Source organism: Dromaius novaehollandiae, chromosome 34 (assembly GCF_036370855.1).
Source record: "Dromaius novaehollandiae isolate bDroNov1 chromosome 34, bDroNov1.hap1, whole genome shotgun sequence".
Lineage (NCBI taxonomy): Eukaryota > Metazoa > Chordata > Aves > Casuariiformes > Dromaiidae > Dromaius > Dromaius novaehollandiae.
In genome coordinates, this window is record NC_088133.1 from 692329 (window position 1) to 799724 (window position 107396).

Here is a 107396-nt window from a genome sequence, read left to right on the forward strand (position 1 = left end):
ACATCTGAGGTGGGGCCGGAGGCGGCCGGGCAGAAAAGGGCCGGGCTCGGGCTGCGGAGCATAAATCAGCATAAATTAGCGGTGGGGGGGGACGGAGCAGCCGGAGTTGAGCGGGAGCCATAAGGAAAAAATTAAATAAACAAGGAAATAAATAAATAATTTTCCCGGCCTTTGGGGAAGCCGGATCGCGGGCGGCGGCGCCACCAGGCGAAGGACGGCGGGAGAGCGGCGGAGCGGGACCCTCCGCTCCCAGGCCCGCTGCTCCCACTGCTCCCAGTCCCGCTGCTCCCAGGCCCGCTGCTCCCGCTGCTCCCAGTCCCACTGCTCCCAGGCCCGCTGCTCCCACTGCTCCCAATCCTGCTGCTCCCGCTGCTCCCAGGCCCGCTGCTCCCAGGCCCGCTGCTCCCACCGCTCCCGCTCCCACTGCTCCCAATCCCACTGCTCCCACTGCTCCCAGTCCCGCTGCTCCCGGCCCTGCTGCTCCCAGTCCCGCTGCTCCCACTGCTCCCAATCCTGCTGCTCCCAGTCCCGCTGCTCCCACTGCTCCCAGTCCTGCTGCTCCCAATCCCGCTGCTCCCACTGCTCCCAGTCCCGCTGCTCCCAGTCCCACTGCTTCCACTGCTCCCAGTCCCACTGCTCCCAGTCCTGCTGCTCCCAGTCCCGCTGCTCCTGCTGCTCCCTGTCCCACTGCTCCTGGTCCCGCTGCTCCCAGTCCCACTGCTCCCAGTCCCGCTGCTCCCAATCCCGCTGCTCCTGCTGCTCCCAATCCCACTGCTCCTGGTCCCGCTGCTCCCAGTCCCGCTGCTCCCAATCCCGCCGCTCCCAGTCCCACTGCTCCCAGTCCCACTGCTCCCAGTTCCACAGCTCCCAATCCCGCTGCTCCCAATCCTGCTTCTCCTGCTGCTCCCAGTCCCGCTGCTCCCGGGCCTGCGCGGGGGCGGGATGCAGGGGGGTGGGATGCACCGGGGCGGGCTGCACCGCAGCAGCCGGGCGATGCCCCCCGGCCCCGGCCCTGCGTCCGAGCGAGGGGAGCGGGGGCCCTTCGGGGTCTCGCCGTCGCCGTCGCCGCTTCGGCCGGCTGCAGCGGTGGTCTGCAAGGAGAAACCGCCGGGGACAGTCGCACGAGCCGGAAAACGCCACCGATTAGGGGTGAAACGACCAGGGACGGTTGCACGAGCTGGAAAATGCCACGGATTGGGGGTGAAATCATTGGGGACGGTTGCACGAGCTGGAAAACAGCATGGACAAAGGGCAAAACTGCCAGGGACGGTTGCACGAGCTGGAAAATGCCACGGATTGGGGGTGAAATCATCGGGGAAGGTTGCACGAGCTGGAAAACAGCTTGGACAAAGGGCAAAACTGCCGGGGACGGTTGCACGAGCTGGAAAATGCCACGGATTGGGGGTGAAATCATCGAGGATGGTTGCACGAGCTGGAAAACAGCATGGACAAAGGGCAAAACTGCCAGGGACGGTTGCACGAGCTGGAAAATGCCACGGATTGGGGGTGAAATCATCGGGGAAGGTTGCACGAGCTGGAAAACAGCTTGGACAAAGGGCAAAACTGCCGGGGACGGTTGCACGAGCTGGAAAATGCCACGGATTGGGGGTGAAATCATTGGGGACGGTTGCACGAGCTGGAAAATGCCTTGGATTAGGGGTGGAAACCACCAGGGACGGTTGCACAAGCTGCAAAACGCCACGGACTAGGGATGAAACCGTCAAGGATGGTTGCATGAGCTGGAAAATGCCATGGACTGGGGGCGAAACCATCAGTGATGGCTGCACGAGCTGGAAAACAGCATGGACAAAGGGCAAAACCGCTGGTGATGGTTGCACGAGCTGGAAAATGCCTTGGATTAGGGGCGAAACTGCCAGGGCCGGTTGCACGAGCTGCATCGGGCGTCGGGAAACGCTGACGGCCTCCGTCACCCGCCGCTCGCGGGAAGGAGGGGACGGAAACGGCCGTGGAAAAGGCTCCGCCGGCCGCGAGAACCCGGCTCCAGCCCCGAACGCCGGGACCAGCACATGCAAAACCCACCGCGCGCCCCAACCGCGATGCAAAACCCACCGCGGCGCTGCCGAGCGGCAGCCGATCCCGATCCCATTCCCGCTCCCGTGGCGGACACGTCCCGCAACGCCGCCGGGCGCCTCCGAGCCGGAAGAAATGCGAAGCGATGCCCCGTGCAGTTTTTAAAAAGAAGAGCAATTTAATTTACACAGAAGTACTAAATGTACATAATTCTTTAAAAAAATTGTTATACACAATAAATACAGTACAAAATTATTTTATAGTACTATATTTTGTCTCGAACGGTGGTGGCGGCCGCGGGGAGCGGCGGGGCCGGGCTCCTCGCCGGCACCGTTTGGCTTCGGAAGCGGCGCCGGCGCCTCCGGGGGCGGCGGGCGGGCGGGGGGGGACAGACCTGTTCCGTTATTTTTTTTGCATTTTTCCCTTCTCTGGGTCGGGCAGAAACCGCGGCGGGCGACCGGGCCGAGCCGCAGCCACAAAAAACGGGTGGAAAAGGGATAAAGGCGGCAGCGGCGGCGCTGGAAGCACCGGGAGGAGCGGGGAGCGCGCGGGGCCGGCGCCGTCCCGCCGCGGAGAAGGGGGAAACGACGGGCGACGACCCCGAATCCACGCTTCCCTCGGGGTTCCAAAAAAACAGACACTAAACAAAAGCCAAACGATTTAATACACCTTTTTTTTTTTTTATATATATAGACGTATATATAAAAAAGGAAATGCCAAATGTTTCGAGCCTGGGAATCGCCGTCCCTTATTGCTACCTGGCCGATCGCCCCGCCGGGGCCGCGGATGGAGCGGCTGCGGGAAAAACCGGGTCTCCCGGGAAAAACGTCTCCCGGGAAAAGCCACGTCCCTCCCTCTCCTCCCGCTGGGATCCCTGCAAAGGCGGAGGCCGGTGCGAGCGACCAGAAAAGCAGGGCTGCTGTCGGTGCACCTCTTTCTTGGGTTTTTTTTTTAAGGAAAACGGTAAAAGCAGGAGCAGCCGGCGGCACGGAGCTGCTCCGGCGCCGCGGGAACGCTGTGCCCGTGGGAAGGGCCCGAGCCTGGGCTCACCTCCCGCGGGGGCCAAGCCGTGCCCCTAATTACTATTATTTTAAATCAAATTGCGTTTTCTTCTCCTCTTTGTGCATCTTGCAATGGGAAGAAGCCGCCGCGGAGGGTCGGGGTTGGGCGCGTCGGAGGAGCCCGGCGCGAACCGCGGTGCCTCCGCGCTGCTTTTCCAGCCGGATCCCCGGGAATTCGTGGCCCCCCCGGGGCGAAGCCACGACGGGCATTTGCAATGGGCGTTTAAGGCCTCTTTTTGGGGAGAAACGGAGAGCAGTGGGCGAGCGCGGCCCAGGGAGAGGATTCCCCGCGGTCGCGGTGCCGCCTCCGCACCGGTCGCCCGGGCGTGATTCCGGCTGCTTCCCGGCTCCGGCAGCGGGATTTGTGGTTTCTTCTTGGGGGGGAAAAAACAAAAATAGAGAAGCAGCAAGAGAGAAGGGAGGGGGGGGGAAAGCCCCGGGTTTGCGGCCGTGGGAGCTGCGGGGAGAGGTGCCGGGTCCGGCTGCGCTGCCGCCCTCTGCATCCCGCTCCGCGGGAGGAAAAAACACGGATCTCTCCCTTTCCCAGAAAAAGCTGTCGGGGGAATGGCTTCAACTCGTAACACTGGTGCTCGTCCCGCTGCCCAAGCCCCGCGCTGCCGAGGCCGAGGCCGAGCCGTGCCGGTTCCCGCGCCCGGAGCACCGTGCGGGACGAGCCGAACCCCGGCGGGATGCGGACGCGGATCAGTGCAAGAAGGAAAATAAATACTGTCGAGGTTAAATACTAAAGGCGGTGGCATCGCTCGCCCCTTCCCGGGACCTGCTGCCCCATGCGCTCCCGGTTATCCTGGTATCCCACACTCCTGCTCATCCCAGTTATCCCAGTATCTAATGCTCTGCTCGCTCCTGGTTATCCCAGTATCCTGCACTCCTGCTCATCCCAGTTATCCCAGTATCCTGTGCTCCACTCATCCTGGTATCCCGCACTCCTGCTCATCTTGGTTATCCTGGTATCCCATTCTCTGCACGCTCCCAGTTATCCCAGTATCCCACGCTCCGCACGCTCCCGGTTATCCCGCACTCCTGCTCATCCCAGTTATCCCTGTATCTTGCGCTCCTGCTCATCCTGGTTATCCCAGTATCCCGCCCGGGGCTCAGCCGGGAGCACCCGGAGGCACCGGCCGCTTCCCAAAGATGGGAATTCCCGCAGCGTCGGAGCGAAGCCGCGTTCTCCGGCGGGGGATAAAGGACTCGACTGCGAATCCGATTTTGGAAAAAGCTGGATTCCCCAATCCCAGTGTCGGCGGCTCTGGGAGCGCTGGAGCCCGGCGGAGCGGCAGGGCGGGAAGAGCCCGAGGGAGGAGGAGGAGGAGGAGGAGGAGGAGGAGGAGGAGGAGCTGCTCCTCCGACGCGGATGTATATGTGCACAGGCACGCGCCACCTCTTCATATGCACACACACACGTGCGCACACGTATGCACACACACGTGCACACACGTATGCACACACATACGCACGCGGTCTCCTCTCGGCCCTCAAACGCAGCCAGATAAAGAAAAGAGGGGGAAACCGGCGCGGAGAGGCCCCGGGGGGACGCGCGGCCGACGGTGGGTGACGCTGCACGTGGGGAAGAAGGAAAAACCCATCAAACGCCCCCGGCCGCCGCCGTCGGGGCGAGGACACCTAAGGCGAGGGGGGACGAGCGGCTGCCCGGGGGGCCGTGGCCTCGCACCGAAGCGGCGTTGACCCCCGCCAGCGATTAGTGTTTGCGCTGCCTCCCCGGCCTCCGCTCGGCTTTTTTTTGCCCCTTGCGGCCCGAAAGCCCCCGCGGCCTCTGCAATAACTTAAAAGCGAAGGTAGGTTTTGCCCGGGCGGCGGCTGCTGCCGAGTCCTCTTTGGCCTCCCCCCGCTTCGGCCGGCGACCTGCTCCGCTGGGGCGGCAGCGGGGGGAGAAAACAGGCCGACGGGGTAATTGGGGTTGGCGGTTTGTTACAGAACCTAACTTACACGGCCAGCGACGCCCGGGGGCCCCGCCGGCCCGCCCCGCTCCTGCCGTCCCAGGCCCGTGCGAGGGGTCCCGGGGGGGCCCCAGCGACGCCCCGCGGCGCTCGACCGCATGCCGCCCCGCTCCGCGCTCGCCCTCCGGCTTCCGCTGCGTTCGGTCCCTGTTATCTGTTCAACGTCCTCGCGCCAAGGCCGCCGTTGTGACTGGGGGCAAGGTAAGCGTCCGCGCGGTGCACGGGCGAGGAGAAGGGGGAGGAGGAGGAGTTGTAGGAGGAGGAAGGCGTCCGGCCGCTCTGGCCCCCGGCCTGAGGTTGCTGCAGGTTGAGGATGCTGTCGATGGCGCTCTGCAGGTGCTCGTTGAGGGAGTCGTCCTGGGGGCTGTCGCTGGAGAAGCTGGCGTTGTCCACGTCGAAGGACTCGGACTTGCGGCGCTTGGCCGGGGGCAAGGGCACCTCCCAGGCGAGTTCCGCGCCGGGGCCGTGGTCGGGCGGCTCCGGTTTTATCATCCCGCGGTAGAACTCGTCCTCCGCCTCCGCGAGCTCCTTCATAAGGCCACTGGTAGGGTCGTCGGGCTTGGGCGCGGCGGGGCCATCCTGCGCCGCGAGCGCGCGGGCGTCGCTCCTGCCGAAGAAGGGTGGCTTGGGGCTCTCGGCCGGCCGGCTCCTCTCCGCCGCCGCGGGGCCGTCGCGGGCTTTGCGGGAGGCGGCGATGCCGCTCCGGGAGCCGTCGTCCTGCTTGGCGGCGAGGGCGCCGGGGGCCTTGTCCGCTCTGGGCGCGCCGCCCTTGGGGCCGGCGTCGGCGGGCTTGTCCGCGACGAAAGCGTCCACGTTCTCCCGGTAGGTCTTGCGGAGGGGCAGCCGGCAGTAGGTCGCCGCCGGCTTCTTCTCCGCGGGGGCCGGGGCCGCGTGGTCGACCGTGCCGTTCATGGTGGCGGCGGCGGCGGCGGCACCGCGCTGCTCGGGCGCTTTGGGGAGCCGGCTGGCCGGAGGCGGCTGGTGCACGGGGTCCAGGGCGGTGTTGTGCACCACCTTGCTGAGCCCGGCCTCCTGCTTGATCTTCAGCTTGAGGCCGATGCGGCTGCGGGCCTCGTACGTCTTGATGGGGGGCTTGCTCCTGGAAGGCAAGGCGTCCTCGTCGCCGTCCAGCGAAGGGGAGGCCTTGGCCCACGTCACCGACGGGGAGCCGCCGCTGTGCTTGATCACCAGCTTGGTGGGGTGGAGCTGGGCGGCCGCCTGCGCCGCGGGCACCTTGGGGCCCTCCGAGGCCGGCGCCGAGGCCGGGGCCGCCGCGGAGGAGAGGCTCTGCGAGCGGGACGAGGAGGAGACGTACTCGTCTGCAAGAGAAACGCAGCGCCGGCGTCAGCGCGAGCGCGGAGCGCGGCGACCCGAGAGGAGAAGCGGCGGAGGCGGGACGGGAGCCTCAAGCCCCCCAAAAGCCCCGTGCGCGCGCGCGGATTTGGCCCCCGTTTCGGAGACGCGTCCAGCGCCTTCGCGCGAAGCCGAGCAAGCGGACGCGGCCGGGGAAAAGCGCCGCGGCCCAGCGCAAACCTTTGCGCGAGGAAACCCCACGGCAGCCGGGAACCGCGAGCAATCCGTCAGGAGCCTGAACGCGGCAAGGAACCGCGTAAAGCGACGCTCCAGCTACCGAGACCTTCGCTAGGGAGAGACGGATGGGGAAGGCGACAGAGGAGGTGTAGTCCTGCCTCGGGTGCCGCGGAGCGAGAAAGCGTCGCGCCTCGCTCCGGGAGAGGCAGCGAGCGCAGCACAGCGCGATCGCAAGCAGCAGACAAATAAAAAACCACGTAATTCGTCTCCCACCTGGTTTCTCCTTCGCCAGCTGCTTATCGAGCGCCAGCATGGTCTTCTCCTCCTGTATGAACATGCGGTCGATCATCACCATCTCCGCGGAAGGACTGACTCTCTGCGGAGCACGGACACGAGACCGGGGAGAGAAGAGGGGGGAGAGGGGCTCGTTAGCGAGCGCGGGGGCTGCCTACAGCAGCACTTTTTTTTTTTTAACCTCATTGCACGGTAACAAACCACCGTCTTAACACAGTCTATCAGATTATTTTCTTCCAAAACGTTTCCATCCCCATCCGCAAAGAGAAATGAAGACTCAGCACCAAGTTGCCTCCCGCTGATTTCGTAGCGGGAGAAACACCGGTGATTTGCAAGCGCAGGATTCGGCCATAGATAGAAAAAGCTCTTCCCCCCTCCCCGCTATCGCTGGACTCCCAGCGACCTCCCTGGACAGGACGGAGCCCTTGGACCACGGCGGGGTCCCCCGGGCAAACGGTGCCCCCGTGAACCGGCCCGGCACCGCGCAGGACCCGGGCGGCCGGAGCAGCAGCTGCTCGGTGCCGTGGCAGCGGGCCGGCGCGTCGCTCTTACCCGCGACTCCTCCAGCAGCAGCAGCCGGTACTTGTTCAGCATCGCCTGCGTGCGCTTCAGCAGCTGCGTGGAGACCACTTCGAACTCCTCGTCCACTGCGGGCCAGAGCGAAGGAGAGAGGAAAGCGGGGTTTGCGCGGGTTTTCCGGGCGCAGCTGCACCTGGGAACAACCCGCTGGGGCCGAGATTAAACCCTTCCCTGGCGGAGATGCCGCGTGCCCAGGTCAGCACGGACGGACGGTTCTTGGCATCATCAGCTGTTTGAGCAAACCCACCCGAAGGAGACCCTGAACCAAGATTTCAACGGGATTTTTAGCTGCTGTGAAAACCCCAGGGGACTGTTAGAGCCCACACCAACACCACGGGCGCCGCTTCGACGGCATCTCAGACGATCAAGGGGCTGCGACGGAAGCGCTTTAATCTGGCTTTGCAAAAATTGGGGTCAGAAGCCCCGGCAAACTTCAGCTGCGTCGCGCTGGGGATTTGTGTTTTCCGGAGCGAAGGCACGGACAGTTTCTCTTCTTTTTGGCACTGGACACGTGCACTTGCCTTCTCAGACCTGGAGCTACCGCCCCACGCGCCGCGCGACGGCCCCGGCCCCGCTGGCCCCGCTCACCCTTCCGGTAGTCCTGGGCGGAGGGCAGCATCCCCTGGTAGACGTGGTAGGGCAGGAGCCGCTGCAAGGCGTCCTCGAAGGAGCGGAACGACGTCTTGTAGTCGGGGTGCAAAACCGCTCCCTGATGCTTGTGCAGCTGCTCCAGGAAGCTGCGGGAGGAGAAGGGGGCGGAGGGATGAAGCTGCTGCGGGTCCATCGCTCGCGCAGCCTCCCCGGCGCAGCGGCAGCGACGCGGCTTCGCTCCCGGCTCCGCGTCTCGAGGCAGCGCTTACCAAGCCTCCTTGCTGGGCTGTAGTGTAGGGCCTTTCTTCAGGCTTCCGAGTTTGCCGTCGTACTGCGGGGAGAGAAAGAGCAGGCGTGAGACGGCCGCGCGCCGCGTCCGGGGCGCGGGAGGGATCCTCCGGCCGGCGGCACCGGGAATCCTGCCTGCTTCGGGGGAATTAGGGAGCGTAAAGCGGGAGGGCGAAGGCTGCGACTGCTCGGAAATCGACTGAGTTGTTTCGGAGCTGGGAAAGAGCAAAAGGAAAAAAAGCGCGGATCGCCGAGGACGTTAAGCGCGGAGAAGCGCTTCTGCTCGCTTCGAGCGAGACGGCTCTCCACAGTCCGATATATCCTTTTGGAGTTTCCAGGTAAATGAGATGCAGGCATGCAAATAAATAGCGTTTTTTAAAGGAAAAGCCTAACAGCGAGGCGGTGCACGTCCCCAGGAGAGTCGGCACCCGGCGCTGCGCACGCTCCTCGCCCTGCAGCCTCGAGATGAGGTTGATCCTACCCGTCCCATCCCATCCCATCCAGACGCGTTTGTTCAACCCGTTGTTAAGGAATTTAACGGAAGATATTCCACCTTTCCTCCGGAGAGCTCGCTCCGGGGCTTGCTGAGCTCCACGGTTCGAGGTTTTGCCCGTCCGACCCGCGTCTCCTTGGCCGTTCACCCGGAACCTCCCGTTCCACCCCGCGGCCCCGGGAGCGCATCGCCCCTTTCCCAGCCCCGGCGTCCCGCTTCCCTGCCGGCTTCCCCGGGCTCACCAGCTGCGGGGGCTGCACCGGCACCGAGGGCAGGAGCTGCGGCAGCCCCTTCCCCACCACCTGGATCTGCAGCGGGCCCTTCGCCAGGCTCAGGCCCGGGACGGAGCTGATCACGCCGGGCTTCGGCTGCAGGAGAAACAAAGGTGCTTTTTCAGTGGGAATTTCGGCATAAACGCGCTAAATAAAAATTAACGGCCAAAACACGCAGCGAGAAAGGGCTCGCGGAGACGTCGGTCGCTGGCGAAACACGGGATTGCAACGGGGTTCCTCCTTGTTCGGGTGCAAACGCCAAGTCTACACCGCGTTTTTCCGTGAGATTATCATCCTGCTTTGTAATCCCAGAAATCGGCACCAACAGCCTTCACGTACCATTAAATAAATAAGCACATCGATTCCCTGAAGGCGGAGGAACGGAATTCCCCTCCCCAAAGGTCTCATTAATGCTGATGGCAGTAATTATTTTCCTAGCGCCTTCCGAGGTTCGCGGTGCTCAAAGCGAAAACTATCGGCGATATTCAAATACTCGCTGCAAATTAATTTCTCCCCTTCCCATAAACCTGCGAAGCTGGAGCGGAGTTTTAACGGGTCTGGTTCGCTCTGGAACGGGGAAACTTTGAAGAAAAGGGGAAAGCTGTCGGAGCGGCCCCCTCACCTGCACGGGCTGCTGGATGGCGAGCGCTGCCCCCGGCTTCCCCGGCGCCGCCGTCCCCTTCCCGGCGGCCATCGGTGCCGAGACGCCGGCGAAGGCTTTGCCCTCCGCGGGGGCCGGGGCCGCGACACCTGGCAAAGACGAGACACGGCGGCGTTTGCAGGCATCGAGCTCGGATAACAAATAACCGCGCCCGGATCGGGGCGGCGCGGCTCTTCCCGAAGGACCGAGATTTAGGGGAATCGCGGAAAGCCGCGGCCCGTGTTTTCCACGAGGTTTTGCTACGCGGCTCCCGGGAGGACTTGGAAAACGATTCAAGCCGGGGCTCCGGCCGCATTTGCAAAAAGGCGCAAGAGCAGCTGACGGAAACGCGTCTTTCGGCTGCTTTCGGGATGCAACGAATAAATTTACGGCAGCGGGAAAGGGCAGAGGGAGCAAAATCCCCCACGATTTCATGGAGATCTCAAAGAAACAGACCCAAGGTGCAACGGAGCTGCACGGCGAGGCCGCCCCGAGCGCGGAGCTGCCAGCGGGGCCCTTTCCCCCCCGAACCGCGACGAGCATCACCGGGGGGGCCGAGGCCCCGCTGGGGACAGGGACGGCGGGAGAAGCCCCCCCGCACAGGGCCGGGGAGGGGGCGGCATCCCCCGGTGCCCCAAAACCCCCCCAAACCCGCAGCGTCGCACGCGAGAGCAGCGCCCCGCGAGCCCCCCCCCCCGAGCGGTACCTGCGGGGGCCGTGGGGGCGGCGGGGGCGGCGGGGCTGGGGGCTGCCGTGCCCCCCGCCGCCGGCCCCGGGCCGCCCAGCAGCACGGCGGGGGGCTGCTGGCTGCCGAAGGGGCCCAGCGCCGGCGATGCCTGCCCGGGCGCCGGCGGCTGCTTCGGCTGCAGGATGATCCCCTGCGGCACCTGCGCGGGAGGGAGAAGAGGCACAAGGTGAAAAACGCGCCCTCCCCCTGCCAAAACCACCCCCCCGGTTGCTTTTACAGCCCTAAAGAGCCCCAAAACGCTCCCGCTGGGGAGGAGAGGGAGGATCCGGCTCGCGGGGGGGCCGGGAACGTGCCCGGAGCAGGCGAGACGGCTTTTATCCAAAATTCGTACGCCGTTACATGAAAAACGAGGTCAAACGTTGCCCTTTCCCCCCTCAAAATAAGTAAAAATCAATAATTGCAGGCTGATTTTAAAGGCTTGGCTTTTCCAGACCCCTGCTCCGCTGAAACCACGGAGGCACCGTTGCGGGAGCGGAGCCCGGGGAGACCCGGCGCCCGATTCCACTCCCGTCGCCGCAAACGCCTCCGCTTCCACCCGCATCGCTCCGGACCCGACGGAGAGGCTGCAATCGCGGGAGGTGCCCGACCTGCGAGCGCCGAGCGTGACGGTGCGGTACGCGTTTGCCCAAAGACGAGGGACGCGGGGAGACGGGACCAGAGCGAAGCACGCCGAGGGAGAGATGCGTCGCAGCGCGGTTAAATCAAGGTTATTGCATTTTTTGCAGCTCGAGCTGCGGGAGCGGCAGCCGTCCCCGAGCGCTGGCGTCCGAAACGGGCTGGAGAGGCTGCAAAGTGCCCGTGCAACCGAGGCAGGAGCGGCAGCCGGCCCCGGCGCGTGCCGTCCGGGACGGGAAGGCTGCAAAGCGCCCGTGCAACCGAGGCAGGAGCGGCAGCCGGCCCCGGCGCTCGCCATCCGGGACGGGAAGGCTGCAAAGCGCCCGTGCAACCGAGGCAGGAGCGGCAGCCGGCCCCGGCGCTTGCCGTCCGGGACGGGAAGGCTGCAAAGCGCCCGTGCAACCGAGCCCGAGCAGCATCCGAGCCCGAGCAGGCGCCTGCGAGCGACCGGGCCGATCCTGCCTTCCGCCGCCGCGCTCAGCCCCGCCGGCTGCGGGCTCGGTGCCGCCGCCGCCGCGACGCTCCGGCTCCCGGCCGGCCCCGCGCGCGAGCCTCCCGGCCCCGTTTACCTGCGGGAACCTGTCGAGCACGGGCTTCTGCGGCGCGGCGGGGCTGGCGATGGCGGCGAGGGGCTGGAATTGGCCGGGCAGCATCTGGAAGGCGCGCGGCGGCGGCGGCGGCTCGGCGGCGAGGTGCAGCGGGGCGGCGGGGGCCGCGGGCTTGCCGGGGGCCGGGAACTGCAGCGGGAAGTGCGGGGAGGCGGCGTGCGGCGGCGGCTCGGCGTGCAGGCGGGGCGGCTCGGCCGGCGGTGCCGGCGCCGGGCCCTCGGCCGGCGGCGCGAAGGGGGCCGGGGGCTGCGAGGGGGGCCGCAGCGGGTGCGGCGGGGCGTAGAGGGCGGGGGGCACGGGCGCTTGCGGGGTGCAGGAGCGGGCGAGCGGCTCGGAGGGGGGCCGCGAGAGGGGCCGCGACGGGGGCCGCGAGAGGGGCTGCGGCTGCGAGGGGGGCCGGGGCGGCGGCGGCGACTGCAGTTGCGCCAGGTGCCCGGGCTGCAGCTGGGGACTCTCGCCCAGGGGCGGAGGAGGTAGCGAGTGGGACGGGGAGGCTCCAGGCAGCTTCTGCTGCCCTGCAGGCAACTGAAACAGAGAAGCAAAGAGGGAGACGTTAGTCCGAGCTCGGGGGCCGGCCCTTGCCCCGCCGCCCGCGCCGCTCCGGCGTTGCGGCCCTCGCACCCGGGCGCTGCTCCGGCTTTGCAGCCCTTGCAACCTCACTCCCTCCTTGCTGCGGCCCCCGGGCGCATCCGCTGCTGCCTTCCCGCGGGAACGGCCCCCGGGGGCTCCGCGGAGTCCCGCTCCGCCGGCCGGGGCTGCCCGGGGTTGTTAATGGTGCTTCCTAACTGCTCCCGCAACGGGGTGGGAAAGAAAAGTAAAACAAAGTCTCGGGGCAGCGGAGAGCAGCTTGCAGGGGGAGAGGGAGAAAGAGCAGCAAATGCAGCAGCAGCAGATGCAGCAGCAGATGCAGCAATGCAGATGCAGCAATGCAGCAGATGCAGCGATGCAGCAGCAGCAGCAGCAGCAAATGCAGCGGCAGCAGCGGCGCAGGGGTGAGGGCGGGCGGCAGGCGAGCGGGAGCCGTGGCGGAGGCAGGGCCGGCAGCAGGGACGCCTCGCCGGCGGTTCCCCTGCCCTCGGCGGCCACAGGCTCCCCGAGTCCGCGCAGCGCCGGCCGCCGACGATCTGCTGCTTCTTGGCCTAAAACCGAGTTTACCGGCCGTTTTCCACCGCGGTGACCGGACGCAGCCGGCCCGGCTGCTGCTGTCTTTAAAGCAAAACCGCGTCGCCGGCTCCATCCGCGCGGATCCGGCAGGGAGAGGCGACCCGGGGCGAGACCGCCGCAGCACCGAACCGCGACGGGAGACTCCCCGCGTGCCGCCGCCTTCCCGTCGCAGCGACGTTTGTGGCTCAAAAGGCCCAAAACGAACCGCCAAGAGCAAAACTACGCGTGTCCACGCCTGTGTCGCCAGTGACATCAAAAAGGGAGAGTTTTAGAGCTTCCCAGGTACTTTTATCAGTGAAGTTAAGAAAAAGGAACAAAGAAAGGAAGAGATTTAACTCCCTTCTCTCTCTCCTGATTCAGGGACTTGGATAAGCTCTGGACAAGGATCCACCATCAAACAAGAATTCAAGGAAAAAGAAAACCCACGACAGTGGGAATCTGATAAACGCGTGAAAAAACCTGCGGCAACGCACGTACGAGACCGGCCGCATCTCACGCCTGCGCTCGCCACCGAGCCCAGCTTCGCCGGGGCTGGAAAACGCGTGGGAAAACGGGCGGCACCGAAGCGGATCCGCAGGGACACGGCGCTTTTCTGCCCGCCCCGAGGCCGCTTCCGAGAACCGGACTCAGGTCGGACGGTGGAAAACGCCGGGGCCGAGCCGGAGGGAGCAGCTCTGCCGGACGCCGCTCCGGCACCGCCGGCTCTCGGCTACGGGATGGCCCTAAGTGACGGCGGCTGCCGGGGCCGGGCCGGGCCGGACCGGGCGCGTGGCTGGCGGAGGCTCTGCCTCGCCCGGCGGGACCCCAGGAGCTCCGTTCCTGGCTCCCGGTGGCTCCAAGCTCAAGCACGTGCTCACCACGTGCACCGCCCCGTCACGGGCAGCTCACGGCGAAGAATTACGACGACGAAAGAGCGCTTCCGGCAAACGCAGCCCGCAACAAACACCCGAAACCGCTGCTTTTTCAAGCCCCCCCCCCCCCGCCCCCCCGTGCTCTGCGCCTTCCCCCGAGGGGCTTCACTCGCCTGCTGCAGAAACATCTGCATGGAGTCCTGGTTGAGGACGGCGCCGGCGGCCGCCTGGCCCAGGATGATCTTCTCGGGGCTGGGGGCCAGGCCGGGGCTGGGCTGCGAGGCGGCGGGCAGGGCCGGCGGCGGCTGGGCGGGGGGCGGCGGCGGCGGCGGCGGGACGCTGAGCTGCAGCGGGGCGGGCGGCTGGGCGGCCGCCGGGACGGCGAGGATGGAGGACGGCTCGCCGGCGGGCAGCGGCGGCGGCGGCGGGAGCAGCCCCGGGCTCTGGCTGCTGGCGGACGCGGGGATGCCGACGGCCGGGCTGAGGCTCTCCGCCGCGTTCAGCATGGCCACTTGGCTGGGCAGCGTGACGCCCTGGATGACCGTCTGGCCCGGCTGGCTGATGGCCCCGCCGGCCAGCGAGGGCTGGCTCTGCGTGGTCAGGCCGCCGGCGAGGGAGACGGGCATCTGGAAGAGCGCGGGCTGGCCCACCTGGCCGGGCTGCAGCTGGATGGGGGCGGAGAGGATGTGAGCGGTGCCGTGGGCATTCTGCGAGGCCAGCACCTGGCCCAGGTTCAGCTGGCCGGCGAGGTTCTGGTTGGTGAGGATCTGCGCCGGCAGCGCTTGGTTGGCTATGAGCTGCCCGCCGGGGCCTTGGCTGGCTATGATGTGGGCCTGCCCGCCGGGGTGGGAGGCGGCGAGGATCTGCCCCCCCATGCCGGCCGGCAGGGCCGAGAGCTGCTGGGGGATCTGGACGGCGGAGGCGCCGGCGAGCTGCCCCGGCAGCAGGAACTGGTTCTGGCCCTGCAGCACGGCCTGGGGCACGTGCTGCGCCGGGATGACGATGCTGCTGCCCTGGTTGAGCAGCTGCACGCTCATGGGCTTGTTGAGGGCCGGCTGCTGCGGCGGGGGCTGCTTGAAGACGTTGGCGGGGAGCCCTTGGGGGAAGCCCGAGAGCACGACGTTCTGCCCCGGCTTGCCGGCCATGAAGGTCAGGTTCTGCTGGGCCTTCTGCTGCTGCAGCGCGGCTTCGTTCTGGATGGTCAGGGTGGCGTTGTTGGAGCCGAAGGGCTTGGGGGTGATCTGGTACAGCTTCTGCTGCAGGACCCCCGCGGGCTTGGGCTGAATGGGCGTGGGCGTCCGGTGGATGATGACGTTCTGCGCCTGCACCAAGGGGCTGCTCAGGTTGGAGGTGACGGTGAGGGGCTGGGAGCCCTGGGCGCCGGAGACGCTCCCGAACATCGAGTTGCCGTTCAGCGTCGTGGTGGCCACGGCCGGCAGGTTCTTCTGGATGACGAGGCCGGCGTTCTGCGGCGAGACCCCCGTCGAGGCCAGGGTGACCTGCTGCTGCTCGGGCGCCGGCTGGGCGATGTAGCTGCCCACGGGCATGGCGGCCACCTGGGAGGGCTGCACTTGCTTGGCGATGATCTGCTGCGCCGACTGGTTGATGGCCATCACCTGCTGCCCGACCACCTGGATGGGCCCCAGGCCCAGCGTCCCGCCGGGGCTCCCGTTGGGCAAGCCCTGGAGGTTGGAAATGGGCTGGATGGTGACGTTGCCCAGGCCGACCTGCTGCAGAAAGGGCTGCACGCTGATGGCCTTGTTAACCACGTCCGCCCCCACCGACGGCTGCACCAGCGCTTGGTGCGTCAGCACCGCCGGCTGCTGCAGCCCGATGAGGTCGGCCCCGCCGGAGAAGATCTGCGGGGCCCCGTCCGCCGCCGCCTGCACCACCGGCTGCAGCGTGGGCAGCTGGAAGGACCCCAGGTCCAGCTCGGCCTCGGCCTCCAGCGTCTGCTCCGTGATGTTGGCCTCTTGCAGGCTCTGCTGGAGGATGTCGCAGGGCTGCTCCGAGCTCGGCAGGGCCGCCCCGCCGCCGGACGGGGACCCCAGGATGTCATCCTCCAGGAAGTCGAGGTCCACGCTTGTCGCGGGCTGGCTCTGCTCGGCGTTCAGATGGTTGCCGGAGGGCTCCTGCACGTGCAGCTGGGGTTGGAGGTCGGGGGGAAGAAGAAAGAGAAGGAAGCGTTGAATTCAAGCGCACCAAAGAGGGTTCCACACCGTTCCCGGCCGCCCTGCGTCCTCACCGGGACCGTTACCGCGAAACGGCTCTCGCGAGCCGCCGCAGAGCTAACGAGGCGAGCGACTCCGCCACGCAGCCCGCGCCTCTAATTTACCGAACACGCAGGGCCGCCAAGACGCTGTGCAAGACCCCGAATAAACGCACGGCATCGTTTCGGGGCGTAAAACGACTTGCTTTAAGTCATGAAGCGAGGCAACGGCAGAGCCGGTGAACGGCCTCCGAGAGCAGAGTCGCAGCTCCTCTGCGTCAGGCTACGTGATGCCGTTGGATACGGGGAGACAACAGCGCTTGCAAAATACTCCTTGCCTTTCTTATTAACCGAAGGCTAAAATTAAGCTGCTGCTTGAACCAGGAGTGGAAATTCCACGTGCTGAACCAAATGTCAACCCCACCAACCCTGCTCCCCTTTTTTTGCAGGTGCTCCAGGGTCGGTTCACCCACCCCGGGCGGGCGCTCCGCCACGCGCCGGCCGCCCTTTCCCCGTCCTCGAGCCGCCGGGAAGCATCGAGCAGCAGCAAAGGCGGCATCGGCAAGGACCACAAAAACGTCGGAAAAGCCACGTGCAGCCTAACGCCAGCCGCCGCCGCCGCCTCCACGAGGTCAAGTTTGGTAAAACGCTGATTTTAAACGGTTTGTTCCAATTTTCTAGCAGATCCGAGCAGAGCTAAATCTCAGCTTTTAGGAAAGCTTCTCGGCTTTCCGACGAGTACAGTAAAGCGCCAGGAGTTTCATTAAAATTCTCTGTAAAAATGAAGTGCGATGTGAACAGGAACGGAGGAAAAAACCAAAGACCCTTATTACGATGCAGCTGCAAACACGGAAAAAGCGGCAGAATAACACACGTCCTCGCGGGAGGGAAAAATGAGGATTTTCAGAATCTATTTCCACTTATTTCAACGTCACTGCGCTGGCGGTCTGCAAGGAAATTGGAGCATCCTTCGACTCTAAGAATGAACTAAGGGGAAGGTGACGAGACATGTTTTCTCAAAGTTTTTTTTTTTTTTTTTTAAGTATTAACGTTCTTCCAAATCAATTTGAGGTCTGAGAGTCCTGCTGTTGGAGCTATTTCTCTGTAAATCTTGGGGAATAATCCCTGCGTGCTACCTATCTACTGAACCTGGAAAACGGATTAAAAACAAGCCTGCGAAACAAAAGCAAAAAACCAAAAAAAAAAGGAGGGAAAGGTTTCTAAACTAACATTCCCCAAGTATAAATCAAAAAAAATACATACCCCAGCACCTTCAAAAAAGGCACTGGCTGCATCTCCTGTGTTGTCCAGGAGATCATCACTGTCAATCTGTAATTGAAAAGATTTCATTTTACTTTCTTTCAATAGAGTATGTTTAAAAAAAAAAGAACTCGGTGCCGAGCGGCAGCCGTGGGAGCGGGCGGTCGCTGATGCGCAGCCCCAGCTCCCCTCCCGCGCGCCGTCTCCTGCCAGCAGGCATCAAACCTCGCCTAAAAGCGCCCAAAACCGGGCTTAGAAAAGGGCTCGTCCTGCACGGCCGCGCAGCAGCCGACTCCTTTGCGCAGCCGCCAGCGATGCCAGCGGCACGTTTTCGGGAGCTGCCTAGCAGAAAGATGCCCAATGCATTTTGCGCAGGTCACCAAACCGCTGCCGGCTGATTATAATAAAGGGTTTTAATTGCTCTGGCTGTCGGTCGCTAATTGGGCTCTCCACCTCGCACGGGGCTCCCTGGTCGCGGCAAAGCCCTACCGACCTCCAGGACGGGATCCTCGCCTGCTCGCTGCTCTCCTCGAAAAGAGCCCTAAGGTCTCAGAGCGATTCTGAAGTTCGGTTTTTCTTTCTTTAAAAGTTCATCAGCATTTAAACTTTTTTTTAAATAAAGTTTTCAGTTAATAAAAACGAGTCGTTGCTCACCTTTTCAGATCCATGTAAAAAATCATTCAAGGCCTGAGGATCGCTGCAAAACAACATAGGAAACTATTTAAGGAAAGAACACATGACCCACTTTGAATCTGGAGCAAAATACGCGTTTCTAATTAACGCATTAACATGACTCCGGGTCCTCCCGCGCCCCGACCGCCGGCAGCGCCGGCTCCTCTCCCCTGCGAGCATCGTCCTGCAGCGTTTTGGGACCAGACCCAGGTTCCCAAGCGCGGGCGCTGCCTGAAACCATTGCGGTTGGCAAAACAGCACCAACACCACATTTATTCACGTTATTCCACATCGGGTGGAGCAAGTAAATTGGGGGATGCGCAGGGAGGACCTGGTGTTTTCTCAGTAAGGAGCAGCCGGGCGAAACGGGAAAAGGCAGCTAAGGAGAGAGGAGCCCGAACGGACCCAGCGGCGGCCGGAGAGACCCTTCGGAGGGGCTTTGGGAGGCCGGCAGGGTCTCGCAGAGCGGCTCTGGGACGCCGAGCCCCGCGCCGGAGCGATCGAGGCGATGGACTGGGATCGCCTACGAACGGGCTGCAGCAGAAATTCCCTTCCCACCGCGACGCCTCCCTCGAAAACAGCACGAGAGGCGATGAATTACCCCGGCTTCGTGCTCGCGACGCGGCGCTACTTACCAAATTACATCTAGCAAGCACCGGCCATCTTCATCATCCATGTCAACTGGAGGGGGAGAGAGAGAGACCACGTTAGCGGGGGGAGAGGAGCTGCCGCAGGGCTGTGGCACGCTCACGCGTCGCTCCCTCGCGTCCCCAACGCGGCACTTTGCATTTCAAAAGGCTGCTGCTTCCCACGCAGCCCTACCTACGTGCACGCACCGTTCCATCTCGCTCGCGGCTGCCGAGCGACCTCGGCTCGTTAGCGTTAGCCTTCCCGCTTAGGTGCCGGAGGTGCCCCAGCCAGAAAGCAGCTCTGCGGAAGAGGACCACGCTTGGGCTCCCGATTGCAAATAAAACCCTGAAACAGTCGGATATAGCAGCCACGGGGGCCACCTGCTCCGCTGGGTACGAAGTGTAACGTCACGTCTACAGAGGTTTGCGCTGCGCAGAACCAAGAGACGCAAAGTGAGGTTTCAAGGCGATGGTCTACGAGCCTTAGCGGTTGGAGGAGGGTCGATGCCCTAGGGAGGCATCAGCGTTCGGATACGCGTGTTGTGTTGAACGCGATGAGAAGAGCGTGCTGCAGAGACCTGACCCGCTGGGACGCTCCTCACCCGCAGCAAACCCTCCCTGCGAAACCTGGGGCTGTTTCTGCACTACGGACTACGCATCTGCCATCGGCTTGATGCTATTTATCGAGAGCAATAATCACTTCATCCAAATATCCACGGTCACCTGTGCTGAACGGGTTGACAATCTTGCAACCCGAGACCTTCGCGAGACAGAACCATCTGAACATCAACCGTGAGGCCACCTCGGTCCGAGAGCCGGGCCCCGGGCAGGAGGGAGCGAGTGTGAGCACAGCGGTTTCCTAGGATTGGGGAAATTCAGGGAGAAGGTGAAGAAACGGGCAACGAGATCGCTTCCCAGCTTTGGGACAGGCAACTCGCCGCTCGGCTGCCCTCCTGCCAGGGGAAGGTCCGACCAGCTGGTCCGCGGGCTGCGACGGGCCGGGGAGACGGAGCCCCTCCGCCGGCAAACGCTGCTCGCGGGGACGGTGCTGCTCGGGGTTTGGGGGGACCTGGCACAGGAGTCTGCTGGCCACCACCACCCGCACGTCCCCCGCACGTGGACGGGGTCGTTCTCCAGCCCTCCCTGAACAACCACGGTTTCAAGCAGAGGAAACACCGTACTACCCCTTTCCGCTATGTTTTTGCGCTAAACTCGGATCCTTCAAGAAGGATAAAGAAGAAAATTAAAAGAAAAATCTCATCTTCTACAAGCAACACTGGTGATTGAAGATAAAGCCCAAGTAGCGCCAGGGCTTTCCCAGCCTACAAAGGTCCCGAATAAAGGTGGGTTTTTGGAAATATCGGCCCTCAATAGCGCCCGGGTTGTTTCCTTTGAGCAACAAACCTTCCTATCGGCTGGATATCAGAAATACTGCTGCTCCGGCTTCTCTCCGGACAGCTCCAGGATGGGCTTCAACCGCCGCTTCCCTAACTCGACAGTCTCCGGCAAGCCGTACTTTGGCGCGCTTTGCTTCGGGATTTCCTCGCGATAACCAGCCTGGCCCCAAGCCGCCCCTCAGCAAGGCCCTTCTGTCGCCCGGGTCTGGGAAACGGTGGGGTTTTCGGTGTTTCCCCCTCTCCGGGGCGCGGGTCTGCAGAGTGTAACGGCACGGAGGCATCGACCTCCCTAGCGAGGTGCTAATAAAAACCAAACACCAGCGAGAAGAAGCAGCAGTTGCATCACTAGACAAAAAAGATAAGACTGGGAAAGCCACTGCCTTAGAGGAAAAAAAACGTAGGAAAAACGCTGAGAGGCTGAAGTCCACGTTTTTGGGTGACCTGACTTCAACAGTTGTTCTTCTTTTCTGTAATTACTCATTTGCTCACCTGAAAATAATCTAAATACCAAAGGGAAGCTCAAAGACCGCTCGACTCCGAAGACGACCATCACCTCAAGAGCACAAATACCCTCTTCTGCGTGTGCTGTGTTTTAAGCTAGAGCAACGACTTGCCCTTGCTCGGCACCTCCAAGCGCAGCGGGAGCTCTGCCCGCGCGCCCATCGCTCGCCCGCGTCCCAGACACCGCGGGATCCAGCACAGGACACACGGGTCACGTCTTGGCTTTTTTAAACCAACGTTCCCGTACGCCACAATTCAAAAGATTTACGGAAAATCATCAGGGTCCAGCGCAGCTCGGAGCAGGGCTGGAAGTTGGGCTCTGCCGCGCAACGCAAATGAACTTCGGGGCTCGTTTGCACTTGGAGATTTCACGGATTTACCCTCAGAAGTGCCGACTGCACGCGGAGTCGCCCAGCCCTTACGACGCCTGCTCACGCCGCGACCGCTTTTACCCACCTAGTCAGGAGAATCCAAAACGCTACGTAAGCGGTTGAAGAAAACCCCAAATCCTAAAGAAATAAAAGCACCTCCAGCCTACGCTGCCCCTTCGCTCCTCTCGGATTCGATGGAGACGACGTGCGCATCTCCGGCAGCCTCCCCATCCGCTCGCTTCCATCCGCACGCTTTAAACAGAATTATTTACCCACGTTTCCGATGCAATAAAACCAAGTAACGGCTCGCGCCCCGATTAAATAAGTTGTTCGATGCACCATAAACTCCACTTAAGAGGCGCCACGGCTCGGTTTGCCTCAAAAAGGGAATTTTCAGGCATGTGGATAAAAGGATTAAGAGGTTTGGCCGGTTCGGCTGTAATTTCTCATTTCGGTGCCCGGGGGGGAGCTTCGCTCCTTTCCACAGGTAGAAAAACAAAAACAAGGAGAAGATGCTGCGGACGGCAGAATATTAGTGTCCTCTCTCCTTAACACCCGCACATCTGTGACCGGCTACACTCCTGCTTTCTTTATATTTTTGCCCAGAAACTTCAGGTGCTAAGAACAAATACGAAACCAGCACGGAAGTCGGTCTGGCGGAGAAATCTGCCGTTCAGGCGGGTCCCGCCGACATCTCAGAGCATCGACGTTTAACAGATCTAGAAGGCAACTCCCCCCCCTCCATACATTAATTTTAACGTTATATTTTAAAGCATGCTCATCATGCAACGGAGAATTTGTTAGCAAACGGTTTCAAGGTTTCGCCATAAAATGCGCACCGGAGACGCACACTGCGATCTTCTCCCTCCCTCCAAACAAGCCTGGGACTGACGCCGTCGGGAGCCCAAAGGCACCTAAGAGCCGCCGGGAGAGAGAAAATCCCTCTCGTTTCTGCAGCTTCTGCTCTCAGCGACTCGTCAGGGTTAAGGAGCGCAAACCGGCTCGCGTGCGTGTGCACGTTACCTCCCAGGGGCTTGTTTACAAACAGCCGAGAACAAAAAAGCGCCAAGCAAAATAGGGCAGCTTCGTCGGGCAGATGTATTTCTTCATTTGCAGTCAAACGCGGTAAGGAACGCCGCGGAATAAATCGGTGGATCGCTACGGACTTCTCCTTCTTTGCATTAAAAACCCCCTTGCGATGAGAAGTCCTGAACTCAGAGACACCTTGTTGCTGCTCCGATTTCTACATGATTTCTACAGGGAATCGTGCGCAGGGAATCCAGAGAGCGGGGAGAACACAAACACCCTTCCACCGGGTCGGAAAACGGAGCGAGAACCGACCGATTCCAAAGCAACCGCAATCTGCAGGTCCCGAGACCTGTCTCTGCTAGAAAACCTGCACTTTGCAACTAGAGGAATTAAAGGTGGGACCACGTTTAGTTGTGGTTTAAGAGCATCTTCCAATTTTGCATTTCCCTTTGAATAAAGGGGAATAATTGTCCACTTAATTACACCGATTATCGGTATCTCGCCAAATTTGGGTGGCTGAAATCAGAACCGGGTTTTGAAGCGGGGATGTCTTGCAGCTGCGCTTACCGGCTCCAGCCATGGATCGCGCTGGACGTGCCCGCAAGGAAAGAGATGATCCTCGCCCCAAAAGCGCCCGCCTGGCACACTGCGTCCCACAAAGTTCAAATCACGGCTCTTAAGTGAGGGTTAAGTTTCTATTTCATTAATTTTCTATTAATTTCATCACGTTAAAACTTTTAAATAACTCAAACGCTTAAAAAAAAAGCCAAACAAAACATAGATTGTTTTAAGTGCTGTCCTAGAGCAACGTGACTTGCGTACGTCCTTCCTGTAAATACCCAGGATTTGGCCTAATCCACCGCTTTTTGACACTTTTCTGCGGCGGTTCGGCGAGCACAGCAAGCCCTGAAGGAGAATTCAGCTTTGAACAGAAACGGTTAAAAACCTGCTTTCCCTTTTGGCTTTTCGTAAGCCAAAACGAGACCGTTTTGGGGTTATTAGGCTGGTGGCTCCACGCCGGTGCAGCTCCGCGGGCGAGCGGCGGCGGAGACGGAGGGAAAGGGAGGGAGAAACTCGCAGGGACTATCCCGGTTACGCCGGACATAGCTACAGCGGAAAAATCCAAGCGCGGGCACGCATGCACCAAAAAAAAAAAGAAAAAAAAAGAAAAAAAACGTGGGATGCTTACAGTTTGTTGCGTTAGCTGCTGCAAAACCCATGCAGGGAAAGAGCCGCTCTGCAGGTTTAGACGGAGCCTCTCCCGGGCGAGGCTGCCAGCGCGGCCGAGCCCGCGGACCTCCTCCGGCACGGAAAGGCCCCCGCGCTGCAATGTGACACATCTGGAGCGGTTCCCGGGCGCTCGCTCCTAACCCAGGCAGGGGCTGCGGGAGGAAGGGGCAGGCTCATCCCGCGGGAGCCGGGGCCGCTGCCGGGCCGGAGCGCTCGCCCTCCCCGCCGGCACGGGCTGCCGAGAGCAGCGCAGGGGAAAAAGCAGAAGGAGAAGAGCTGTTCTTTAATTGCACACAAGTAAGCAACCGCAGGAGGAGGAGGAGGAGGAGGAGGGTTTTTCCTGCATTTTAGCGCGGCTGGGACGCGTTTCCACCAGGCTGGACGAGGGGGACCCATCTGTCTGGCTCAGCGCTCCAGCTCGAAGGCCCCGAGAGGCAGCGCCGGGACAAGGACGCTCCGGCCCCGACGCCGTGGACCCTCCGACCAGACCCGGGCCACCGCGCAACCCCAAGCAGCCGCTGACCCCCTCCGCGTTCGGGAGCGCGGCCGCCTTCCCATCACTCAATTTCGGTATGCATTAGTCAACTCACGCTTAGGCAAAAGCTTGGCTTGTGTCTGTGTTTTTATTTTTTTTAAGAGCTGAAAACCAGGCGAAGCGACTTTTGCTCAAGCGAGAATCGGCCCCGAATCCTGACGGGCTCCCAGATAGGGACGTCCGTCGGATCCAAGTCATGCGCGCAAACGTGTAGCCGACCAATTTTAAAGAAGAAAAAAAGATTAAAACATCACGATTTGACAAAAGCCATATGCTAATTATCTAAAACTTCTGGGACGCGACGTTAAACGAGAATCTCTGGGATTACGCTTGACACGAGCTCCGGTCACCGCAATTTTTTAAAGCGTTTGCTGAAGTCTGCTGGCAGCGAAGCCGCGCGGGCTCCTTCCAGCTTATTAAAAAGCAGACATTAGGAATAAGGCGTGCTTTTAAAACACAGCAGACGTCCTCCTCGGCGCACGAGTTCCCTGCAGCCGGGCGCCCTGATGGCAGGGCCGCACCCCCGCCCGTTTCGGGGTATCCCCGTCGGTCTGCAGGGCGAAATCGCGAGCGCTCTCCGCGGCCCCATCGAACGCGCCGCAAAGCATTTTTTCGGCATGACTCTGCCTTATATAGCGACTTCCACCCAGAATCACGGAGTATCTCTTTATTCGGCGTGGAGGACGCTCTATAAACACGCACCCCGCGCGAGGGCGGCAAGCAAACCGGGGCGCGGGAAGGTAATGACTTCTCCAGGGTCTCACGGGGTTTAGTCCGAGAGCCGGGGAGGAAGGCAGGAGGTCCGAGAGATCCTGCTTTTCGCCACCCGGCAAGCCGGGCCTCTCCCCAGCACGGCGCGCTGCCCCGCGGGGGAGGCTCCCGCAGAGCCGTCGCTCCCTCCCGTTCGACTTTCTCACGGATGCGCTCCAGCGGCTCCAAACGCCGGCAAATAACCCGGCCCGCGCTTCACGCAAACGAGCAGCTCCAAGAGCGGCGGGATAAACCGGCGCCTCTTTTCTGCACGTCACCAAGAAATCCTGCACATCGGAGAGAGAGGCACCAAAGGCAGCAATGGATGGATCTGACTCCTTAGACGTCGATTTTGCCACTTATTAAAATTGCATCATGTAAATCCACACTTCTGTTCACAGGGTGAGGAACTATTCAATGTGAAAAGATGCAAAAGGATTTGATTCTGCTTTTTCCGCTATTCCTCTGTTAAGGCCGCTCGAGGGAGCGCCGCGAGCCCTCCTGCTCTACGGGGGTCCACGACCGGGCGCTTCCCAAAGGCTCTTATTTGCCTTTAAACCACCAGAACGACAAAATGGTGGTGGAGCCGCCCCACGGCTGCTGCACTCCTCAGATGTGCCATGCACGTTATTAACCGGTCCCGGGATAACGAAGAGGAGGAGGAAACAGCCAAACCCTGCTCTCGCATTCACCGCGGCCGCGCGAGAGCCGAGCCACCCGGCCCCGCGGCTCCGCTGCGGGGGGAAAGCGTCACTAATGACTCACGGCGAGTGGAATCTGGCTCGCGCTGACTCCGCGAGCCGCAGCCAAGTATTTCCTTTCAAAGCTGCTTTCCCACAGGAAGAGTCACGAGCAGGAACGCTGGTTAATTGGCAGCGCATCCTTATTCTGATTTCAATGAGTTGAATAATTAGGTTATTTTCAGGTGAGACAACTCAGCTAGTCACCGTCGAGCTGGGGTATGCTAATGGGTATGATTAATTACCAGCAGCCCTCCCCTTCACTTTCTAAACACACACGCACACTTTCCCTCCTAGTCCACTTAGAGAAATTAAACCAAAAGGTCTAAGTAGACTTAATCTGCAAAGCAACCTGTTGTTTCGACACCCTCCGCGATGCCGTCCTGCCTGCGCTGCACGGCAGCACGAGAACCTGTCTGCAAGCATGAAAAAAGCAGTAATTCTCCCCAGCAATCAGCCCGGCGAGCAGTTCTCCCAACCGGGCCGTGCCCGAGCTAACTCCCCAACTCTTTCCAAAGGACTTTTCCTCGCTGCTTTTTCAGGCGGGTCAGCAGCAGCGGGACCTGATTCGCAGTGACAAACAAAATAAGTAATAATAAATATCTTATTCTGGAAACTCCCTCAACAGAAGCGCTGCCATAGAGTAAATTCCAGAAAAAAGGAGCAGGAAGAGTTTCTGGCCCAGCTAATAACGCCTGCAGCTCGTATCAATTACGCAGAGACAAGAAGTTTCCCCTGTACAACACACGTACGAGACGGGCTTTTCTACCTCGCTTCATTTTGTGCATTAACGCCAACCAGGAATGGGAAGAACCAACCAACTCGGGCAGCAAGAGGCTGCTGAGCCAGCGAAACAAACCTGGAGAGACGGAGCAGGAGGTGCTAAATTCAATACACAGCAAGGTACGGACCTGTAAGGAAGCAGCTCGGCCAGGCGCTGGGAAAGCTCTCCTTACAAGAGCCCGGGAGCTGTGGCCGTCCTCGCCTCGTCTCTCCCTACACCTCTGCCAGAGCACCTCAGTCCCACCGGCCCAGTCCTGGGCTCTCCTCCTCCTCCTCCTCCCGTCACCCCGCTGACGCATCCTACTCGATGCAACATCCTTCGGCATCCTGCTCCGGTCCCTGCATCCTATCCGGTCCCGATAACGCCCTGCTGCCGTGACCTGCAAAACCGCCTCTTCCTTTAACCTTCACGTGCATCCTACTGCGAGGTGGCTTCGCATGGACGCAGTAAACAGAACAAAGTCACCAAAAGTCATTATGTTGACCTGAGAAGATCTGAATTTGGGAATCCACATAAAAAACACTCTGCCAATTGAAACTCTGTCCCATCTAGGAAATTTATTCATGGCCAACAACAGACGTCAGCAATTGATGCAGCTGAACTAAGCAGAAACAGCAGTTTTGTGAAATGCCAAACAGAATCACTAGAAAATCAACAGCTTGGGAGAAAAAAAGAGAAAAGAAACCCAATGCTGAAACTAGCACCAGCTTTTAAATCGCCACTAGAAGTTCTCCATTGCATAAACAGTAATATCAAATAATAAATACTTAGCTCCTCTATAATGGCTTTCATCAAAGATCATAAGCATTTCACCAAATTTACAAACCTCAGAAACGAAGCAGGAGAGATCAAGTCACCTACTTTAAATGCAAAATAACAATACTGGGATCAAACCAAGGTTACTTAATTTCCAAGCTTACATTTTTTTGCCCCTAGAGACGTTTTTTCCATTTTACCTTAATCTTAAAAAAGCAAACCACCTCCTCCCTCCCCCCCAAATTAGTTAAAAAAAAAAAAAAAAAAAAAAAAAAGTTGTCTTCAAAAGAAGAAAACGAATGGCCTGAATTCTCATCAACAGCAACACCAGTTTCCCAGCGGTATAAACCAACCGAAACCGGGGACCTGCCTTGTCTTGGGCTGACGCTGGCCAGCACCACCGCAGCGGCGCTGACCCTGCAGAGAGCTGACCGAAGGAGCTGCTAAACTGGCATAAAAACCCCCATCTGGAGGGTTTTTCTGTTGATTTGGCTCCTTGAACCGACTGAGCAGAAGGGAAGCGCGGGTACAAGAGGGGACGCGAACCCTCGGGCCTGGGAGACGGGGACGTTTCTTCCCCAGGTTGATTCTCCGCTGGTTGACTGAGCTCAGCTAACAGGCGGTGAAGTCGAGACCACGGCAGGGCCGACTGTGGCTGGTCTAAACTGCCTCAGAACTGCAGCTTCAGTTTAAATGGGAACCTCTTCTCCAGCCTGCGAGTATCTACGCCCTGTACGTAATGGTCTGCAAACGGTGCTAAGGGCGGCTCAGGAAGCAGAGGTTGATCCTCCCGGTGCTGGGCAGAAGGGTTTTGGTTTTGTCTCTTTGAGGTAAGAGCCTCCGAGCTGAACCTTTAAATTACAACAATAATTTCCAAATCTTCCTAAGCAGCAGCACAGTATGTAGGTATATTTTTGGGGAAAAAACACCTAAGTAAAGATTTCTAGCTACCTGGTTTCTTACAGCACATCTGAGCAAATATTTTGACCGCCTTTTATAGGCAAGTTTTGTTTTTTTTTTTGATAAAGCTTATGTTCATGGGAGAAAACACCCCAAGCAATATATGGAAAAATATTACAAATCTGATGGGACACAGGGGAAAGTGTTTGATAAAAAGAACTGTCTTCAACATAACGGAAAACTACTTTTTAGCTGAATGTTTTGGCTGAACAGCAAAATAATTGCAGAATATTACAAGCCAGAGAAAGGATTTCCTCAGTTGATAGGGTTAATTCTCCCTTCGCACTAGAGACGTGTGCACGACATCTGCGGACCACAGCAGAGAGCAAGATCAGCAATTAGGCACTAAAGAAGTCCAGAGACCTGGTTTTTCTTCCAGGCCTCCTCAGTGACCTGCTACGTGACCTTGGGAAAAACCACTTACTGTGATCACCGCTGTTGGTCCTTACTGTGCAACACGTTCTACCAACGAGAACTAAAATATGGTCCCTGCATCAAAAGAGTCTATGAATCTAGAAGTAAAATAAAACAGAAAACAAACAGAAAGGCTGATAAAGTACGAGGAAACGACGACACGACACTGCTCAGGACACGAAGCAGCGGACTCGGCGTGCTCGTGGCCGGCTGCGCACATGCGCGCAGCCCCATGAGAGCCGCGAGCATCTTCGAGCGCTTCCTCCCAAACCTGAGCTGCAGCATGGGAGAAAGCGCGAAGGTGCCAGCTTGCAAACTGACAACTGTCAGAGGCGGCCAACTTTACCAGCCCCAATCTCCTTTGTATACACACACAATAAAACAACTTACTTTATTTGTATACATCAGCGTCTCAAGCAGGCGGAGTGCTATAGAGTTAAACATTAGCATCATCATAACCCAGTGTTTTGAGTGCGACAGTTTGTTGCTATAGGAATGAATGTGATGTCATGAACTGAGCAATAACTTCACCAAAGGATGGGGGAAGATACCAGAGAAAAACCAAGACGTTATTTTAGGATGTCAGCTGATAAAGTGTGTCTAAAACAAATAAAAACACACAAACAATACTGATTTGCTAATGGATGTATTTCATTTGCTGGATTCCATGCACCTTTTTTGTTGTTGAGATGGAATGAAATATAAATGTGATGAGAAAATACAAAACCAGTGACTGATCAGTGATCTGAGATGACTCATGTTTATACCTTGCCCCTTTTAAACACCAAAAGGGCTCCAGAATATACCAGCTTACTAAGCATTACTGTAATAAATGTGCTTTGTAACAAGTTATGTAAAATAAACGTACCAAGGGCTTCAAAAGATTTCAATCAGGAACCAGGATGTGTTAGGATACGACAGGTTTTATAATTAGTGAGATCTAACAAGCAGGCTGAAAACTGGGTCTGTATCATTCAGTTTGCTGCCCCAGCTCAAAGACCTGCCACCTAGTAACCTCCCGGATTAATTTAGCTTCATTCAAAATATCGGATCCCTCAATCTATAAAAAGCATCAGTCCTCTAACAGCGAAACTCTCATAGGAAGCTGCATACAGAAAATTAGCAAGCATTCGAAAGAAAAAGGGAATACGAAGCAAAGCTGAAGGCAAGACCTTGTTCCATGCTTCACCGCTTTGGAGGGGAAGTGCCGTAGCCCAGCGTCTGCAGCAGGGAACTGAGAGTCAGAACCTCAGAAACGCCGTGCTTCTGGGAAGCGCGTTTTCGTGCTCGTTTCTGGGACAAAACCAGCCAGGCTTGCATTCCACGTCCGCCCAGCAGGGCCTTGCGGACTTGCTTTGTACCATTACATTTATTTTTGCTTTGCTTCTACTATCAAAAAACTTAGCAAAACTTGCATGGTTTCAGAATTCTTGTCATACAGGTAAGTATTTAAAAATCCTTTGAGATGAGAAGTAGAGCAAAAGTATTCCTAACAAAGCAGATTTGATATGCGACCATGTAGTCTCCTCATTTTTAAACTAGGAAAGCCAGGTATGAGATCACTAAGGTATCAGAGCATTTCGTAAGGATGAATACAACTTTTGTGTGTGGAAAAGCAAAGAACAGAAATAAAACTGTCCTCTTCTGTGGTGCCTATGATGAACAAGAAACCCCAGCCCCCTCCAAAATTAACCATTATGTCACCCATAATGCCGAGATTGTTGATATTATGTTCTCCATTAAATAAAAGATTTCTTCACAAAAACTTTTCTTTTTTAGTACATATTTGACTCAGACTCTTCTATGATAAAACGAGTGTCCTGAATGTCCCACCATTAAGTTTGAATTGTTTTTTTTAACTGGGAAGCTGTGTATGCCACCGACACCTAGCATCGATGGAGGGAACACGCTCAACTGTTTCTGCACCTTCTTTAACAACCGCGTCATCTCTCTTGCTCCGCGTAGCGAGCTTGTGTTTGTGAATGGCGCTAACCTGTAAGAAGCAAAGCTCCCTAAACCTGCCAAAAGCTGGAGCTCGCTGGTGTCACAGGACTGCACTAGCAGCCAAGCAGGCTCCAAGAGCAGTTACCAGGTTCATTAAAATATGCCAAGTACGAAGCGATGAGTAGAACAAATCTTTTAAGAATGACAGGACCGGCTGAACGCCTCTATAGACATTTGCCTGCCAAATTCACATGCACTAAGAGGAGAATTATGTTTAAGTCAGACCACAAGTTTGATGGTAGAGAGAATATACACAGAAACTAATGAATGATGCAGATTCTCTCCCCAGTCCACAGAGAACTACAGCCTATATATTTTCTAGCACTCTCCACCAGCATATCCAGACAAATCTATTCTGCAGAACAGTAAGTTTCATCTTTGGAAGTTTTTTGCTGGAGGAAAAAATTGTCTAATAAATTGGGACCCCAGTACTGAATGGTAAATAATTATATTTATCAAAAGCATTCCCTCTGCTCCACTGTTTGGTGTAACAATGCTAGACTCGCTTTGAGAGAGCTGCAGCTTACAGATAAGTAGAAAGGGAATGAAATGTAGCATGGAAAAGGGAGATGGAAAAAACTAAAAACACATCTTGGGGACAAGCGTCTTGTCAGACAGAAGTCAACGTAGCACTGAGGCCTTAAAACGAAGTTTCTTTGGGTTTTCTTTGTATTTGCACTGCTCTAAGCACAATTTCAACACTTAAATATTCAAAATTGGAGAGCAGGGATCACTTGATCATTATACGCACAGGACTGAGCAAACTTCTAACCTCACCTATTGCAGAAGTTTACAGTTGCTGCTCGAGAATTTTTTCTGTGTACTTACAGGTGAAAAAGATCACAAAATAAGTTAGAAAAACAAATTAACAAATTATAATAAAAATGGTACGCATCTAAAATAACAATTTGTGTGGGGGGAATAAGCAATATCCCCCTCCCCCCCCAATTCCTGCTATCTTAACAGAGCTTAATTCAAAGTAGAAAATTAGGTGGTTGAAGGGGCAATGGGAAAAGTGTAAAGAACAAAGTAGTGCTTTTCACAAGAGCTAATCTGTAGGACTATGGAGATTAGTTAGAGCTATCTTTGTGCCTCAGTTACTCCATCTGTGATGCTGGGATAATACCGACTGAATACTTCAGATATAAGCTAAAGTTTAAGCTAAAGTTTAACCAATCATCCTTTATAAAAGGCTTTGAAACTCAGACGAAGGGAGATATGGAAGTGCAAAATACAAGAGGGCAAGTGTCTTAGCAAATTCAATTTGCTAATGTAAACATAACAGGCTTTTAATAATTTTCAAGTGTCACATTTTACACCTTTGAAACAAAAAACTGTACAGATATGCACTATAGATCTCTATGACAGATACCTTTACACCAGAAAACTCAAACTGCCAAAAGGCAAGTGACTGTAGAAGTAGCATTAAAATGAAATGGGCTGCTGCAGCCCCGTAGTTCAGGAGACGCTGGATTAAGGTTTCCCTTCTCACAGAAACCACTGACTCATGCTACTGTACTTCCTGTTTCGTGTCAGCACGTTTTACACTGAGACACCTCCAGCTATCCGTGTCAGCTTCTGGCTTACAAGGCATTCTTTGTTATTTTGCTTTTACTTAAATGAAATTGTTTTTATTATAAAAACCAACAAATAGGTAAATGCACATATCCTCACTTTCTGCAAGTTTTGAAGTTTATTCCCCCCCGCCCACCCTTTCTGCCAAATTCCACTTAGGGAATAACCTTCACTAATACACGCAATGCCACCATCCCTGGAAACGACAAGTCCGCATACTTAGCAGTTAGAGAGGACTTTAAAACTTCAGAACGCTTTCAAACTTTTATCCTGGCAACATTCTGCGAGAAGAGGAGTAGCGTGCAGTTGAAAGCCTATAGCTGAGAGAAGTTCTGGAATCTGTGTTCAATCTTATACTCAAGCCTTTTTTTCTTGCTTCCTCTGTATCAGTGATGGAGCCGTCTGAAATGGACACGGACCCCATGTGATTTACAAGTTAACCACAGAACTTTCGCTCACCCTGAAATACAATAACATGCATTACTGTAGAGTGCTAATACCGTGAGACCTTCGGGAGAGATGTTATTTCTCAAAAATATTCTTAAACATGAACTAAATGACAACCATTTAAAACCAAAACAATAGTTAACCACTAACATCGGAGAATGCTGATTTTCATTTAAAATTCAGACAGTATGCCAGAGGTATATTCGGATGGAGCACTCACATCAGGAAATTTCATATCAGAAATTCTGTCCTTTTTCATGCTGCACTACTTGCGTGCACAGTGGAATTACTTGCCCTGAGAGTAAGCAGCAACCACTTCTTTTCTGTGGCACCGTGTATTACAGCACTACCAAGAGTTAGTTTACTGGAGGAAATGAAACTTCATGCCATACTAATTTAATTCTCAAAAAAAATTTAGGTAGTGAAAATGCAGCCTCCAGACTGGAACTTGATTAGAACACCAATATTAGCTACAGAATTTAAACACTTGACCTCTATCAGTTTGCTATTATCAGTGTACCATTACGACTATTCTCTACTGAGAAACAGACACTTCTACCATTAATGATTGTGTGTGCAGTTGAAACTAGTTCTTTCTAAACTTGCACTATATTTTCTCTATTAAAAAAAGGCACTTACTAATATTATTCAGTTTCCTCTCCACATTCACAACACGAGTGTCAAGATGGAAAGTTGCTTTCTATGAGAGTCCATCTGTCCACCATGGGTATGTTTAGAATTCTTGACAGTAGGACAAAAAAGAGACAATGTGATCCAGGGAACGGATCACTCGGTAAGAGCTTAGAAACCCTGGATCTATTCCCAATACTGACCTTGCTAAGTACTTAACATTCATATGCTTTTGGTTCTTTCTCCTCTGCAAAAAAATCAAAATCATGATTACATCAGTTTGTAAATACATGAAAATCTAAGGATGAACATCCCTAACCAAATTATCTTAGACCAGCTTATTTCTTTAATGCTGTTACATGCATACCAACTTATTTGCATGTATAAAATGCTACAGTGCTGCTTTATGTGCTTGAAGATTGCAATATATGTTCCAAATATTTTCAGAGATACACACACTTTCAAAACCCAGGAAGTCACCAATTTGACATTGCTATTTCAAGCAAAGCCAAAAATAAACTGTGGCCTTATGACCCTGCCTGCCATGAATATAACTCCCTCCAGCAACAGAAACAGACATTTCCCTGACATGATAAAACACACCTTAACATACCTTGACTTGAGAAAACAAAACTCCTTCTAAGACTATCAGTGGGATTCGCTTAAAGCACTGATTATTTCTTTTAGATATTTACATCTACTGGGAGTTCTATGTTCTGATTGTTCATCTGGAAGGAAAAGTACAGAAAAAGGTTACTTCTCACATCAATTAAAAGGCTAAAGAGGACAGTATTCATGTTTGCAGGGCTAAAACCGACAGTGGAGCTAGCCTGGAGTGCCTGATTATTCAGCAAATTGGTTCCTCCACTAGCACCTATAACCACCATTGTTATCACTTAGAAAAGACTCATACTAATAGAACAAGAGAACTATGCAAGTTCATATTCTTGCAAGCTTAGCATGAAGTATACACCAGTTTTTAGAAGGATTTAACTTAAAAACACATAAATCAAGGAACAGAGCCAAGACTGAAATTAACATCCTCAATTTACTCTATTTTTTTAAATAAGTCTCAGAAGCTTGAAACAGCATTCTGGATCAGAAGAGACCTCTCTCAAAACAGACTGAAGAATTATGAGTGAAAATACAGGAGAATGATAGATTCTTGATTTAAAAATCTTGTTTTGTTTTGATTTCTCCTTTTACACATCCATTAAATTCTGCAACCAAGAAAATTTCAGCTGGAAAATTCGTATCTTAGGCCTAATCACAAGAGGCAATAGGCCAAGTACAGAAACAATGTTTAAACTTCAAGAGTTTTCAATTCATTGTAAATAGAGCTTTTTAGAACCTCCCAAATATTCCACGCAATTAGACCATCACCACGGCCCTTAAAAATATCTGCATTTCTTATCGTTCTGATTTTTTTTTATCTTTTATGCTGCAAAATGATTTTTAGCAAAGTTTTATGCAGTAATTTAAGGCAGAGTTCATTTGAATGCACAAAGAATTTAAATACTCCTACAAATTTAGAGGTAAGCCACGCTGTATTAGAGCTATGGTTCCATGAGACAGTAAGTTAATCCAGTTTCAGGATGCCCCGTGCCAAACAAACACCACAGACACTCAGTGTAGACAAATGAACCACCACAAGCTCACTCTCAGTTCAGTTTATCCCGAATTTACATTAGATGCAGCAATGTCTTGGCAGCTGTTACGCTAGGTCAGGTATTTGCTATCTTTACTGCTCTACCTTTGGGGCCAGGCAATTGTCATCCGTCTTCCTGCAGCCAGAATAAAGCCAATACGAGCAGTGTATTGTGTGCTCCGGCCAATTCTATAAAAATGCCATCACAGGCTCATACCTGACCTGGATCAGCTTTGTACTGCTAAGTGATCTGGCAGGGCCCAGATCTGGCATCCATGAACGTGGAAACAGGACTCTATAGGGAGCGCTACACTAAGCCCAAATCTTTCAGGGAAGACCAAAAGTAAAGGTGATCGATAAAGTACAGAAGCTGCAGGAGGAAATAGGAAGTATGATACACAAGAAAGCACTGTCAAAGCAGTTTAAACCTAATATATTAAATACCTCTCTCTCACCTCACCATTCCTCCCAAGAGAATCCATCCTCAATTTAAATCAGTTTCTTTGGAAATCAGAGGCACGTCCACAGAAAGTGCTGAAATACCCTCCAACATAGAAGCGTTAGCAGCGCTACGATCTGAGAATTGCAATATTAAGACAAACAAGTGCTTATGCCTACACACACAGAGTTAACAACTCAGACTTGTATGAACTGGGCTTGCAAAGAGGAAAATTACAGTTTTCAAAGAAATTTTTGTAACAAATTAAGAAAAAAAAGGTTATTCTTCCCACCTAATTCTCTATTTCACTTATTTGGAAAAAGCTTGGGAAACACTATTTTTAGAGACAAACTGCTTTTTGTTACTGCATTAAACTACTCAGAAAGGTTCTTTAAAAAGAAATAACAAAAATAATTAACCAAATTTTTAAATACATGGTTGTAAAGATTAACCCTGCTGTGATTCTTTTCCCGTTACATTATTTTAAGCATTTGATCCCATTTTGACACCACAATCAAACATTTGATATCATCCCTGGAGGATCTGATATATTACTTGCATGTACTCAGTTACAACTGTGCTTACTCATGCTTTGTAAATAATTTAAAAATGGGGATCTGGTAAAACGTGCGACACCTTCGCTGAAGTCTACAAGCATTTAAGAAAAGCCCTCACCTTCAGTAAAGCATTTTTCTTTCCATTTACGAGCGCTTAATAAAATACTGTAAAATGACAGAAAAAAATTTGCTTTCAGTTATCACCCCGCATTAATTTTAATGTTGTATATTAAAAATTACATTATCTCAGGAATTAGCCAAATACCCAGGGGAAAAAAGCTGCAAGAAACTGCTGCTCTTCACAATATGATGCCTGCCAATTTGGAAATGAACTAACCCTTTGAAAAATAAGTCAAAAGGTGATAAGCATAACTTTCTAATACATAAAAGCCCCATTTTGCTTTTACACTGGATGCCATTTTTCCCCATTTTGTTTATTAGAACACAGAAGAACATATTTTTGGCAAAAGCTATGTTTAAATGTTTCAGTAACAGCTGTGTTCTGCATGCTGAACTGACGGTAACAATATTAGAAGCTGAGCTGCAACGTCTTTTGCGGATCCCTCGTTCTGTTCTAAGCAGGGGATGCTTCTTGCCAACAGTAGTTCTGACTTGATTTTATTATACGATAACACTTGATGTTAGTCTATTTTTAGATCTTACACACACGCCACACATTTGTGAGTCTGGGAACGGTAACATGACGTAAGGAAAAGCCTTTTGGTAACATAAGTGTAACGGATGCAATTCTGAAAGGAAAATACCTAACTTTACGTCTTGGTGTATTCTTAAAAAGGAGAGAGAGAGAGAGAGAGAAATACTTCTAAGTCAAAGAGATTACAAGCAGTTTTACCTTCTCCCGCAGCACATGCAAACAGCATCTTTAATGCCCAGATTATCTTGATGAGGTCTCGCAGTAAAAAGTAACCATCTTTATCAAATCTACTAGGCTTTCATCTCTAAAAAAGATGACACCAGAGAATTGAGAAGAATCTGTAGATCAAGGTCACCAGAAAAGGGAACAGAGGTTAACACTTTCACTTTGTTGTTTGCAAGCAAGAAAGAAAAGAACTCTTGTTGTTTTTAAAAAAGTGATTTCCTCTTAGTACACGTCCAAACTTTGGGGGTTTGGTGGTAAAAAATGACTAACCTTGACTTTCAGTTGTAAGGTCACTTCTCTTAGCATGAAGGAAATTGAAAGTGCGAGTTTCGCTTTCAGTCTAACAAACTACGTCCTAACCATAGCCTCACAATTCCCTGGTCTCTGTGCCTCACTGTCTTCATCTGCCGAAAGGATAAGCCAGGACAACTTGTTCCTAGATGACAAGGGAAAAAAAGACTTTTGTTGGAGGATGTGTTACTTCTTCAGGTCTGCTAGTCTGCGTGCCCACTTTTCTCTTGAAATTTTGTAACACGGCCAACAGTCAAAATTTGTACCCTCTAAAATTTCCCTGTATTTATTATTGAATACCACACTTTGTAGTAACGGCACCAAACTACTGTGTATTTTTAGACAGATGCTATCAGTAACAATGATTACTACCGAGTCACTGCATTGGCAAGTTGCATATGCATCTTTCGAGTCTGTAAAGCAGCTCTGCTGCTCCTTCTTGATGTAAAGAAAAATAAAGCAAGAGCAGCAGCACTTGGGGGGGGTGGTGGAAGAGAAAGGAAATAGCCAGCCAAACTTCACTGAACTGAGATGACTGTTTTTCTTTCTCATTAAAAATCTTAAGACAGTGGTGGTGTGTGTGGGGGGGTAACTTTAGAACTTTTCATTATTGTTAACCACAAAAAACCTCACTATGATCCTCATAATCCCTTTATCCAAATCCAGAACTGAATTCCAATATATCTATAAAAACTAATAATTAATTATTCCTTCAGCTTGTGAAGGGCTTCTGCAGCTAATACATTCATTTAAGTCATTATTTCTTCTTCTATCCACAATACAGTAGTTGGTAATTTCTCAGACTTGCTGGACTTGTCTTCTCAAGAGAACCACAAACAAAATTAATGCAGTTATACATATAAAACCAGTGAGAGGGAATTGCGTTTGCTATTCATCAAGCAGAAACATTATTTTCCCCTGACATGATCACACCATACGAAGAGATCCTTTAGGGTGGTTCTTTGTTATCATTTTATGCAACTTGCCCAAATCTTAAAGGAAAAAAAGCAGTAATTACTTATCAAACAGTAATCTGCATTACTAATCTGAAGCTCTTCTGCTGTGCCATACACTCTTTGGGGCTGCCTTGTATAAATGACAGCACAAGGTGCAGAGCTACAAGTGCAGAAATCAGCAGTAGAATTTTACCAAGTATTGCCCTCGACCCAGGGGAGGCAATAGCTAGCAGTTAAAGGACAAATTTTGAATTTGACAGGGGAAACACAGGCCCTTTGGAGTCCAATCTGCAGCCTGCTATTTAATTGTTAATTATTCTTTGTTTTACCATATTTAAAACACTACAATCATTATTCCTCCGTGATTTAGCTTCTTTGTAATTAGAGAGAGTGATGAGAATATATTTCATATTACACTAGCATTTTGAAGATAATTCTCTGGAAATCTGAGCAGTTGAGGACACCTCAGATACGCAAGGAACCTCTTTTCTTGAACTATACTGCAGGCCACTAGCTTCAGATGTTTCCATACACAGGTAAAGTCACTGGGGTTGGCATTAAAATGCAGCTGTAACTGGCTTCAAGCCACAAATTAATTTTGCAAGACATAGGGGAAACATGTTTCCAAGCCCAAGAGCAATTCGGCTCATGGTATTATGACAAAAACCATCTCATTCTGCTAATGAGAAACAGGAATCTTTAAACAGTGAGCATAAATGGCATCGCAAAGGTAAACATAAGTAACAACTAACCATGCAAGTCTGTGACAAATCATGAAAGAAACACCAAGCATATTTAAGTGACAGATCTGCAGTTCAACCACATCATTAGGAAACTGCACTAATACAAGATCATACTTAAACCCATTCCCACTTACTGATACAGAACCACACAATACTTTTCAGCTAAGCAAGTGATTACCATAGAAAACAAGTGTATCATACACACAAATCAAGTTCCATAGCACTTTTCTGCTTGCCACCATTTGTTCTAGACTACTTCCTGGCCCCCGTTTAGCTACAGCCATTGTAACGAAGGAAAGCACCACGTTCTGTATTGTTAAGTGGATATTGCACAACCAAACAATAGTAAACACCAACAGCGGAACCGCCTCTGTGTCTGTTTCAGTGGCACTCAGACAAGATCATTTAAAAATCAGAGCGCTGCATCATTTTGTTCAAACAATTTTATAGCTGCGGTTGAAAACGGTTTACAAAATAATTGGAAAACTGTTTTCCTCCTTGCTTTCCGAGCCAAAAATTAACACACTATCTAGCAGAACTTGTCCCTTCCTCTTCCTTTAGAGCCTCACCAGCAGCTGAGACCACCTTCACAAAAGGTCTTTTCTGTAGTTGGCCTGGGCTGACCCACGGGCTCGATCGAGACTACGGAACGGGTCTACCTGGCCTATCCTTCCTCCAGAGCAGCTAGAGCTCGTGTGTTCGCTCGAGATGTGAGCCTTGGCCTGGAAGCATGCTGCTACATCCACGATTCTGTCATTTGACAGAAACAAAAACAACCCAACCCCCCCCCAAAACAAACCCCCAAACCCTTAGATATTTTAAAGGGCACAGTACCTGATACAATGTTTTAAATGTTAAAGCACAAATGCTTTCGTGCTTGGAAAATTTAGCTTTACCATCTTTCATCTCTGCTTTGAGACAATAAATAGGCAACTTTATTGGCACTAGCAATATCACAGTGATAGATACCAAAAAGCTCACGTGCCTATTGGCAGCTGAGGCTAAGCAAGTCATTCCACGTGGCTTACTCAGGGTTGAGTTATTACAACCTTTAAAACAAAAATATTTTCACTGATGTTAATGAAATTCTTGTTTTAACAAAAAATCTTTGCATATAATGCATTAAATTTAGATAGAAGGAAGTTTAGTCAGAATGCCTGTACGAGCCAGCCAGTTGTTTAAGTTAATATTTATTACAAGGAGCCCAGCTGTTGCAGGAGGAGGATGGGAAGTGAGATTTTCCTGGCAGTGTCACGCTGCTTATATCCTGCCTGCACTCTCCCCCCTGCCCAGAGCGATACGGTGGAAGGCTGAGGCACCGAGAGGTACAGATGCACATATTAACGTTAACTCTAGAATGTTTTTATATTCCAGTCCATTTTAGTCTAGAAAACATCCCAAGAATGTTGACAAGATACAGAAATCGGTCCCAGTTCAAAAACAGATAACTTAAAACAGGGAAACTTGTTTGTGAAATTCTTTGCAGCATTTAGTATGACCAGCCAATGGTTTTCAGCAAACTCCACCGAAGCTGCAGTTCCAAGTTCAGCAAGCAAGAGCATACTTGTTTCTTGCAGCGATGCAAGAGCATTCCGAAATGAGTCAGCAGTTAGGTTCCCTCGTGAAGCTCCTTCCCTCTGCACCAAGGCCAGCGCCACTCACACCTGCGGGGAGAGGGCTGCCGAGCACGAGGGACACGGAGAACCAGCAAATCAATACGGAAGTGCAGAAGTCACAATAGGCTCCCATCCTCCATTGTCCTGAACTTTGCGCAGCCTTTTACACCAGGGCAAAGTGTAAATGATTAAAATGAAATATGTGAAACAATGGTATCTACATCTCATTTACACAGCCATTAATGACCTCGCAAATTGCAGGGCTATGAAGAATGAACTGCAGCGCAACTCAATGAAACGCACCATTACGATGAGAAGCAGAGCTACGGCGGTATCATCACCCGGGGACATCAGCCGCTAATCAAACAGCCGGGCGGCCAAGGCTTGCGGCTAGCGGGGCAGTTCACAAAGCCGGGCGGTCAAGGGAGTACCTGCTGATAGCCGAGGTGAGACACCACAAAGTAGGACTTCACGAGGCGTCATTCTGCCGCTTCAACTAACAGATTAACGCTCAACCGCAGAAAATAGACAGTCCAGCTGAAAAAACAGCCACTGACGCTCCTTGATCACGAACAAGAAACACTTTCTATCCATAGCATGAATCACAGCTTCCAGGTCTTAAGCAAGCAGTGCGGGAGCTTTTATTAGTTACTTACAGTCTTGGTCTCCTCTGTGATTATTCTGTTAATATGCAGTCACCATACCGGTTACTTTTTCTCCCCCCCACTCTTTTAAAACGAAACAGATACTGTTTTAAAATATACGTACATGACTTAGAAGCCTTAGAAATTACTTTCAATGGGATTTGTGTGTTCTGAGAAACGTAATTTTCAGAAGCTACTTGTGTCACACAGTCACACTAGAAAATTTTACTCATAATGACCAAATACTTTTTCCTTCTAGACAGAATCCCTTTCATTCTCTCCATGTTTTATGCTCTTACCACAGAATAAGATCATATTACATCTAGTGCACAGTTTATATCCCCAACACCAATTAAATGTTTTCTCTTTGGTTTTTAGGTTTTATTACAGTTTATTGTTATTCCTTCAGTTTTCTTAGGCTTCCTTTTACTGAGGTCATTGATAAAAACATGGAAGAAGTTGTTGAAGACCGAGGTCTGCTAAGGACATCAACAAGGCTTTAACACATGAGTTTTTGAATGAGGAAGACGGAATCGTAAAAATATCAGGGAGTAGAGTGCAAAGGATACCCAAAAACACTTGCAAGCAAGTTGAAATGAAACAAAGGCAGTGAGGGAAGCACAAAATATTTCCTTAGTACTCTTTTTCACAGCATCAATAGTTAATTTATCACTAACCTCCTGAGAGAGCAGCAACTGAAAGCAACTGGGAAAATAACCCTCTAAAACTAAGAGCGCCTGCTAAGTTTCTCATTCCCAGAATCTGTTCTGTTATTTTGTAAGGTTTTGTTTGTCTCCACTTTCAATGGCCAAATTATCCTTGTGACCCTTGGAAAGCCTCCACAAGAATTACCATTCATTTTAACAATTCCTTTTGCTGAGGGATGATATACTCAGAACCTGACTGAAATGAAGGCATTTTCATTTTTATCGTGATAAACTCCAGTCTGGAAGTAAATTACAATACCAACATTACATAGGTAATACGCTGCCGCTGCAATTATAAAGAGCTACTGCAAATTCTAACACAGGCTCAGTTACTGCCGTGGAGGCCTCCTCCGACACGATTCCCATTCTCTCCGAAGCCCTGTCTATCTTTACATCACCATTAACTGAAATCTGGAAAGAGCCCAAAAGTTCAAGACACACAGTTTATACTCCAGAGGGGAAAAATTAAAACATCTAGTAATTTTTTGTGACAACTCAATGTACATTCATAAATCCTATTAGCCACAATAGGAAACACAAGGATGTGTACAAAAAAAAGGAAATACCCCCTATTTCTCTAGTATCATCCTCTTTTCCAACATCACAACAGTTTTATCTATTATGCAAAAGAAGGTGGGGGGGGTGAGAAGGGCAAACCTCACAACAACAAAGCATCTTACAGTGAAGAAAGCTGAAAATTATAATTTCCCCGTAGGGCCTGCATTGAGGGATTTGCAGAGTCTGCAAGAATCCTGCGGGGAATCAAGGAAATCTCCATTTCAATGCATGCTCTGCCAAAGGACCTGCAGGAATGCCATGTCCTTTCCCAGCTGCTTTCACTACATTTTTTTGCTGTGGACAGGATTTCAGAAAAGGATTCCTCCAGAAATCCATCCGGTGCTCGTGTTTCTAAGCAAACAAAACCTCAAAACAAACACTGAACATATATGCTTTATTTTCATGATACTAATAAATAGTTGAAATATAAACAGACTTGCATGTGCTGTTAGCAAACACTTATAAGAAGGAAACGCACTGGATTCTGAACATACCAGCTACCAGGATGTATTTCTGACAGATAAACTCCAAATCAGTATTCACGCATTTTGCCCCTCTTCAAATAATTTCTTAATCCAGTGTATTTCATTTTCATGATTTGGTACAAGTCTTCAGCTGACATGATCCAGTCAGTTCCATAGATCCTTCTCTGATCATAATTACAAGGCAACTATCACCATATTAGAGGACAAGGTTATAAATTAAAGTCCCCTCAAGTAGTGAAAACTATGTTTGAAATTGTTTTAGAGACAATGTCTAATGAGCAGCTTGAAGTAATAAGGGAAATACTGAACAAGGTCCAATTTACACTCTAGCACAATCATCATAATTATGGCTCTATACAGTATCCACAGCCTCTGAAGATATAATTAAAACACTATTTTGACCTCCAATGTAAACAAAACCCACTGTTTGAAACTGCAGTTCTGGTATGTGTCTCCAGCTTTAGATTCTTATTATCACTATTTCTTAGTGCAGAGGAAATATTTCAATTAAATTTCCCATTAAAGGAAAAAAAAAAAAAAAAAAAAAAGCAAAAGCAAGTTAAGCTTTTCATGTGCTGTAGTCCCCTACTGCCACCCTCTTACGGTAGGATTTAGACCGACATGGGACCCGTTCACGCAGCACTTGTCTTTCCTTTGTTTTTCCATACCATCTCACCCCTCTTACGATTAACCCTTCTTTGCATTACGATGAGGGTAGCTGTGAATTTGGAGAGATCCCCCCTCCGACAAGGTACCACGCAACACAGCGCAAGAACACTGTGTTTTACTAACCTCTTGTTTATAGCAACTGTGCCAATTACGCATATGAGATGAGATACAAAACATAATTGCTTTATGCAGTCATACTGTAAAGGAAAAATAAAGAAGGACTTTTACAAAAACTACCCCAATAGCCTAACAAAAAACCGCAGTCGGTAAACTCACGGCTTTTGACAACAATGGGTCAATTTGATAACTCTTAAGCACTAAGGAGCAAGTTCTAAAAGACAACATAAAATTCGATCAGTAATCAGAAGTCGAGGTACTCAAGTGCCTCTGTTGATCATCGGTGCTCCTTGAACAGTATCAAAACTAATACTTGAAATCAAGCGCTCCTGGGCTTTGAAATTCTTAAAAATTCTCAAAGCTGAGATAGCGCAATGGGATGTTATCTCCTCTTGACGTTAATTTCTATTTGTAAGAGGTGCGAGTAAATCATTTAGGCTGCGAGTACCGATGCCAAGGATGCAGTATGCTGTCATGGATACAAGGCTGGTGGGATGCAGAACTGACCCCCTTAACAGAAGCCAAATCTCCCTCCTCCAAACACCCACGCTGTATCTCTCAACAGTACTGTCATGCCATTAAACCAGGCAAGATATATTTAAACATTTTCTTTCAAGTAATAATGGAAAATAAGCAGGTAAAAATGGACGCGCATTTTTAAGTATTTAAATACAGAATAAAAACAGAACAGGAATAAATTAGTTGCCATTCTTCAGCACCAAAAGGGATCCTATTCCAGCCATCTTACAGCCAGCTTTCAGGACATCCCCTGTTTACCAAAAGTTTAGAGCAATAAATAAGCTTTGCGGTGTATCTGACCATGAACATATCTGACCACTTTCAGAAAGGTTATGGGATGTACATGGCGAATGGATTAGACTTGCTGCCAATTATGACTTGTTTGGAAATGAGAAAAGAAATGCTGAGCAAAAACTATTTTTTCAGCAGTGCTAGCGTTCTTAATATGTGTAATATTACTGATGCATCATTTTCCATATGGCACGCATGAGCTACCTTAACAGCTCAAAGCTATGGGGTGGACAAGGGATGGCTAAGCTTTGAAGTCAGTTCCCAGATTGTCGTCTTTGCTGGTTTTCTACTGCAGCATTTCTTCTCCAGATTTCAAAACACATCTGAATCTTCACCACACTGCTTCGCTGTTTTGGATGACAGCAGCTACCCTCCTTCAAAAAGCAACCTGTACTGTTTAAAGATACTTGCAGGCCAGCCTCTGTGAACTTTAACTGTCCCCTGTTAGGGGACAGACAGCAGGGCCTGGAGATATGCTCATTTTCAATTTAAGGGTTACAAACAGATAGGAATTCTCCGTTTAAAAAAAAATTCCTAAGCGTACACGTAAGTTAAAACAGCAGATACTGTAACAGCGACTAGAGTTCAAACATACCGAGCATCTAATTGCACAAGATAAAAAGGACAAAGAAGGATACCTAAAATTTCCCAGAACTGGACCACGTCTTTGTATATCTTCTAAAATTAATTGGCCCAATCCGTCCTCTGTAATGTATGTCGCCTGCCCTAAATATTAAAAAGTAGTTCTCATAAGAGGGGTGCATAAATTAGTTCCCCATATAGCATCTCCAATTTTCAAACACACTTTGGCCACAGATACTAAATGACTCTTCTGCTGTTCATACAGTCATTCCCCCCCGCCCCCCCAGTGTATTTCGGAAATTGGCACTCAATAAGAGTGTAATTGTACTGATGACTTTAGCGCTTCTGTTGCAATGTATGGCAGTCAATACTAAATTGTAATTTTTTGATGCACTAATTTATAAACAAAACATTATATTCCTGCTGACTATCTAGAAATATAAACCCAGGAGTATAATAATAAACAAAATTATCATTGTCTTTGCCTGTCATCATTTTCCTATAATCTACAACAGTTAGGAACAAATTTTAAAAGTGATTACCTTAAATGAAAAATACCATGAAAATATTAAGCATTAAAGAACCTGTGGCATTATGCACTAGACTCAAATTCCTCCTATGTTGTGAATTACACTGGTAATATTATACCCATTTTAGAGATTACAGTACTTTTAAAATTCCAGCCACAAGGAATTTTGGTTCCCAACTTCCACTGAAATTAGAATGCCTAATTTCCTTAAGCTTCACTGAAAATAGACAAGAAAAAACCCCCGTCTTTTGTTACATAAGGGTAACTATTGCATTTTTGAATAGACTCCAGGAGTTCCAATCCCACGAATCTCCAGTAAACAAATAAAATTTGAGGTGACTAAGGTTACATTTTTTTAGAATTTCTTACGAGAATGTTTAATGTAAAGACACTTGTCCTTTGCTGCACTATAGAATACATTCCTTAAAGAGAGTTTGTTTGTTATGATTTCTCCATCATGATGAGCTTCCAAACACTCTCCTCCCCTTCCACATAAACGCCATCCTCTCTACATTTACTGTGACAGTATCAGCATCTGGCAATATACTGATGTACACTGACAGGACGTGTCAAGAAGCACACACCAGCCTGATCTTTATGTGTTATGCTTTGAATGTTTTTAGGGCACTTTGTGTTTCTTAATTATCACGTACAAGACAAAGAAATCACAAAAGTAACCTAGCAAGGCTCAAAAAGTTTCTGTTCAAGTCCCAGCCCTCCGTGTCGGTAGTAACAGGCATGGGGCCTGCAACACACTTAACTGAACAGGGGCAAAATATGAAGTAATGCTCAACAGCAGGACTGCCCCGACCCCAGCAGTAACTTGCAGCACTTGCTCCCAAAGGAAGCCAAAGTCCACGTACCTTCATACAGAGATTCCTTCTTTTTTAAGCTACAAAGATCACACGAGGAAGGAAAAAAGATTTTCCAGACTCTTTTAGTAAAGATTCTCAAACAGACAAAGCAAAAAAGACTTATAAGGAAGCAATTTGTATTCTTATTCCCTTAGAAATTACTCTAAAAACAGATAGCTGATTCTTAATTCTACACCTGAAGTTTAAAGCATTTTTATCACCGCTGCCATTTTTACAGACAGAGAATCCAAGAGAGTCACCCCACTTCCCCACCAGGAGTGCCTAGTAAGTGGTAGAAACAGGAAGAAAACTCAAACTTTGGTTCTTAGTCTTCCTCAAGCCACAAACAGAATGACAGCTTCAGGCGAGGGGTGTTCCAGAATGACATCTGATATTTCTGTGGGAGCCTCTTTAATAGAAATCCCAAAAATTGAACGGAGAGCGAGATGCTCAAGCAGAAGTATTTTTGAGAATGCTTTCTAGGTTAACTAGAACTCAAAAAAATTAAAAATACCACAGTAAATTTTCCTCATGTTTAGGATCGCCATAACTCATTCACTATCGGTCCGTTTTTATGCATATGACAGATTGCCCCTTTAAAACAAAACACGTACACGCAAAAAGGAGGTGAAATAACGCTGTCTGGAAGGATTTCCAGTTCTGCCCTAGCAGCGCTGCCCCGTCTCTAGGTGGTGACTGGAAACGTCTCATTTCTAGGTCAGGGAGCCTTCCTCTTCACAATGGGGACTCCGTGCCTGGCTGCCCTCCGTCTCTTCTCCCTCGCTTTCCCTCCCCCAACGCGCAGTATTTACTTGTAACATTTTGCTTGAAATCATTTCCAGACTCGCATTCCCTCGACCACAGCAGGAGGAGGAGGAATACAATGGGAGGCAAAGTGTTCTCTTTGGGGGAAGGAGGGGGGAACCTGGGGGGGAAGGATCAGGGAAGGAGAGCACGAGCAAGCACTGCATTCCCCTGCACTTGCTGGATGAGGAGAAAAAACAGTATTTCCAGATCTGGAAACACTACTCCCGATTTACCTAGACAATAAGCAGCCTTGAGGTTGTTTGTTTTGGCCTGTCTTTTGGTTCAAATTTGCAGATATTATTAATCTTTTTGTTATCTAATACATTTTAAAGATAATTTCATACCAGTGAAAGGTGTGACAGCCCTCGGAGACTTATGACCTTGATCCACCGAATAGGTAAATCCAATACAGACATAAAACACAGGTTTTCCCCATCACTGTACACTAGCCCTGACCTGGAGGGAATGCCTGTACCGCAAAGATTTATGAGTCCCATGCCTCCTAGAGCAGATGCGCAAAAACAGGCCAATTAATATGAATGCAGGTTTTTTACTGGGGTGGGGAGGGGGGAGAGCAGTTTCAGAAGGAAGGAGGAGAAAAAAGGAGAAATACAAAGACCGTCCTACCAGGAAACAGGTCTGAACTTGTAACACCCCCTTCCAAGAAGCTGACTGAAAAACCTTCAATGACAACCATTTCTAATGACAACTGAGATAAAATAATTTTAACACATTTCTTAAGTTGTTCAGCAATTTCATACTGTTCTCCTCAGAAAATGCTCAAGAAATCCAGTTGTCCAAAATTAGCAAAAAAGCTTTTTCCAGGTGAATGCATCATCATGTGCAGATCTATGACCTTTTCTCCAAAACCACAATGAATGTTTCAACTACTTATGGTAGCAGAAACAACTTTCAAACATGTACTGAATGTAAACTAAAGTATTTTTGCCCTCCTCCCGCAGCCAGCCAGCTCCGCGGCCTCCGCCGGGGCTCCCGTTAGCTCACGAGAGTCTTGTTTTCGTGGCAGATTTTCAGCTCTCTCCGGACAGCAGTGAAAGTGACAAGAATCAGGTCAATTTCATTCGGCTGCTGCGGGAGGAGGGGGCACCGGGAGAGCAGGCGGGAGGAAAAACGCTTCCTCGCAGCGGCCAGAAAGTTCACAGAGGGATAGAGCTGCCCTGAACGGAGGCAGCCCTTTCTGCTTCATGTTCATCTGTAGCCAGGACTGTTATTAAACGCTGCTACACAAGTTTTATACACCGCACAGGGAATACAGCTGCGGGGAGAGCAAGGGATGGCAAAGGTATCTTTCACCCTAACAAGCCTAGGCCTAGAGGGAGAAGGTGCAGGTGATTTTTCAAGCTGTCAAGTCCTTGTCCAGCCACCGGTAGTCAGCAGGAGAACAGAGCCCAGGTAGAGGAAGAGCAGGTTCCCATTTGCACAAACGCACCAGAAACGGGCCCAGGAGCTAGACAGCTCTGATCACTTGTAGCTTTGGCTGTTCTAGTCAAGGATCCTGGAGTATTTCAGCTATTAGATAGGTATATTCAAGATAAATCCATACCACAAGAGACCCACACCGCATCCTAACAACTCCGTATTGCATATAAAATCCAGCCACAATTATGAAGTTCTGGCACACGGCTTTTGCTTCTTTTCCAATAGGATAAATTGGACTTTTGGGGTCCCAGCACAATCCAGACGGGGTTTCTGCGTGTCTGCTAGGTGTCCGGGTCAGAAGGCAGTCTAGATAATTGAAAGTCCAGGTAGGTGGGAACTGAAGCTCTCACTCAGGCTAACAGCGTGAACAGGAGTGTTTCTGCAGACAGACAGCACCGCATGCTCCAAGACAGCCCCACGCGCCCTTTTCTTTTACCAAAGAGAAAGAGGCAGGCCAGCAGAGCATACTGAAAGACACTGCCCAGGTCACTGCTCTTTGCCTAAGCTGCAGAGACAGAAGTACTGGCTGTATTAGACCCTCATTTCCACCTGTAAGAGACTACGTAGGCAGGATTTTTCTTTGAGACAGCACACGAGTCAGTGGCTCGTTTGGGTCTAGATAGATCGGAGACACATAGGTATTCCTCCCTTCCAAGTCCACACTCCGTACTCTTGACCAAAGTTACAGCGATGACCAATATTATTTACAGAACAGATGAGCCTATTCTGTATTGAGAGTAAAGCTATTTGTACTTCTATTTAGTGCATTAAAATCGCTGTTTACCTCTTTGAAGAGACAGCCCTTCAATACATCCGCTACCCTGCGCGCCACGCGGCTCCACGGCCCCACAGAAAGCTACGTACGCAGAGGACTAAACTGGTACCGGCCCTCCGGTTCCGAGACAGGGCACAACCTCAGGTTAAAAAGACAGCAGTTCTGAGGCTGAAGGGACATCATAACTCGCAATTAACAGATGAAATCAGGTATTTCCCACAGAAAGGAAGAGAACTACAACTTCTGCGTGGATCGCTGGCTGGCACTAAAAGGCCAAACAATATCGCAGCAAAGGCCAACGCATTTCCCTCAGCACCGCAGCCCCTTCCGTGAAGCCTGTACTTTTGTGGGCCAAGCTATCTCCAAACGAGCATGGCTAAGACATCTGCTGATTTTAGTGGCAGTCACATGCAAATAGGTGAAGGAAAAATTTGTTCCTAGAGTCGCTTCTTTTATTACTGAAGATGAAAAGAAATGGTCCCTAACACAGCTGATATATGAAGATTGTCTTTAGACTCTGTATCAGACTACAAATATAATTCTCTGATTACTCAGTGAAATGAACCCTCTGCAAAGAAAAAAACCAATGCAGAAAAGAGGAAATTTCAAAGTACCAGCGTTCGGTGTCTCCTTGCATTCGGAATTGGTAAGAGGCGCTAGTGTGACAGCTCTGGATGCCAAAGTCCTCTGTTTATTTACAGAGCAGGTACAAAACGGGCAACAAGAACAAAAGCTTTCCCCGCACCGCGTAACCAACGGGCCTGGGTGGAAGGACCACCTCAAGAGATGAAACGCTAGCTCAGTCTCCATAGCAATCACTTGCTCTATGGTACCACCAATAAGATTACTGATGCATGGCAGTGGTTCTCACCACACGGATGCTGAAGTCCTCCTCACGCCAGAGGATTTTGGCATGTGTTACACAGCACTAGAACCCATCCTTCTCCTCCCTCCCTCAAGCAAGCAAACACAAGGTTCGTTAATTATGTTAACCCTGACAAGAGCCTAAGCAGCACGCGTTCTTCGCCTATGCTAACTTTTAACGTTACAGTGCTGTTAATGAAGAAGTCCTGGCAAACTCAACCAGCGCATTACAATTAATTGGCCACCGTCTCGCCGCTCTGAAAGCCTTCAATCTGCCTTCGGTATTCCCCCAGTTACCGTGAATTAAAGGTGTGCCGGGAACTGCGGGACAAGTTTCCCACTGCACTGCTTTAGTGCCCAAAGGCTTACGGTCAGAGGGGAAAGCGCAGGTGAGCCGGGACTGGGACTGAATACTAAGCCAGTCACGAGCTAACAGTAGTATTTTAATGTCATACATTTTGACATTAATGTCTCCATTTTGACGAAATAGCGGGAAAAGGTTGTTAAAATGTAAAAATAAAGAGGCATTGTCTATGCAAGAATACAGGCCCAAAGCTGACTGGTTTATACAGAAATAATGAAGCTCCATACCAAACTATTGACTTTTCAGAGTGCTGTAAAACTCACACCTGTGACTGCAATCTGTCCATAAAAAAACTTCACTGTATTACGCTATGAAATTTAACTAGTCTAGAATTCTACTTTGAATATTCTACTCTGTTAATGTGACAATTTTGAGAACATATTTTGAATCTTCCTCTTTTCTAAGGAGACTTTTTCACATTGTGAAAAACCAAGTGGAAAGGAAAAGTTTGTATGTAAACAAGGACGCTACTCTCCAAAGGAAGCAAATAATCACCCGGATCCAAGCAACTCTTGCATCCAGTTACAAACAATTTCCAAGGAATTTTTTCCTCGGGAAAAATTAGGGATGAAGAAAGTACTTTGAAAGTCTAATCTCATCCACACAATAGGAAGTGTGTTACATAACTGGTATAAAGCTTCCATAAAAGCTCCATGTAAAAAATGGTATCATTCTTTGTTTTTCCCCCCATTAGACTTGAAGGTTTTTAAAGTTCCAAATAAAAACAGACCATTTCTCCATGCATTTCATGAGAAATGCAAGTATATTGCAAAGGATTAAAGCCGCACAAGATGCGGTAGTATCTAGGGTTTCCCTGCAGCATATGTAGAAGTGAAACCTGTTCATCTGCAGAGATTCCTAGTAAACCTGAGTCCTCTCACTGAACATGAGGCTGCAGAAGTGAGGCTTCAGCTCACAGGCACAGAGGATGTTTACTCTGTCTCCAGAATGTTTCTAGTGCAAAGTGTTTCTTTCACACACGATGGAGCTCGTACATGATTTCCCCTCTGTTTTTTATTAAAATGATGGAAAGAACGTTCTTGGTCAAATATAAATAGATCATTCAAGAGAAAGATGAAAATAAAGTTGCATGCTTTCAAATTGCCAGATTTCTCCCCTAATATCTGAACCACTATTTCAGGAGAAAGAAACGTGAATCTGTACAAATGGTGCTCTCTCTGTGCTGAATTTTTCCTTCTAGCCCCGTAAAAGAAAGTCTACAGTAGATTTTCTTTACTTTTAGCCTCCATACTCAGGGGATATTTCACAGGGTGTGTACGTGTGGGGTGGGAGGGTGGAAGGGGGAAGAGCTCAAACAAGTGTATCGTTTAAAATTTCACATATTAATGCTCTGAAATAAAGAATATGTTTGGCTTTAAGACAGGGGATGCTATGATAATTCTGATCCAAATAAAATAACAAGAATACCATGTTTTAGTGTTTTCAATTAACTTTGACTTGTCCAACCATTCCTAGCTGTCTACTATGAGAAATACATTTACTTCTGGAACAAAACAACAAAAAAGATTGTGAACCTCCAGCTCCCACTTGGCAGAAAATAGTGGATCAGCACCAAATGGCAAAGCAGCAAGATAATATTTGGCAAAAGACTGAAAAGACTGGGACTCAGTTGCTGCTGAGGAGCATTCATGCAAATGCCACATGTGCCTGAACTACAGCCCTGAAAATAGCAGCCAAGAATGATCAAGTCCTCTCTTCTTTTTTGGAACCAGAATGCTCCTTCCACCCCCCCCCACCCTTCACTTCTTTAAAAAGGGAAAGGGGGAGGAAACCGAGGAGAGAAAGACAGCAGTTCAAAGCTGCTGTATGCCATCAGTTCAGAAAGTTGCATTAGTCTTAGTTATAACAGAATGATCTGCTTCAGCAAGACCTCGGAGAACAGAACGTAGAGGCTACTGTAGAATTTCGATACTAAATGATGTAATCTGAAAAAATACATAGATCTGTTACTGTGAAATACTTGGCTGCTCAGGCCTTTTAAGATCACCTACCTGTCTATTATACAGAAGTTAAAGAACAAATAATACTAAATAGCAAGCAGAATAAGGGTCTCTCTATTACTCTGTCTTCTCATTCTAGAAAAATCAAAAATCAGCACAACTAGTTTAATAATAAAAAACTGAGAGCAGAAGTTAAAATATTTTCAGTTTTGAAATGCAAACAGAAAATTTCAATATAGAAATCAATGGATGGGAAAACAGCACAAAAAAAGACATCTTATTTTAAGTACTCATCCTGACCCCACAGAACTGGATCGGTGCATCTCAGCACTTCATCAGAAGATACCAAACACCTTTCCTCGTATACGTGACGCCAGACAGGCAGTTTTGATAGGCACCACTGATACGGTTAGAAATATCATTCGAGAACAGTACAAGCAACATGACTTTGACCAAAGCCATTTGAATCAATTGCACAGGAAGAGTCAAGAGAAGACATTCAGTCCCAGGGTATTTGAACTGGTTTGGGGAAAAAAAAAACCCTCAGTTTTACTGTGGATCAAATATATATTCCACAAGTTCAGCTACCACTCTTCAGTGAAACAAAAAAGTTATAATGGTAAACAGCACGTATAGGTACCCAGATACTGCCTTAAATGCCAACAGAGATTTATCAGATTTGACAACAAGCAGAATATACAAAGCTACAGCGAACAAAAGGGCAAAAAGAAGAAAGATGATGAAATAGAAGCTGGTGTGCTATAATTGCACATCCAAGGAAACTGAAAACCCCAAAAAACAAGAACATAACCACAAGTCCAGAATCATTCACGCACAAAAGGAAAAGCCAAAATACTATTGAAAATATTTTTTTATCACTTAAACATTAGGCTCTAAGTGGCATACAAATGAAAACTGCAAGAGAATTTGAAGAGCAATGAACTGTAGTTTATTCAGCTAATGTATTTTTAATGCACTGAGGAAAGAACTTCAGAACTATAAAAAGTAATAAGGTACCCATTTGATATAAAAATTCATTTAGTTACTTTTATCAGCAAAAATCATGTTGTACTGTACTTTTTCCCCTAATAAATCAGCGCTGAGTGGACAAACTCAGGTTTGCAGAACAAGGCCAGGACGCGAGTTTGAGATCTCCCAAGAAAGAGGGGAGCGAGGGGAGGATGTGCCACCCCTGGCAGGTCGCCTGTACTCAGTGGAGCTTCACACCTGCTTCTACACTACCGTGTCAGCCCCCCGTGCACCGCTGGCAGCGCCTTGCGGAGCGGCGACCACCAAGAGCGAGATTTTTAATCCCGACACCGAAAACCTTCTGCTTTGCTTCTACGTGAAGACGTCTGCGCTCAAAGCGAGCGCAAGACCCACGCGAGGGCATCGCTGTCGCTTACTGGGGCGAAGGAGCGGACGGGGGGGACGAGCAGCCAGACGATAGCTTTGTAACCTCAACCGCGACAGCGATTCCGAGTCATAATCATCCAGCACGGCAAACTAGCAGCTTCTTTTTTTTTTTTTTTCCCTCCCCCTGCCTTCCCACAGCCCCCACCCCCTTGGCTCGGGAGGAGGTGGGGACGAGAAGGGTGATTCCAGAAGGCTGCGGGGAGCCGCGAGCGGGGCTCGGGGCGCCCCCGTCCCCCCCCGCGCGGGCGGGCGGGCGGCCGCGGGGGGTTGCGTGTCGTTTCCCGAAGCGGCGCCGTGTTCTGTGGACGTGACCGGCAGACGGGAGGCTGTTTGGGGGGGACGCGGATCGGGGGAGCAGCGGGAGGGCAGCGGGGATGCTGCGCCGGGAGGGGGGCACGGCTCCCACCCCCCCGCCCCCCCGGCGCCTCGCGCCCTGTCACAGCCCGGGGCTGCAGGTGGGGAGAGTTAAGAGATTTAAAGAGAAATTGCTACATTGTAACAAACTCACCGTGATGTTTGAGCAGCAGTCGGCGCGGGGTCTCCGAGACATCCCCGCACGGGCTCCGGAGGCAGGACCCCAGCGGGCTGCGGACACATAGAGGTTCAGCGCAGTGCCTGATCGCATCGCCGCCGCCCGCGGCACGGGGCGCCCGGCCGCCGCCGCATTGATTTAAACAAAAAAAAAAAAAAAAAGGAAAAGGGGGAGAAAAAAAAAAACCCAGTTCGCTCACACCTCTGCATACATGTAAAAAACGTCTCCCCCCGCTTGCTCCCACCCCCTTGGCGGCATTTGCATGCGCGACGCCCCACCCCTCGCGTTCAAAACAGCCCCGCAGCCCGGCGGGCGAGCGCGGCGGCAGGGCCGGGCCGGGCCGGGCAGGGCAGGCTCGGCTCAGCGCGGGGCCGCCAGGGCCCGGCCCGCCCGGCCGCCCCGAACCGCACCGCCCCGGCTCCCGGCTCCCCGCGCCGCCACCGACGCGCGTTTCTTTCCCGGGTGGGATTAAAAGAGACACAAAACCAGCCCCAAACCCAACGACCCCGAATTACAAGGGGAAAAGGCAGCGGGAGCTGCGCTAGCTGAATCGCTGCATCTCAAGGCAGCAAAGATGGAACAGTTCAAAGACGCGTTTAGCTCATACAAGGCCCGGCAACCATCCGGCCTCCCAGGCCACCAGGTTTCATCCTGATACGTTCACACCGGGATATGCAAAACACTTAAACACGCTGAATTACGTGTCACAGGCAGAGCCAAACCTGCTGCCGGCTCCCCAGATCCCACATCGGCAGGAAATGGCTCGGGAAGGACGAGGCAAACCCTTCCCTGAGCTGCGGGGGACACCGAAGCCGACCGGGCTCCCCAAATATAAACGTGCAATTGGTGGTCAAAGCGTTTCATAACTTGCTGGCCCACTTAAAGGCTCACTGAAAAACTGCTTCTGTATCGCTCAAATGGAGGAATTTTAAAGCTAGCCGCTCTCAGGCCCTGTACACAGCCAGCATCACGGACTGCTCCAAACACGTTACCACCGCTAATCACCCCAGTACTGACAGACGCCGCACGACAAGTATTTTCAGTACCGCATTTCCACCATGCTCGCTCCCCAGAGGGACGGCTGACCCGCACCAGGCCCTGGCCACGTCCCGCCGCCTCCGACCCTGACCCCAGACCCCTCCGAGGGCGCACAAAGCCTGGAAGCGGCCAGCGGGATTTCGACACCTTCTCAAAACGCTGTCAAATTTCTCAAAGCCTTTGCTGCCGCAGGGAAGACCTGGCGGTTCCACGACAGATGGAGGTTATCGGCTCCTCAGAACTGGGCCTCAGATAAGGTCTCCCCCCCCATTATTTGGGGAAAACAAACATACCTTCTAAGACCAATCCCTTTAAGACCAGCAAGTTTTCCTCTCAGTTCGTTAGCAGCAGTTTTAGGCCCTGCCAAGGAGGGGCAGGTGGGGGAGAAGATGTTAAAACTCGACAATTATTCTTTTCTTGCTGTTTGAGTAGATCCTTGAGAGTATCAGAAGATTAGGACCTAGCAAGTACTCCCTACTGAATGAAAGCCTAAGCATCAAGACTTTAGAAATGCCAGGACCAGCACATTACTTTTTTTTTCTTTTTAAAAAAGTATTTTTAAAGGTACATCTGCAACATGCACATTTTGCAAAAAATCTCTGCCTTCTAAAAGATGCAGGGACTGATACAGGAAAAATTACATCTAGAGGAAAGAGGAGAATACAACTTCAAAAATCTGTAATGACTAAGATCCACTGGCATTCTGAGGAGATATATTTTTTTTAATTATATTGTTCCTGCTATTAAAAAAATGAAGCAATTAAAGTGACACAAATAAATAAACCATAAAGTGTTCTCGATTACTTGTAATACACTCATTACTGTGTCACCCGGACAAAGAACACTGGTATTACTAAAAATCAAAAGAAATACTGACACAGCAAAGTGGCTGTCTTCTCTGGAGAAACACAACATGACTATGTTCATTTACATCTTTAAATAATGATTTCCAACTTTTTCTAAATTTTTTCTTTTCTATATTCTTGAGTAGGCATAAATCATACTTCTATAAAATAAGTTCCTCCAGCTAATTTCCGCCATCCTAAATCTTGGCTGAGGAAGGATGTGGAATTAAAACAGGAATGAAGGAGTGAACTTCACTTGCAATACGTACATTCCTCACTATTTATCACAGGCCTACAGTTTCCTCCTGATATACCCCGAGTCTGGTCCTGGAAGCACTGACGTTTTTAAATCACACATCCAAAGCGAAGCACACGCAGAAGTACTGGTAGGACTCAGCCTTTCACACTTCATAGGTGGGCACAGAGGGATTTATCTTTCTTGGGGTTTTTTTTGTTTGTTTTTTTCTTTTTTTAGCTACAAAGGATATTTTTTATATATATACACACACAATTTTTTATGTGTATACATATGTGCAAAGGAGAAAGTTGTATTTAAACAAACTTCAGTATTTCCTGCTTAAGGGAAACATTTAAAAAAATGTTTTCTACTAACATTAAACACAGTGCTGGACAAAACACACTGGTCAAATTTGGCTCAATTATTGTTCAGATAAAAATAAAAATGCAAGTCACATCCACATATTATACACTTACAATACTATACTTTTACAACTGATCGTGAAGATACAGTAGCCAGGAAAACCCAGGACTGTCCTGGGCAGCAGGGAAGCTAGCTCTGCCGAAAGCTCCAGGCGAGCAGTCTCTTTTATTAGTATTACTAATTTTACGCGCCGACTACGCTCCGCGCTGCTGCGTTTTCAGGCACAATCCTAAACTGGCTCTGTGCTCAGGCAGCACAAAGCACAGCTCAACCAAGGGTCCTCAACATACCAATTATAAACTGGTTCTGCCGGAGGAAGAGACGCCGCTGCCGATTGGCCAAAAGTGGAGCAGCTCAGAGAGGAATGGGAAGGGCCAGATGCATTACCCTGCATCCTGATTAGACAGGTTAAATGTGATTGACCAGCGTGAGTAATTAATAATCTGGAGGCAGGGCTTTCTGCTTTGTTTATACCCTTTGATTGGCTGAATTTGAATTAGATATACATTCTGTTTATACCTGGGTGGGACTACGGAGGGGTTTATTTTGGTGCATTACAGTATAAAAGTGCAGCGCTAACCAAGCGCAGTGACAGTTTAACAGAGGAAGGAGACCGCGGTCTGAGGCGGCAGCAGCCGCCGCCACTTCAGCGGCATCGTTATTATTTCCTGGTTGTAGGTGGCCTTGCTGCGAGCCTGCCAGACAACCGCTGAAAGCTGACCTCATCGGGAACCATTACGAAGCACAGAGGGCCACGCTCCGGTTCCTAAAGTACTTCAGAAGTCGAAATAATTCGAGTAGGTGTGCAAAAGGAGACAAAAAACCTCTCTGTATTCATATTTCAGTCTCCGTAAAGAATACCGCTTATAGAAATGTTAAAGTAATACAATGCACATTTACACTTGAATATTTTCTTTCCTTTAGCTTTGCCATACCATTCCAGAGCGCTGAAAAAAACACAGTGGAGTCTGCCATGTCTAAAAAACTTGGCAGAAAGCCACAGTAAGTGATAATTAGAGTAACCCATGAGACAAGATTGTTCAAAGAAAGAAGCTAGTTTGAACTATGTTGCTATCAACTGATCTCTTAAAGCACAGGGGTTATTTCCAAGTGGGAAGTGTTAATAATATTTTAAGAGATTTTTGTATCTTATTATGCTAATTCTACAACCATTTTTTTTTCTTTTCCTATATACTTTAAGCAGCCTTTACTAGAGTAACAGATTGCTTCCCCAGAGTTATATCCTGCTATTCTGAATAAGCAAGGGTCAAGTTCTCTGCTATAATAAATGGATGCGACTTTGATGACTTCAGTTTGGTGTACCTCATGTACAGCATGAAAGTTCAGTCTTTAAAATTCACTGTTCAGAAGTAGGGAGGATGAGGCAAGTTAGATTAAACCCTTTAACTCCCATAGAATTATTCACATTCAAATATGCTGTCCTTAGACATCACTTTTTGTCAGCTGATCTTAGAAAGACTTTTACAGTGTGGCTGATACAGCCAAGCATGACAGAAAGCCACAGGGAACTTTGTCGTGGGGAATTCAAATGACGCGCTGCAGCGAAGCGGCAAATCCCTGCCAGAATCACCGCTACCTCCTCAGCCCCCTGAGCTGTAGCTCAGTACTCTCCAGGCCACGAAGCCCTCCCTAGGGTGACGGCCTCCTGTTACTTTAACATTGGATCAGATTCTTTGGTAGAGTGAAATGCAACAGACCCACCAATATGGCAGTTGCACCAATTTATTCTAAGTTAAAACTTGGCCTATTGTAAGAAGTGTTAGTCACATCATGCAGCGTACTAGCTAATTGCTCTTTCTATACCTATATGGACATGAAAATTCACAAGAGAAATTTGTCAAAACAAACATAAAGCAGAGTAATAAAAAACCAAACACAGCTATTTAAGTTTGCTTAAAATATACTGCTGATGACTAATGCAATTACATACCATTTTTATGCAATAGTACTCAAGGCCTGAACCCATAAAGGTTTGTTAATATCACTGCAGCTCATTCCTGCTTTAACCACTAGACTGCAGCAGCAGTGGTTGCTGCAGCACCATTCCCGCTTAAAACGGTGTAGTCTACTTACTTTCAGTTGATTTTTCTCCCACTTCTTCCAAATTACTATGATCCAGGCGGCTCCAGATGACTGCTTTGTCAGCCAGACCAGGACTGTAATACCAATAATAGAGCTTTTTCACTGGTACAGTTAGAGCGTTATTACTACTGAGGGAGCAGTAATGGCCTAGAACACACCACGGGACAGAAGGACATCCTACTAAAATTAAACCTAGCTCCCATCTTTAAAATTGTAACATTAAAGAAATAAATAGTGGGGAAAAATGAAACGGGACTGAGAATAGTTTGGAGATAGTGCTTAAAGAGGTCTTGATGAACTGCAATAACCTGTCTTTTCTTTCTTTGAACTCGGGATTTCTTGGTATTTTTCAGCCATCTGTTAATAACTATTGCATGAAGTATTATTCCCATTTTACATGGGAATAATTAAGTTTGATAAATAACTTTTCCAAAGCCTGGCTCTGAAATGCCTAGGTGAGAAGCACATGGGTCAAAACATGTTTGTTCATCCTTCACTTGCAGTGAACCATTTTAGTTAGAACTGTATATTCAGATTAAAACCCCCCAATCATGCAAAATGAGCCTGAGCTCAATTAAATAAAGAAGCTCATCTGTATGTACTAAGTTATGCATCATAGTAATCCCCAAAGCTTCCAGAAAGAACTTGCCAACCTGATGTACTGCTAGTGCTCCTGACACCCTGGATTTTCTAAGGACAAGCAGATTACCACATGCAGTGCACACCCAAAAATCAGATATTCCCCAGAAATATTAAGCTTTTCTACACATGCACTCTGCAGCAGCTGTAAATGGATTAACAGCTTTAAGTGCAGCACATTTTACTGGATTTTTTAAATCTATTTTGTGAAGCCTTAGCTTAGGAAAGCATTTAAGTCACAAGGAAGTTTAGTTTAACTACTTCTGGAGTCACAAGCACATTCTCACATGCCCATTTTTACCCTTGCTCACTATTCTCCACTTTCCACTTTTTCTCCTTAAACCTGCATAGTCCTTTCCCAATGGCCTACCCCTTTCTTTACCTTCTCAGTACTTTACTCCATAACTCTTAGGACAGTTTTGAGCCTCTTCCCCACACATTTCTCCCAAATTCATCCCCAAACCCTACTACATCTCCCTCTGTGCTTACCACAAACCACTTCCCCATTCAATCACCTCCTATTCTCCTCATGCTTTTATTTTGTGCGTTACCCTTTCCACTCACCTTCCTCCTAGGCCACCTCTGCTTTTCTCACAGGTGTCTCACATCCCTTCAAACCTTCTTTCCCCTCACACCTCTCCCTCCCACACAGCCACTTATTCCCCTTATTTCTCCTCGCAGACTCCCCTCCCACACCCTCAATCATTCCTCCCTTCGCGCATCTCCTTTTCCACCCCTTTCTTCCCGCTATTCACCCATTCCTCCTCCTCCCCGCACCGCTCTCCCTCCCCAAAATGGCGCCGCCGCCACCCACGCCCTCCGCTCCCGCCCGCCTTTTCCCGCCCAACCCGCCCCCTCCCGTCACGTGACCGCGCGCGCAGACTCCCTCCCTCCCTCGCGCGGCACGAGGCGCGGCGGGCGCGCGCGCACGCGCATGCGCCCGCGGCGGGCGGGAAGCGCCGGGGCGCGAGGTGACGGGTAGAGCGGCCGCGCGCGCGGAGGGGTGAGGGGACGCCCTGCCCCCCCCCCCCCCCCCCGCTCTCCTCAGCTCCTGCCCCGGGGCGGCCGCCCTGCTCCCCCTGGGGAGAGGCCCCGGCTCGGGGCGGCCTCCAGGTCCCTCTTCCCCCCGGGAGGGTTTCCCCAAATCCCAGCCCTGGGGGGGGGAAGCCCCCTGCAAGGGGGGAAGCAGCATTTCCCCCTGGGAGAGACCCCCTCGGCCCCAAATCCCAGCCCCGGGGTGGCCCCCCAGCCTGCTGCAAGGCTGGGAGCAGCATTTCCCCCTGGGAAAAATCCCCTCGGCCCCAAATCCCAGGCCTGGGGTGGCCCCCCAGCCTGCTGCAAGGCTGGGAGCAGCGTTTCCCCCTGGGAGAGACCCCCTCGGCCCCAAATCCCAGCCCCGGGGTGGCCCCCCAGCCTGCTGCAAGGCTGGGAGCAGCATTTCCCTGTGGGAGAGACCCCCTCGGCCCCAAATCCCAGCCCCGGGGTGGCCCCCCAGCCTGCTGCAAGGCTGGGAGCAGCATTTCCCTGTGGGAGAGACCCCCTCGGCCCCAAATCCCAGCCCTGGGGTGTCCCCCCAGCCTGCTGCAAGGCTGGGAGCAGCATTTCCCTGTGGGAGAGACCCCCTCGGCCCCAAATCCCAGCCCTGGGGTGGCCCCCCAGCCTGCTGCAAGGCTGGGAGCAGCATTTCCCTGTGGGAGAGACCCCCTCGGCCCCAAATCCCAGCCCTGGGGTGCCCCCCCAGCCTGCTGCAAGGCTGGGAGCAGCATTTCCCTGTGGGAGAGACCCCCTCGGCCCCAAATCCCAGCCCCGGGGTGGCCCCCCAGCCTGCTGCAAGGCTGGGAGCAGCATTTCCCTGTGGGAGAGACCCCCTCGGCCCCAAATCCCAGGCCTGGGGTGGCCCCCCAGCCTGCTGCAAGGCTGGGAGCAGCATTTCCCTGTGGGAGAGACCCCCTCGGCCCCAAATCCCAGGCCTGGGGTGTCCCCCCAGCCTGCTGCAAGGCTGGGAGCAGCATTTCCCTGTGGGAGAGACCCCCTCGGCCCCAAATCCCAGGCCTGGGGTGGCCCCCCAGCCTGCTGCAAGGCTGGGAGCAGCATTTCCCTGTGGGAGAGACCCCCTCGGCCCCAAATCCCAGCCCTGGGGTGTCCCCCCAGCCTGCTGCAAGGCTGGGAGCAGCATTTCCCTGTGGGAGAGACCCCCTCGGCCCCAAATCCCAGGCCTGGGGTGTCCCCCCAGCCTGCTACAAGGGTGGGAGCAGCATTTCCCTGTGGAGGAGACCTGCTTGGCCCCAAATCCCAGCCCTGGGGCTGCACTTCCCTCCTTCCTACCTATTTTTCCTCAGGAAAGACCCCTTTGTCCCCCAGCTGCACCCGGGTTCTGTTGCAGCCCCTCGGCCTGCTCCAGGGTAGGGGTAAAACGTCCACCCTTTTCCCCAACGCAGACCCCCTCCCACCGCTCAACCTCCAGTTAGGAGGTTCTCCCCAGCCCTCCAAACCTGCCCTGGGGTCTCGGCAGCTCTCCCCTGTCCTGGCAGGGGCAGGAGCCTGCACTCGTGTGTGAGCCAGGAGCCCGGACACTTCTGGTTTCCTCTCTGATGCGGTATGGTTTGCGTGGGGGCTGCCACACCCATTCCAGGCTTGGTTATGGGCTCGGTAAGTAACGTCACGTCGTCTCTGTTATTTAACTTACCCTTTTCATCTTTTGTTTAGGAGTCCTGTTATCTTTTGCTGCTGTCTTCGCGCTCTGAGTTTTGCTCTGGGTGGGAACCAGAGCAAGTCCTCTAACTGGTCGCTGGGACTGGCGGCCGGCATGGACCAGTACCGCTTCGGCGACGAGAACGCCGTTCATTCGGAGACGCAGCTTTCTGGATTTTCGGATTCTCAGGGGCTGAACTGCAGTGACGCTCTCAACCACGACTTATGTCTAAATGCGAGGGAGATGACATACGCAGGCCTGAGCGGCTTAGATATGGTCCCGGGCCTTTCAGCTGCAGATATGGCCAGTGATGCTTTGGAGGCCAATGTAAATGGACTCTCCTTGTATTCAGTGAAGGACTGTGATTCCGTTAAGCTCCTTGATGAGTCTGACTCTGACTCACAGCCTTCTCTGCGTGGTGAGTGCACTGGACTTTGCTTTCACTGTTCTTTTGAAGGGTATCTTACAGATCAAAGCAGCCAGAGTTATTTAGTAGTTTTATACAGGAGGAAGAATCTACTGCACGGAAATTTCTTTGGGGTGAAAGTAGCGGATGCATTTTTTTAATCAGTTTTAGGTTGCTGTCACCTAAGCACTTCAGAAATGTTTCCTATTGCCTTTTACCTGTAAAATGCTATTCAAATTGATAATGCTGTAGAAGATAATTATAATACTTCTCTTTCACAGGAATTTCACTTCTGTCCTATTTTCTTAAAATTATACCCTAGATAGGAATATGTTTTCTTCAGAAGTCCTTGCAACCTGCTCTCCAGCTGGAAATGGAAAATTTGGAGGCATTAAAATGACAGATTTGCTAAATATGTTGCTAACATCTATATTACTAGCTTTCCCTGAAGCAGAGAAGAGACATTCTGTTTAATTTTTTTTGCATTTCAAATTCTCTGTGAAATGGATTAAGCAAAATGGGCTTTTGCTAGGTCTACCATTGAAAGTTAAAAGGAGAGTGCCTTTAGAGAGTACCACTCTTCTTGAGGGAATAGATAACTTAATTGCTAACATATATAAGAGCACACAAAATTTAGGTGACTTGAAAACAACGCAAAACCCATAACTAACAGCATTCAAATAAGAAAATGAGACTTTCTCATAACAGCCGAGGCCTACATTTTTACTGATTGACAAACTAATAGAGACAAGGTGAAATTAAGAGGTTTGAGATAGCAAAGTATGTCACAGAATGCCAGAGCCTGTGTGAGGGTAGATGTTTATGGAAACCCTAGAAATAAAGTAGTTGCAGAGCTGCAAATCATAATAATTGGAGCAGATTTATGGGATAGTCATCTCATTTTTATGTGGATAATCAGTCATCAGAAACCTTGGAGCAGAGTTCTGGAACAGAATTATGAAAAGAAACTTTTATTAGGAATAAAGAGAAAACCTTGTCATCACAAGAGTAGCTCGATACGGCACTGGGCACAACCTAAGGATATTGCTTTCTCCCTCTTTTAGAACTGGGGCTTCCCATGCTCACAGGATCTAAGGAAGTCGAACAAGGAGGCAGAGCCAATTCTGGTCTCGCAAGGAAAAGGAAGCATCAGCACAGCTCTCCTAAAACCCCGTTCCTGCATTGCAGCCTCTGTGGGAAGGTGTTCAGCAGTGCCAGCTCTCTCAGCAAACATTACCTGACTCACAGCCAGGAACGGAAACACGTCTGTAGAATCTGCAGCAAAGCTTTTAAACGGCAGGACCACCTGTACGTAGGCATTTACCGTTAAAAATGTATAGAGTTGTTATGGTCTGCTTCACAGATGTAAATAAGACTCCCCTCTGCAGTACTTTATTTTCCAATTGCAGTAGCTGGTAGAAGTTACAGTGCTTGGTAGTCTTTGTTGGTGTTCTCGGGCTAGCAAACACTGTCAAGTCACATTACAAAACTATTTCACTAGCACATGCAAATTAACTTTGAATTTTCCAGAGCTGGCGGATGCAGAAAAAAAGCCTCAAATACAATTCTTCTGCAGATGGATAGAAACGAGTGCAATACTGAATGGTGTAATAGAAGTTAAAGTCTTTTTCCTTCTGATGACCGGCTTAGGGAAAATCGTACTGGTATTGAAAGAGTTTGCAGCGGGCAGTCAAGTTCTGATTTTGGCAGCCAGTGTTTTAGGAGCTGTTGCAGCTGAAGGTAGCAGTTGCATGAATAAGCAAGCTAGGATCCTACACTTTCAAGTGCTGTAAGGCATTTATTATTAACTCTGAATAGCTCCTGAAACACCAAGCCTTCAGCAGTCTATTCTAGTTCTGCTTTTTGGCAGTGGTGGTCCAATAAAACAAGTGTGATGCATCAGACCAGAGCAGCTGCCAACAGTCATACGTACCTCTTCTGTCCTGAAAAGTGGCTCTGTGAAGTGGCACTGTGGAATTTTACAGTCACAGTTTTCCATTAACTTATGTAACATGCTTGCTTAATTTGGAAGAGGGTTTTTTTTTTTTCTTCCCTCTTTCTACCAAACTTAGCCAAATTGAAAGACAGTCGGGACCAAATTAGGCCCTCCCTTTAATTTGTCTTGACTGATACCTGTGTGGGTATTTTCAGGTATAATTTGGATTATAGTCTGAAAATGCTGTGATTATAACAGTGCACCTAGAGACAGTATTTTGATTGTGGCAGTTGTTAGCTGAGAATGCATAAAAACCCAGTTCTGACTTAACAGCATTCTTCCTGAGTGTATGGGGGCTGATAGGTTGAAAACCTCCTCCTGGATTTTAGGAGAATTTATGAGATTCCTTTTGAACAGTCTTTCTGGAGACGTGCCAGCGATGGTGATAGGCAGGGGAAGCTGGGTTGTTCTGCTTCCCAGAGTGAAAAGCAATCGGACTGCAGTTTAGTGAACCTCTTCTGAATAGAAGCCAGATTATGCTTTGATTTATATCCTGTGCCACATCCTTGACTTGAGTAGAACTGTACTAAATAAAAGGAGTGCAAGAGCTGCAGTAGCTTAGATGCATAATGGTTTCATTTTTCAGTTGGAAACATTAACATGCAAAATGTGTCTCTTCTTGGTTATCACAGGAATGGGCACATGTTGACACATCAGAAAACAAAACCTTTTGTGTGCTTAGAAAAAGGCTGCACTAAGAGTTACTGCGATCACCGTTCGCTGCGCCGGCACTACGAAGTGCAGCATGGCTTGTGCGTCTTGAAGGAGGCTCCTGATGAAGACGGCGGTGACGAATCGCTGCTTCCTCACAAGGCGCTTATCCAGGCAGGACAAGGCGGCGTGAGGCCTACGGAAAGACTGACTGTGCACTCGGAGTCCAAGTCGGATTCTTCTCCCCCCAACAGAGACCTGCTAAGATGCATCGTGAACAACTTTGTAAATCAGAAGCTTCCATCAGCTACGCTGTCCTCTGCAGAGCACACAAATACTGATTTAACAGACTCGTGGCCGCCCTGTTCCTCCTCAGCCAGCCAGGTCTCTTGCGTTGCTTCGAACAGTAGTGGGCTTGTCGAGGCCGCGGGTGATGATATAGCGAAAGATCACCTTCCTTGCCAAAAGAGTGCTGCTGCTTCCAACGTGTATGCCATAATAAATCCTGGTAATGTGTCTGTAATCGCACCAGGCGAGAACATAGTTACAAATTTAACTGATAGATCTTTGATTCCAGAGCCACAGTTCCCCCTGGAGCCCGCAAGGCTCGAGTATTGTCCTAGCAGTGCTCTACCTTGTTTTCCGATATTCAGAGGGCAGAAGACTTCTCAAACAAACTCTCACCAGTCAAGCGGTAACTTTCAGTGGATGAGAAATGTGCCAGTTTGTGCTAAAAACAAAAGGAATAGTGTCTGTGTTGCTCACAAGCCATCTCTCGTAGCTCAGGATGTTTCAGAGGGGTTAGCTGGACCTTCCCACGCATTCTCAGCCTTTCCACAGACATACGAGTGTCCGGACACTTTATCATTCACTGTTGCACCTTTTAAAGCAGAAGAGGAAGCCTTGGGTGACTCAGCGCTTAGTTGTTCTGAGGAAGCCTTTAGGTCAGCGAGAAGCCACGACTCTCATCCATGGGAGAGCTGCGGGGAGTCGAGTTTTCAGGACACGCAGAAGCAGAGTGTGTTCCAGAATGAGAGCAGCCCCTTAGTGAGGCAGCTTTTCGTGAAATCCCAGGAGTCTGTGGTGAGCCAGGACCTGTTTCACATGATAACCAAATCTCAGCACATCCTGTCTCATGCCCAAATGGCTCCATCCCAGCTGGTGACTTCTGAGGCTAAACACGTGGCACCAAAACCACTCCAAGCAGTATTTCAGCAGCCACCTCACTTGACTCACCATCTTCCAGAGCCAACAGAACATGAAGGGTCTTCCACATTCCTGCAGAAGAGCATAACCCAGTTTCAGAAGGACATTTTATCAGATAATGAGAAAAGAGGACAGCAAACAGTCCCTGCTTTTCAGTCCCTTCAGCCAGGATCCTTGAAAGAATGTATAGGATTGAAAGATGCCTCTGTTCCTAGTCAAGTACAGCCTGCGGTGCATGACAACGCCATGGGATGCCATTCGTACGGGAAGTCAAATCAGCTAGAGAGCAAGACTTCTGTATCTAACAGAAAAGAGAAAAGTAAAGGTCGTAGCAAAGAAACGAGTGGAAAAACACAGATGGGCGCTGGTAGATCCCGACGTTTGCCTGGTATCCGTAAAGAAAAGCTGAGGTTTGACGTGACTTGCACGGCCTCCCCGAGTCAAGTAGCTATGGCGTCCTTCTCGTCGTCTGGCGCTTCACCTGTGCCTGCGTTCAGGGAGAAGCCCAGGCTGACCATTTTCAATAGGATTCAAGTACGTCCATGTACTCTTTCTCCATGTTTATAGTCTGTCATTTGAGTTCTTAAATGACTTAAATGTTTTTTGTTAGATTGAAGCACAGAATGTGAAGGTATAGTGAAAAGGTTTTACTTCTTTTTTAATAGATTTTTTTTCTTTTAAGTACAAATACTTGTCAATGACCTGTTGTTTTATAAAGTACATGGAGAGGTTAATTATATTACTTTGGAAAACAAACCCAGGGATCTGCTTTGCAGTGAGTTGCTGGAGGAGCCTGGAGTGAAACGCAGGACATCTGTCTCGGAGTACAGTGCCTTGGCCATTTATTGTCTTCCTGTGCTCTTTTAAGTGCTTTTTATTAGTGTTGACAGCTCTAGATTCACCAGTAATAATACTTAGCACTTACATGGCACTTTGCATGTCCAGAGTGCTCTAAAAACATTAACTAATTAATCCAATGCCAAAGGTTTAGAAATGATTTAACAAGATCAAGTCTTGGGATATTTAGTAACATGATACATAGCCTTTCACCTAGCTTATTGGTTTGGCTTGCGCACAGGTCAGTAATAATCAAAAGTTGCTAACATCTGAGCATTTGGCAGGCTCAGTTCTGCCATGGGCACGTGTCTGCAGAACTTGAACTACTTTCTCAATTGTAATTGGAAGTAATTGGTATCTAGTTGCCTGTGTCAACAGGGAGATCAAGAGTCAATCTAAATGAACTCCTCGCCTTTGGAGATGGTCCCTTGAGGTCAAAGTCAAAATGTTAACTGAATGGGGTTGTATAAGCTTGTGTTAGTGATAAATACGCTGTATGTGTTTTGGGGACTGAATATCTCTGAAGTTTAGGGTTGGTTTGTTTATTTTTTTTGGTAATTAGTTAGACTTTGCGCTTATACGCTAATCTGAAAACTTCCTCAGGGCGAGGAATCTCTTCCGCACGGGGGTTAAACCAATTCTGCATTACTCTTTTCTGGTTTCCTTTCTGGATACTTGAAAAGGCCTCTGTACTCTGGATGTTACTTTAACTGTCAAGGTGAGAAATCTGAGGGCTAGGGGAGTCTTAAATTTGCATCCCTCTAACTCTAGGAGATCTCAGGAGCCTGGGGAGTATATGGGGCTCTGAGTCCTCCTCCTGCTTTCAAGTTTTTGGCTGTAGCCGGGGACAAGGGGTTATTTTCTCTGTACTGCAGAGATAATGACTAGTTTTCTCTTAAAGCACTGGCCCATCTTTCTGTCTCTCTAAGTCACATACCAAAGTCTACGTGAGCCTGAGAGCCACCAAAGCACGTACGCGTGTTTCAGAGAGCTGTGAGATGGGGAAGTTCTGGAAGTGTTTGGCAGGCTGGAGATATCCTTGGCTGCGCAGGGTCTCACCGCTCCGCTGCGAGCTGCGGCTGGGCAGGGCGCGCAGTCCCGGAATGACCTGACAACGTGGTTTTAGCAGGCTCTGACTTCGTGCCAGCAGCAGCTGGGGATTTGGATTAGCCAATGCTCCCTGCACCACTGGAGCCGAGTTGCCGGTCATGTGGCACCGCTGTGGCATGGGAACCGTGTGTGGCTGAAGAATCCGAGCGTGGCCACCCTCGCTTAAACAGCTTGTGATGGAAATAATTCTGTTTGAGATCTGTGTTATGTAAATAGGGATTCGTGTTTGCATGTGTATTTACAGTGTGCACATGCGTAGCTAAGTGTTGCAAGAATATTGATTAATGACTGTGAAGATTTATGGGATCTGTTAATGAGCGTTGCTGTGCTGTGCAAGTGCAAATTGTTATTTTCGTGGAGAAGACTCAGATGTTCCATTTCTTCTTTAAACATGGAATGACTATATTGTAAAGTTTTACTTGCAGACAGAATAACATCTGTTTTTGATTATTGCTTCTTTAACTGCAGGGTGGAAATATCTACAGCCTTACTAACACAGTAAAGGAAGAAAGTTTGTCAGCTGGATGGTAAGCAGGTTACATTGAAGTTTCAAGTTTTTTTTTTCTTTGTTCTGTTTTTAAATCTGACTTTCAGGTCTGGCTTCTGGTGTGTATGTTAGCAGATACAGTCAGGTGCATTTCTCTCAAGGTTGAGATTTAACATATCCTTTTAATTTGGCTAGCTTTAGATTGTGCTAATTAATAGATTTTTAAATTAGAACCACAAGACTTCCGTAAATGTAATTTCTAACTCTCAATCATGAAAAATCATGCAGCAACTTAAGCATGGCAGGGGCTAACTTGAGTGAAATGTTTAAGGCTATTAGGGATGTAATAAAGAATGACTAGTCCTGTTCTTTTCACATGTTACAACAATAAAAGGCCAAAGGATCACCATGCAAGTAAGGAAAGGGAAATCTAGCGTACTGTTAAGAGATTCGCCTAGTTGAAGGGTTTCTGATTGGCTGTGGTTTAGGCTTTACTCTCAATTTCATACCTGGTGACTATCAAATCGAAAGAAATTGCCGCTCTGCCATCTTAACGACCTGTCTACGTGTCTCACAATTTACTAAATGAGAAAGTAAGCTGTTCCTTGAAGAAAAGATTTTGGAATCTATGTCCTTCTCAGTATCAGTGAAGTTCCCGCACAGTCTGCAACCTTTCCTGCAGCGTTGCTGGCCGTAAAAGATAAGGCAACTGTTGTCAGTCACGAAGAATGAAGAATTGCATCATTCTTTTTTGGCAACAAATCAAAGTCATGGTTCCTGGTTAGCCACATGCAAATATTTGTCTGGTACTGCAGGCATTAGTAGTCCAGCTAGTCTTTGATTTCCGTATCAGAAGAGGTTCCAAGGATTAGCTAGGCTATAAAAACACCAGTTCTCCCAAGGTAAGACAAGAAGTGTGATGGTGTTGAGAGGCTGTGACGACTTTTGCTTGCTTTGTAGTGTGGATAGAGAAATTGATCTCCAGGACTTCTGATGTCACCCTTCATAAACGCTAAATTCACAATGGGGAGTAATCCACAAGTAATGCATTTTCCATTAATGAAACCAGATATTGCAGAAATTCCGCGTTGTATTAAATTCATGGTTTCTAAAGAAAATGCTTTTGGACTTTTTAATGCAGGTCATTCTTTTTCAAAATCATGGTTAAAAAAAAACCCTCAAAAAAAGTATCTTTGTAAATAGTACTTGTACATAGCTGTTAATGGTGACAATTCATGTAAATGCTCAAAAGAGGAGGCATATTACTATTTAAAGCTATATCTTTATAATGCTGGTGACTGATGTCCCACTGGGGATTTCCCTCTAGTTAACATCTTTTGCTGGTAAATGAACTGTGGAGGTTTCTCAGCTAGACATGAAATGAGGCTCTACAGAAGGAAAAGCAAGCATGTATTTAATGTTGATAGTGGCTAAATTAATAAAAAAGGTGTCCAACTTTGTAATGTTAATTTTCTATCCCTTTACCTTGATTTTTCACTCTTAGTAATAAGACCAGTGATGTTCCTACAGATGGAGGCAAATATGAAAGTGGTTTTCTTTGCAAGAACTGCAGTCAGCTGTTTTATACTGAGAAAGGTCTGGAGAGCCATATGTGTTTTCACAGTGAACAGTGGTATTCACCAGAAAGGAAGGAGGAACAGCAGGTAAAGGGAAAGTGAATCCTTCAGTACTTATTATTTAATAGGGATTTGAATTAAGGTCGTAAGGATTATTTAAAACCTGCCTGTAGTGTATGGAGGTAAAAGCTCTGAAGTAACTTAACCTTTTCCCTAAAAAGTCTGATGAATAAAAGAGTGGGATCCATAATCATGGTGCTACTGAAAGCTCCTCAGTTGATTATTATGTAGAGGACATTCTTGAACAATTGTACAGTTTTGAAATCTTTTGTCATTTCCACTAATGTTTCTTGCAATATAGCTATGAAGTATGAGAGAAAAAATTAAGTCTGACTGTTATAGCAGATAGTACAAACTTGGGAGCTCAGTTTCATAAAAATTAGGATAAGGAATTGGTAAAGTAAGTATTCTGTTCCAGGCTCTAACTAAGTTATGTTGTTTTTAAAGAAACTTATTCAGTGTAATGGGTCTTAAAGCAGTATCATCATCATTATTTTACATAATGGAGAAACATTTTAAGTGAATTGAAAGAACAGTTTGCAAAACACTTTGACGTCCTCAGGTGAATGATGCCAGAAGATATACCTAATACCCTTATTTTTGTTTGTGGTAAGGTGCACAATGCAGAAAATGTAAATGCTCAGAAACTGCTGCTCCAGCCAAGAGGAGATGGAAGCAGTCCCTCAAAACCTGAGATGCGTTTAGAAGATCTAACAGTGGCTCCTTTGGTGATTCCTGTCTCAGTACCTGTGACGGCTACAAACCCCCAAGCAGGCAATGAAGTGCGTCACAGTTGTGTTCTTAAAGTATTTTAATGGTTTAATAATGACATCCTAGTTACGCTAACTTTGTTGGAATTGCTTCTTTGAGCAACTGGTCACGAATGTGTGAATTTCACTGGCTTAGCCAGCAGAAAGTGTTTGCACTGTGTAATGGCTCCCTCAAATCCCCCAAATAATAATTCAAATAACGCTACAGTAATCGACTTGATTGTAAAGGCTCCAGGGTCTGTTTCTCTGGAAATACTTTAACCCATTAATCACCTTGAGTCGCGTGAAACTAAAAGATGATGTGAGAAGTGTCAAGAGTGTGATGCAAGACAGATACTTGGCATTAGAGTCTAGGAAAATACCTGGAATTTTATTAGATATTTTAAAGAATTTTAAGACTAGTCCAGAAAGAAACCTTTTTCTCTCAGCTCTCCCTAACTACAAAGAAACTTGTAGAGGGTTCTTCGCAGCAGCTCTTGTTCTCATGTGGACTTACCTAGAGCTGTGCACGTGACTAAGGGCTAGAGCAGAGGGTCCTTTAACTGCACTTCATGTGTTTTGGAACTGGATAATCATTGTGGAGCTCAGAATAACAGATCATGAAACAGAGTCTAGAAAAAAGCCAGAGATGCAACAGATACAGAAGAAAGCTTGAAATTACATAGGATTTGTATGTTTTTAAGTGCCTTGAGCTTGTTTTGCTTGTCTCCTGTGACAAACAGGTTTTTGAGTGTTTGTCCGGAATTGTTTGTCCAGGTTAATGAAAACGAAAGCCAGGATGCGAAGGACCTCAAAGAAAGCTTGCACCAAAAAAAGAGAAAGAGGCAAACTCGGCCAAAGTCTCTTTTTATCCCACCTCCACCTTCTTTTGAAGTCCAGCCGGGGACGGGAGGATGTTACCAAAGTAATCTTCGTTCACCTGTGTTCCTGGTTGATCATCTCCTGAGAGACTTGTTCCAGTGCTCTCCTTACACCCCACCTCCAATGCTCAGCCCGATACGGGAAGGATCAGGGCTTTATTTCAGCACTCTCTGCTCTTCCGCTAATGGTGATCCCAACCAGCTGTTCAGTACTGTATTAGGTAATAAAATCCTAACGTGCACTTAAATAATATAACTGGAAAGGAATCCAGTTGGCTATCATTCGTTCTACAGGAACAGAAAATTGACCCACAGTCTTTTGTGCAGTCATTTATTCCAAGGTAAATAGGTTATAAATTAAAATGGCATCCACTGTCCTGTAGGATAAATTATTACATAATATACAGGCCAGTGGATATATGGACATTTGCATTCAGCAGTTTAAGAATAATTGCTGACCTGACTTTATTTTACCAATTTGTGGTTTAAAAAAAAAAAAATCTGAATCTAAGAATAAAATATGTGTAGTGGCAATACCAAGACAATTAAACCTTAATATAGCCATATCAAAGTGAGTTGTAGGTGTTTCCATTTGTCAGGCCAGATTCTGCCAGTGCTAGAACAAGGGTGTGCATATGTGTATTTTAAAACAGCAAAAGATGGTACAGTGCTCAGTGTTTCACAGGCAGCAGCCCAGTGCCCAGCGCTTTCCTCTGGGTCCAGTTTCTGCTAGGTGTTACGTAATCTGCAGATCTAAGCAGTTTCACCGAATTCAAGGGAATTCCCAGAGAAGAGTTAAAGTTGTTTACTTAGCTGAGAATGTGAAATAAGGGTAAAGGACAGTCTCAGCAGAGTGATTTTTATCTTGAGCATTTTTATATTTTTTTAGACAGAACGGACAGAGACTTTGGATTTTGTCTTGTGAAGGATAACACCAAAATCAGCATTGAGCCGTAAGTTATGACATAATAATTAGAATAATATGAAATATTTGGTAAATGAATAATGAGGGAACTGCAGTTTTAGGAATCTAGTGTTTGGTTAGTTCAAGTACGTGGCTGTAGAGGCATTTCAGTATTCACCTTCTCCCTCCCATCCCACTCCCTCATGAATCTTATCACTTGGCCGATTCTCTGTCTTGCATCACTGGTAAGATTAATAGCGGTTTTGGCTAGATGATACCAGGTACTGGCCAAAATGAAGTTTCAACAGGATGTCCAGTGCTATCCCAATTAAATATTGGCTTGATTCATATGTTAGGCTAGCGTCATAAATAAAGATTCCTGTCTCCCTCTCGCTCTACAGGATGTTCAGACATCCTTTTTTTGTCCTTTGTCACAGGCTTCTCTCTCTTTTTGTTGCCCGTTATTGGTCTCAGTGTGAACCTCACGCTTTGTGCTAGGTTTGAGGAAGGAAGAACAAACTTTCTTAATTGTGTGGGGACAGAAGCATTCCAGAGACAGCACAGTAATTCTGCTAGTGCAAAGAAGTGACTCTGCTGAAGAGAGAAGGAGAACTAGTGATGCTTTGCGGGGAAATCTGTGCACTGTGTACATACCGTGTTTATTACACCCAGACCTTGCTCATTCATATATACCCTCTGTGTGTGTATCTGCATGCTTAACATGATGTATCTGTTCACAATTCATTTCTTCCTCACTTCCTATTTCTTATTACTTTAGACACATTAACATTGGAAGTCGATTTCAGGCCGAGATACCAAACCTCCAGGATAGATCATACTTAGAAAGCGATGAGCAGGCAGCCTCCTTAGTCTGGAAACCCTGGGGAGACATCGCAACTAACCAGGAAACACAGGACAGAGGTTTCTTTAAAAATTTTCTTCCAAAGTCACCCCCAAGATAGTACGGTTAAAAATTGCCATGTTTTCATTGCAGCTTTTTGCACTTTATATTCTCTCCCTTCTTCTCTTGACCTCCTTCTCACGTGGTAGCAGTAGAGGAAAGGAAGTTGCTCAGTTTTGGTAGAACTGGAACAGTAAACAAATAATAACAGTTATGCTCTCAGTAGCATCTTCCATGAGGAATGGTCACAGATGTCTGTATCTGTCCCAGTTCACCTGCAATGACCTTGAAAGAGGAGAGATTTGTCCCTGGGGTTGTCAAAGAAAACCATTCTTCAGGTAGTGACAGCTATGCCCAAATAGTCAAGACATCTCACTTTTTTCCTCGTGTTTTATCGGTATCCGGTGTGACTGTTGCACTTGTTCTGTTTTCCTTCTTGGTGTCTTTTTATTGCACCTTTTCTTCTTTCATTGCAGAAATTGACTTTCTTTTGGTTTTTTTGCCTTTGTAGTAACAGAACTGCTAAATATGGCCTGCTCCAGTGTAATGCCCGGTGGAGGAACTAACCTAGAGCTCGCCTTGCATTGTCTGCATGAAGCGCAAGGCAACATTCTGGTAAGAAGCAGCTATTTATCCATAAATAATAATGGACTGGGTCGGGCTTTGCTCGGGGTGTGAACTGGCAATCGATCCATGTTTTCTAGACGTATTCCACAGGCTGGAATTTGATCTCTGCTAAACTTGCAGAAGCACTTGAAAACACAGCTTGCAGAGTCCTTAAATGCTGCCTCTCGCTACTGTCTGAATTAATGTATCTTGGAATTATGGAACCTGTCATGGTTTATAAATAAGAGCTTGTTTTGTCTGTTGTAAAATATGTGCCAATCTGGCAAATATATGCAACGTTACCCTGAACGTTAGGAATGAAGGAATTGCCATATTCGATAAAACCCAAGGTCTGTTCTCGATAAACATCCCGCGTCTGGCAATTGCAACGTCGCCAGGCGCTGCTCGCTGAGCGAGTGCCTCCAGTGCGGGTCCCGCTTCCTTTGGTCTCCGAGTGCGTTTGCTTTGCTGCCCGTCGAAGGAGGGATGTAACACTAGCAGAAACCTATGTGCTGCGTCTCCACGAGGAGGCTCTGCTAGCACATCTGCTGCGGCAGGGACAAGCCCAAAACGGCTGCTGTACCGCAGAGAGAAACGTTCTGCTGAAGGTGGCCGGTGGGTCCCACAGCTTAGGTCCCAGACGTTTGCCAATTTTTCTATTTTCATAAAACACTTGGGTGTAGAAATATTTCCATGGACTTCAGTGGGCTGAGGTCGGACTCCTAAAGGTTGTTGTGTCTTTACACTGAAATTAAATTGATACCAAAGCATTGTTGTTAAGCATTGACCTGTATGAGCAAAATTTTCTTCCAAATGATAGTGGACTGAATAATTAAGTAGCGAAAGAGCTGAGAGCGAGATTTGCTTCTTTGCTCCTCTTGGGGAGATCTAAAATCTTTTTGTATTAAATTGCTGCAGGAGGCCCTGGAAATGCTGCTCTTTGGAGGGCCCCAGAAATCTGAATCCCATCCTCTTGCTAATTACCGTTACGCAGGTAAGTTGAAAATAGAGACTGTCACTTTAGTCGGTGATCAGAAATGCTAACAGAAACTGAAGTTGGATTTGATTGCCTTTTGTCTATTTGTATTCTGATTTAAAGAGTTTGCTTTAAAAAAATGTATGTGTAAACAATGATCCTGGTTCTTTGGGACTAGGAAAATAGTAGAAAAGCTCTTCAGTTTATCTGTTTACAATGCTTTCTTACATGGAAATGCCTTGTTCTTGTATTTCAACTTGCACCTTTAACATGCACTGCCCTGCAGTGACACCCAACGGGAGAAGCACGTTGAAATGTGGCAGTGACAAATACTCGTTACGGTATTGTGTTCCTTTCACCCCCGCCTGCGTTTTACAGCGTGCAGTACTTACTACGCTGGCCATAATACCGCTGATGAATGCACTGCTGTATTTGGTGGTGTTTTCTGAAGGGGGAGAGATGTAGATACATGAATAATGAATACATTGCGCTGATTTCTGAGGAATGACGATCCATTAGGCTTCCCCAGTGATCTAATAACTTGCGTGTTACTGTTTGTTACTAGGTTCGGATATTTGGACACCTGTTGAGAGGCAGTTGTTTAAAAAGGCCTTTTGTGTACACAAGAAGGATTTTTACCTGATACAGAAGAAGGTAAAGCCTTCAGAGGTTGATCTAGGGATAAGTCTACATTGTCAGTTTGGCATTCTTTTTTTTGTTCTGTGTTGATTAACCGCACTTTATGTATGCCAGTGGCTTCCAGATTGAGCCAGATGGTTTTAACTTGGGTGGGGTAGTTTGCTCCAGACATTGCTAAAACATGGTCACAAAGTCAAAAACTGTTTTTGCATTCTTTTTCAAAACTAGAATACAAGATAATGTGGGGTATTTCTGTTTGTAGTTTCTCAAAAAAGCAAAGCTATGGGAGTTCAGAGGTGCAGTTCGTTTAGGTGATGAATTCAAAGCGATAACAGCAAGAGTGAATTTGTAATATCTTTTTTCTCTTAACATTAAAAGCCTATAATTTAATTTTTGTGGTTTTCCTTTTTTATTTTTTTTTTAATTTTGCATTGAAAACGATTATTCGTGGTCAGGGGCTGTTAGTGTTGACAGGTTTAATACAAAAAGTAATATTTTGAATTGTCTGTTAGCATCCTGTTTTTTGAAACATTTTCTTTGCTTCTTAATGCTTAAAAGACATCAGTACAAGACATTATTTGCCCTAACATATAATTACAACAGAACAAAATACCAGACATATTAAAAGAATGAAACATTATGTTAATCAGCTGTATGAAGTGTACAGATTTGCCTTCCCAGCACTACTTTTACAGCCCTCTTAGAAGAGGAAGATTTGTTTTCTGTCTCGTTTTCTGTCTGGTTTCATAGTCGTATGTCCCTTGGAACTGACGTGGCCCATGCCACTGTGATAACTGGAGAGAACTGGGGAAAAGGAAAGCTGTGCTAGAAGCGTTTGTTGTGTATCTGACTTTTCCGTGTTCTGCTACAGTATGTTCATTATAGATTGCTTCTGTTTTTCTCCTAATAGATTCAGACTAAGAATGTGTCCCAGTGTGTTGAATATTACTATATCTGGAAAAAAATAATAAAATTTGACTACAGTCGAGTTCAAGTAATAGAAAAAAAGGTCAAGAAAGACAAGAATGAGTTAGAAAAGACTGAAGAAAAGGTAGAAAAAACTGCTGGGGATTTGTGTGAGATCAATTCCATAATGAAAGATGTTTCAATATTTTATGAAATGTGCAGTTCATGCTTCCTAGGGAGAGCTTGTGGCAAACACGTTCTCATTTAATTCTGCTGCTTCTCTGATAAACTTGTAAAGTTCTACAGAATAATTTTGAAACAACAAAGCAGTATTTCATAGTCAGACTGTTATACCGTTAATTACTACAATGTGCCATTAATCTTTATAGATAGTGTTTGTCCTTGATGGCTGGCACCATTGCTGATTTAAATAAGATAATTCCCAGCTTCTAATTACTAACATTAGTAAACCTGTTAGCATTAAATTTGTTGCTGCTGATTGTCAGGGATATTCTGTAACGTGCCTGTACTCTATAAAAGGAACTGCTGGTTACATGACTCTACGTGGGTATTGCTAAAACATTCCTTGCCAGTTAGCAGGAATTTGGTTAGTAGAAGTATTTTTTGTGATAGAAACCGGATAACCATGTAACTTGGAGGCTTAGTAATTTTATACTTTAAACCTGCTTTAAATTTTTATAGAGGAAAGTGCTATTTCGTTTAGGATAGCATAAGTACTGCGCCGTTTCTTACAAGGTCTGCGCTTCTGTCCCATCCTAACAGCTGAATTAAGATGTGTCGTTGTTTTTGTTTTTCCTCTAGCTATTTAGTGTTCAAAGGATTTCACCTGGGCAGACTTAGGCCGGTATAATTTTGTTCTGGATTTAATACGCTCTTATTGTCTGGGCATTTTAGAGATTTTTCAGACTAGTCTTTTACTTTAGCTATTCCACCACTGTGCTACAAACCTTCCTGAAGAGAAGGAAAAATTACTAAATGTTGTCTGATTTACAGACTGCTTGCAGCCCCCCCCAAAGGAATAGTCATCTGCCTAAAGAAGGCGTGAAGATAAAGCAAAAGAATTATAAAAAGATGCCCCACGGTACATGGAGTCCATCCTGCAGCCTGAAAGGATCTCCATACCGGTCTGGAAGTACAGACGATCAGTGTGCATTTCCATGTAGAGAATGTGAAAGGTATTGGTAGCTATTAATCATTGTTCTAGAGATCTTCTACTTTGTCTAAAACAGTTTTAAACAAACTTTCAAAGCCAACGGGGGCAGAGGGGAAGCAGAGCTAACAGCAGTTTGAGGATTACACCTGCCCCTTGGCCTTCTTGCCAATTTTGTTTTTACCCTACAACCAAGTTTCAACGTGAATGTGTTTCCTCTTTAAACATGCAAGTCCCACACAAATGGGGGTACTGGCAAAATGAAGAAAAGAGGCTTTGACATACCACACATCAAAAAGTGCAAAATACAGAAAATCAAAGAAGGAGAAATAATGAAGCTTGGTTTAACAGTGTTTATCTAATTCGGGAAGGAATTACCAACCCGTGTTTGTTTTTCAACTTCTAGGGTATTTGACAAGATAAAAAGTCGAAACGCTCATATGAAACGCCATCGGCTGCAGGAGCAGGTGGAGCCTCTCATGAAGATAAAATGGCCCTTGAAACATTTTAAAAATGAAGCAAAGACGGAAGAAACCCAGACGTTGACCTCCTCCAGTGGTAACTGGGAAACTACAATTTCAGAGTAGCAATGAGGTTAGTTTTCTCTCTTTAGAAAATACATAAGCATTTTCTAGCATCTGAGCAGTTGTTGAGCTCTGAGGAGGGTTAGGTGACATGATGTTGCCCCCACTCTCCAATTTAATCCATCAGTAGTACAGCAGTAGTTGCACCAATGCTGAAAAATACAATCTCAGCTTTTCCTAGCACAGAAAAGCATTTAGTGAAGCTGCAGAGAATATTTAGTTCCTGCAGAGAACATTCAAGGATTTCTGGAAGAAAAGCTGCAAGTTTTTGTATGTAGAATTATTTAAAAGCTTATTTGGATTTTCTCAGCATTTAGCACCAATGGTTGGTGTCAAGTTTGACAAAAAGAAATGTGAAGGCAGCAAATGTTCCTCACTTAAATCAACACTGCAAAGATATGTGTGTTAAATTAAGTATGCATGCCTGGCATTAAATTACAATTATGCATGGTTGAAAAAAATACGTAGTTGTTAATGGCTGTAAAATAGCTGTTGTACAAATACTAGAAGCTCTTTACTTCTGCTTTTCTTTAATTAAAGAAGTCCCCTTGCCTCCATTAAAACGAAAAGTTGGATGTGCTTAGCCCTCACTTCTTACCATCAGTTTCAGGGTTTGGTGGTTGTTAGAGCGAGAATAGAGAAATCAATGAGAAATTGTCATTGTCTTTAATATCCTGTTTTGCCATAAAGCGGTGGTCATGCACAGCATTTTGGATTTAGACTATAGTACTCTTCTGATCCATGTATTTTTTTTATGTGCTTTCTACATAGCTTATTAAATTGGGTTCTTGATGTAAAAGTTCTTGGACTGCTTTTGCTGGTTATACTCTAAATAATTAAAGCAAAACTTGTTATACGTGGTTGGTGGTCTGAATGCTGCACGCTGTGTCAACGTTAGCCTTGAAAGGAGTAGCTGAGCGCGTACTTCAGCCAGTTCGGTTCCTCTCGGTCAGGTGGCAGGTAGGTGTAAAGATAGATCCTGCAACGATTCTGAAAGTTCTGCAGACTCGAGACCACAGCTGAGTCTCGGGACTGATTCAAGATGTAATTTCCCATTACATCATAGCTACTTCAGTCTTCGCTTTCCAGTCCAAATGCAAACATCGTTTCGTTCATCTTGCTACCGCATAATCCGGCATACAATTTATTGGCATTTCTGTCTTGGTGTTTCCAATAGGGCGAGCAGTGGAGCAGGAGTTGCATGCGATTATGTTGTTCTATCGCTGGAAAGTGCTCAGACGCTGTAGCGATAAACATGGTAGAAGAACCAGAGCGTGGTTAAACACGTTTGATCTGCCAAAAATCTTCTTAATTAGCTAGCAGATTCAGTGTTAGTATTCCATAATATTTAAAGCACCATATCTAGTTGTGTATTATTGCACAAATTTGTCTGTTGTTTTATTTGCATAAATAACACAGCCTTGCTAAACTGCATTTGGTAGTTAAAATTGAGGTTTTGATGAGTTCCATGAATAAAATATAATTAAGGGGTCTTTTCTCCACTGGGAGGGATAAAAGGCTTTTTGTTGCCAGGCCATGAGATTTTCATGGCTTTGTTTTGTTCTAATTTTTGCAAGGCTGAATATTGATATTCAGTCCAAACAAATCTTTATTCCAGTCCCACTCTCAGCTCCATTCTCTCATTGAAGGAACAATATTCAGGTCTGGGCCTGGATAAACTTGTTCACCCAAAGCAGAGAGAGGCTTTGCAGAGTGGGTACAAGCTCTGTTCCTTCTCTTCTCGTAAGTTACGTTCCTGTATTTAAAAGGAAAAAAAAGTCAAACTTTTTTTTCCCTAGCCCTTATGATTTCAAAGGGAAACCAGCTGCCTTCTGAAAATGAAGATGGGCCTCGAACAAATCATTGGCAGGAGTTTTCTTTGTCTTGGTGTGCTGTTCGCTAGGAAGTCCACCGCTTATTTAGGTTGCATCTGTTCACATAAATTTCAGCACCAACTAAAAAATGAACCTTGTTGTTAACGTGGTGCAGACCTCCACATGCATAAGCCCAAGGGTTTAGCCAAGACTTTTGTTGTTTGGGAGGAATTGCGGGAAAAGTTTCAGCTGCTCCTGCCCCTGAGAAAGGCCTCCACGTGCCACTTGAATGTACGCTATATAAAGCACAAGTAGTATACGACGTATGTGCAGGCTGCTGTTACCTTCCCGGGGTAGCGATCTGCTGTGTGATGCTAGAGGCAGCTGGGGTGGACAGTGTTCTTCCAGAGCTGCTTTGCTCGAGTCATCAGCAACCCTGCCAGCAGACAGGAAAGCAGTTTTGAGGACTGAAAACTTTAACATTAATGCAACAAATAAAATTGCAAAACAGTAAACAGCAGGCTGTTTCCTTAAAAAAAAAAAAAAGTGTAGTGTGATGATGCAGCACTGAATAATCTTAATTATATACATATATTACCATACTGACCTCTGCTTTATAAAGAGCTGCTACAATTATAATTTATTAGCATATCCCAGAGGAAAATTCAGAGGCGATTTCAAGTTTAAGTTGATGTAACTTGTAGGTTTTTCACGTTTGTTGCTGGCAGGGAGGACGGGATGCCCTAGCTATCGCTGTGGATTCAGTTTGGCCGGCCCTTTGTCGCAGGACATCCCGGGACGCGCTGTCCTGCGTGGAGCTGGCTCCTCAATGCCTGAATGTCCTCTGGGCTTCTGTCTTTTTGTGGGTATTGTAAACAATACAATGCGGTTAATTAACGTGGTATTTGTGGATGAATTCATATTGTTGGCACACCTGTGTTTTGTATCGATGTGGGACAACAATGTCACAAGCCATGTGTTTGTACTGGCGGTTCGGTGCATGTCCGAGCCTGTTCTTAACTCCAGGCTTGGCCGCAATCAGTGCTGTCCCTGTGCAGAAACACGCTCGGGCATGGACCAGGCCTGAGTTTGTGAAGCCGTTTAGAGGAGAGCTTGAATGCATTCAACGCTTTCGTCCTGGCCCAGGCTCTCGTGTGTCTCCTGGGTGGATCCGATGCGGGTAGGGATAAGTGGAGATCTCGAGCACAGAGCGAATGCTTTGTGCCTGCACAAAAAAGCCGGGGCTGTAGGCTCCACAGCGCACAAGAAAGCGCGTCCTGGATTAGGGGGCGTTTACACCTCCTCCTGAGCTCGCTCTTCGCTGTGAATGTTGCAAAGCGGTTACAAAAACGCGTAGGCAGGAATTTGGAAGAATATTCAGCATTGGCTCCCGCTGACGTGGATGGGTGACTGCAGTGGGGCTGTTGGACCAGCACCCGAGTGTCTGAAAGCCCGACACATCAAGTAAACACCTGATGACCCACAAGAGAGCTCCTCTACGTACCCTTCTCCACGCCTGTTAGTGCAGACTTCTGTTACGAGCCTCGTTACTGCTTCTCATTGATTCTAAAAGATCGAAGTTTTGGTGCAGGAACAGAATTTGGTCCAGGTTCTCGGGCGCCAGGACTGCCCGTCGATGCTCCAGGGTGCTCTCGCTGGCGGCGAAAGCCTGGTCGGGCAGTACCGCCGTTGCGGGGACGGCGAGGTACTGCCTGCTCAGCCTCGCCACGGCCGGGAAGCGGTGCTCGTTGCTTCTCCACCAGTCCAGGGGGTTGGTGCTGCGTTTGCAGAGGGGCTCTACAATGTAGTTTTCCAATTGCTGGTGGATCTCGGGCATGTTCTCCGTTGGGTCCTTCCCCAGAAGGATGTCGTACATGCTCTGTGACTGGGTGCTTGAGCATCTGTCCTTATAAGCAGACAGCTGGCTAGCAGTTTCTCCACCCTCTGCTTTGTAATCTGAGTTTGGCATCCAAAAATGGGTAGCAGATGGGGACTGGTGATTGAAAACCTGCGACAGCATATTTTTGACTCTTTTATGTAGTTCACTTCTCAGGCTGGGGCTCAAAAACCTCATCTCTTTGAAACGTGGGTCTAAGAAGGAGGCAATAACTGCTGGGCTTTCCAGCACTTTCTCATCCTCCGATATGCCCCAGCGCTGTGTCAGCTCTGACCTTATGTTGCCTACGACCGTCTTGATGACGCTGCTGGCCTCTTCCGACTGCTGCGCGATGGCCGTGACGATCCCGTGAATGCACGGCATCAGAGACGATATGGATACGTTCTGCTCCTCGCGCAGGAACGAGGTAGCGATCTTAATCGTCCTCATGACTGGAACCAGGTCCTGCAGGAGCTTCCACTGGTGGTCGGCCAAGTTCCGAACAGCCGCGGCGCCTTTGGGGTGTTCCTCCAAGACGGACATGATGGCCCACTTGAGGTCCAGGAGACTCTCGCACATTTCAATCGTCGTTATCCAGCGAGACCCCACGTCCATCACCAGTTTCAGCTTGGTTTTATTGATGGCTTCTAGCTTGCTGTTTAGAGAGCAGGTGGCTTTTGCATCCTGCTGGAAATACCTCACGATGCCCCGAGCAGTGCTCAGAGCCTCTTGCACTTGCTCGACTTCCAGCCCGGCTTTGATGCAGAGATGAAGGGTGTGAGCAGCGCAGCACAGGCTGGTCCAGCCGTACACGTTTTTCAGCTGTTGCGAGTTTGCCGCTCTGCTCTGCAGGCTGTCGTGCATTACACAGAAAACAGACTTGTTGGACAGGCCAAATTCGGACAGGACAGCGTACAGCTTCTCTCCTAAATTGCCCTCGGCTTTGTTTTCGTGCACTTGCTGCGTTTCCATGACGCACCTTGCCCGGCGCCATTCCCCGTCGATGAAGTTAGCCATGATCGTCAGGTATGTCTGACCGAGCTGGGAAACCCAGGACTCCACGCAGACGACGATGGCCTGAGCCGTCTGCAGATAGTGCTCTAGGTGCTGCTTGACCACGTTGTACCTGTGCCACAACATGCTGGAGAGCTGCACGGGCGACGGGAGAGTAAAACTAGGTTCCAAGTACCCGACGAGGAGCCCAAAGCCTTTGTCTTTTACCATGGAAAGAGGGTGCAGGTCGCGGAATAGCATCTCGAGCACCAGCTCCAGAATCATGTCGGTCCTCGGTTCTGAGCAGGACGCGGTGTGGTACAAGCTGTTTTCTGGCGTCATCTGCCTGGACCGCTTCGCAACGTTTTCCTGAGCTGCGCAGTCGGACTCGGAAGTCTGGTCGTCCTTGAGCTGTGACAGCAACGTGTCGCGGATGCTGTGCTTCCTCACCAGGTGCTCCCGCATCGTGGTGGTGCTGTTGTGGAAGGAGAGCTGCTTCTTGCAGACGTTGCACTCGACGTAGGCGTCGCCGAGCTTCGTGTAGTAATTCCACACCTTGGACTTGCGGCGGTCGACGTAGAGGGAGGTGCTTGTGCCGTCGTGGCTGGTGCCTTTCTCCCTCTTCCTCCTGGAGGCTGGCCCGAGGTTGGCTGCCATGTTGTATGTGTTGAAGACCATTGATAATTCCTCTGAGAAGAAGAGAAATGCAGCACAATGTGATCTAAAAATTTAATATAACCATCCCTTTAAGTCATCTTTCTTTAGTCGCTTTCATTATTCTAAACCAGTAACGTTTTCTGGTGTATAAATCCTTTGTAAAACATTTCTATATGCATCTTCGGTACAAAGTGTCAACACAGCTTCTAAGTATCATGTTCAGATATTGCTATTTACAGCTTTCTGCATCTTTTGGGGAAGAAGCCAAAGAAATGCACATACCTTGTACTGTCTGAGGGTAGGACTGAGCGATGACAGGAAGAGACTGTTCTTCTGTTACCTCCTCTTTCGGCTGAGGGTCTCCTCCGTTGTCCTCCGGCTTAACACATTTCTGCAAGAACTGAGATACCCTCTTGGAGTTTACATCTGCCATTTCGCTCTTTGCAAGAGTTTGGAGGGGGGAAAATAAGGATTGTTAGAATAACGCTGGTGGCTGTTAAACACTATCACCCAGAAGTGGTTGGGGGCTAGAAGATAGGAGCAGAAAAGGGTCAGTTTATGCATAATCTCTCTTTAAGTATTTGCTGTCAGACACTGGAAGGTGGGCTAGGTGCGACTGCTCCTGCGACAAGGGACATCGTCCCGTGCTTCTGACCTAAGCAATTAAAATTGTGCAGTTACTTGCGCGATCAGACTGCTCCTGGTTATGCTAAAGTGGTGGTATCGTTATCTGAGGCCCTGTGCTGTTTTACCAGGGTCTCGTGCAGTAATTAGTCATTATCTGCGCTGTCATCTGTGAGTTTCATAGCGTTTTGGTCCTAAAACTTTTCCAGGATTAGGTCCTTTGTGTGAAATCTAGGGTTAAACCAGCACAAGACAGGGAAAGCTGTGATGGTAATTTAGTTAGGCTTTCTGTATGATCTGCTGTGGTGATTCCTGTCCTGGAGGGAATTTCTTTTCCTGCCTAGTGCTGAAGTATTTCAGTGAAATGTGGCAGCGTAACAACCTGAGCAAATTGGACAGCGTTGTCGACTGAAAGATGTAAAGCAACAGTACATATAGTTGAGCAGAGAGGAAACCTCCTCCTTCACACTTCGGTGACCCGGCCGCTGATTTTCCCCCAATTAGCGAAAGAGAGTCTGCTCTAGCTTCCTACCAGTGCTTCATAGAAATACGGGTTTCTCCGTCGCTCCCTTACCTCCCCTCTCTTCCTCCTCGGGAGCGGAAAGGCAGTGCTGTGGCAGCGCGTGCGAGCAGGGACGCTCGCGCCGGCCGCTTGCTAAGTCTTCGGAGAGCTGGATCTGCCCCTGCGCTGCAGCACGGAGGGCAGGGGCTGCCGGCACCGGTCTTTAACACCGGGAAGCCCTTGAAGGCATCACAAACCACGGGTTTCTGTGTCGCTCAGGCATGGGTTTTAGTAAAGAAGGAACTGGCTGTTTCGCGTATAAAAAAGCTGCCATGCGCACTTCTCGCTGGGGAGCTGCATGTCGAGCTGCCGTGCGCTTCCCGGGGGCTGGAGACACCTGCTCTGGGTTTCACCGTGAAGGAATCGCTCGGCTGGCAGCAGGCACGACAAAATCAGTGCTCGCAAGGGCGTCCGCCCTGGCAGCCAGAGGTGCAAAGCAGAGGCATTTGTTTTCAGGCTGCAAAGGGGTTTCTGCATGGATTGCACCCGCCCGAGCGTGCTCCTCAGGAGAGTGTCCTTAAAATCAAATCCTGGCTTAGCTCGCTCCCTTCGAATTGCCTCGTTTCGGGCTGCCGTTGGCGCCTGCAGCCGCTTTGTTTCCCTCTGCGAAGCGTTCGGAAGAGGGGAGGACGCGCCGCGGCGAGTCACATCACGAAGGCAGTGCCGGGTGACGATGGAAATAACCCCGTCACGCTCGAACCCTCCGCCAGCCCTAGGGAGATGCTGCGTTCGGGGGGATTCCTGCCCGAAAGCTCTCCCGCCAGCTGCTTCGCTCTGCAATTAGCCTTTCACCTCCCCTGCTCCAAAAAGCCATCAGCTAGAGGCATCGTGTTCAGCACCCACTGAGGAAAAACACACCGAGGTGCACGGAGCGAAACCAAGCTCAGACAGATGGAGAAACAAGCAGACAGCGGCTGTGTACTCACGCCTGTGTCAGCACGGCGCAGCGGGGCCGGAGGGCTGGCGGCAGCGCGGAGAAGGGGAGCGGAGAAGGGGAGCGCTACCCTTTCACCTGGAAGTAGTGCATCTAGGGCTCCTCTCAAAAGTCCCTGCCGGGAGGAGACGTGCCGGGAAGCGGGAGGGATGCGCTGCCGGAGGGGAGCCGGGCACGGCAGCCGGGGAGCTCGGCTCGCTCGCACGCAGCGAGGGCATCTCGGCTTTGGAAGAGGTCCTTCACCCGCTCACGGCAGCGTGAAGAAATAACCCGACTAATCACCATCTATTGCAAAATTAAGAGCGCGTTGCGTTGCTGGGTACCGCTAACCAGGTGCCTGGTTTTAACCGTGCGGGTGCTCAGCCGGGAGATCAAGTTTCCGCCGAAGCAGCGTGTTTTGTGTCGCGACTGGGAGTCTCTCTGGAAAAGCCGCCAGCACCTGCGTCCCGGGGGCGGGATGCAGCCCACAGCTTCGGTCCGTGCGGCTTTGTGCCCGCTGCGGTTAGACGGCACCGAGATAGGAGTTAAACGTGCAGCCGGCCAAAGCTGCCCGAAAGATTTATTTGGCCCTGAGGGAGAAAAACGCGCATTGTTGAGCGCACTGAAGGAAAACAGCATTGTGTGTCCTGGGTGAGTCAGCCTGGATGGGCAGAAAGTCCCTTTCGGCCTTAAAACGTGCCTGAAAAAGGGGCAAAAACGCTTTTATTTAATGCTGTCAAAAGCAGGTTCCTGCAGGGAACAGGGGGACCCCAGGGTCACTGTGCCCCCCCCCCGGCTCCTGGGGGACCCCAGGGTCACTGTGCCCCCCCCCCGGCTCCTGGGGGACCCCAGGGTGGCCGTGCCCCCCGGCTCCTGGGGGGATCCTAGCGTCACCGTGCCCCCCAGCTCCTAGGGGACCCCAGGGTGGGTCATCGTGCCCCCCGGGGCACCCCAGGGCCACCGTGCCCCCCGCTCAAGCGGGGCCGGGGTCCCGGGGAGCCCCCCCGGTGTCTCCTGCCCCCACCCCGGCCCCGCCTGCGCCTCCTCCCCCCGGCCGCCAGGGAGCGCTCGCCGCCGGGGGGGCTGCGCGGCCGGAGGGGGCGCTCGCCGCCGCCTGCCTCACGTGGGCGCCGCCCGCCAATGCGGCGCGCCGCCGGCGTCACGTGAGGGGGGCGCGCGCCGGCGTCACGTGAGGCGGCGGCCGGGACGCAGCGGGCTGCGGGGCGGTGCACGGCGGCGGCCGACATGGACCAGGCCGGGAAGGAGAAGGAGGCGCTGCAGCTGCTGGCCGAGGCCGACAAGAAGGTGCGCGGCTCCCAGTCCTTCTTCGCCGGGCTCTTCGGGTGAGTGCGCGGCGGCCGGGCCTGGTCTCCGCCCCCTGCGGCCTGCTCCTTCCCCCGGGCCCTGGCCGCGGTGCGTGGGGGGGGTGAGGGGGAGCCGTGAGGGGCTGGGGGGGAGGTCTGGGGGGAGGGAAGGGTGTTAGGGGTTGGGGGGGGCTTCGGGGTGAGCGTGCTGGGCACTGCGGGGTTTTGGGGGGTGGGGAAGGGTGTTGGGGGTCCGGTGGGGGGGGCTATGGGGTGAGTGTCGGCACTGGGGGGTGGTGAAGGGTTTGGGGTGCTATGGGGGAGGGTGCTGGGCCCTGGGGGGCTGCTGGGGGGTGGGGAAGGGTGTAAGGGGTTATGGGGGGCTATGGGGGAAGGGTACTTGGCCCTGGGGGGATTAGGAAGGCTTTGAGGGTGCTATGGGGTGAGGGTGCTGGTCATTGGGGGGGTGCTAGGGGATGGGGAAGGGTGTTAGGGGTTATGGGGGGCTATGGGGTGAGGGTGCTGGGCCCTGGGGGGCTGCTGGGGGGTGGGGAAGGGTGTAAGGGGCTGGTGGGTGGCTATGGGGGGAGGGTGCTGGGCACTGGGGGTGGGGAAGGGGTTTTCAGGGGTGCTGTGGGGTGAGGGGGGGTGCCAGAGACCATTCCCTGCGGAGGGGGAGAGAAGAGGGGAGGTGGGTTGCGGTGGAGAACAGGGAATTTGGGATAAAACCGGGAGCCGAGGCCTCGCGAGACGTGCTCGGACCCCTGGGGCGGCCGGCGGGCCGGTTCCTGACGCTGTCCTGAGCCCGGAACGGCCCTGAAGGAGGGGCGAAACAGCAAAGGGAGCCCTGAAACACCGAGCCGGATGTTCCCTTAGGGATTTGGGGAAAGAGGGAGCTTTTTAGCAATGTTGTGAAACGAGGAACCTCGGAAACGATGCAGAATTGGAAGGAAAGGGCCGAGGTACTTGGAAAGGCAGCACACGTTTCCAGGGGTCTGAAAAACCGCTGGATGTTTTTATTGACTCAGGTCCCTGGCAGTCGCTTCCAAGTTTACCGTAAATCAGTCAGTTGCTCTCAGCTTGTATTTTAAAAACAGTGGAATTTTTTGGGAGGGGAAGACGGGTTTCTGCTCTACCAAATCTTCACTGACCCTGCATCTCTGCGCTGATTTGTTTAGGACTAAAAGAGTTCTGTTTTCTCCTGCCCAGACCTTATTTGTGAGGGACAAATTGTATAACTTTAACTTGCCGCCTTGGCATAATTCGAATTTATCTCTGTAAACAAAGACTCTTATGTGTTCGTGCTGGTTGGTTAGGCCCTCGCTCTAACTCAGCTTTGCACAGCTGGATCGGTAGGGGAGAAATCAGGTGTCCGGCGTTGAAGATTGCAAAATTCGGCTTTAGCCAAGTAAATAGAGGGTTTCACAAGCAAGACCGCGTTCGTTGCTTGCCCTTGCAGGCCCTGATAAGGGGAAGGTTTGGCGGCCTCGTTCGGCCGGGGAGGCGGCCGCGGCGGAGGCTTTCCCAGCACTCGCGCAGTGGAGTCTGGACACCTGGTCTCTCTTCTCTGGTTTGTTTTGTTGTTGCTCCAAAGTTACTCTTCGCTTCTGCGTAGCATGAGATCTCCCGGCTTTTATTATTTGAAAGCTTTGGATTAGCGGAAGATAGGAAACTAGGGCATCTAAATATTAAAGGATGATGATGATGTTTAATCGCAGCATTCTCTCCATTAAAAGGCCATTTCAGTACTACTGAAAACCCTGGTAGTTTTACATTTCTTTGAGCTATCTTTAGCTCCGGGGGTCTGAAGGCACATCACAAAGCAGCGAAACACGGCTTCCGCGATCTGCGAGATGCTTATCGCGTCCTTAGTCAAGTTATCTGGGAATGCTGGTGTTTGTGCTGGCCTGCTTGGTCGTCTCGCCTGAAGATAAAATCACTGGAAATAACTTTTTCTTCTTTTTTATTTTTTTAATGGGGATAGAGCAGCTGATTCTGCGATTGGAGCTTGTGGTTCCAGGAGAGTCTGGTTCCTCCAGACTGGAAAGATAAACTTGGCTGGGATGGAAAGCTCAGGCTGCCTTGATCTTCTAATTAGTGAATTTCTGAGGAAAAAAAGGGGGGAACAAATCTCATTTGCAGATTTCTTTGCTTGTTTGCCTCCCCCCCCACCCCCCGGTCCTTTTTGTTTGAGCCATGGTGATTTGCTTAGTGACACTGACTGCACCGCTAATGTAGATGACTCTGTGGGGCGCAGGGGAAATTTTCCCCCTTTATTTGGGTAATTCCAAGGCAGCTGTGTTGGTGCTTTCCCTGTTTTGGGGAGCAGGAAAACGAGGGAACGAGAGAGGACGTGGTTGTTCAGGCTGATGCAGACTGGCGGAATAGCTTGCTGGCTCTGACTGTTTGTGCCGGTCCCTGCCACGTCTTTAACTGCAGGTTTCTAGTGAGAGGGAGGAAATGCGAGTGGAATTGTGTGTTCTGCCTTAAAGGGGGAAGGAAAAAAAAAAAAAAAGGCAGCCGTAATAAGCTCCCTTGACTTGTCGGTTAGGCTTTTTAGTCAGAATCAATAAGGCCGATAGCTGTGCGCATTCATTAGCAGGACTGGGGAGCCGGAGGGTGGTGCTTGTTTGCTGCAGCTCCGAATTTTAAGCGGGGTTTGTTTTTGATGAGCTTGCTCTCTCCCAGCTTTCCCCTCGGGGCTCGCTGGCAGACGAGCGTCTCTGCCTTCTCCCGGTCGCCCTCCGGGCCGCCGCGGCGTGCCGGCAGCCCGCTATTTCTGGAATTTGCCCGGCTAAATCAAGAGCCAGGAGGGTCCTGCGGTGGCTGCTGGCTGCGCCCCTGCCAGCGTCTGCTCCGGCCGCTCCTCCGCGGGGGAGGACGTGGGCTGGGGCTGCCGACGGCAGCGGCGCGGCTTCCTCTGCCGCGGTGCTTTGCCTCTTTGCTGCTGGGTGATTTCTCCGCCCGTTAATTATTAATAAAAACAGCTTCTGTGAAGTGTTGGCCCAGCTCCTGCCGAGCCTTTGTAGCGTCTGTGTGGCGGGGGAAGGCCCGGCCCTTGTGCGCTGCGTGGGCCTGGTGCTTTCTGTTGAGGGCAGATGGCGCGGGATGCCGGGTTGCGTTTTTCTGCCTCGTCAGCCCCGTCCTCGGTCACCTGTGCGCACCAGCCCTGAGCAGGCAGAACTGCAGTCAGCAAATCTGCTCCCTCCCCCCCAGTTCTGACTTCAGTGCCCTGAACCGCAAGCCGTACTGGGGGGGTCTTGCAGATGCCGGTTCCCTGTAAATCTGGAGGAGGAGACACGGCTTGTCTCTGTCAGCAGCTCCTCCCGGGGGAACCGTCTCGTTCTTGTTGGCAGCCCGAGTAGAACGATGTAGTTTTTCCCCTTGGGCAATGGGTTTGCGCTTCCCGGCAGACGACGCGTGCAACGCCTGGTTCTGTTCGCTTCCAGGGGCTCCTCCAGGATAGAGGAAGCATGCGACATCTACACGCGGGCGGCAAACATGTTCAAAATGGCCAAAAACTGGAGCGGTACGTATGTGCGCGGCCGCGAGCCGTTGCCTCGTGTTTGCGGAGACGGCGCACGTTCCCGTGGGTCCGGTCTCCTGCCTCCCCGGGAAGGAGTGAGCTGTTGCGCCTGAAATCCAGTGTCTTGAGCCCGTGGGAGACCTCGAACGTGGCACTGGGAAAGGCCGTTTTACGGCCCGATCCCGGCGTCTGGAAGGGAGCACAGCACGCCTTGCTATTCCTGGCTTAGGGGATTCGTGGCACGGCCAAGGGAAGCGTTCCCGGGAACAGCCTGCCCGACTCCCTTCCCCGGTTCCTGTCCCAAACGCTCCACTGGACCCAAAGCAGGGGAGATTTTTTGGCTCCTGGGCGCTGCCAAACTCCAGTTTCTCGGTGCCTCTAGCAAACTCCAAGCACTCCTCCCACAGCTCCTCAGCGCAGGCTGCGGTGCCACTGAAAACTGGCTTTTTTTAGCATTTGACACTTAAAAATACCACGAGAGGACAAGCTGCCTGCGTCCTGCTCTTCCAGCCCGTGTCTCCGAAGGGGCTAAGACTGTGCTTCCCGTTTTTCCTCCCAGCCGCAGGGAATGCCTTCTGCCAGGCGGCGCAGCTCCACCTCCAACTGCAGAGCAAGCACGACGCGGCCACCAACTTCGTGGACGCGGGCAACGCCTTCAAGAAAGCCGACCCGCAAGGTAAGGGCTCGCTTTCCCTTCGGCTTCCCGGCGTGGGGCCCCGCGGCGCGTGGACGGCGCTCGTTTTCTCCTGCCAGCTGGGGGAAGGCGGGAGCAGAAGGGAGGCCGTCGGGCTGCGTGGCTGGCAGTGAGCTGTGACTTAGCAAACGCTGAGTAAATCTGCCAGTTCTGTTCCTGCGTTATGGGCAGGGATGCGCTGGCCTGCGTAAAAGGCCCCGATTTTGGATACTGAGGACTGCACGCCGTGTGCATCGAATAGTTCTGCTTGCTGTTACGCAAGGATTTCTCCTGGGTGCACATTATCCCATCCTCTTGACACCTTTGGGAACGAGCCGAGGTGCCGTGGGCTGGATTGACACGCTTCCCGAAGCTGCAAGTCACTCCAGCAGCTGAAGGCTGGCAGAGTTCAGCTCCGCAGCTAGCGTGCCTGCCGAGTGACGCTGCTTCCCGGGCCGTGGGGATCCCTGGAGCGCCGCAGAGCCGGCGTTCAAGCATATGGTTTCAGCCGAACTCTTAGAAGTGGTGCGGTCATGATTCATGTGTCAGGCATGAGTTGCGCTTTAATTTGGCTCCCTTCGCTCTAGCTTTAGAGCAGCTCCTAGTCTGACTTCTGCTTAGAGCCGTAGTGAGAGATCGGAAAGGGGGGAATGTTCTGGGGCTTTTCCAAAGCTGTGTGTTTGGCAGTTGATAGACGAGCTGAAAGCTTGCGCTGTCGTAAACGTTCTTCGTTCCTGACATCTGGAGCTTCAGCCGGCCTCTGTGGGATGCGTAACGAGTTGGGGCGTCCTGCGTGTTTCCCGTCTGGCTTGGATCCTCGCTCTCCTCTGAGCTGATGTGCCAGGGAGGAATGTAACGAGCTTGGACCGTTGGTTTAGGGTGTGAAGGGGGCAAGGAGAGCGTGAGTATCTCCGAGGCAGCCCGCCGGGGGTGTGCGTGCACGTGGCCAGGGAGTAAGTGCTCAAAACCGGAGCTTCGGGGCAGGCAACTGCCCTGTGCAAATGTCCCTCCTCTCTGTCCCTTTCGCAAAGGTGCTTTCAGTCTCTGAAAACATCTCGCTGGTATTTCGTGGGCATCCCTGCGAGTCCGAGTTGAGCTGTGCTCTCCGCAGTCGTCCTCCTCAGCAGACTGCCGGTGCTGGGGTTAGTCTTGTTTCCCCCGCCTCTACCCGGCTTTGCTGTTCCTGGCAAGCTCTCTTGCTAGTTATCCCTGACGCCAGGGTTATCCGACCTGCGGCTGGATCAGTTTGGGTGATTTTCAGAGAAGATAATGAAGTAACCTGAGGAGAAAACAAATTTAATCTCGTGGAGGATTTGCTTAATCTTCCGGAGATTTATGTTCCGATTATCCCGTCCCGTTGCTCTCCGCGGCGTGCGGCCTGCGTTCCCCACTCCGGGTGACCCGCGGGAGGAGGGTCGCTGCAGCGGGGCTTGCCGAGAAGCGCTGACCCTCCCCAGGACGGTTTGTTGTGTCTCTTGGGTAACTGGAGGGGGAAGATCGTGAGTCGAGCTGTTACTAATTAGGCCTCCCTCAGCGTGGGAGCGGTATGAGGCTGCTGTACGGGAATTAACCGGGCTGGAGATCTGCCTCTGGGCACGCGGTCTGTTCTCCTGCACCGGAGGGGCCGGTGCTGCGCCCGGGGGGACCTCCCGGCCCCTGGCAGGCGAGGTGCGTGCGGAGGGTTAGCTCTGGGCGGGCTCTGCCAGACCCCCGTGCCTCCCCGGGGAGAGCCTCGAGCTCCCCGCAAAGCCGAGGTTAAGTCGTGACCCTGCGGAGGAACTCGGAGGAAAACCTCCGTAAGTACCAGCCACGTGTCCTGGCTTGGGACGGAAAAAGAGGATGCCTGCTGTCTGCTCTAGGTGAGCTCTCTTCGTTCTCAGAGCTAATTAAGGCACTTGACGGCCTTTATCTGAGAGCCGCAGCCGGTGAGCGCTGGAGCTCACCGCCCCGAAGGGGAGAGCTGCCCTTCTGCTCGAGTGCCGCGCCGGCGCGGCCTGCCTGCAGCCGTCGGGTGGGACGCAGCGCGGACCCCTGCTCTTACATTTGCGGTCTAAACCCCCTCGACTCTGGTTTTTGCGCTGCGACGCTCTCCGCCGGCCCCCGCTGCCCCAGCCTCTCCTCCGCCCCGAACTGCCGTCCCACGTTCCCGGGACTCGATGAGCCGAAGCCACGACTGTGACAGCCGTCAGTCCGATGGCAGCTGCACCGCCTGCTCCTTGGCTGTTCGCCTCCCTGCTAGGGAGCTCTGCGAGCCCGACAGCTGGGAGCAGCCAGGAAAAGATCCGTCTCGGGGAGCCTGGCATTTATCTGCAGCAGAATTCCTCCCATGCCTCTTCGGAGAACGCTGGGGCGAGGCTCCTCCTGAAATGAAGCTCCTGAGAACGCTGCAGCTTTGGGCCCTGTCCGGTGCCGCTGTCCGCTCTTTATCTGCGGTGAACTTGGATGCTTGTCTGAGCAGTAAGCGTGTCTCCCTGCAGATAAGCTCCTGCTAGGATGAAACACCCAGCCGCTAACGGCAGTGAGGGCCAGGTCTTAGTGCTAAATCCCGCCGCAGAATCGGGTCCTGAGGAGAGATGGCGAGGCACGTCCTGGCGCTTGGTCCTCCGGGGCAGGGTCCGGGCTGCGGAGCACTGTACAGGCTTGTGCTTTCCCGTTGGCCGTTTGGGATCCGCATCTCAAACGCTCTCCGTCCTAGACAAAAGCCTTTTGTTCTGGGCAGGGGGGAAAAAGTAGCGTATTCCTGCTCTCGGGCTGCTGGGCGGTTCTGCGCTCGGGGCGGTGGATGGAGCGGTGCTGCGCGGGTCCGGGGTCTGCTCTTAGTACCGACCTGCTCTGTGAACCTGGGAAATCAGTGCGGCAAGTTCGGATGGGTCGACCCGCTCCACCTCTAGCGACGTGCGTTGCCTGGGTGGGGGCACGGTCTGTTTTCATGCAGAATATTCCTGCCGTGGGCTCGATGCTGTTCTTGAAGAGTCTTCGCTGCCATTGAAGCCGAAGCCACTCCGTGTGCGCCTTGGATTAGGATAACTTCCATCCGTAGCAGCGTTCAGCACTGGGGTTCACATATGTACGAAAGCAGCATTGCTGGTCGTCGTCATCAGAGACCTGTGATACAGCAAGACGTTTGTAGGCTGCTCGATACGAACTGTCTGACTTTTGCCCTTCAGCCGTCTAACACGGGGCCCAGGGACACGATGGTACAAGCAGAGAGAGAGTCTGATTTGCTCCACGGTCCCCTGACGGTCGGTGTCACCACTCGCATGCTCTGAATTTCCCCGGAAGCCTGTAGCCTCGGCAGCTCTTCTTGAGCAGCTATTGATCTTTGAGCGCGCTATAAATACAGCTTCATCACTTCGGGGAGGCTGGGAGGAGGAGGGAGGGGTGGCAAACAGCGCTGCTCTTCCAAAGCGCCCGTGTTCACAGATCTGCTCTCTCTTTTCAGAGGCCATTAACTGTCTGATCAGAGCTATCGAGATCTACACGGACATGGTGAGCCTGGCCCTGCTCTTCTCTGTCACCTTGGGAGACGGCTGTTTTTTCCCAGGCGGGAGGGTGACGCTGAAGGGTTTGACGTACCTCCTTGTGTGCCATCGGCTCAGAGATGCCAGTGGAAGTCAGCATCTTTCTGACATCTTTGTCCAGCTTGTTGGTATTGCAGAGGCTTAATGACTGCCTAGGAGAATGGGGCTGAAAGTGGTGTCCAGTGGGAGCTAGAAGGCGGCAGGTCCCCAGGGACAAGTGTTTCCCGGTGCTGGGGACGATGAGCTGAGCAGCGTTGCCCGCTCTCGGAGCAGCTGTTAGGCAGCGCGCCCGTCTCGGAGTCGAGCGCTGTTGTTGGGCTTGGGGTTGCTCTCCCAAACGTCCCCTCGCAGAGGAGAGAAGCACCAGCCCACACGTGCAAATGTGTCTCTGCTTTCAGGGTCGGTTCACCATAGCCGCGAAACACCACATATCGATAGCGGAAATCTATGAGACGGAGCTGGTGGATATCGAAAAGGTAAACGTGGGGCAGAGGCGGGAATTTGCAGTGCGGGGGCTGAGCCATCCTTGCGGCACTTCCTGCCAGCTCAGGGCACGGGGAAGCACGGTTTGAGCCACGTCCGATGAATTCCATGAATGTATTCCTCCCTTGGAGCTGGGATTTGCAAACCACCAAAACCCGGAGGCTTCGTGGCTGGGACGGGGTGCAGGTGCGCAGTAAAGGTGTTGCTGATTCACTGCAGCCCTGACAGAGCTCGGCACAGTCGCACGTGCGCGGATGCCGTACCCTCCGCAAAGTGCCCTTTGCCCTGGGGCCGTTCCTGCCTCCTCCCCGAAACGTGCCGGCTGCGTGAGCCGCCCCGCTGAGCTCTGCTGGCCCCCCGAAAGCTGCCAGGAAGGGGGCTTCAAGCTCGAATACCAGCGAGCCTTCCTGCAGCGTGCCAGTCCCTGCACGGACCTGGGAAAATGCTTGAAATGGCCTTGACGCTGCAGCTAATGAAAGAATAAAAGCTTCAGGCTTGCGTGGGTGTCTGAGAGCTGCAGGAACAGGTCACTGGAGCCATCTGAAAAGAAATCACCGCCACCAATCACGGTAGTGAAACTTTCTGCCTCCGCGGAGGCTGAAATGTCTGCCTGCCTTGGGCATCCTGAAGGGCCATCTCTTCTGCTTTTTATACCCCTGAATGGCTAGGTATTCTGACTTTCGGGGGTATTTTTTTTTTCTTTCCTAGTTTAGATGTGTTCCTTGCTGGCTGGGAGTGAAATAAGCCAGGTTTATTTTAAAGGGAAGCAAATTTCCACATCCTGCATGGATCTAATTCAGGCTTCCGCTCACTTCATGAGTTAATTTAGTGGTGTTCTTGACACTCCTCCCAGCAAGTCTTTGTGACATCCTACTTGACAACTCCTGGGAATAACCCACAGTGTCTCTGCTGTCGCTGGAGCGGTGTACTCCGTGTGTATGTTCCCATGACAACGTCACAAATGCAGCTCCTAGATTCAGCTCCAGCTTCCTGCACATCCACCCGATCCGTGGATGTGCCCGATAACAGGGCATGTCTCTCTTCCTGCTTAGCCGGCCGGGCATCTCCGGCAGCCTTCTGTCAGTCCTGCCCTGCCGGCCGCTCTTCCCCCATCCGTAAACAGCTCAAACAGCTCGCTGCTCCCCGAGTAACCTGCTTTTGTTTGGATTTGCCCCGAGGCCAGGCTTATGTCATTCCCTAAGAAGGCTGAGCTTGTGCAGCCAGATGCGCAGGTTCCTGATGGGCGAGCTCCCGTCGGGAAGGCCTTCCCCCTCCTTGACACTGATCCCATAGGCTTAACCGAAGTAATATGATTTGTCTTCAGATGTAGTTGCGGTTGCCCAACAGGTCCCCAGCCTGCTGGCAGGAGACGCGTGTGTGAAATGTACCCACAGGCAGCGAGGAGATGAGCCGCCCCCTTACAAAATGGGCTGGAAAGAGGAAAATATCTCCGAGCTCGTTCCCTGTGGGGAGGGAGCGTGTCTCCGCTTAGCCTGGTAGTGCCGTGGCGTCTCGGGGCTGCTGGGCTGGCGCCGAATCCGGCTGGAAGGTCCAGGTTCCGTTAAGGCTTTGCCGCGCTCCTTCTCTGACCTTGTCTCCCCGGGGGAGCTGCCGGCCAGGTGCCACCTTGATATCGGGCCCTGCGTTAGGAGCCAGCCACAGATGGCAGCGCCGACGGCGGAAGGCGCGTGGGTGGATTGGAGCGTGCGTGCGTCCCGCGAGGCCGGGCTGTGAAGGATTCTCCCGAGCAGCTTCAGGCACAGCCTCGCTGAGGGCTGTACATCTCTGATAGATTTCTTTCCTTTTTTTTATGGTACGTTGCTTCCTGCCTGGGGAGCTCTCACTGTGTTTGCGTTCCTTCCAGGCGATAGCCCACTACGAGCAGGCTGCAGATTACTACAAGGGGGAAGAGTCCAACAGGTACGCAGACGTTGCCGTGGACGCTGCAGCCTCGGCTACTCCCGGCTCCCCGGGAGCTGTCGTTGCAGCTCTCCAGGCAGGATGAGAACTGTAACACAGCCCAGAGGGGGTCAGGAAACAGATGGTGCAAGTTTGTCTCTAAAGTTACTTCCCCCCCTGGAGCAAGGGGCATTGCATGTCTTTCTGGCACTGGCTTCTCTCCCGGTCCTCTCCACCAGCTTCTGAACTGGGCAAGGTGTGGCACCGCTTTCTGCCTGCGCAGGCAAGCCGTGGCCTGTCCGGTTGCAGGAGCTCAGTCGTATGGGAGAGGGGAGGGTTCCCAGCTGCTCCCTGTGCTCTGGCCCTGGTAAACTCGCAGGACTCGGTCTCCTGTGCTTAACGGCTTCAGCCCCTTCCCCCTCTCCGGGGAAACCCGCGTCCCGCAGCGGGGCAGGAGCTGGGGGGCCCGAGGGGCAGGGGCGCTCGCTGGTGAGCAGCAGCGTTACGGTGTGCAGCACTAACGTTTGTGCTGGAAGGGAAGGTGGGACTTGCACGGCAGGGTTAAAGCAATATTTTGTGGACAGCACGATCCAGTCGGACGTGCCGGGGTGGTGATACTCCGCGTGCAGAGGGCATCGCTGGCCGGGCCTGAGCTGTCCTGGTTCTCTTTCCCCGCAGCTCTGCTAACAAGTGCTTGCTGAAAGTGGCCACTTACGCGGCTCAGCTGGAGCAGTACCAGAAAGCCGTGGAGATCTACGAGCAGGTCTGTGGCTCCTCGCTGCGTTGAAAGGGCAGGCTCTGCCAGCCCTCTCGCAAAACACGATGGTTTGTGCCTGCTGGAGATGCTGAGACTTGTCTTCACCCTGTCTTTAACTGCTAAAGGCTTCGTGTTGGCCTGTAAATGAGCTCCCTAAAGCGGGGGGTGGGTCGGTGGCCCTATAAAGGCCTCTGAGCGGGCTGGCAGTCTCTGCTGCCGCGGGGAGGGCTGTTACCAGCAGCTCTTTGCTGCAGACCCTCTTGCGATTGCCCCGTTCAGATCTGACGTGACTGAAGTATCTTAGGAAGCCTCTCATCCCTGCTGTCTTCTCCAGGTGGGCACCAGCGCCATGGACAGTCCCCTGCTGAAGTACAGCGCCAAGGAGTACTTCTTCAAGGCGGCCCTCTGCCACTTCTGTATCGACATGCTCAACGCAAAGGTTTGGGGACGCTCGAGCTGCTCGTCTGGGGGGGTGCGGGGTGCCCAGCCCCTTCACGCAGCAAGCGAATGTCTTGGCTGTCGGCAGAGGGTCAGAAGGGGGCTGGGGCTGAGAGACGGCCTCCCCCAGGCCCTTTTCAAGCTTCCCTTTATGTGGGTGCTCATCTCGTCTCTTACTCTCTAGCTGGCTGTGCAGAAATACGAAGAGATGTTCCCGGCTTTCACGGATTCCAGGGAGTGCAAGTTGGTCAAAGTGAGTAGCAGAGTTAATTCCCTTCTCTAACCTGCGTCACGGAGTGGCTGGGAAGGAAGCGCCATAAGGAATGCAGCAAGGAGCGCGGCCCGCTCCTGGGGAGCACTAAAAGGCACCTGGACCACAACTCCGTCACTAGAGTTGTAGGCTGGCTGCCCCGAGTGCGATTTCTTGCGGTGCGGATCCAGGACAAGATGGGCCTTTGCTCTGCCCTGCCAAGGCAGTTCCTTCCCCCCTGCTGCTCTCCAAATCTGTTCTTAAGAAACGGGGGCGTAAAGCCAAGCTAGCGGCAGTTTGCAGGACATGCGCTTGCCTGGAACCTCCCTGGAGGCCAGTGGATTTTCCCTCTGCCGTTGCCCTCAACCGCAGGGGTTTGCGTGTGCGGCACGGCACCTCGGGGAGGGAGGCAGCGCTGGCAGGCCCTGAAGCACGAGGGAATGGGGGAAGACCTCCACTGACCTCCCGTGCGCTCTTTCTTTCATAGAAACTGCTGGACGCTCACGAGGAACAGAACATAGACGGCTACACTGATGCAGTAAGTTAAATGCTGATGGAAGCATCTCGTCTTAGCGTGTTTGCACTAGAGGAACGTTTGTGGGGAGGCACCACGAACGTGAAGGGAGAAGCTCTTGCCTGCCTCTGTCCACCGCAGGTGCTTCCAGGACTGGGTGCAGCTTTGTGCCCCCAGCTCGCTCTCCAGAGCTTTCCTCCCTTTGCGGGTTCTTGCACATGTTTGTTCAATGTTTGGCCCCGTTCTCACTTTCTCAGACCCTCTTTGTCACCGGGCTCAGAGAGATCTCCAGGTACTCTGCTCCTGGAGGCCGGGGTGCTGCCCTGCTGTGCGGGCAGGTGTCTGGGACGCAGCCACAGGGTCTCATTTCAGGTGGTAGGAGGACTCTCCTGTGTCCCAGCACCTTGTCCATGAGGCTGTGCTGCCTGATACCACCCCAAATTCCTTTCCCGAGGCTCTTGGGACTCTCCTTCCCAAATAACCAGGAGCCCGTCTGGTGCTTCCCTGAAAGCTGGTGCTGCTGGGTGGAGTTTTGCCTCTGCTCTCTGCCCTTCTCTGAGGATGTTTTTCTCCCTCTAGGTAAAGGAATACGATTCCATCTCTCGGCTGGACCAGTGGCTCACCACCATGCTGCTCCGCATCAAGAAAACCATCCAGGGCGAAGAGGAGGACTTGCGTTAAGTGGCGGCCTGCCCCTTCCTTCCCGGTGAAAGGCAATTCCCAACGCAGACTCTGCGGGGGGGTCTGGGAGGGTGGGGAGGGCGAGGTCTGGAGGGAGAAGGAGTTGGACTTCAAATAGCATTAGCCTTTCTCGTGGCCCTTTTCCCCGCAACCCAAAGAGCAGAGCCGTTGGTCGAGGGCTGGGCTTAGACATCGCTTCCCAGCTCAGCTGTTCTAGAGAAAAGGTATCGAGGTGGCCCCTTTTCTGCTCTTCAGCGTTGCCCCAACCTGCCTCCAGCTCCTGCCCGGAGGGCCTGGCTTTAACCCTTCCCTCACTGTAAATGAACATTTCTCCAGATATTTAATTGTATAATATATTCCATGTAAGTTGAGATTTTAAGCCTGCGAAGTAGCCCTCGTTAGCTCGCCTTTTCCCAGTTTTGGCTAGATAAAGCAGGGACTCCTGCCCCGGCCTCTCCCGCCGCTTCGGTCCGAGCAGTCTCCGCGCTCCTCCGCTCTCGCAGCGCACCGAGGCCTGGGAGCCGCCTCTCCCGCGCGGGGAGCCCACGCCAGCCTCGCTGCTTCCCTGCTTGTTTCGGAGAGGAGCGCTCTTAAAAGTGCTGCCGGCCGCGGCCGTGTCCCGTAGCAGCCTCCTTCCCTGAACCAGCGGCTCCCTGCGAGCTGCTCTCGTTCCTTCCTTCTGGGGCTTTTGGTTCCCTTTTTAAGCAGCGTTGGGAGGGGAGCGACTTCAGTGGGTGGCTCGAAGCCCCGTCCCTCCCCGCTGCCACGGGGGAGCCCAAAGAGGAGGAAGATGAAGGGGTTTTTTTTCCCCTTCCTGCACTGGGGCAGCTCAGACCTAGCACGGGGCCCGGGGGAGGCGGGAGCCCTGGCTCTGGGGGACCTGCTGCTGTTCCGGGTCGGGCGGCTTCCGCACGGGATTGTGCACAAGATCTCGGCTTCCAAAAAGGTTTTAGGTTTTCCTCCCTCTTTGCCGTGAATGCGCGGTGGGGCAGGGCTCCCCCGCGGCCCTCCCCGCTTCCAGGCAGGTTCCGCTGGAGGAGGAGGAGGAGGAGGAGGAGGAGGAGGAGGGAGGTGCTGCCGCATGTTTTACCGTCGCCCACGCCACTCGCGCTGCCTGTAGCGAACAATTGCACCCGGCCAATAAAACTTTGCATGAGCGGAACCGGGCAGCGGCCGTGTTTCCTCGCGGGTCCAGCGCCTCCCCTCCAGGCCCCCGCGGGGTCCTGCCGGGTCGCCTGCCCCTCTCCCCATCTGCTCCGGCCCCTTGGTGCTTCCCTCCTCTCCGTGACCCACATTGTGGGAGGTGGGGGGCTGCCCCCGGCCCGGGGCCAGCTGCCTCGAGGAGGAGGACGGGCCCCTGGCTCTGTTCTTGCCCCACTGCTCTCCCCAGCCCCCTTCCTGACTCCCCGCTGCCCCTAACGAGCCTGTGCCCCCCGGGGCAGCTCTCGCCCATGCTGCGGCCCCCGGCGTGGGGCAGAGGCTGTGCCCATGGAGGGAGGTGTGGTGGAAGGGGGTGTGCCTGGCCCCATAACTGCCCGTGGGTCACGGCCCTGCCCTGTAACCCCCCTGCTTATGCTTTGGGGAGCCCCGTCCTGCCCCTTAGAGCCCCCACATGTCCTGGGGGTCCTGGTTGTGCCCCATAGAGCCCCCCACATGTATTGGGGGTCTGTGTTGTGCCCCATAGAGCCCCCAAGTTTCCCCCCATGCCCTGGGGGTCCCTGTTGTGCCCCATAGAGCTTCCCTAGAGTTCCCCCCATGTCCTGGGGATCCCTGTCCTGCCCCACAGCCACCCCCCCATACCCTGGGGGTCCCTGTCCTGCCCCATGGAGCCCCCCACAGCCACCCCCATGCCCTGGGGGTCCATGTTGTGCCCCACAGAGCTGCCCTATAGCTTCCCCCCATGTCCTGGGGGTCCCTGTTGTGCCCCATGGAGCCCCCCACAACCCCCCCCATGTCCTGGGGGTCATTGTCCAGCCCCACAGCCCCCCCACCCCATCCCTCCCCCCACCTTGGGGGCGGAGCCAAGCGCGCCCCGCCCCCTCCCGGGCGCCCCGCCCCCTCCGCCGCCATGTTGGGGCATCGGCGGCGTCGCGGCGGTGACGTCAGCAGCGCGCCGGCGCCGCCGCGGGCCCCGGGACCGGAACCGGGAGCGGGAGCGGCGGGGCCGGGGCCGGGGCCGGGGCCGGGGGCCGGGGCGGGGGCGGGGGCGGCCATGGCGGGGCGCTGCCCGCTGGTGGAGGACAGCTTCACGCGTCTCGCCTCGCAGAGCAACGTGTACGGGCTGGCGGCGCTGGCGGGCGGCGCGGGCCCCGGCGGGCTGCTGGCCGCCACGCTCAAGGGGAAGGTGCTCTACTTCCGCTACCAAGACCTGCGCCAGCGCCTGCGGCCCGTCGCCCGCGAGCTGCAGTTCACCTACATCCCGGGTCAGGGGCGCGGGGGGGCGGGGGTCACGTTGGGGGGGGGCCAAGCCACCTATGTCCCGGGTCGGGGGTCACAAGGGGTCAGGGGCCACCTTAGGGGGAGGGGCAGGGTCCCTCCTGGGTCACGGAGGGTCAGGGGTCACGTTGGGGGGAGGGGCAGGTCACATGTCCTGGGTCAGGGGTCACGGAGGGCCAGGGGTCACGTTGGGGGGAGGGGCAGGTCACATGTCCCGGGTCAGGGGTCACGTTAGGGGGAGGGGCAAGCCACCTATGTCCTGGGTTGGGGGTCACAGGGGGGTCAGGGGTCATCTTAGGGGGAGGGACAGGGTCCCTCCTGGGTCAGGGGTCGCATGAAGGTAGGGGCGGGACACCCGTATCCTAGGTCAGGGGTCACGGAGGGTCAGGGGTCACAGAGGTGGGGGGAGTGGCCCATCTATAGGCAGAGTCAGGGGTCACAGAGGGTCAGGGGTCACCGGGGCAGCTCAGCCCTGGGGCTGCAGGGCCATGGGGGGGGTTGGAGGGCCCTGGGGGGGGTCTGAGGCTGTATGGGGATCCAGGGGGATTTGGGGGGGGTCTGAGGCCGTACAGGGATCCAGGGGGGTCCCACGGGGGTCCCACGGGGGTCTGGGGCTGTACGGGGATCCAGGGGGGTCCCACGGGGTCTGGGGCTGTACGGGGATCCGGGGGGGGTCCTGGGGGGATCCAGGGGGGTCTGGGGCCGGTGGGGGCCGCTCACGCTGTGGCCGCTGCTGCTACAGTCGACGCCGAGATCGTCTCCATCGACTCCTTCCAGAAGTCGCCCCCGAAACGCGGCCTCGTGGTGGGAATCACCTTCATCAAGGTAGGGCCGGGCCCCCCCGCCGGCGCCCGCGGGACCCCCCCAGCCCCGCCACCCCCCCCACCGCCCCGCTGCCTCCCCAGGACTCCGGCGACAAGGCCAGCCCCTTCCTCAACATCTACTGCGACTACGAGCCGGGCTCCGAGTACGACCTGGACTCCATTGCGCGTAAGCGGCCGCCGCCAGGCCCTGCCTCCCGCCGGGGGGGCCCCGGGGGCCAACGCAGCGGAGTCGCTGGGCTTCGCTTCCCCCGCGGGTTGTTTCCGTGTGCCGGTTGGGAGCCGCCGGCTCTGCCGCTCACCGCGGCCCCTCGCCGTTCTCTGCCCTCAGAAAGCTGCTTGAACCTGGAGCTGCAGTTCACGCCCTTCCAGCTGCACCACGCCGAGTGCGTGCGGCGCCCGCCCCGGTTCTCCGTCCCCGCCGCAGCCGCGCTCGCGCCGCTCCCTCCCCGCGTCACCCCGGTTCTCGGGTGACGTCCCCTCCGTCCTCGCAGGGTCTGCGTCGGCGACAAGCCGGAGACCGTCTTCCTGCTGAGCGGCAACGACCCCGGCATCCACCTGTACAAGGAGGTGAGAGGAGGCACCAGCCCGCGCGGCGCTTTGGGTTTTGCGGGCCGGGACCTCGCCGAGCACCGCGCAGCCCCCGGCGCGTGCCGCGCTTCGGGGCTGGGCGCGCGGAGGGGACGAGGCGGGGGGAGGCAGGGCAGAGCCCAGCCCTCGGCCGCCTCGGAGACACGAGGGCAGGAGGCCGAGGGTGGCGGCCGCGGGTTTGCCACCGCCTGCTTCCTCCGGTGCAGAATGAAGGTCTGCACCAGTTTGAGGAACAGCCGGTCCAGAACCTCTTTCCCGAGCTCCAGGAGCTGCCGAGCAAGTGAGTTCATCGGCGGAAGCGATTCGCCAAGCGCGACGGTGATGGGCGCGTGGGCGTGGGCGTGTGCGGGGTGACTGCGAGCGTCGGGGCACCCCAGTCCCGCGGGGCTCCTTGTCTCCTCGTGCAGAGGCTCCCCGGGAGCCGGACGTGCGGCTGCGGGTGAATGAGCCCCGTCTCCCGCTCACGGGGCTTCGGCTTTGCCCGCGCGGCTCCCGCCTGCGCCCGCAGCGTGCTGTGGCTGGACGTCTGCAACATCCCCGGCTCGAGCCAGCGCATCACCGCCTTCGGCTGCCAGAGCGGCTACATCCGCGTCGCCCAGGTGGACCAGGCCAGCCGAGGTGAGAGCGGCCGCCCTCCCTTCCCCGCTTTCGGCCCCGGCGTCTCCGCGCAGGTACCCGGAGAACGGGAAAACTCGGCTCCGAGGAGCCGCTCTGGCTCCGCTGCGGTGTGGTAGCCGTTGGCCTCGGCTACGCCGTGTCCCACCTGCCGCAAGGGCCGCTCTGCCCTGGGCTGGGAGCGGCCCCGGGTTCGGCTCTGGATCTGATGCCCGCCGCCTCCCCGCTCCGGGCCGCGACGTCCCTGGCGTCGGCGGGACGGTGCCGGCCCGGCTCGGCGATCCCGGCGCGGCCGCACGCTCCCTTCTCCCTCGCAGTGGTGCTGCAGAGCTGGAGCATCCAGCAGGACGGCCCCGTTTCCAAGGTGCTGGTGTTCACGCTGCCGTCGGCCTGTCCTCCGGGGCCGCCGGGCACCGACGCAGCCGACAACGGTGAGAGCCGGGGCGGTGGCACAGCCCTGCCGCGGCCCCGAGAGCCCCGTGGGGCCGGGGCACAGGGACGCTGTCCCCACGGTGGCTTCCTTTGCGTCCTTCCCCGCTCGCAGGCGAAGCCGGCGCCCCGCAGGGCTACAGCGTCCTCGTCACCAGCACCATCGAGCTCTCCGTGGTGTACAGGTGAGCGCCGGGGACGGCAGCGAGGCGGGAGGGCCCCGCCGAGGCCTCTGCGCCCCCGCGAGCAGCGCTCGGCCCCCCCGGGCCCCCCTTCGCCGCGGGATGCGGCTCCCGCGGCCGGGCCCCGCGGAGCTGGCAGCACCGCTTCGGCGTCCCCCCCTCCGCCCCCCCAGGGACGTGCTGACGAGGGGCCTGGGGGACCAGCTGACCTTGCCGGGCAGCGACCAGTACGACAGCGTGCTCTGCGCCCTGGTGACCGACGTGGACTTCGACGGCGCCCGGGAGATCCTGCTGGGCACCTACGGGCAGGTGAGCGGCGTGTGGGGCCGGCGCCAAATCCCGCAGCTGGACGAAGCGCCGGCGCACGAGGGCGTGTTGCACGTTTCTCACACCTCCCCGTTCCTCCTGCTGCCGTGCAGACAGCTCTGAGCAGATCTTTGGCTTTTCCTGCGGTTTTTTTTGCATTAAACGTGCTTCCTCTCGCGCTGAGCCTGTGCTTCGCTGGGATGTCGTCTCCGCGGCCGGCGCAGCCCAGCAAATCCCCCTCAAACCCGCCTGCCGTTTCCCAGCGTGTGTCCGTCTCTCCGCGCCGCAGGAGCTGCTCTGCTACAAGTACCGGAGCCCCGAGGCTCCCGGCGCCGCGGGCCCGCGGGGCGGCGAGTTCCAGCTGCTCTGGAAGCGGAGCTTCCCCAGCCCGCTGCTCTCCATGCAGTACGCGGACCTGACCTCGGACGGGCTCTGCGAGCTGGCCGTGGTGTGCCTCAAGGGGCTGCACGTCCTCCAGGTGAGCCGGCGGCCCAGCCCGGAGCCAGGCCCACGCACGTGCGGCGTCGGCAGCGTCCGGCTCGGCCTCCCGCGCCGCGGCCTCACCGCCCGCCTCCCCCCCGGCCGCAGCACAGCCTGGTGCAGGCGGCGCAGTGCGTCCTGGAGAGGCTCCGCGGGGAAGCGGCGCGCAGAGCCCAGCGCGGCCTCGGCCCCCCCGACGGGGCCGCGACGGCGGAGTGACGGCGCGGCCGGGCCGCAGGCGACGGAGAAGGACGGCGCCTCGGCGAGGGACGAGCCCCGACGCGGGAAAACACCGCCGGCATCCTCCCGCCTCGCCGCCGAGGCCGGAGCCAGCGCGGGCGGATCCTGGCCTCCGTCTTAGCGAGGCTCTGGCCAACTTGGATGTAAATTTGTGGCGCCCCAGGCAGTAAACACGCACGTGTGCCCGGCGTCCTGCTGGCGGCCCTTTCTTCCCCGAGGGAGGCCGCGGGGGCCGGGAAAGCCCGCGGCGCTCCTCTCCCCGCCGGCAACGGGACACAGCCGGGCTCCAGCCCGCCGAGCCGCGCGGATTGGTGCCCAAACGGCCCCGACCCCCCCTCCGCGGGGTTTGCTGCGCGGCGGCGGCGGCCTCCGTGCCGGCTGCCTCCCCTGCTCGCGGCAGCGCGCTCGCAGCTGGTTCCTGCGCGCATCGTGCCGCGGCCGGGGAGCGCGGCGAGGGAGGCGGCCTTGCGCTCGGCCTCCTCTCCGGGGACGCAACAGGTCTCCCCTCGGCTTTGGGGGGCACAGGGGGGGCTCCTTCCGCGTCCTGGGGCTTGGGGGCTTTCCTGCAGCTTCCGGGGGGGCTCTAATGACCCCCGGCGGGGGCTGTTGATTGCGGGGATCAGGGCGCAGGGACCCGAGTGCAGGACGCTCGGAGGCCCCTGGGATTTTGGGTTGCCCTGGGGGCTGTGGCCCCCCCAGGGTGGGGGTCCCCCGGGTTTTTGGGTCCCCCAGGGGCTGGGTCACCCCGTGGTGTGTGTCCCCTTGGGGTGTGCATCCCCCCGGGGGTGTGGGTCCCCTTGGGGGTGGGGTCCCCCCGGGGGTGTGGGTCCCCCTCGGGGTGGGGTCCCCATGGGGGTGGGTCCCCTCGGTTTTGGGGTCCCCCCGGCTTTTGGGACCCCCCGGGTGTGCGCGGCCGGGGCAGCCCCTGCTCCCGGGCAGCGATGGAGGCGCAAGGCCCGGCCGGGGCCGCCCAGCTCGGCCGGGGAAACTGAGGCAGGGCTGCTCGGGGGGGGGGGGGGGGGCGGAGGGACCCAGGCGTCCCGGCGCGGAGCTGTCCAGCGGCGCTGTCCGCCGCCCCGGTGCTGAACGGCGGCGGCCCGGGGCTCCCGGTCCCGGTGCGTCCCGCGGAGGTGCTGCCGGTCCCGGTGCCGCTGCCGGTCCCGGGTCTCCCCCTGTCCCGGTGGCCCCCGGTCCTGGCGGGCCCCGGGGAGACTCTCCCGAGTCCCGGGTCTCCCCCGGTGCCCCCCGGTCCCGATGCTCCCCGGCAAGGCGCTGCCCGGTCCTCGGTCTTCCCCCCGTTCCCGTTTC

At 52.0% G+C, this 107396-nt stretch overlaps 5 protein-coding genes across 10 annotated transcripts; 3 read left to right on the forward strand and 2 right to left on the reverse strand.

Moving 5' to 3' along the window:
- Window positions 1-2186: 2186 nt before the first annotated feature.
- On the reverse strand, window positions 2187-54265 carry BICRA (BRD4 interacting chromatin remodeling complex associated protein). Of its 2 annotated transcripts, XM_064503132.1 has the most exons (14): window positions 53855-54265; window positions 18518-18563; window positions 17865-17907; window positions 17214-17279; window positions 13915-15885; window positions 11688-12251; window positions 10462-10642; window positions 9738-9865; window positions 9086-9211; window positions 8332-8393; window positions 8060-8208; window positions 7445-7539; window positions 6872-6974; window positions 2187-6387 (listed from the first exon to the last, which is right to left on the reverse strand). In XM_064503132.1, exons 2-14 carry the CDS (start codon window positions 18556-18558, stop codon window positions 5219-5221), a joined length of 4698 nt encoding a protein of 1565 aa, XP_064359202.1. In that variant the 5' UTR covers window positions 18559-18563; window positions 53855-54265; the 3' UTR covers window positions 2187-5218. The 2 variants fall into 2 exon arrangements, with proteins under 2 accessions (XP_064359202.1, XP_064359203.1); XM_064503133.1 differs by lacking the exon at window positions 17214-17279 and having other exon boundaries at window positions 53855-54264.
- Window positions 54266-61970: 7705 nt separating this feature from the next.
- ZNF541 (zinc finger protein 541) lies at window positions 61971-78506 on the forward strand. The gene is made up of 15 exons (XM_064502966.1): window positions 61971-62274; window positions 63327-63570; window positions 64891-66649; window positions 68531-68589; window positions 70054-70213; window positions 70801-70968; window positions 71713-72037; window positions 72706-72769; window positions 73499-73641; window positions 74133-74236; window positions 75146-75221; window positions 75769-75857; window positions 76753-76893; window positions 77763-77944; window positions 78326-78506. Exons 1-15 carry the CDS (start codon window positions 61971-61973, stop codon window positions 78504-78506), a joined length of 3999 nt encoding a protein of 1332 aa, XP_064359036.1.
- A 644-nt stretch (window positions 78507-79150) lies between these two features.
- Window positions 79151-86137, reverse strand: LOC112994007 (E3 SUMO-protein ligase ZBED1-like). 4 transcript variants are annotated; one of them, XR_003261825.2, is made up of 3 exons: window positions 84126-86137; window positions 80925-83875; window positions 79151-80753 (listed from the first exon to the last, which is right to left on the reverse strand). XR_003261825.2 is itself a non-coding variant. In XM_026118095.2 (3 exons), the coding sequence occupies exon 3, from the start codon at window positions 83862-83864 to the stop codon at window positions 81837-81839; it is 2028 nt and encodes a 675-aa protein (XP_025973880.2). In that variant the 5' UTR covers window positions 83865-83875; window positions 84126-84243; window positions 85042-86137; the 3' UTR covers window positions 79151-81836. The 4 variants fall into 4 exon arrangements, 3 of the variants coding, with proteins under 3 accessions (XP_025973880.2, XP_025973879.2, XP_025973877.2); XM_026118095.2 differs by having other exon boundaries at window positions 79151-83875; window positions 84126-84243; window positions 85042-86137; XM_026118094.2 differs by having other exon boundaries at window positions 79151-83875; window positions 84126-84282; window positions 85042-86137.
- A 955-nt stretch (window positions 86138-87092) lies between these two features.
- On the forward strand, window positions 87093-101150 carry NAPA (NSF attachment protein alpha). Its single transcript, XM_064503039.1, has 11 exons — window positions 87093-87285; window positions 90696-90775; window positions 91332-91448; window positions 94888-94934; window positions 95365-95442; window positions 97314-97369; window positions 98027-98111; window positions 98440-98544; window positions 98728-98796; window positions 99281-99331; window positions 99887-101150. The coding sequence occupies exons 1-11, from the start codon at window positions 87188-87190 to the stop codon at window positions 99986-99988; spliced, it is 888 nt and encodes a 295-aa protein (XP_064359109.1). The 5' UTR covers window positions 87093-87187; the 3' UTR covers window positions 99989-101150.
- Window positions 101151-102059: 909 nt separating this feature from the next.
- KPTN (kaptin, actin binding protein) lies at window positions 102060-106276 on the forward strand. 2 transcript variants are annotated; one of them, XR_010386368.1, is made up of 12 exons: window positions 102060-102411; window positions 103167-103249; window positions 103330-103414; window positions 103577-103631; window positions 103740-103815; window positions 104043-104116; window positions 104345-104454; window positions 104769-104882; window positions 104996-105065; window positions 105236-105371; window positions 105632-105846; window positions 105957-106276. XR_010386368.1 is itself a non-coding variant. In XM_064502994.1 (12 exons), the coding sequence occupies exons 1-12, from the start codon at window positions 102201-102203 to the stop codon at window positions 106065-106067; spliced, it is 1314 nt and encodes a 437-aa protein (XP_064359064.1). In that variant the 5' UTR covers window positions 102060-102200; the 3' UTR covers window positions 106068-106276. The 2 variants fall into 2 exon arrangements, 1 of the variants encoding a protein (XP_064359064.1); XM_064502994.1 differs by having other exon boundaries at window positions 105658-105846.
- Window positions 106277-107396: the final 1120 nt, after the last annotated feature.

Coding starts and splice junctions, on each gene's coding strand:
- LOC112994007 (XM_026118094.2), bottom strand. CDS start 84,276: ATGGCAGATGTAAACTCCAAGAGGGTATCTCAGTTCTTGCAGAAATGT. Junction 83,876..84,125: donor CTACCCTCAGACAGTACAAG/GTATGTGCATTT, acceptor TCTTCTTCTCAG/AGGAATTATCAATGGTCTTC.
- NAPA (XM_064503039.1), top strand. CDS start 87,188: ATGGACCAGGCCGGGAAGGAGAAGGAGGCGCTGCAGCTGCTGGCCGAG. Junction 90,776..91,331: donor AATGGCCAAAAACTGGAGCG/GTACGTATGTGC, acceptor TTTTCCTCCCAG/CCGCAGGGAATGCCTTCTGC. Junction 98,797..99,280: donor GGGAGTGCAAGTTGGTCAAA/GTGAGTAGCAGA, acceptor TTTCTTTCATAG/AAACTGCTGGACGCTCACGA.
- BICRA (XM_064503132.1), bottom strand. CDS start 18,558: ATGGATGATGAAGATGGCCGGTGCTTGCTAGATGTAATTTG. Junction 9,212..9,737: donor CCATCCAGCAGCCCGTGCAG/GTGAGGGGGCCG, acceptor TTTCTCCTGCAG/CCGAAGCCCGGCGTGATCAG. Junction 6,975..7,444: donor TGCTGCTGGAGGAGTCGCGG/GTAAGAGCGACG, acceptor CGTGCTCCGCAG/AGAGTCAGTCCTTCCGCGGA.
- ZNF541 (XM_064502966.1), top strand. CDS start 61,971: ATGGACCAGTACCGCTTCGGCGACGAGAACGCCGTTCATTCGGAGACG. Junction 68,590..70,053: donor GAAAGTTTGTCAGCTGGATG/GTAAGCAGGTTA, acceptor TTTCACTCTTAG/TAATAAGACCAGTGATGTTC. Junction 76,894..77,762: donor TAGAAAAGACTGAAGAAAAG/GTAGAAAAAACT, acceptor TCTGATTTACAG/ACTGCTTGCAGCCCCCCCCA.
- KPTN (XM_064502994.1), top strand. CDS start 102,201: ATGGCGGGGCGCTGCCCGCTGGTGGAGGACAGCTTCACGCGTCTCGCC. Junction 103,415..103,576: donor CGACCTGGACTCCATTGCGC/GTAAGCGGCCGC, acceptor CTCTGCCCTCAG/AAAGCTGCTTGAACCTGGAG. Junction 104,117..104,344: donor CTCCAGGAGCTGCCGAGCAA/GTGAGTTCATCG, acceptor CTGCGCCCGCAG/CGTGCTGTGGCTGGACGTCT.